General features: G+C 47.3%; 1 protein-coding gene across 1 annotated transcript; it reads left to right on the top strand.

The window, feature by feature from the left end:
- The first annotated feature begins 6599 nt into the window (after nucleotides 1-6599).
- Nucleotides 6600-98701, top strand: ptpn5 (protein tyrosine phosphatase non-receptor type 5). Its single transcript, XM_041196651.1, has 11 exons — nucleotides 6600-6656; nucleotides 38372-38503; nucleotides 40415-40713; nucleotides 41210-41396; nucleotides 47214-47298; nucleotides 49267-49346; nucleotides 51109-51246; nucleotides 59365-59475; nucleotides 93182-93345; nucleotides 93748-93861; nucleotides 98018-98701. The coding sequence occupies exons 1-11, from the start codon at nucleotides 6600-6602 to the stop codon at nucleotides 98109-98111; spliced, it is 1461 nt and encodes a 486-aa protein (XP_041052585.1). The 3' UTR covers nucleotides 98112-98701.
- Nucleotides 98702-121896: the final 23195 nt, after the last annotated feature.

Genomic DNA, 121896 nt, shown 5'->3' on the forward strand with positions numbered 1-121896 from the left:
GCAATTCACCTAGTGCTATAAGGTAGAGTCCGATCTTCTCCCTGTAACCCTGCATGCTCTCCCTTTTCGGATAATTCCCCTTTGAATGCCTTGATTGAACCAGAAGTTACCCTTTCTTTTACAATGCATCAAATCTTTGGATGGTCTTACATGATGTCTCACAGCTTTCCAGATTTTCTCCACAACTTCAATTTTGATGAAAACCTGTCTCCTTGCATGTAAAGCATTCAAATGTGCAGAAAAAATGCACAGGAGGATTATGAAACAACACAGATTGCAATTTGGAATAGATAAGGGAGAACTGGTGGATGTGGCATTTTTAGATTTTCAGAAAACTTTTGATAAGGTCCCACACAAGAGGTTAGTAAACAAAATTAGAGCACATAGGATTGGGGGTAATATATTGGCATGGATTGAGAACTGGTCAATGGACAGAAAACAGAGTAGGAATAAATGGTTAATTTTTGAGTTGGGAGGCTGTGATTAGTGCCTTACTGCAAGGATCAATGCTTGGGCTCCAACTATTCACAGTCTATATCAATGATTTAGATGCAGGGATTAAATGTAATTTTTCCAAGTTTACAGATGATACAAAACTAGGTGGAAATGTGTGTTGTGAGGAGGATGCAATGATGCTCAAGGGGGTTTGGAGAGACTAGTGAGTGGGCTAAAATTTGACAGATGGAAAGTGATGTGAAGAAATGTGAAAAACAGAAATGCAGAGTATTTCTTAAATGGTGAGAGGCTGGTAAGTGTTGAACTTCAAAGAGACTTGGGTGTCCTTGTTCATGAGTCACTGAAAGCAAACATGCAGGTACAACAAGCAATTAAGAAAGCGAATGTTATGTTGGCCTTTATTACAAGAGTATTTGAGAACACTAAAGATGTCTTACTGCAATTATATAGAACCTTGGTGAAACCGCACCTGGAGTATTATGCACAGTTTTGTCTCCTTACCTAAGGAAAGATGTACTTGCCATAGGGGAAGTGCAACAAAGGTTACTAAATTAATTCCTAGGATGGAGGGATTGTCCTAAGAGGAAAGATTAAATAGACTGGGCCTTTATTTTCTGGAGTTCAGAAGGATAAGAGGTGATCTCATTCAAACATACAAAATTCTTACAGGGCTTGACCCAGTTTGATGTAGGAAGGATGTTTCCTTTGGCTGGAGGGTCTACAACCAGAGGACACTGTCTCAGAATGAGGAGCATGCCATTTAGGACTGAGATGAGGAGGAATTTCTTCACTTAAGAGAGTGTTGAATCTTTAGAATACTCTGTCTCAGGGGCTGTGGAGGCTCAGTCATTAAGTATGTTCAAGACTGAGATTGAGATCTGGAGAACAGCTAATGTGGCTCGACTATTTAAGAAGGGTTGTAGAGATAAGCCAGGGAACTGCCGCCAGTGAGTCTCACGTTAGTGGTAGGGAAACTATTGGAGAAAATTTTGAAGGAGAGATTCTATCTCCACTTGGAGAGGCAAGGTTTGATCAGGAATAGTCAGAGACAGGCTTTGTCAGAGGGGGGTCATGCCTCACAAATTTGATTGAATTTTTTGAGGAGGTGACCAGGTGTTTAGTTGAGGGTAGTATAGTTGATGTAGTTTCTATGGATTTCAGCAAAGCCTTCACATGGGAGACTTATAAATAAGGCAAAGCACATGGGATACAGGGTAATTTGATAAGGTGGATTCAAAATTGGCTTAGTTGTAGGAGGCAGAGGGTGATGACAGAAGGATGCTTTAGTGTCCAGTGGCGTACCACAGGGATCTGTGCTTGCTCCCCTATTATTTGTCATTTATATAAATGACATAGATGACTATGTGGGGAGTAGGATTAGTAAGTTTGCGGATGACACAAAGATTGGCTGGGTGGTTAATAGTGAGGTTGAGTGTCTTGGGCTACAGGAAGCTATAGACAGGATAGTCAAATGGGCAGATAAGTGGCAGATGGAATTTAACCCTGAAAAGTGTGAGGTGATACACTTTGGAAGGAATAATTTGACAAGGAAGTATTCAATGAACGGCATGACACTAGGAAGTTCTGAGGAGCAGAATGTGTGTGTCCATAGATCTCTGAAGGCAGAGGAGCACATTAGTGAGGTGATGAAAAAGGCATATGGGACACTTGCCTTTATCAATTGAGGCATAGATTACAAAAGTAGAGAGGTCATGTTGGAGTTGTATAGAAACTTGGTGAGGCCACAGCTGGAGTACTGTGTGCAGTTCGGGTCGCCACATTATATGATGTGATTGCACTGGAGGGGGTGCAGCGGAGATTCACCAGGATGTTGCCTGGGATGAAACGTTTAAATTATGAAGAGAGGTTGGATAGACTTGGGTTGTTTTCATTGGAACAGAGAAGACTGAGGGGGTGACCTGATCGAGGTGTACAAGATTATAAGGGGCATGGATAAGGTGGATAGGGAGCAGCTGTTCCCCTTAGTTGAAGGGTCAGTCACAAGGAGACATAAGTTCAAGGTGAGGGGTAGGAGGTTTAGGGGGGATGTGAGGAAAAACTTTTTTACCCAGAGGGTGGTGATGGCTTGGAATCAGCTGCCTGGGAGGGTGGTGGAGGCGGGTTGCCTCACACCCTTTAAAGAGTACCTGGATGAGCACTTGGCACATCATAACATTCAAGGCTATGGGCCAAGTGCTGGTAAATGGGATTAGGTAGGTAGGTCAGGTGTTCTCACATGTTGGTGCAGACTCGTTGGGCCAAAGGGCCTCTCCTGCACTCTGTGATTCTGAAAGATTTCTACATATTAAAATCATCAAAGAATACGGGGATAGTGCAGGAAAATGATTTTGAATTAGAAGATCAGTCATGATCTCATTGAATTGAATGAGAGTGGGCTTGAAGGGCTGAATGGGCTACTTCTGCTCCTATTTCTTATGTTCAATCTTTCCTCACCATCCAACTGGCTTTCTTAAACTGTGCAGTGCTAGTAGTGGTTACATTTCAACAGTATGTGGAAGAAATTAGTTACAGTGTTACCTGGATTCACTAAGGAGGGAGGACCAATTACTAGTATCCAAGAGTATTCTGTTCCTCAGGACCTTCATCATGAAACACATGAGCATTTGAGGTACAGGGTGCAACAGCGCTAAAACCATACCTTATTTCCTCTTTGGTAAGGACGTAGCTTGTGCCCACATAACCACTTCATTCTTCCACTAGTCATATGGTTCACACTCTGAGACCACTGGGGGTTAATTGTACCCCGACAATTTACACTTGCTCTTTGCCATGTTAGGATTGTCGTTTTTTTATCTGAATGTTTTTTCTTAGCTTCCAATCTTCACCTTTAGGCAGCCATGTGCTATCCTACAAAGCCAGTTGGTAAAGGATAGAACAAGAGCCAATCTTTACACACTTCTATTTACCAAGTTACACATTACAAGCATACACCTCCTAACCTAATAATTATTCTTTCCATCCGTAATCATTTTTATAGCAGCTCAGGTGAAACCCCAGTTCATGCACACCACCTGCATACAATTAAACACAATTAATATATAATTAACAGGGCAGAGTATAATCAGGAAATTCGAGGATTAAAGGTCATAAGGGTAGTACAGTAATCATGGGAGACTTTATCTTCATTTAGACTGAGCAAACTAAATTTGCAATAATAGTGTGGAGAATGAGTTCATGAAGGTATGCAAGATAGTTTTCTAGATCAGAATGTCGAGGAACTAACTAAACCTTGTTGGAAAAGGTGTCTCTAGAGAAGAGTGACCGTAATATAATAGCATTTTATAAAGAGGTTGAAAGATTTGGTTAAGTCCAAAATGAGAGTCTTAAATCTGAACCAAGTAAACTATGTAGGTGTAGTATTAGGGTGCTCAGTGTTGAAAGTGTTTAATGTGTGGGACTGGAGAAACAGTACCACCCACATCATGATGTGACACATATATGCTGAAGAGTGTAAAAGGAGAACGCTCATGTCTTAGACTGAGTAACACATAGACTTGTGTATCTGTATATAGTTATGTTCATCCAATAAATGAGATATTGTTCAGAAATATCTATGTCTCTGTAATCATTCCTTAGCCAGTCACAACTAACATATAACATGGTCTCAATGGTGGGATCTTACAACATGGGAGCAGCTATGAAGGACCTTGAAATCTCCGAAAATCAACTTTAAAAAAGTTTGCAAGTCTGACATGTAAAAAGACGCCAAAACCAAAGACTTCGATAAGACAATAGGAAATCTCCAAAAGAGCTCCATAGAAGACGTGGAGGCTGAAAGGCAGAGAGAAAATCAACTGTTCAACTTACCATAGCGTGTGGTGGTCCATGAAAAGTCCCGATCCAGCTGCAGAGTCAAAGAACCTAATGACAAAAGAAGGGTGAGCAAACCTTGAAAAAGACTCAATCTTCAAATTAATGGTGCAATATGTACTCAGCACTGGGCAAATTCTATTTCTAGTGACCGTGGGTTTCAATACACCCCGTAGTCTGGGTCTGAGATCGGCACCATTAGAAATAGTGACTGCAAGGCAGCAACTGAAAAAATCAGCTGCTTAAACACAATTTCTCAGCGGGGGGGAAGCAGTGAACAGAGGTCAATAGTAACTTCCAGTGATTCATTTAAAAATTCTGCAAAGTTCGGGAACAATTACCAAAAAAGGTCAGTGACCGCAGAGGATATCTGTGAAAGGCTGATCTTAACAGGAATACTCCAATACTGCAACAGAAGTTTAAAAATCAAGGCAAGTCTCCTTAATTCTTAAACAACTCTGGATTCCAAATTCACCTTGCCAGACCACTATGGAAGGGCCAGTTCAAACACAGAACTGGACACCATGGAGAAAGAGATTTTTAAGATTCAGAATTGCTTCTGGATTGACAATAAGCCTGAGGCTGAATAAGTCAATACATTATTGTTCTCTGTTAGAGCAATTGCTGATGATGATATAGCAAGACAAGACATTAATGAAACTTCAGACAAATTCAAAGAAGTTTTAAAAGCCTATGATTTAATTTTAATTTACAGAGCAACAAGATATCAGAAAGGCCAAGTTTAATAAAAGGATCCAGAAATCAGGTAAACTGGTAGATGCCTTTATCAATGACCTGTATTTACTGGCTGAAGGTTGTGAATTTGGTGATTTTAAAACTGAGCTGATATGGGACCACATCATAGTCAGTGTTACCGATGACACCCTATCTGACCTACTGCAATCCAAAGAAGACTTAACTTTGGAGAAGACGATACAGCTGGCAAGACAAACAAAATAGAACCATACTTAGGGGAGAAAGACAAACAATGGTTCAGAAAACCCCCAATGACAGTATAACTTATTAAACAAAAGAATGTCAAAGACACTCCAGGGAAGAAGACACCTTATGGAACAAAAGTTCAAGATGCCATTAAACCATGCCAATGCTGCAGTGCCAAGAACACTACAGGCATGAACAGTATCCTGCTTTCATTGTAAAAGATTTGGACACTTTGGAAAGATGTGCAGAACTAAAACCTCTAGATACACAGAAGATAACGAGAGAGTCTTCACACACATGGCCATTAATGAAATTGGGACATCTCAACAAGAAATGGAACCACAATGTTTCTTAGGTGAGATTAAAGACCCCAGATAGACATTCTGGAATGCTGATATTTGTGTCAATTGATTTATCACTAATTTCAAATTGGATACAGGAGCAGGTGCAATAGTCATGTCCTACAAATAACCTGCACAGCTAACTCAACTCGACAGGCAGTGGCGAGGGAAGTCCACCCAATGTCCTCAGTGGACGACAGCTTGACTAAGCTCTCCAAGAGTACAATGTTCTCGAAACTTAATGCCAACAGTGACTTTTGGCAGGTACCATTAGATGAAAAATCTAAATTGTTGACAACCTTCATTACCCCATTTGGCAGATTTTGCTTAATTGTTTGCCATTTGGTATAACCTCAGCACCCAAAATCTTTCAACAAACAATTTTTACCATTGTGCAAGGCCTTTTGGGCATAATATGCCATATGGGTGACATCCTTGACTAAGGAGTAACAGCCGAAGAAAACGACCTGAACTTGAACTGTTTGCAGGAGGAAAGACTGACACTTAACGATAAGTGTGAATTCTCCAAAACGTTCTTTCAATTTTTAGGCCATATTGTGAGTAGTGCAAACATAATGGCAGACCTGCAAAAGACAAGCGTCATCAATGAATTTTTGACCCCATCAACCATTCCAGATCTTCAACTATTCCTTGGTATGGTCAATCAGCTGGCAAAATTCCTGCAGAACCTAGTGCATGTCATGGAGTCCATCAGACACCTGTTGAAGAAGGCTCAAGCATGGTGTTTGGGTACATACGAAGAACAAGTATTCTACCAGATTAAAGGCATGCTGCTCTCACCAGATATCTTAACTCACTACGACCTGCCCTACCAACCACAATTGGAGCTGATGCCTCATCTACAGAGCTATCTGACATAGAAATGAGGTATGCTGTTACAGGGAAGAAGCTCTTGCAGTCTCGTGGGCTTGTGAGAAATTCTCCAACTTTATCATTGAGTTAAAAGTAATCATCGAGACAGACCACAAACCATTATCCTCATTACTGGACAGAAAGGAACTTGCCAAAATGACCTCGCGAATCCAGAGCTTCTACTTGTGGCTAATGTGCTTCACTTATATGAGCGTATGTCCTGAGTAAATTACAAACAACTGAACACACATTGTTCAGAGCCACAGTCGATCATCTGGCAACACAGGATATTAATCTAGTCAACGAGGTTGAGTCCTATTCCCAGTTCATGACAGCATAATTGCCAGCGAGCTCAAAAAAGTTAAAAAAAAATCCACCAAGAGCAGATGCGGAATGAGGACTGCATCTGCATTCATTAATACTGCACGCAAGTTTGGCCGCAGCAGAATCTTGGTGGAACGGTAATGAAAATATACTTCGAACATAATTGATGATCCGCTGGTGTACGTTGAGCAGTTGGTAATTTCCGTCTCACTCTGACTAGAGATTCTAGCAAGAGTCCACCAGGGTCACAAGGGCATTACACAATGTAGAGCTCGAGCCCAGCCTGCTGTATGGCCAGAAATATTGGGATCAATAGAAGAAATTATCTCTCGGTGCCAGGTGTGTGCAGTGCACAATCTGTAGTATAATGATCTGGCACATATAGTGTTAGTGGAGGACGGAGTAGAGTACCGCCCACACACTGATGTGAGAGAGCACACGAACAGCACCCAGGGTCGGTGTGGTGTTGAACAGAGCCACGTGCAGACCCAAGCATGGAGACAGCTCCTACTTTGTATCATTTACTATAGCTTTGTAAATATTTCTAGTAGGTCAACTGTAAGTCTTTGTTAACTAGTTCAGACTAGGAAAACTTCTTTCATTAAACCCTATCGTAATCTAACCAACACCCCACAATATTATGGCAGCAGAGGGATAAAAACCCTGAACCTCGTTAAAATGCAAAGACAAACCCAAATGCTGGAAAACTGAGAAAAAATTCAACAAAACATTCAGACTTGCAAAGACACTCCAGAAGCAGAGATGAAGAGGAGAAATTGCCACAAAAAAGCTCCAAAGAAAGGCTTGGAAGCTGAAGAGATTTAAAATTCCTTACTGCAGCACGAGAGAAGACTCAATTGGACTTCTTTGGAAGTCCAGCTTCAGAGTGCAGTGTCGGCAGAAGTTGCAAGCGTGAGTTAAATCTTTTAAAATTGCAGGCTGCATCAAGTCCTGAGAAATCTTTAAAGTAATTTGAAGTCAGGAGTGCAGTTTGAAAGAAACCCGTCCATAAAGCCTGAGCTCCAAGTCAGAGCATGAACGCACAGTGCCGAGTTCCTCCAAAAAAAAGAAAATTACTTAAATATTTTGGGAACATCGCAACTAATCAGTTTATTAAAGAGCAAGTTGAATTCAACAGACTTGTGAGCAAAAAAAAACACTGAAAAAGAGAAGTCTGCAGGCAGCTGATCCAGGCAGGCATCGGTAAAATGCTTTTTCAAACTGAGAATGATCACCATTGTAGCGGAACACACCAAAACCAGCAAGCGGGAGAAATTCCTTTGTCTCTGGGTGAACAGCGACACCTCTTGAAATTCAGGCAGCTCTTAAAGCAGAACATACGCTTTAAGAATTTTGAACATGGATCAGAATTCCATACTTGCATGTCAATTTGGACTAATCCAAGGCCCAGATCAATCACACTATTGGCAACTTCTGATTTAAATAAAAAATCAGAAAAAAAGCAGGTAAACAAGCTGCTTTACTTGGTAGGCTCGATTGTGGATGACAGTATTGCATTACCGGGAATTGGTGAATCATCCGCAAAATTTGAAGAGGTATAAAAATCATTCAACAGCTATTTTAATCGAGGAAGCAATAAAATTCAATTAGAGAATCTAACAGCTGGGGGAACAGTTGGTTCATTCATCAACGATCTGTACAGGATGTCAGAGAGTTGTGAATGCGGAGATTTAAAGTATGAACTCATCAGAAGGAGTGGTGGTAGGAGTTGCAGATGATGCACTCTCTGACCTCCTGTAAACAAAGGGGTATCTAACCCCAGAAAAGGCAATCCAGATAGTTAGATAGTCAGAACTCTGTGAGCAATAGAGGACCATTTTAATGGGAGGGAATGAAACGTTGTGCACAGGCAAACACTCGGTCCAGCTAGTTAAGCCTCAAAGACACAGGGACACTATGGGCAGAATTTTCTGAGCCTGCTGGTAGTGGGCGTGATAGGTGGCGTGCGTGGAAAATATGGTGGGACCCACTTTACGATGGCATGAAGGCAGATTATGATCTTCCATGCCATCATTTCCCACCATCGGTCGGCGGAGAGCTAATTGTAATACGTTAGCATATAATTAAATGGCCACCCCACCAGGCTCTTGGAACCCAGATGTATTGTCTGTCCATGTCAGTGGGAAAGCACGCCAAAATGTTTCACAACAGCACGCAAACGATGTGCACTTGGCAGCGTTCACTTTGGGGAACTGAGGTGACTGAGCAGCAACGTTCTCCACAGCTCGCCTATTGTTTACAGGCTGGGTGAGAGAGAAACTGATGCCTGGTGACTGCTAAGAGGTCGGGGGGGAGGCGTCTGGGGGCAAGTGCTGGCCAGCCTCGGAGGCGACTGCTGAAGGGTGGGGGGTGTCTGGGGGCAACTGCTGGCCAGCCTTGGAGGCGACTGCTGAGGGGTGGGGGGTGTCTGGGGGCAACTGCTGGCCAGCCTCGGAGGCGACTGCTGAGGTGAGGGGGGGGTGGTCAAGTGCTGCATCCCTTGCAGGCAATTGAGGTGGGGGGCAGGGTAAGCAAGGGAAATGGCCACGCGTTAGGTACACCTGCATAAACTGACCATGCCTCTGCAACTACAACACATCAGGCGCAGTCACAATGCAATCATTGGAGTCAGGCTCCTAGCCTGCCCACCCATGCAAGCATCACGGAGGCACCCAAGGGCCACCAAGTGCTCCATACCTTACTCCCACACCCCCTGGCACAGACTTCGGGTCTGCCACAGCTTTATTGAACCACAGAGCAGTGGGACTGCACACGTTGTACAAACTCCTCGCCAATGCTGGCCATGTAGCAGTCACTGCTGGAGGCGCTATAGCCCCTTGCAATCTCAGCATCCCGGTTTCGACCTCATGTTGCAGGTTGACAGGACAGCAATGCAGCGCACTCATCTCTGGTCATCCAAGGCGTGACCAGCACTCTCTGGGAAACATTAAGGGGTGGTCACACAGGGCCAGGAAAGTAGCTAAGTACGGCATGATCACCATGCCTGTCTCTCTTTCATGCTGCAGGAGGACCACGTCAGGATCATGGATCCTGGTGACCTTGCTGTATGCCTGATGGCATATAGAGACCATAGAATACGGAGGAGAGAGCGACTGAGGCACCCGGCTGCACAAAAGCAGGAGCAGCAACCTCATGAAGAAGGGGCAGCAGGGGCTCCCACACACGCTGCCCAGGAGCGACAGCGAGCCGTGGCTGGTCGGCACCTAGCGACACCCAGGGTCTATAGTCGCCACCTGCCATTTCTGCAGCTGACTGAGAACCAGTGTCACCAACGACTGTGCATTTAGGGACCTGGTGGCTCACATCTGCCACTTACTGCAGGACTTGGCACCAGGGGAACGTGGAGGGCATCCACTGCCAGTGGCTGTGAAAGTAACTGCAGCGCTCAATTTCTATGCCAGTGGCTCCTTTCAGGGCTTCACAGGTGATCACTGTGGGATTTCACAAGCCGCCACCTACAAATGCATCTATGAGGACACAGATGCCATCTTCTCCATGGCACACAATTTTGTGCATTTCACCCGGGACTGGGACAGCCAGGATGCAAGGACCATTGGATTCACCCTGATCTCGGGATTCCCACAGGTGCAGGGTACGATTGCACTCATGGCGTTCAGGTCTACATCACTACGCTCAGTGGACTTCATCAAGTGCAAGGGCTTCCACTCACTGAACATGCAGCCGTTATGAGATCACCAGAAACGCATCCTGCAGGTATGCAGATGGTTTCCAGGGACTGTGCATGTCGCCTACATCCTGAGTCATTTGCAGATCCCTGCAGGCTTCTAGGGTCCACAGGGGCTGCAGGGATGGCTTCTTGGTGACAAGGGCTACGCGTAGAGGCCGTGGCTGATGACACTCATGCGGCAGCCTCAGACTGCAGCAGAACGACGCTATAATGAGGCTCATGCAGCATCTTACAACTTGGTGGATTAGACCATCTGCTGAAGATGCAGTTCAGATGCCTGGACTGGTCTGGTGGAGCCCTGCAATGCAGTCCGTAGAGGGTGTTGCTCATTGTCATCGTCTGCTACGTTCTTTACAACCTGGCACCACAACAGGGTGAGGAGCTGGCTAAGAAGGAGATGGAGAAGCTGCATTTCTCCTCCAATGAAGAGGATGCTGACAGGAGTGAGGGTGAGGGGGCCCTAGGTGGTGACGACAACTGGGATGAGGCTCTCACACTGGCTAGAGTGGCAGGTGCACTCGGGAAGCTCTCATAGCTGCTAGATTTGTGGAGGATGATGATGACATGCAGTGAGGTGTCCCCAGAGATCCTCACATCGCAGTTGTGAATGTTTGACTTGAGTCTGGCTTATGGCAGCACCAATACCCTCCTGTGAGAATGCTTCTGTCATGAAGATGCACTGGAGGCCCTAATAGTCGCTCAATCGCAGGAGGGTGATGACAATATGTAGTGAGGACACTCCATAAGTCTTCACATGGCCTCTGAGAATGCCTGGCTCCTGTCTGACCAGGGCAGCTCACTTGCATTCCATGATCAGGGCCATCTCAGAGACGCAGCCATGAAACTTTAGATGCATCTGATTCTATGTCTGCCTTCAGCACCTCACCCCTTCAGGAGCTGGTGCACAGCATCACTGTAGTAGATGCTGGTATGATGGGGGCCAGCCCCACCTTAAAGGTGCTAAGAGCACACATGGAGTATGAGAGAACTCTGTGGCACCTGCCCACTACATTCTGACAGCAATGACCAGCACTGCCAAGGTGCAGACATCAGTAATGTTTCCAGGGAGCGTGAGGCTGGACCATCACTGTGGTCTGAAGGCTGCACAGAGGACAGTGAAGAGACCCTGGACTGAGACACCTGCTTTTTATCCTGTGCAGAAAGGTTTCACATCTGAGGGACAAGAACATTGCTCATCAGAACAAGGAGCCATAGGCAGGGAGATATTCTTGAGAGTTTATTGACAATAGTGAACATTTATGTACAAGTGATTAACACCCGTGCCCAGGCTGTGCAACTAATTCTCCTTAACTGTCCTAACCCTGCCGTTACGTCTTGGTGCTCCCTAGACATCCACAGCAGTGGTGGAGGCAACCTGCTGACTGTGACATCCTGTCTGTGATGACTTTGGCGGGTGTTCTCTGGAGGGCCAAGACTTGGAGGGCCCCGGCCTGCTTTCGAGGTCCTGCTGTGTGGCAGTAGCACCCTCCTCACCCCGTGAAGCTGGATCTGCGGAGGTCACAGGAAGAGGGATGTCAGGTGGGCCGGTCACTCCCAGAGTCACCTGGGTGGATGGCCCCGGAGCACGCACCTGCTGATCCTCCTCCTTATGGGTGCCTGAGGGCCCCTGGCTGACCCTGTGAGCAGAAGGGGTAGCTGGAGTGAAATCGAGCTGCCCAGCACCCCTCTCACATACACACTGTTGAAGGCCAATTATGGCATCAGCGATGGAGTTAAGCCTGCGCAGCAGTACAGGAGTGACATTCTGGACCAAGTTCTCTATGACGGCCGATATCCTGCCACTAATGACCTTGGTGTGTTGCAATGCCGGCGCTATCACCTCAGTCTGAAGACGGACGGACTCCTCCATTGTGCCTAGCCATCTGAGGAGTGCAGTGGCCATTCCTTCCTGATGATCCCAAGCTTGCCTTTGCAGCTCCAGAAATTGTGCCATGACTGAATCCAGAGGCTCGTCATCTGACTCAGACTCAGCAATGTTCTGGCTTCCAGCAGTCCTTCAAGTGCCGGGGACCTGGGAAGTCCCTGCCTCTGCCTGCTGTGGATCAGAAAGTGCGATGTGCTCACCAGATAATGGTCCCGAGGCTACTCTAAAGCTAAGTCCCACCGAGGTGTGTATCTCTGCGCTGGTAGAAGAAGTGGGTGAGCGATGTGACGGGACTTCAGGGAGGGTGTCTTCGGATTCCTCTTGCTTGGAGGGTCTGGATTGTGGACTCCATCTGCTACTTCCCAGATGTGCCTGCAAAAGCATGGGGAAATAATTAGTGCATGGCAGTGGCCTGTGAAAGAGCACACATCCCTCACAGCATGGTTATCTGATGGATGTTGCACTGCTGGATCTTCACTTGGTACAGCAGTGTCGACCTCACTGTCAGCACAGGACTGGTCCCGGTCATCACCGGCCAGCTGGATGGCTCTGTTTTCAAATTCTGTGAGAACTTTGAATTCCGGAATGCCTCTACCTGTCTGCTACGTTTCCCTCCTGTTGCCCAGCTTGTGTGGGCAGTGAGTGGTCCCATGGATGGGAAGAGGACAATGATGGTATATGTGAAAGAGTGAATGGTGATGTCCCTTGCACTGGCAGTGAGTGAGGGCCCTGTGGATGTATGATGGGTTTGTGAGTGTGTGAGTTGGGAGTGATGAAAAGAGTGACTTACCCTGGCCTGACAGAACTGAGGAGGTCATTCAGCCAGGTTGATCAAGGTGAAACATTTACACATTACAACCACTGAGTCAGTCATTAGGTCATTGATAGAAGTCTTTGCAACACATGGCATTCCATACCAGATGGTGTCCAACAATAGCCCGCAATTTGCCAATGACTATTTCAACCATTTTAAAAAGAACTATTGATTCCTACATCTCACCAGTTCCCCAAGTATCTCCAATCCAACGGTGAGGCAGAAAGGGGTGTCTGCACTATTAAAACCCTATTAAAGAAGAACGAGGATTTTTCAGTGACACTTATAACATACAGGTCTAATCCATTGCAATGTCCATTGGCTCCATCTGATCTGCTGATAGGAAGGAAACTTTGAACACTGTTTCCCATCCTACCAAAAAAACTATTCCCAGGGCTAGCAGTCCAAGGCTATCAGAAAGTTCAGGACCGTGAGCAGTCCTATGGAAAACTACAAGCTTCTGATTACAGTAGGAAGCACTGTACTAGAAACCTGCTCAGGTTGAACAAAGGAGACACGATATGGATAAGAAACCAAGGCAGAGAAGGAGTCATTGTCTAAAGGGATAATAATCAACAATGTTCTTCTTCAATACATACTACCGAAGGCATGATAAGAAACAGGAGAAATCTTATCCTCAATTCTCAAAAAGAACCATCCATTATATATTTGGGAGAACCAGCTATTGACAGTCAAACTGACAGTGCACCAGATACTGCAAATCTTACCAAAGACTAACCAAATCAAAGCAATGAAATCCAAAGGGAGACTACAGATCTTCCAAATTAGACAAGAACACAACCAGGGGAAGTCATGCAACCTCCAGACTGTTTGAATCAATGAAGTCAAAGACTTAGGGAGAGATGGGGTAGTATGTAAATATAAATGTAAAATATATTTGGACAAAGACTTGGCGGGGGGTGGGGAGGGGGGATGTAGTATTAAGTTGTTCAGGATTGAAAGGGTTAATGTGTGCGACTGGAGAAACAGGACCGCCCACATGATGATATAAGAGGCACGTGACAAAGAGTCGAGAAGGAGAAAGATCCTGGCTTAAACTGAGTAGCACCTAGGGCAGAATTTTTCATGCCTGGTGGCATCGGGTGTCATGGCAGGCTGTATGCCTCATGGCTTATAGAGAGCGGAGATGAAGGAGAAGTGAGCAACAGAGGCATCTGGCTGAGCAGAGGGAGGAGCAGCACCCTCAGGAAGAAAGGTGGCTTTGGCTCTTACACATGCCACTTAAGAGCCATAGCAAGCCATAATTGGTCGGCGCCTAGCTAGACCCATGGTCTATAGATGGTGCTTGTCATTCCTGCAGATGACCGAGAACCAGTGTCGCCGAAGACTGCACATGTCCAGCAAACTGATCAGTTACATCTGCCACCTGTTGCAGGATTTGGTGCCACAGGGACATGGAGGGCATCCACTGCCAGTGATTGTGAAAGTGATCGCAGAGCTCAATTTTTACACCAGTGGCTCCTTTCAGGGTTCCACAGGCAACCTCTGTGGGCTATTGCAAGCTCCACACACAAATGCATCGTGACCTGTGGAAAGGCAATGAATTTTGTGCATTTTTCCTAGGATCAGGAAAGCCAAGATACAAGAGCACTGGGATTTTCCCAGATCTCTGCTTTTCCACAGGTGCAAGATGCCACCAGCTGCATTCATGTGGCACTCAGATCTCCATGGCAACATGGGGTCAACTATGTCAACTGCAAGGGATTCCACTCACTTAATGTTCAGTTGGTGTGCAACCACCACAAACACATCCTGCAGGTCTGCACACAACTCCCAGGCTGCGTCCACAACTCCTACATTCTCAGTAGGTCTCAGATCCCTGAGGTTTTCCAAGGTCCACAGAGGCTGCAGGGTTGGCTTCTCAGGGATGAGGGCTACACACAGAGGACGTGGCTGATGATCATGTGGCCTTAAGAGTCCAGCAGAGAGAAGGTGCAACAAGGCTCATGCTACTACTTGCATTTTAGTAGAGCAAACCATCAGAACGTTGAAAATGAAGTTCCAGTTCCTGGGCTGGTCTGATGGAGCCATGCAATACAGTCCACAGAGGGTAGCACACATTGTTGCCACCTGCTACACTCTTCACAACCTGGTGCTACAGTGGGGAGAAGAGCTGCCTAAGGAGGAGATGGAGGAGCTGCACATCTCCTCCGATGAGGAGGACGTCAACGGGGATGAGGGTGAGGAGGTCCTCGAAGATGAGGATGATGGCGAGGCTATCGCACTGGCCAGACGAGGCATATGCACTCAGAAGGCCCTCATAGCTGCTAGATTTGTGGAGGATGATGATGACATGCAGTGAGGAGACACTACAGATCCTCACATTGCATCTGTGAATTTTTGACTCCTGTCAGGCTGATGGCACCTCGCTTGTGCTCTATAAACAGGGTCATATCATGGAGATGCAGCAGGGAAATATTAACTTGTCGTGACACTACAGGATCCTTTTTGAGATGAACCCTTCACGACTACACTGTCACTGGACACAGATGCTGATGAAATGGGGGGCCAGCTGGACCTCAAAGATGCTGGGAGCACACAGAGAGAATGACAGAACTCTGTGCCACCAGCTCAGGACATTCTGGCAGCAATGATAAGCCACATCGAGGTGCAGGCATGACGGATGTGAACAGTGACAGTGAAGCTGTCACTGTCAATGTGCTGGGAAGGTTGCACAAAGCACAGGGAAGAGGCCCTGGAGTGAGAGACCTGCCTTTATCTTGTGCAGGCAACACGAACTTCTGCTTCTCAGAAGGAGCAGCCATAGGCAAGGAGACAATCTTAGGAGTTTATTGACAAAGTGAAAATTATGTGCAAGTGATTAACACCCATGTCCAGGCTATGCAACTGCATGGCCTAAATAGCCAAGTGGTTATGGTACTGGGTTTGTAACCCCAAAATCAAGAGTTCAAATCTCACAATGGCAAACTATGAAACAATGTAACTTCATCTGAAAAGGAACAGATGGAAACGGGTTTGTACTCAAAAGAGTTACATGGCCTAAATAGCCAAGTGGTTATGGTACTGGGTTTGTAACCCCAAGATCAAGAGTTCAAATCTCACAATGGCAAACTATGAAACAATGTAACTTCAACTGAAACAGATGGAAACGGGTTTGTACTCGAAAGAGTTACAGACCAGTCAGTTTTTGAACCCTCCCTCGGGTGCTGGTGCCCCGCAATATGAGCCGCCTCGGGGACATGCCCTCCGTGCCTTTTGGTACGGCAAAGAGGGGCTTTTTGTACGGACTGCTGATGCACACCTTCCATTTTCTCGCCCTTGTCCGTCGACCGGACACGCCCTGGCGTGCCTTGTTGCCGTCCGGCGGCGGAGGCCCCCGATGGGAGGCCCTCTACGGAGGTGTCCTCCCCCTTTCTATCGGGGACCTGGGTTGGAGGGTGTTGCATGCAGCAGTCCCTTATAATAAGAGGATGCATAGGTTCACGGACTCTCAGGACACGTGCCTTTTTTGCGGTCTTGTGGAGTCCGTGGACCATGTATACATAGGGTGTTGTAGACTGCACTCCCTTTTTAGTTATTTGAAAAACCTTTTATTGATGTTTTGTTTGTACTTCAGCCCCACGCTCCTGATCTATGGGCACCCGGTGCGGAAGGGGGTCAGGAAGGAGGAGGACCTCCTCGTGAACCTGCTCCTGGGCCTGGCCAAGTTGGCCATTAACAGGTCCAGGCAGCGGGCAATCGACGGGGGAGTCCTGCCCGATTGTTTGTCCCTCTTCCGCGGCTACGTTCGCTGCCGGATGTCCCTGGAGAAGGAGCACGCGGTGTCTGCTGGCACTCTCGAGGCCTTCCGTGCTCAGTGGGCACCGCGGGGACTGGGGTGTTTTGTTGACCCCTTTAATCACATTTTGATTTAAAGTTTGTAAGTTTCCTTTAAACTTTGTTCTTGGTTTTACAGCTGACCTGAATTAGGGGCTGTGCCTGATTTATCCCAATTTTGTTGATTTGGTTTTCATTTAAAAGATTATCAAGAGTTCAAATCTCACAATGGCAAACTATGAAACAATGTAACTTCATCTAAAACAGATGGAAATGGGTTTGTACTTGAAAGAGTTACATGGCCTAAATAGCCAAGTGGTTATGGTTCTGGGTTTATAACCCCAAGATCAAGAGTTCAAATCTCACAATGGCAAACTATGAAACAATGTAACTTCATCTAAAACAGATGGAAATGGGTTTGTACTCGAAAGAGTTACTTTATGGCTTGGCCTAAATAGCCAAGTGGTTATGGTACTGGGTTTGTAACCCCAAAATCAAGAGTTCAAATCTCACAATGGCAAACTATGAAACAATGTAACTTCATCTGAATAGGAACAGATGGAAATGTGTTTGTACTCGAAAGAGTTACAGCTACAACATTTAAAAGATTATCAGGAGTTCAAATCTCACAATGGCAAACTATGAAACAATGTAACTTCATCTGAATAGGAAAGATGGAAACATGTTTGTACTCGAAAGAGTTACTTCCAATCTGTTGCTTGAAAGCTTGGCCTAAGTAGCCAAGTGGTTATGGTACTGGGTTTGTAACCCCAAGATCAAAAGTTCAAATCTCACAATGGCAAACTATAAAACAATGTAACTTCATCTGAAACAGATGGAAATGTGTTTTAGCTTGGCCTAAATAGCCAAGTGGTTATGGTACTGGGCTTGTAACCGCGAGATCAAGAGTTCAAATCTCACAATGGCAAACTATGAAACAATGTCACTTCATCTGAAACAGATGGAAACGTGTTTGTACTCGAAAGAGTTACAAATCCTCCTTTACGGGGGAGTCCCGCCCGATTGTTTGTCCCTCTTCCGCGGCTACGTTCGCTGCCGGATGTCCCTGGAGAAGGAGCACGCGGTGTCTGCTGGCACTCTCGAGGCCTTCCGTGCTCGGTGGGCACCGCGGGGACTGGGGTGTTTTGTTGACCCCTTTAATCACATTTTGATTTAAAGTTTGTAAGTTTCCTTTAAACTTTGTTCTTGGTTTTACAGCTGACCTGAATTAGGGGCTGTGCCTGATTTATCCCAATTTTGTTGATTTGGTTTTCATTTAAAAGATTATCAAAAGTTCAAATCTCACAATGGCAAACTATAAAACAATGTAACTTCATCTGAAACAGATGGAAATGTGTTTTAGCTTGGCCTGAATAGCCAAGTGGTTATGGTACTGGGTTTGTAACCCCAAGATCAAGAGTTCAAATCTCACAATGGCAAACTATGAAACAATGTAACTTCATCTGAAACAGATGGAAACAGGTTTACTCAAAAAGAGTATCAAGAGTTCATTTTCTTAACGATCTCGTGGAGGTAATTGTGGATTCAGTTGGTTTCCTGATACTGAGGAGAGAAGGTGTGTGGTGTTGATGTTGCTGCTCCTCAGTGTTTCAACTGTTTCTGCTGCTGCCTTTGGGGTTGTTGCTTCTGCTGTGTGCTGCTGCTGCTTCTGCTGCTGCTCCTCCAGTGCTGCTGCTGCTGGCTTGCCCCTGTGGTGCCAAAGGAGAGAGAGGGAGAGAAGAGAACAGTTGCTGCTGCTTTGGGGTTGTTGCTTCTGCTGCTGCTGTTGCTGCTTCTGCTGCTGTTCCTCCAGTGCTGCTGCTGCTGCCTTGCCCCTGTGGTGCCAAAGGATAGAGAGGGAGAGAAGAGAACAGTTGCTGCTGTTGTTACAGGACAGGAAGGCCAGGAGGCCAGGACTGAGTTGAAAAACAACATCCTAGGTGGGTGTCTGAACTGTGTATTTTTGTTTAAGGTGGGGGCAATTAAGGACTGTGTTTTGTAGGGGGAGGCAAGAAGACTGCCAGAGGAGTTGGGGAAGGAAGAGAGGGAGGGTGTGTGTGTGTGCTGAAACCATCTTTCTGCCACCCCTCCCCCCAACCCACCCCTTTTCCCAGTAGGGCCAGCAATAGCTGGTGAAGACATTGCCTCCCCCTGCCTGAAGAACATCAGGCCCCCACCCACCGTCCATCCACCATCGAGGACACTCACCTGGACATTTACCTCTTTCCCTCCTGTGCCTCCCTGTCTTTTACTCCTCTCCCTCCTCTCCTCTCCTGCCTAAAAGAGGGAAGGTTGTTTCTACCTCTCTCCCCCACCCCCTTTCCTCAAACAAAATGGCCAATCCTTCCCAGGGTGGGCGTGGCTCTGGCCCTAAGGCCAATTCACCATCGCCTGTGGCCGGGCCCTCGAGGGCTAATGTGGAGGCGGTTTTGTCACCGGTGGCAGGGCCTCAAAAAAAGAAAACTTATGCGGGGGTGGTTGCTTCTGCGGCTCCAGCTGCTCCTGCTGCCCTGTCACCTTTCCGCCTCCTGACCAGGGCCCTTGGGGTAAAGAGCTATGCTCACCCTGAAATGACAATAGAGGCCTGCGTAAAGGCTGTGGCTGGGGTCGTCGGCCCCTCAGCCATTGTCGCGGCCTCTAAAATGTATGGGAAGGTCATATTCTTCTTGAGGTCCGAGCGGGCGGTGCACCTCGCCCTGCAAAAAGGACTCACTGTGGGCGGGACTTTTCTGGCGGTGGACCCCCTTGAGGCCACCGCCCAGAGAATTATTATTTCGAACGTCCCGCCTTTTCTATCCAGTGAGCTCCTCCTCCCCCACCTTAATAAATTGGGGGAGGTCAGGTCGGGGGTTGCACCAATCCCGCTCGGCCTCAAAGACTCGGCCCTCTGCCATGTGTACTCCTTCCGGCGCCAGGTATTTGTCCGCTTGGCCCAGGAGGAGTGCCTGGAGGGGGCCTTCGTTATCAATTTTGAGGGGACCGCCTATCGGGTCTTCTGGACCGTGGAGGGCGTGCGGTGCCATGCTTGTAAGGAGGCGGGGCACGTGAGGAAGAACTGCCCCGCCTCCAAGGCCACGAGCCCCACCCAAGCGGCCACGGCTGGCACCGCCCCTCCTCCCCCTGCCACCACTCCATCTCCCTCCCCGCAAGGGGAAGCGACGCCGGCGGCCACTGCCATCTCGGCTGCCGGTGAGGCGGGGGGAGAGCCCCCGCGCCGTAAGAAGGCGCGGAGGAAGACCCGCAACCTGGAGGCGGCCCCTGAAACGCCCCAAAACCCCCAAACACCTGCAAGGACCGGCTCGGGGGAAAAGACATCATCCGGCCCCGGCGTCGTGTCCGCGTGTGCTCCCGGGCCCGTGGGTGCTAAGGCGCCGAGTGCTGGGCCTGGCGTCGTTTCTGCGCGTGCTCCCGGGGCCGGCGGGGAAAAGACGCGGGACCCCGAGCCGGGGTATCTAACACCCAAAACCCAGAGGGTGGAGTGTCCGGGAGGGCTGGACAAGGAGGAGGGGGCCTCGGAAATGGAGGTCTCCCTAGCCCCCAGCCTGACCCGGAAGAGACGTCACGCTTCGGAGGAGGAGGTGGGTGATGCCCAAATTGAAGAAGTTGGGTGTGTCCCTTCCCCCGATGAAGAGGTGGTGGCGTCTCCGCCAAGTAAAATCTCACCCTGTCCTCTGGGGGAACTCAAAACCCCTGCACCGACTCCCACCACTGTTACCCCTGTCAACCTGCTGCAGTCCCCTGAACAGGGCCCCTCGGGGGTCACTGAAGGCACCTCCCTTGAGGTGGTGCCCGACTCAGAGACCCTCGATACCCCCGAGGTACCTTCTGGCTCGTCGGGGGACTGTAACTCTCAAAATTTAAAAAATGTCAACGGGTCATTGGGTGGCGGCGAAAAGGAAGGCCTTCCCGCTCCCTCCCAAACCTTAGCACCGGGCGTCCTAGTTTTAGGTCAGGAGCTTGTCCTGAGCTCCCCGGACGACCCGGTGCCGGGAGGAGAGCGGGCATCAGAACTGCCGCTGCCCTCTGACCCAAAACGTTTAGAGGAGACCAGAGAGGACCCCTCTGGCCTTGATCCTGGGGGTGGGATCGAGGTACAGGTGGGGCCAGCTGGCAGCTCCGAATCAGCCCCCGTACTCAATGCGGGGGAGGGGTCGGAAGCTGGAGGCGACGACCTGGAGGAGGACGGGGTGTCCGTGGTGAGCGCTGGAGATTACGCTGAGTCGCTCTCAAGCGAGGCGGTGGATCCCCTGGTGCCCTCCACTGACTCCCCCCTCATCCCCCCAAGGGAACTCCGGGACTTTTTGGCGAGTCATCGCGGTCGCCGAGACAGGGTTCAGTTGGCCTTGGACCGGTGGCATTCTTTTCCGCTGGTGTTCTGGTCCACTCGCGAGGCTCTCAAGTCTCCTGAGTTGGATAGGAACGCGCGGCGGAGGGTCCAAACGTTTGTCGCTGGGCTCCTGAAGGAGAGGAAGGACTAAAAAGTCCTCTTCTTTTTTTTTTAATGACTTAAGGTGAAGATTTGATGTACCTTTGACAATGAAGACGACTATAGCCAGCCTCAACATCCGCGGCAGCAGGGCCGCACAGCGCAGGTTCCAGAACTTCTCGGTCCTCAGGGACGGGAAGTATGCGTTGTGCTTCCTGCAAGAAACCCATACCGTTCCGGGAGACGAAGCCACGTGGCTCCTGGAGTGGCGAGGGGGGGTCCACATGAGTCACCTAGCCTCCAATTCTGGCGGGGTGGCTATCTTGTTGGCCCCGCATTTTCAGCCAGAGATCTTGGGGGTCAAGGAGCCGGTGCCAGGCCGGTTGCTGCACCTGACTGTGCGTCTGGGGGGGGCGGTGCTTCACTTTGTGAATGTGTACGCTCCCCTGGGCACGCAGCAGCAAGCGAGCTTCTTTGAAGAAGTGTCCACTCATCTCGGCTCCATCGACGCTGGCGAGTGCATCGTCCTCGGGGGGGATTTCAATTGCACCCTCGGGGTCCGGGACCGTCACGGTACCCCGCACTGCACGCGAGGTGTGAGTAAGTTGTGGGACCTGGTCAGGTCCTTCGACTTAGTGGATGTCTGGCGAAATCTCCATCCTGACTCCAGCGTGTTCACCTTTGTGTCACCTGGAGTCGGAGCGTCCAGACTCGACCGCCTTTACGTTTCGAAGGCGTACGTGTCCTGCGTTCCGGCTGCTTCTATACAGCAGGTTCCGTGCACGGACCACCGTCTGGTGTGGGCGGAGCTCACTTCGTTCTGCGCTCGGACGGGGTCCGAGTACTGGCATTTTAATAACCTGTTGTTGGAAGACCAGCGGTTCCTGGACTCGTTCCGTCGCTTCTGGGCCGGCTGGAGAAGGATGCGGGGAGGCTTCCCCTCCTTGAGGCTATGGTGGGACGTGGGCAAGACTCACGTCCGAGTTTTCTGTCAAGAGTACGCGAAGGGGTCGACAAAGAGACGCAAATCCAGGGTCGAGGAGTTGGAGAAGGAGGTGCTCGAGCTGGAGGCACGTCTCCGTCAGCCCGACGCGGACCCGGCCCTGCGGTCGGTGTACGATGAGAAGAAGGGCGCGCTGCGGGACCTGCAACTGGTCGGGTCTCGGGGCGCGTTCGTGAGGTCGCGGATCTGTTTCCTTAAGGAGATGGACCGTGGCTCTCCCTTCTTCTACTCACTGGAAAAAAGGCACGGGGTCCGTAAGCAGCTCTTTACGCTGCTGGCCGACGACGGATCACTTGTCTCGGATCCGGAGGGCATCAGGGCCATTGCCCGAGATTACTACACTGCCCTTTTCTCTCCGGATCCGTCCAGTGAGGAAGCTTGCAGAGTTTTGTGGGAGGACCTGCCGCAGGTCGGCCCGGAGTGCGCCGGAAAGCTCGACTCCCCTATAAGTCTGGGGGAGCTGACCGGCGCACTCGACGGTCTTTCTAGGGGCAAAACCCCGGGACTAGACGGGCTGACCGTGGAGTTCTTCAGGGCGTTCTGGGACGTCTTGGGGAGCGACTTCGCGGGGGTCCTGGGGGAGAGCATTGCTACCGGGGAGATGCCCCTTTCGTGGCGCAGGGCCGTGATTGCCCTGCTGCCGAAGAAGGGGGATCTCCGCCTTCTTAAAAACTGGCGCCCGGTCTCCCTCCTCAGCACGGACTACAAAATCTTCGCCCGAGCCATGTCTTCTCGGCTCGGCACCGTGCTGGACCACATGATCCACCCTGACCAGTCCTACACCGTCCCGGACCGAACCATTTATGATAACATCCATCTGGTCCGGGACATCATCCACCATTCCCAGAGGGCTGGTCTGTCGAGCGCCTTCCTGTCTCTCGATCAGGAGAAGGCGTTCGACAGGGTGGATCACGAATACTTACTCGGAACTCTGCGAGCTTTCGGGTTCGGGACGCATTTTGTCGCCCGGATCCGACTTCTGTACACCGCCGCGGAGTGTCTAGTGAAGGTTAACGGGTCCCTGACGGCGCCCCTTCGCTTTGGGAGAGGGGTACGTCAGGGCTGCCCCCTGTCTGGCCAGTTGTATTCTATTTGCGTGGAGCCTTTCCTGCGCCTCTTGCGGAGGAGGTTGTCGGGATTGGTTCTGCGCGGGCCGGGCATCGAGGTGGTCCTTTCGGCTTACGCCGATGACGTGCTCCTTATGTTTAGTGACCCGGCTGACCTGCGGAGGATGCGCGAGTGCCAGGAGGTCTACTCTGCCGCTTCTTCTGCCAGGATCAACTGGGGTAAGTGTTCTGGACTCCTGGTCGGTCAGTGGCAGATGGATCCCCTACCCGAGGAGCTCAGGCCTTTCACCTGGAGCAGGACCAGCCTCCTCTACCTGGGGGTCCATCTCTGCCCCGCTGAGGAATCCTGGCCGGCAAACTGGCAGGAACTGGAGACGAAAGTCACCGCTCGCCTGCGGCGCTGGACAGGACTGCTCCGAGTGCTATCTTACCGGGGTCGAGTTCTGGTCATAAACCAGCTGATCGCCGCCATGTTGTGGTATCGGCTGGTCACTTTGACCCCTCCCCCGGACTTTGTCACAAGAATCCAGAGATTGTTAGTCGACTTCTTCTGGGACAAAAGATTGCACTGGGTCGCTGCCGAGGTTCTGAGTCTCCCGCTTAGGGAGGGTGGTCAGGCGCTAGTGTGCCTACGCACACAGGTGGCGACTTTCCGCCTTCAGACCCTGCAGCGATACCTCTACGTTGAGCCTCCTCCTAGATGGTGTGCCCTGATGACGTATTTCTTCCGTCAGGTGCACGGCCTGAATTATGACGTGCAGCTCCTGTTTATAGAACAGCTGGGCCTCGGTGGCTCCTTGCAGGCGTTGCCCGTCTTTTACCAGGACCTGATCAAAGTCTGGAAAGTGGTCGCCTCGCGACGCAGCTCTCCCCCGTCAGGAGTAGCGGCTATCGTCAGAGAGCCGCTGCTCAGGAATCCGCCCCTCCGTCCTTTTCAGTGGTTGGCGGAGAGGAGGGCTGTGGCCGCAGGGGTGACCAGGATCGGGGACGTGCTGGGTGGCGGAGGACTGGGCTGGATGCTCCCGCAGGAGTTGGCGCGACGCGCGTCTGTGAGTGTCCAGGTCGCAGCCGATGCCATCCAAGACCTGAGAACGGTCGTGCTCGGACCCGACGTTATTTTGGGTCTTGAGGTGGCCCAGGTGCGCGGTGGTCTTCCGTCTGAGCGTTCCCCTGTTCGGACGGAATTCCACATTGGCCCCAAGCCCCGAACCCTCCCTCGGGTGCTGGTGCCCCGCAATATGAGCCGCCTCGGGGACATGCCCTCTGTGCCTTTTGGCACAGCAAAGAGGGGCTTTTTGTATGGACTGCTGCTGCACACCTTCCATTTTCTCGCCCTTGTCCGTCGACCGGACACGCCCTGGCGTGCCTTGTTGCCGTCCGGCGGCGGAGGCCCTCGATGGGAGGCCCTCTACGGAGGTGTCCTCCCCCTTTCTATCGGGGACCTGGGTTGGAGGGTGTTGCATGCGGCAGTCCCTTATAATAAGAGGATGCATAGGTTCACGGACTCTCAGGACACATGCCCTTTTTGCGGTCTTGTGGAGTCCGTGGACCATGTATACATAGGGTGTTGTAGGCTGCACTCCCTTTTTAGTTATTTGAAAAACCTTTTATTGATGTTTTGTTTGCACTTCAGCCCCACGCTCCTGATCTATGGGCACCCGGTGCGGAAGGGGGTCGGGAAGGAGGAGGACCTCCTCGTGAACCTGCTCCTGGGCCTGGCCAAGTTGGCCATTAACAGGTCCAGGCAGCGGGCGATCGACGGGGGAGTCCCGCCCGATTGTTTGTCCCTCTTCCGCGGCTACGTTCGCTGCCGGATGTCCCTGGAGAAGGAGCACGCGGTGTCTGCTGGCACTCTCGAGGCCTTCCGTGCTCGGTGGGCACCGCGGGGACTGGGGTGTTTTGTTGACCCCTTTAATCACATTTTGATTTAAAGTTTGTAAGTTTCCTTTAAACTTTGTTCTTGGTTTTACAGCTGACCTGAATTAGGGGCTGTGCCTGATTTATCCCAATTTTGTTGATTTGGTTTTCATTTAAAAGATTATCAAGAGTTCAAATCTCACAATGGCAAACTATGAAACAATGTCACTTCATCTGAAACAGATGGAAACGTGTTTGTACTCGAAAGAGTTACAAATCCTCCTTTACGGGGGAGTCCCGCCCGATTGTTTGTCCCTCTTCCGCGGCTACGTTCGCTGCCGGATGTCCCTGGAGAAGGAGCACGCGGTGTCTGCTGGCACTCTCGAGGCCTTCCGTGCTCGGTGGGCACCGCGGGGACTGGGGTGTTTTGTTGACCCCTTTAATCACATTTTGATTTAAAGTTTGTAAGTTTCCTTTAAACTTTGTTCTTGGTTTTACAGCTGACCTGAATTAGGGGCTGTGCCTGATTTATCCCAATTTTGTTGATTTGGTTTTCATTTAAAAGATTATCAAGAGTTCAAATCTCACTATGGCAAATTATGAAACAATGTAACTTCACCTGAAACAGATGAAAACGTGTTAGTACTCAAAAGAGTTACATGGCCTAAATAGGCAAGTGGTTATGGTACTGGGTTTGTAACCCCAAGATCAAGAGTTCAAATCTCACAATGGCAAACTATGAAACAATGTAACTTCATCTGAAACAGATGGAAACAGGTTTACTCAAAAGAGTATCAAGAGTTCATTTTACGTATTTCTTCCGTCAGGTGCACGGCCTGAATTATGACGTGCAGCTCCTGTTTATAGAACAGCTGGGCCTCGGTGGCTCCTTGCAGGCGTTGCCCGTCTTTTACCAGGACCTGATCAAAGTCTGGAAAGTGGTCGCCTCGCGACGCAGCTCTCCCCCGTCAGGAGTAGCGGCTATCGTCAGAGAGCCGCTGCTCAGGAATCCGCCCCTCCGTCCTTTTCAGTGGTTGGCGGAGAGGAGGGCTGTGGCCGCAGGGGTGACCAGGATCGGGGACGTGCTGGGTGGCGGAGGACTGGGCTGGATGCTCCCGCAGGAGTTGGCGCGACGCGCGTCTGTGAGTGTCCAGGTCGCAGCCGATGCCATCCAAGACCTGAGAACGGTCGTGCTCGGACCCGACATTATTTTGGGTCTTGAGGTGGCCCAGGTGCGCGGTGGTCTTCCGTCTGAGCGTTCCCCTGTTCGGACGGAATTCCACATTGGCCCCAAGCCCCGAACCCTCCCTCGGGTGCTGGTGCCCCGCAATATGAGCCGCCTCGGGGACATGCCCTCTGTGCCTTTTGGCACGGCAAAGAGGGGCTTTTTGTACGGACTGCTGCTGCACACCTTCCATTTTCTCGCCCTTGTCCGTCGACCGGACACGCCCTGGCGTGCCTTGTTGCCGTCCGGCGGCGGAGGCCCCCGATGGGAGGCCCTCTACGGAGGTGTCCTCCCCCTTTCTATCGGGGACCTGGGTTGGAGGGTGTTGCATGCAGCAGTCCCTTATAATAAGAGGATGCATTGGTTCACGGACTCTCAGGACACATGCCCTTTTTGCAGTCTTGTGGAGTCCGTGGACCATGTATACATAGGGTGTTGTAGGCTGCACTCCCTTTTTAGTTATTTGAAAAACCTTTTATTGATGTTTTGTTTGCACTTCAGCCCCACGCTCCTGATCTATGGGCACCTGGTGCGGAAGGGGGTCAGGAAGGAGGAGGACTTCCTCGTGAACCTGCTCCTGGGCCTGGCCAAGTTGGCCATTAACAGGTCCAGGCAGCGGGCGATCGACGGGGGAGTCCCGCCCGATTGTTTGTCCCTCTTCCGTGGCTACGTTCGCTGCCGGATGTCCCTGGAGAAGGAGCACGCGGTGTCTGCTGGCACTCTCGAGGCCTTCCATGCTCGGTGGGCACCGCGGGGACTGGGGTGTTTTGTTGACCCCTTTAATCACATTTTGATTTAAAGTTTGTAAGTTTCCTTTAAACTTTGTTCTTGGTTTTACAGCTGACCTGAATTAGGGGCTGTGCCTGATTTATCCCAATTTTGTTGATTTTGGTTTTCATTTAAAAGATTATCAAGAGTTCAAATCTCACAATGGCAAACTATGTAACTTCATTGCTCCGAGTGCTATCTTACCGAGGTCGAGTTCTGGTCATAAACCAGCTGATCACCGCCATGTTGTGGTATCGGCTGGTCACTTTGACCCCTCCCCCGGACTTTGTCACAAGAATCCAGAGATTGTTAGTCGACTTCTTCTGGGACAAAAGATTGCACTGGGTCGCTGCTGAGGTTCTGAGCCTCCCGCTTAGGGAGGGTGGTCAGGCGCTAGTGTGCCTACGCACACAGGTGGCGACTTTCCGCCTTCAGACCCTGCAGCGATACCTCTACGTCGAGCCTCCTCCTAGATGGTGTGCCCTGACGACGTATTTCTTCCGTCAGGTGCACAGCCTGAATTATGACGTGCAGCTCCTGTTTATAGAACAGCTGGGCCTCGGTGGCTCCTTGCAGGCATTGCCCGTCTTTTACCAGGACCTGATCAAAGTCTGGAAAGTGGTCGCCTCGCGACGCAGCTCTCCCCCGTCAGGAGTAGCGGCTATCGTCAGAGAGCCGCTGCTCAGGAATCCGCCCCGCGGCCTTTTCAGTGGTTGGCGGAGAGGAGGGCTGTGGCTGCAGGGGTGACCAGGATCGGGGACGTGCTGGGTGGCGGAGGACTGGGCTGGATGCTCCCGCAGGAGTTGGCGTGACGCGCGTCTGTGAGTGTCCAGGTCGCAGCCGATGCCATCCAAGACCTGAGAACAGTCGTGCTCGGACCCGACGTTATTTTGGGTCGAGGTGGCCCAGGTGCGCGGTGGTCTTCCGTCTGAACATTCCCCTGTTCGGACAGAATTCCACATTGGCCCGAAGCCCTGAACCCTCCCTCGGGTGCTGGTGCCCCGCAATATGAGTCGCCTCGGGGACATGCCCTCCATGCCTTTTGGCATGGCAAAGAGGGGCTTTTTGTATGGACTGCTGCTGCACACCTTCCATTTTCTCGCCCTTGTCCATTGACCGGACACGCGCTGGTGTGCCTTGTTGCTGTCCGGCGGCGGAGGCCCCCGATGGGAGGCCCTCTACGGAGGTGTCCTCCCCCTTTCTATCGGGGACCTGGGTTGGAGGGTGTTGCATGCAGCAGTCCCCTATAATAAGAGGATGCATAGGTTCACGGACTGTCAGGACACGTGCCCTTTTTGCGGTCTTGTGGAGTCCGTGGACCATGTATACATAGGGTGTTGTAGGCTGCACTCCCTATTTAGTTATTTGAAAAACCTTTTATTGATGTTCTGTTTGCACTTCAGCCCCATGCTCCTGATCTATGGGCACCCGGTGCGGAAGGGGGTCGGGAAGGAGGAGGACCTCCTCGTGAACCTGCTCCTGGGCCTGGCCAAGTTGGCCATTAACAGGTCCAGGCAGCGGGCGATCGACGGGGGAGTCCCGCCCGATTGTTTGTCCCTCTTCCGCGGCTACGTTCGCTGCCGGATGTCCCTGGAGAAGGAGCACGCGGTGTCTGCTGGCACTCTCGAGGCCTTCCGTGCTCGGTGGGCACCGCGGGGACTGGGATGTTTTGTTGACCCCTTTAATCACATTTTGATTTAAAGTTTGTAAGGTTCCTTTAAATTTTTGTCCTTGGTTTTACAGCTGACCTGAATTAGGGGCTGTGCCTGATTTATCCCAATTTTGTTGATTTGGTTTTCATTTAAAAGATTATCAAGAGTTCAAATCTCACCATGGCAAACTATGAAACAATGTAACTTCATCTGAATAGCAACAGATGGAAACGTGTTTGTACTCGAAAGAGTTACCTAAAAGTGAGTTCTAATCTGGGCACTGAAAAGGGTAAAGGGTTCCTTTAAACTTTGTCCATGGTTTTACAGCTGACCTGCATTAGGGGCTGTGCCTGATTTATCCCAATTTTGTTGATTTAGTTTAATTGTTTTCATTTTAAAAGCTTATCAAGAGTTCAAATCTCACAATGGCAAACTATGAAACAATGTAACTTCATCTGAAACAGATGGAAACTTGTTTGTACTCGAAAGAGTTACATCTTCTTAACCTTTCTAACCCTGCCGCTATGTCTTGGTGCTGTGCCGACATCTACACCAGAGGTTGAGGCAGCCTGCTGACTGCTACATCCTGTCTGTGATTACTTTGATGGGTGTCCTCAGGTGGGCCAAGACCTGGAGGGCCCTGGCCTGCTTTTGGTGTCCTGCTGTGTGGCAGTGGTACACTCCTCGGTCTTTGGAGCTGGATTTGCTGGGGTTACAGGAAGATGGGATTCAGATGGGTCAGACACTCCCAGAGTCACCTGGATGGATGGCCCAAGGGTATGCACCTCCCTCCCTATGGGTGTCTTGAGGGCTCCTGGCTGACTCCTTGAGGAAAAGGGGAAGTTGAAGTGAGATAGAGCTGTCCTGTACCCCTCTCATGTTGACACTATTGGAGGCCAACTATGGCGTCAGTGATGCAGTTCAGCCCGTGCAGCAGTACAGAACCGATGTCCTGTACCAGGGTTTCCATGGCGGCCGCCATCCCACCAGTGCTAACCTCGGTGTGTTGGCATGCCGGCACTATTGCCTCAGACTGAAGGTGGACTCCTCCATCTTGCTTTGCAATCTGAAGAGTGTAGCAGACATCTCTTCCTGATGTTCCCGAGCTTGACCTTGCATCTCCAGAGACTGAGGCATGACCAATCCAGAGGCTCATCATCTAACTTGGACTCAGCAGATTTATGGTCTCTAGCAGTCCTCTGAGTGCTGGAAACCTGAGAAGTGCCTGCCTTTGCCTGCCGTGGATCAGAAAGTACGATGTGCTCACCAGATTGTGACCCCAAGGCTACACTAAAGCCTGGTCCCACTGAGGTCTGTGTCTCTGCACTGGTGGAAGGTGTGGGTGAGTGCTGTGACAGGTCTTCAATGAGGGTTTCAGCAGATTCTTCTTCGGAGCTTGAATCGAGGACCTGGGTCCTGAACTCTGTCGGCTGTTTCCCAGATGTGCCTGTGAAAGCAAGGAGAGATAATTAGTGTATGGAAATGGCCCATGATACAGGACACATCACTCACAGGATGTCTGATGGATGTTGCACTGCTGAATCCTCACCGTCAGCACAGGAATGGTCCAGATCTTCGCTGGCCAACTGGATAACCCAATTTTTAAAGTCCATGAGGACAATGATTTCAAGCATTCCTCCACCAGTCTGCAACAGGTCTTCAATGAGGGTTTCAGCAGATTCTTCTTCTGAGGTGTCTTCGGGGCTTGAATCGAGGACCTGGGTCCTGAACTCTGTCGGCTGTTTCCCAGATGTGCCTGTGAAAGCAAGGAGAGCCCTTTTGTTGTGTGCCAGCTTGTCCTGTATGAATACAGATGCGGAGAGTGTAAGCAGGATGTCTGCCAGGCCAGGTGATAAGTATGCCTGATATGTATAGGTGGTGAGCAGTGCCATGGATGAGATGAGGTCAATGAAGGTGTGTGTGAGAGGGTGAATAGTGATGTCCATTAAACTGGCAATGAGTGAAATCCCTGTAGATGTGTGATGGGTTTATGAGTGTGTGAGTTGACAGTGGTGAGAAGACTGATTTACCCTGGCAGAACAGAGGGGATTATTCATCCTCTTTCAGCACTGGGTGGCTGTCCTCTTTTACAGGGCTTTGGCATTGACTATCGCTGCCAGAGCCTTCCGAGGCAGATTGGTGATGTTGCTGTACCTCATGTGGACAGAGCAGGGTAGAGGACATCACGGCGGGTCTCCATGGCGTCCAAAAGGCATTCCAGTGATGCATCACTGAAACAGGGGGCTGCAGTCTTCTTGCCTTTTGGGGCCATGTTGTCTGTACAGGATTCCTGGGCTGGAAGCACTGGGAGGTGTGCACTCTGCTACACTTTAAATATAACGCCCAGCGTAAGGAAGCAGCGTAGTGGATGAATCGGAGGCCAACTGCCAGCAAAATGACTTGTTTCCTGGGAACGCATGATTAATGAAGAGGGTTTGAGATGATACGGCATGACAAGTCACCTTTGCGGCCAGCGGTTAAAACGTTCTTTTTCCCACCCGCTATCACACAGTGCAAATCTGGGATGATTCCACCCCTAGTCTTGCATATCTGTATCTAGTTATGTTCATCACATAAACCAGTTATTGTTCAGGTATATCTACATCTCTGCAATTGTTCATTACAACAGTAGGTATAGCGGGGCAAGTTGGCTAAGGTAGGTTGGGAAACTGCATAAAAAGATATATTGGTGGACTAACAATGGCTAACATTTAAAGAACTAATACGTAATTTGTAACAAATATATATTATTTTAAAGCATGAAAATGCCACAGAAAAAAATGCTCAATCTATGGCTAACAAGAGGATTAAAGATCATGTTCGATCAAAGGAAGAGGCTTACAATATTGTCAAAGAGTAGTAAATGCGACGATTGAGGCGACTTTAAAATTCAGCAAAAGAGGACCAAGAAAGAGAAAAGAGATTATGAGAGTAGACTAGCAAAAGACATAAAACCATTGGCCCAGATCTCCAAAGGCAACAGTGGTGAATGTTAAGACATTTGCCATTGTTGCGTGTCAGAACCCTGAGGAAGTCCCGACCCGTGAACATGCATGGTACTTATCTGGGAAGTTTAAACTTCTGATGGGCAGAATTATGCTACCCAGGCATTCTGAGAATGTCTCCCAACATAAAAGAGGAGGGGGTATCGCAATATTGATCAATGAATCAATTACACCAGTTAGGAGGGATAACATCTTAGAAGGCTCCTCAAATGAAGCCATATGGGTAGAACTTACAAACAGAAAAGGAGCAATCATATTGCTGGCGGTGTACAATAGGCCCACAAACAGCCAGAGAGAAATAGAAGAGCAAATATGTAGGCAAATTTCAGAGAAATGTAAAAATAATAGGGTAGTATTGGTGGGGGATTTCAACTTCCCCAACATTAACTGGGTTAGTCATAGTGTGATAGGTTTAGAGGGAGCGGAATTCTTAAAATGCATCCAGGAGAGCTTTTTAAGCCAGTATGTAGAAGGTCTGACAAGAGAGGGGGCGGTCCTGAACTTAATTTTAGGGAATGAAGCCATGCAAGTGATAGAGGTATCAGTGGGGGAGCATTTTGCAGATAGTGATCATAACTCCATTAGATTCAAGGTTGTTATGGAAAAAGATAAGCATGGGCCAGAAATCAGAGTTGGGGGAAGGCCAATTTTAATAAGATCAGATATGATTTGGCCATAGTGGACTGGGAGCAGCTACTTTCAGGTAAATCTGTGTCAGAGCAGTGGGACCCATTCAAGAAGGAAATAGGGAGAGTACAGGACCAACATATTCCAGTAAAGATAAAGGTGGGACCAACAAATCGAGGGATATACAGGATTGGATAAAGAGAAATAGGGAAGCTTATGGCAGATACTGAGGACTCAAAACAGCGGAAGCCCTAGAGGAGTATAGAATGTGTAGGGGGGAACTTAAAAAGGAAATTAGGAAAGCAAAAAGGGGGCATGAAAATACATTGAAAGGTAAAATAGAGGAAAATCCAAAGTTATTTTACATGTACATTAAGAGTAAGAGGATAACTAGGGAAAGAGTAGGGCCCATTAAGGACCATAGTGTTAATTTGTGCCTGGAGATGGAAGACGTAGGTAGGGTTCCAAATGAATACTTTGTGCCGGTGTTTACAAGTGAGAGGGATGACGTGGGTATGGAAATCAGGCAGAAGGACTGTAATATAATTAAAGAAATTAGCATAGAAAGGGAGGAGCTTCTAAGTGGTCTGGCAGACATAAAAGTAGATACATCTCCACGCCCGGATGAAATGTATCCCAGGCTGTTGAGTGAGGCAAGACAGGAGATAGCAGGGGCGCTGGAAATAATTTTCAATAGCTCTCTGGCCACAGAAGAGGTGCCAGAGGACTGGAAGACAGCCAATGTGGGACCATTATTCAAGAAGGGAGGAAGGGACAAACCAGGGAACTACAGGCCAGTCAGTCTAACCTCAGTGGTGGGGAAACTATTGGAAGCAATTCTGAGGGTCAGAATTAATCTACACTTGGAGAGGCAGAGATTAATCAAGTCAGCATGGTTTTGTTAAGGGGAGGTCATGTCTGACCAATTTGATTGAATTTTTCAATGAGGTTGACCAGGTGTGTAGGTGAGGGCAATGCATTAGATGTAGTCTACTTGGACTTCAGTGGGGCTTTTGATAGTCCAGCATGGGAGACTGATAATGGGATCCAAGGCAATTTGGTAAATTAGATCCAGAATTGGCTGAGTGGCAGGAAGCAGAGGGTGATGGTCGATGGGTGTTTTTGTGATTAGATGCCTGTGTCCAGTGGGGTTCCACAGGAATCAGTGTTCGGTCCCTTGCTGCTTATGGTATATATAAACAATTTAGACTTGAATGTAGGAGGGTTGATCAGTAAGTTCGCGGATGACACGAAAATTATTGGGGTGGTAAACAGTGAGAAGGATAGCCTTAGATTACAGGAGGATATAGGCAGGCTGGTCAGATGGGCTGATCAGTGGCAAATGGAATTTAATCCGGATAAGTGTGGGGTGATGCACTTGGGCAGGACAAGCAAGGCACAGGAATACACGATGAATGGTGGGACCCTGGGAAGCACCGAGGATCAGAGGGACCTAGGTGTGCATGTCCACCAGTCCCTTAAGGTAGCGGGACAGGTAGATAAGGATATGGGATACTTGCCTTTATTAGCCGCGGCATAGAATATAAGAGCTGGGAGGTTATGCTGGAACTGTATAAAACATTGGTTAGGCCACAGCTAGAATATTGCATGCAGTTCTGGAATCCGCATTACAGGAAAGATGTGATTGCATTAGAGTGCAGAGGAGATTTACCAGGATGCTGCCTGGGCTGGAGAGTTTTAGTTATGAGGAGAGATTGAATAGACTGGGGTTATTTTCCCTGAAGCAGAGGAGATTGATGGGGCACATGATTGAGGTCTATAAAATTATGAGGGGCATAAATAGGGTAGACAGGAAGGAACATTTCCCCTTGGTGGAGGGATCAATAACCAGGAGGCAAAGATTTAAGATATGGAGCAGGAGATTCAGAGGGGATGTGAGGAATAATTTTTTCATCCAGAGGGTGGTGGGATCCTGGAACTCACTGCCTGAAAGGGTGGTGGAGGCAGAAACCCTCATTACATTTAAGAAGTATTCGGATATCCACTTGCGATGCCATGGCATACAAGGCTATGGGCCTGGTGCTGGAAAATGGGATTAGAACAGTTAGGTTCTTGTTTGACCGGTGCAGACTCGATGGGCCGAAGGGCCTTTTTCTGTGCTGTAAACCTCTATGACTCTAAGTCTATGACTGACATTAGTCAGTGAAGACTTGGGCTTGATGCCCAGTTCCAAAGCTGAAAATTACCCTATGATTCTCCTGCTGTTAATGACGGGCGTAGGACCTGAGTTGACAGTGATTAACAGGGCAAGCTGTATCTGGAAAGCCTAAAAAAAATCCAACCCGTCCTGACAATGCTCACGCCATCTGTACCCCCAATACTGCTCACCATTCCCTCAACACTGTTTACCACGCACCCCCCCCCCCCACCACCCCTTGCCCATAGTGCTCACTACCCCATTCCAAGATGTTGCTTACCTCTGCAGCAATATTCAAATCCTTGCACCCCAACAATGTTCAACCCCTCATCCTCCCTCCCAGTAATGCTCACACCCCACCACCCTGGCAACGCTCACCCCCCTCATCCCATCCCCAAAATGCTCACTCCCCGCACCCCAGCCAATTCTCACCCACCCACACCACCCAACACTGCTCATCCCACCTCTGCACATTGACAATGCTTGTCCTCCTCACTCACCCTCCTACCAATACTAACCACACCCCCTTCCAACAATGCACACCCTCACCCTGCTCTTCCACAATGACAGGAAGACTTGGCTGCAATGGCAATGAAAGGATAGGACATACTTTTCTTTTTTTTTAAAAAACATACTTTTCTTTCTTTTTTTAAAATGTTTTTTAAATTAATTTTAACAACATTCATAATGAGTAACCATATAAAAAAAACTAACAGTACAGCAATAATTCAATACACTTACATTTAGAAGAGAAAGAAAGGAACAGAGAAGTAGGAGGAAGAAGAAGAAAAAGAAAAGAGAAGAAAACCCTCCCAAACCTCCAAAAAATGAATAATAAAATCAGCAACAATCATAGGTCAGATATAGCTTCACCTGATATAGTACATACAACCTAATTAGGGTCAGATATATCTAAGGAAAGTTGCCAAGCTACATCAAATCCTTCAATGGAGCCTCTTCATTTTCCTTTATTTTATTTTCTCAAGTTTTTAAGATCACGTATCCAATTAATAAAAGAAAGCGGGGCAGATTGTTCCCAATTTAATAGAATAATATGTTTAGCCAATAATGTTGAAAAGGCAAGTGCATCAGTCTGAATTTTTGTAAGAGGGATGCCATTTGGTTCCACTCCAAAGAGTTCTGTAATAGGAGAGGGTTCAACGTTGCTACTGAAAATATTTGAGAGCGATCTAAAAATTTTTGTCCAAAACAAAGCCAATTTAGGATCCGACCAGTACAGATGAATTAGAATGGCTGGGGCAGTATGACAGTTATCACAGGTTGGATCCAAATCTGGATAGATCTTAGATAGTTTCACCTTGGATAGATGGATACGATGTAAGATTTTAAATCGTGGCAACCCATGTCTCACACATACAGATGAGGAATGTACACGAGAGAGAACAGACTTCCAGTTATCTTCTGATAAATCTGAATCAAAATCTTGCTCCGAAAGAGTTTTTAAGGTGGGAAGCGAAGAGCAATGTAGTGAAAAGGAAATAATTAATTGGCCTATTGCAACAAAAAATGCTTGGGAATAAACAATGGAATGTACTGAAATAAGTATCGAAATTTTGGCAAAATATTCATCTTTACGGGACTTATACAACCAAGTAAAGTAAGAGGTAAGCTAGACCAATGTGCTAAGTCCTGCTTCGTATGTTCCAACAAAGGGTCAAAGTTGAGCTTAAAAAGGTCTCCATGGGATTGAGTAACTAAAATTCCAAAATATTTACAACTGCTTACTGGGACCTTGAATGGGAGGGAAGAAAGAAGATAACTCTTTGCAATAGAGTTAATAGGAAAAAATAGGAAATATTTCACTCTTTTGCAAATTCATTTTAAAACCTGAAATATGACCAGATTGCTCAAGAATAGAGAAAATATGTGGGAGAGATAAGACTGGATCAGAGATATAAAGATGCAGGTCATCAGCATAGAGGGAGTGTTTCTGCTCGACTGCAACCTGTATAACACCCTATATAACACCACAGTTCCACAGTGAAATTGCCAGGGGCTAAGTAGCAATAGCAAAAAGTGGGGGGGAAAGGGGACAGCCCTGTCTAGTAACTCGACGGAAGTCAAAGAGCTTAGAGTGGATATTATTTACACGTATTGAAGTAACCAGTGAGGAACATAATAGTTTTTTCAATTTTATAAAAAGAGGTCCAAATCCAAATTTCTGAAGAGTGAAGAAAAGGTAGTCTCATTGCACTCTATCAAAAGCCTATTCAGCATCCATAGTTATAAGAACCTCAGGGGGAGGAGTAGTTGAATGTGTATAAATGATATTGAAAGGACGCCTTAAATTAGAGAAAGATTGCCTTCCCTGTATAAAACATGTCTGGTCAGGAGAGATAATAGATGGAAGGACAGTCCAAGACGGTGGGCTAAGGCTTTAACTAGTATCTTGACATCCGCATTTAAAAGGGAAATAGGCCGTTATGAACTGCAAAGCAGAGGATCCTTATTTATCTTTAAAAGAATAGACAAAGATGCCTCGCATCTTTGAGGGAGCATTTTAGAGAGAAAGCATTCCGAAAACAGAGACAATAATATTGGAAAAATTTGTGATAAGAATTTTTTATAAAATTCTATTGGAAATCCATCAGGCTTGGTGGCTTATTACTTTGCAAGGATTTAATTGCCTTTAGTATTTCATCTTAGGAAAGGGGTACTTCTAATGCATTCATAGAGTCAGACGTTAGAGATGGGATGTCCAGATTATCAAAAAAATTGTGAAATAATTGAGGATCTGAAAAGGAGTCTGATGTGTAAAGAGTGGAATAAAAAAGTTTGAATAGATCATTGATCTCCAGATGATCGGTGTAGGTGACCCTGTTGGAGTGGCAATTTCAGCTATAAGTTGAGAGGAAGCAAATCGGCGAAGTTAGTGAGCTGGGAGCCTAGTGGTTCTTTCACCATGCTTATAAAATGTACCATGTGATCTAAGTATAAGCTTTTCTGTTTGTTTAATGGAAAGAAGATCAAATTCAGTCTGTAGAATGAGATGCTATTGATATAATACTGGGGTAGGTGCAATAGAAAAAATAGAAGGGGAAGAAGGAAAGAAAAGTTTGTATCACCTCTCCAACATAAGTGAATGGTACCCCTCACAACTAGTGTACTGTTCATATATATCTTAGTGTGTCTTAAAAAGGCAGCCCACATTAAAGCAACATACAATCAAATATCACAAACAAAAGTATTGTAAAGCTCAGCATATGCTAAACAAGGTGCAGAATCTGTCCGAAGTAACAGTTTGATAATACAGTACTCAACAAAAGAGAGAGAATATAAAGAGAAATTAAATTCTCAAAGAACTCAATTACACATATGGTAAAAGGTAAAAAATAAACACCCATATGTAAAACTTCTTGAGATTAATGCAGTTTGGACATAAGATACAAAGAGATTGGTATAATGAACAAAATTTATTGTGTAACAGATCCATCATGCATAATTACCTAATTAAGCATAGAGTACTGTTTTGCCCTGGGTGAAGTCACGATATGATTATTAAGAGAAGGTACAATTGTATCCTTGAAAAAGGCTGAAGTTTCTTTAAGCATGTTGAAATCTTATTCACTCCATTGAAAATTACACGCAGGCAAGCAGGGTGGAGAAAGCCATATTTAAGTCCGGCTTCACAAAGTTGGGCTTTAACAAATTTATATTCTCCATGACACCAGGCTACATCCGTGCTGAGGTCAGGGTAGATGAATACCTTGCTTCCACGAAAGTACAGTTGACCCTTTTCTCTAGACGGATGCATAATTTGCTCCTTCACTCTATAGTGAAGTAGTCTTAGTACTAAAGGCCTTGGGGGCTCACCATGCTGTGGCCAAAAGAGTGATGGGCTCGATTCACTACTGGAAGTGAATCAAAACTCTCCTTGCCAAAAACCTCCAAAAGAAGTGCCTCAGTAAAAGTTGTAGTGCTTCCCTGTTGCGTAAGTCAGCAAGTGTACTGACAGAATTAAATTCAGCATGGGAAACCGCCATGTTGTTACCAACTGTAATATTGGACATTGCAGTCGATAAAGCACCAGGCCCAGTTTCATTCTGATTGTGTTTGCCCCTGGGTTTAGACACTTCAAATGTATGTTGAACATCAGAGCAAACCACAAAACACTGACAGTCAAAATGCTGAACCTTTCAACCCAACATCAGCAATTTCTACCAGGATCTACAGAATTTACTATAAGTTGATTTCTGTTTGTTTAATGGAAAGAAGAATCAACTTTACAGAAATCATGGGAGCTGTCTTCAGCCACCTTTTACTCCATTCCTATCACATGAACTGACACTCCCTCTAATGCCCTCTACTCCCTCCAGGACACACTTTTAATTGTGGTCAGCAATGGCATCGCTACTGACCAGAAGATCTGGGCCATATTAAATGATTCTTGGTATGTAATTAGAAAGAGATTAGTGAAAGTAACTGTGAGCCCATGTGAGGCAACCACAGGTAAAATTATAATGGGGAATAAGGAAATGGCAGAAACATTTATATTTGTTTTTACCGTAGAAGACACACAAAGGCCAGGATTTTACAGTCCCTCCCGCTCAGCGGGATATTACGATCCCACTAAACTGAATGAATTTTTAAATGGCTCGCTGCATCCACAGGGGGAGACATGCTGTGGTGGGGCCGTAAAATCCTGGCCAAAGTATTCTGGAGATAATGGTTAACCAGGTGTCGAGTAAAAATGAGAAACTTAAAGAAATCAGTATAAGTTAAGAACTAGGCCTGGAAAAATTAATGGGATTAAATGGTGACAAATTCTCTGGACCTGATGACCTGTATCCTAATGTTTTGCAAGAGGTTGCTGTGAAGATAATGGATGCATTAATTTTGATCTTCCAGAACTCATTAGACAGTAGAACAATCTCCAAGAATTGGAAGTGTGGAAACATAACCCCATCTATTTAAGAAAGGGGGAAGAGAAAGAACAGGAAACTATAGACCTGTTAACCTAACATCAGTTGTAGGGAAAATAGAATCAATTATTATGGACTTAGTAACAGGATGCTTAGAAAATCACAACATGATTAAGCAAAGCCAATACAAAGTAATGAAAGGGAAACCATATTTGACAAATCTGTTAGAGCTTTTTGAGGGTGTAACTAGTTAACTGGATAAGAGGGGACCAGTTAATGTAGCGTATTTGGATTTTCAAAATGCATTCGATGAGGTGTCATACAAAAGACTATTACACAAAATTAGGATTCATGTGATTGGGGGTAATATTAGCATGGATTGAGGATTGTCAGAAAATATAGTATGAATAAGTAGGACATGTTTGGGGTGGCATGCTGTAACTTAACAGGGTTCCGCAAGGATCAGCACTTGGGCCTCAGCTATTTACAATTTATATTTAGGATTTAGATGAGGGGACTGAGTGTAATGTATCCAAGTTTGCCGATGATACAAAGTTGTTTGGAAAAATAAGTGATGAGGAGGGTGCAAAGAAGCTGCAGAGGGAAATAGGCAGGTTGGGTGAGTGGGAAAAAAAACATGACAGATGGAATACAATGTGGTTGAGTGTGAAGTTATCCACTTTGGTAGGTAAAACAGAAAAGCAGAATATTTACAGAACAGTGAACAGACGTGTGTTAAAAAGTCATTAAGCAATGTTCTTCTTTCTCAGATCCTCTATTGTCTGAAAACAGTCGTCCGCCAATTCTCATCAGGGGCAAGACGTCAGTCAATGAGTCGACAGCCATCCTTCACCTACTCGGAATGGCCTGAAGAAAAAATGGATGAAATCACTGAACCAGCACCTAAAGATTTTGACCAGGAAGATATTGAGGGCCAAGTCTTTTTGCAGTCTGAGGGCCAGGAACAGGTAGAGAACCAGGTTCAGGCCCTTGAGAGCTCCACAGATTCAGCATCAGAGTCAGTGGATCAGTCAACACTTGCCGTTAAACCAGTGGGACTTCAGGAGAGGTAAATGTATGAAGATTGAAATGGTTCTCTTTATAATAAATTAGATATCTGTACAAGTAAATGCCTAAGCCTTTATGCTACAAACATATCAACAAAATGAAACCTCAGTCCACACTACTTGGAGCGGATACCACTACAAACATTTTGGATTCCAGCCAAAGCTACTGATATCAGGAGCTACACAAGGAAAGAACCCTGCTCTTGATTCCTGTACCCAGACTGCTGCCTCTGGAGTGCTTAAGTCGACAGAGGGTAGCATGCACAGGAGTGAGAGGTTCCAATGCAGCAGAGACTATGCTGTGGTGGATTGAGAAATTATTTATCTATTCACAATCAGCTGCATGGGCGTAAGTGCTCCAAAGTGTACCAGAGAACAGGCTACAAAAGGCTAGAAGGTCACTAATACATGTTTCACAGTGAGGTGCACAATACTTCTGCTGTAAATAAGGGACAATAAGGCTTTTGTGAAATCTGATCTTCTTTCTTCACCTTAAAGGAGAGGCTCTAATGTATCCCTGACCCTGGATATGTGTACACCAGGAAGTGAAGAAGCTGATGGGCAGGTGCTGTCACCCAGGGAGCAGTCAGCATGGGAATACTTGCAAACAGCATCTAACCTACTCACTTCACAGATACTGCATGAACGGGCCATGGATTCCTTTTCACTCCAGAGAGAATTCCTTGTAAGTAACATAAAGAAATGGGGGATCAGGAGTAAAATGCAAAGGAACCTTTGCTGCATGTAGCCATTCTGACTGGGAGTGAATTCAGTCAATAGTATTTCTGTTCAGCACTCGGTGGCTAGCTATTCTTGGCACCTGGCCTGCACGCAGCGCCTGAACTACGATCAGTACCCAGTCACCGCTTAATACCTAACCTTGCTCAATGCAGCAGCACAATACTTTTCCACTGAATTATTTTTTAGTCACCTCCCTGTGTGGAAAAATTTGGCTCAATTTAGTTCAGATTAAAGGGAAGTTAATAGAGATGTTCAAAATCATGAAGAGTTTTGATGAATAAAGAGAATCTGTTTCCAGTGGCATTAGAGTCTGTAACTGGAGGACACAGATTTAAGGTGACAGGCAAAAGAGCCAGAAGCGAGGTGGAATACTCTCTTTACAAGGTCAGTTTCAGTGATCTAGAATGCACTGTTTGGAAGTCTGGTAGCAGATTAAATAATAACTTTCAAAATGGAATTGGATAACATTAAGGGGAATAATTTACCAGGCTTTGGGGAAATGACAAAATAATGGGACTAGGTAGATAGCTGTTTCAGAGCCAGCACTGCACAATGGACCAAATAACCTCCTTCTGTGTAACATTATTCTTCAACAGAAAATAAGTATTATAACTAAAACATTTTGACTAACTATCTTGCTATTTCTCTTATTCCATCCGCTTTTAACTTTTCATGTGGTTTTCATTGTCACAAAACTAAACTAAACTGAGAGTGTAATGACCGGGATGGGAGGAATGCATGTATTATCTAGCCCCAGGACTCTGCAGGTCATACCAATTAATTTAAAAGTTTAATTTACTCACCAAATTGGCTAATTGTTTACCTTCTTTACTGTACCCAGAATAAAAGAGACTTTAACCAGGCTCCTTCAATAAACTCAGAATGGTTGTTTATTATAAAACAAAACTTTTTTAACAAGTTGCAAGTATTGGTTAACACACAATTGTAATCTGGAAGTTTCACTACCTACCTCTCCTTAAAAAAAATTCCCCAGCACAGACACAGATAAACAAAGGACAAACAGATAGAATCTCTCCGAAGAAAAGGGCTTTAGAGGATAGGCAGTATAAAAAGGATAAAGTTCGCAGGTTCTCGATGTTGTTGCTCTGCAGTTCCCTTGTGTAAAGATGGGCCACTGATCCTGGTGGACATTTGGAAGTTCACACCAATGGAACTTTGGCGTGGAGGGGAATATATATACATATACACATGTATGTATATACATATATATATATATATATACACATGTGTGTTTATGTATATCTATGTATGTAAATATGGATGGATCACTTCTTTCTGTGTCAGCTTTGCAGGTCCAAAACACAGGCATGTTATACTCATATAAGGATTCTCTGGCTACAAATTGATAGCCATACACAATTTCAGGCCAGGCATAGAGGAAGAGCCAATTAGGGTAGTCTTCCTTTCTCAGCTTATTTCCCAGTGTGATGTAGGAAGTCAGGGACACTTCCAGTGTCCATGATGACCACATGTGCAGAAAGTGTCTCCAGCTGCAGCTACTTGAAATCCATGTTACAGACCTGGAGCAGTGGCTGGAGTCACTGTGGAGCATCGGCAGGGCAGAGATCTTTATGGATAACATGTAAAGTGAGCTGGTCACACTGCAGGTAAAGAGTGCACAGGCAGAAAGGGAATGGGTGACCACTAGACAGAGTAAAGGCAGAAGCAGGTAGTGCAGGGTCCATTTCACTCTCCAACATTTTGGATACTACTGGGGGGGTTGGTGGGGGGGTGTTGGTTTCTCAGGGGAATGCAGTGAGAGCCAAGTCTGTGGCACCACAAGTGGCTCAGCTGCACGGGGGGAAAGAGTGGGATAGCAATAATGATAGGAGATTCTAAGGGGAACAGGCAGACGTTTCTCAGCTGCAGATGTGGTGCCACGATGGTATGTTGCCTCCCTGATGCCAGGGTCAAGGATGTTACTGAGTGGCTACAGGACATTCTGAAGGGGGAGCGTGAACAGTCAGAGGTCGTGGTCCACATTGGTACCAACAACATAGGCAAAAAGTGGGATGAGGTCCTGCAAGCAGAATATAGGGAGCAAGCAGAATATAGGGAAATAAATTAAAAAGCAGGACCTCAAAAGTAGCAATCTCAGGATTACTCCCAGTATCATATGCTTGTGAGATCAGGAATAGATTAGCTCCAGCATGGCTGGAGAGATGGTGTAGGACAGAGGGATTTAGATTCTTGAGACATTGGGACTGATACTGGGGAAGATGGATTGCACCCCTGTAGGACCGGGACCAATATCCTCGCAGGGGTATTCACTAGTACTGTGGGGGAGGGTTTAAACTAGAGCGGCAGGGGGATGGGAACCTGAGTGGGGAGACACGAGAGGGAAACAAAGATAGAAATGAAAGACAGAAAAGTGAAAAGCAAAAGTGGAAGGCAGAAGAAATGGAGGCTAGCAGCAAATAGGGCCATAGTATAAAAAAAAGTGTAACAAGACAAGTGTAAAGGCACTTTATCTGATTGCATGGAGTATTCGCAATAAGGTAGACAAATTAATAGCACAAATAGATGTAAATGGTTACGATATGATTGCAATTACAGAGACTTGGCTGCAGGGTGACTAAGGCTGGGAAATGAATATCCAAGGGTATTCAATATTTAGGAAGGACAGACAAAAAGGAAAAGGAGGTGGCATGGCATTGTTAGTTAAGGATGAAATCAGTGCAATAATGAGAGAGGATATTGGCTCAGAAAATCTGGATGTAGAATCAGTTTGGGTGGAGCTAAGAAACAACAAGGGGTGGAAAACATTAGAGGGAGTTGTATGTAGGCCTCCAAATGGTACTGGTAAGGTAGGGGGCAGTACTAAACAGGAAATTAGAGATTCCTGTAACAAGAGTGCTACGGTAATCATGGGTGACTTTAATCTACATATAGACTGGACAAACCAAATTAGCAATAATACTATGGCGGATGAATTCCTGGAGTGTGTACGAGATGGTTTTTTAGACCAGTACGTTGAGGAACCAACTAGGGAAGAGGCTATCCTAGATTTGGTTTTGTGCAATGAGAAGGGGTTAATTAATAATCTTGTGCAGGGACCTTTAGGGAACAGTGACCATAACATGATAGAGTTCTTCCTTAGGTTGGCAAGTGAAGTAATCCAATCTGAAACTAGGGTACTAAATCTAAACAAAGGAAACTATGAAGGTATGAGGCATGAGTTGGTTATGATAGATTGGGGAACTTCATTAAAAGGCATGACATTGGCTAGGCAATGGCTAATATTTAAGAATGTATGCACACGAATGTATGCATTGCAACAGTTATATATTCCTTTCTGGTGCAAAAAACACAACAGGAAAAGTGGCCCAACCATGGCTAACAAAAGAAATTAAGAATAGTATTAGATCCCAAGAGCTCTGAAGAAGGGTCATACGGACTTGAAATGTTAACTCTGTTGCTCTCTCCACAGATGCTGTTAGACTTGCTGAGTTTTTCCTGCATTTTCTGTTTTTGTTTCAGATTTCCAGCATTTGCAGTATTTTGCTTTTATCTTTGTGCTGGAGAAATTAATGGGACTGAAAGCTGATAAATCCCCAGGACCTGATAATCTGCTAAAGGAGTGGCCATGGAAATAGTGGATGCGTTAGTTACCATCTTCCAAAATTCTGTATATTCTGAAACAGTCCCAAGTGTGGCAAATGTAACCCCACTATTTAAAAAAGGAGGGAGGGAAAAAAACGGAAATTACAGACTGGGTAGCCTAACATCAATGGTAGGGAAAATGCTAGAGTCTATTATAAAGGATGTGATAACAGGGCACTTAGAAAATATCAACGGGATTAGACAAAATCATTGTGGATTTATGAAAGGGAAATCATGTTTGACAAACCTACTGGAGTTTTTTAAGGACGCACCTAGTAGAATAGATAAAGGAGAACCAGTGGATGTGGTGTATTTGGATTTTCAGAAAGCTTTTGATAAAGTCCCACATAAGAGGTTAGCGTGCAAAATTAATGCACAAGGGATTGGGGGTAATATATTGGCATGAATTGAGAATTGGTTAGTGGTCAGGAAACAGAGAGTAGGAATAAATGGGCCTTTTTTGGAATGGCAGGCAGTGGCTAGTGGAGTACCACAGGGATCAGTGCTTGGGACCCAGCTATTCACAATATATGTCAATGATTTGAATGAGGGAACCAAATGTGATATTTCCAAGTTTGCTGATGACACAAAACTTGGTGGGGTTGTGAGTGATGAGAAGGATGTTAAGAGGCTTCAAGGTGATTAGACAAGTTAAGTGAATGAGCAAATACATGGCAGATGCAGTATAACATGGATAAGTGTGAAGTTATCCACTTTGGTAGGAAACACAGGATGACTATTATTTAAATGGTGATAAATTTGTAAAAGTTGATGTACAAAAGGACCTGGGCATCCTTGTACACCAATCGCTAAAAACAAGCATTCAGGTGCAACAAGCAGTTAACAAGGCAAATGGTATGCTGACCTTCGTTGCAAGAGAAAGTACAGGAGCAAGGATATCTTGTTGCAGCTGTACAGGGCCTTGATGAGACCACACCTGGAGTATTATGTTCAGTTTTGGTCTCCACACCTAAGAAAGGATATATTTGCTGTAGAGGGTATGCAGCGAAGGTTTGCCAGACTGATTCCTGGGATGGCAGGATTGTTGTATGAGGAGAGATTGGGCCAACTCGGCCTTTATTCACTGGAGTTTAGAAGAATGAGAGGGGATCTCATTGAAATATATAAAATTCTAAAAGGGCTGGACAGACTGGGTGCAAGGATAATGTTTCCTCTGGCTGGGTGGTCTAGAACAAGGGGTCACAATATCAGGATATGGAGTAGGCCATTCAGGACTGACATGAGGAGAAACCTCTTCACTCAGAGGATGGTGAACCTGTGGAATTCTCTACAACAGAGGGCTGTAGCAGCCAAGTCACTCAATATATTTAAGAAAGAAAAAGATAGATTTCTAGACTCTAAAGGCATTAAGAGGTATGGGGAGAGAGCGGGTGTACGGCATTGAGATAGAGGATCAGCCTTGATCATATTGCATGGCGGAGCAGGCTCAAAGGGCCGAATGACCCACTCCTGCTTCCAATTTTTCTTTTTTTTTCTAAAAAGACAGACTTCAAAACCAGCAGGTTCAAACTTAGGCTTTGTTCCTCTCTGCCATGTGATTTCCAGCAAGTTACCAGCCTTTGCCTTTCTCCATTTTTTTCCCCCATCAGTTAAAGTGTTTGTAGTTCAAAACAAACAGATCTTTCTCAAGTACCATGCAGGTCAGGTGATTTCTTGGAAGAGGCCTGCTTGTTGACAGTTCCAAGGTGAACTTATGACCTTTTAAAAAATTCCAGGTCAGCATCCAAATGTCCAGATAATGCCCCGTCCTTCCATGTTTCAAAAGAAAAATTCAGTCTTGAAAGATATTCTAACAAGAACCACTTGATTCATCTTTGTTAAATACATTGGGTTATGACAGGCCTTCTTTAGTTTTCCTCCCTCCTCTTTCTATTCCCTGGGAACGTAATTGATTTCTACACTCCATTTTCCTATGCTATCTTGGAAATTGTAGCAACACTAAACATGGCACTCAGTGATTTTGGGTTGAGGTGATGCAATCAACAAACACCTTCTATTGGGCTGAGAAATTGAGCATAGTAGCCAGATTTTTTTGTTTTTAGCATATTGAAGTTATAATGTTTAATAAGCTTTTAATATAACCTTGTCCTACGTACTTCCATTCTCCCAACTGCAGGAAATACCGATGAATTTTGTTGATCCAAAGGAATTTGATATTCCAGGCTTTGGACTGAAGAATCGTTATAAGACAATCCTCCCAAGTAAGTAAATTGCAAAGGCAGTAGTGTTGAGCCCATTGTTACACCATCGGGATTGCCATTGTCAGGATTTTACTCATTGCCTCAGCTGCTGTTTAAATAATTTCTTCTCAGTAGAACATGATAGCTTGACTCACTGCATTCTGGCACTAAGTGCCCCAACACCTTAATAACAACTTGTATCTATGTAGTGTTTTTAACATCCCAAGATGCTTTCATGGGGGCATTATAAAATGAAAAGTGACACTGAGCCACATAAGGAGAACTAGGGCAGATATCCAAAAGCTTGGACAAGAAGTAGGTTTTAAGATGTGTCTTAAAGGAGGGAGGTGAAATTTGGGGAGGGAATTCTGGAACTTAAGGGCCAAGGCAGCTGAAGCTAGGTCCACCAATGGTGGAACAATTAAAATCAGGATTGCTCAAGATGCCAGAATTAGAGGAGTGCAGGTATCTTGGAGGCTTATGGGGGTGCAGGATATTACAGGGAAAGGGTCAATGGCTAGACAATGGAGTTTGTGGTGGGGACAGAAGGCAATGGTTTTGTTCTTCCCAATATTTAAGTGAAGAAAATTTCTGTTCAATAATTTTATGTCTTGGGTAAATGAGTTAGTTGGCCAACCAAACTCTAACTGCATGCCTTCCTATGTTCTCCTCAACTGCTGCTTGCAATTAATAATGGGGAGGAATTGATATATGAATAAACAGTGACGGTTTATTGAGACATAGGGCAGAGCACCAGATCATACGTGCTCACTCAGAAACCTCCAGAACTAGACTTACAGTTCCCAGTTGCCCGTGTTGTAGTGATTCGTCAGTACTATCACAAGATCAGTACACTTGCATTCTCTTAAAGGGACAGGGTACTTCACTTTACCACAATCAAATACTGGATGTTGGATAAACAGTCTGACAATTTAGAGATAGTGGAAGGTTTATGTGAGGTGATGGTAAGGTGGAGCTGCTGGGTCATCAACATATGTGTGGAAAGTGACATATTTGGATGCTGTCGCTGAGGGGCAGCATGTAGATGAGAAATAGGAGGAAGCCAGGAATAGATCTCTGGGTGACACCAGATACTACGGTGTGGGTAAAGGGGAGCATTTTTCATCTTCAAATAGGTTAGTTTTTTTGGCAAGAATAGGGAGACTGCGGGACTGCATCAAAATAAATTTGATGGGAGACACTTCAACTATTTTATCTTAGAGCAAATTTTCTCAAAATGTTTTCTTTGAAAGTTATGGGAGATTCAAGGGACTTAATCAACCTAAGAGAAAGAGAATAGGAGATCTGTGGGACCATCATGTGGATTATGTTATCCACCGAATTCATGTTTCTCAGCAAGCTTGAGATCATAAAGGTAATCAGCAAAATGGAGGGCTCCAGACTACTGTCTGATATGATTTGCACAAGAGGATGCTAAACAATTGCCCTAAAAGTGGTACAGACAGCTAAAAGAATAGCATTAAACCATTAAAAGATCACTTACCTGATTGTTATAAAGGTGTGAGAATTGAAATTTCACTTTCTCTCTTCATTCAATGGTGGTGAATACTTAACTGGTGAACTACAAAATCTAAAAGCTATGAGAAAAGCAATAATAGCCTCAACAGTGTGTGACTAATTTCCCAATATTATCCTCATTCCAATCTGTTAACAACATCAGTTTCAAAATATTGTTCCCTCACCTCTTCTAGGGCAGGCTTGTGTAAGTACCATAATGTCCCATATGATCCTGCTTTATGAGTTATCTGGCCATTTTATTTTTCCATAGGCTGTGTAATAATAGTAGTAATAGGCTCTGACCATGTTAGGAAATGTTATAAGCAGGAGTTACTCATAAAAACAAAGCTTGGTTAAGAAACACCTAGACGGTTATGCTGCTGAGTAAGTTACTTGTTTGTAAATTAGAGTGATCGTTTCAGATAATGTAAAGATCTTTAGATGTTTTATATTTTGCCATTTTATTTTCAGATCCTCACAGCAGAGTGTGCCTTACCATTAACAAACCAGAAGACCCACTTAGTTCATACATTAATGCTAACTACATTAGGGTAAGTGCAATATTTAGAGCCTCAGCTTCAAGGGGACAGCTAGGCCAATCTTAAAAAGAAACACCCTAACAATTAAAATACAATTACACCAATTAATCTGCAACTATGTGGAATTCCTATTTATTCAGCAGGCCATGTATGTTATGGAGTTATTGTTTGTTAAGCAGGGTAAAGGTTATTTGCTGTGTAATTTATGAAATTATGAGCAGAGTATGGCCCCTGTGTAATTTTCAGAATTGCTATTTATGCAGCAGGGTGTTACACACTGTTTAATTAATAGGTGCTAATAATCTGATGCTGGGTGCCTTGCATTAGCATGTGCAGAGACCTGTGGCCTGCAAAGTATCTGATAAGCCTTTCATGCCTGATGTGCCCCAAAGCAGGCATCTAACACCAAGCCGACTGGGAGTTGTGTGCAATGTTCACTGGGCCGTCAAAAATTATCAAAAGGGGCCACATCAATGTTTATGAGGAATGGGTGCTGAAGGGAGACCCATCATTTAAAAGAACTTAGCCTCTCAGCTAGGTGTCTACCTCCACCTCTGCTATCATTCCACTCTAGTCCCTGCCACCACACCCAACCCCAGTGCAATGCTCAGAAAATCACTTTTTTCATTCATTCATGGGATGTGGGCACCACTGGCTCAGCCAACATTTATTACCCATCCCTAACTGTCCTTGTTCAGAGGGCATTTAAGAGTCAACCACATTGTTGTGGGTCTGGAGCCACATGTAGGCCAGACCAGATAAGGACAGCAGATTTCCTTCCCTAAAGGATATTAGTAAACTAGATGGGTTTTTCTGACAATTAGCAATGGTTTTGTGGTCATCATTAGACTTTTAATTCCAGATTTTTATTGAACTCAAGTTTCACCATCTGCCATGGGATTCAAACCCAGGTCCCCAGAGCATTAAAAACAAAAAACTGCAGATGCTGGAAATCCAAAACAAAAACAAAATTACCTGGAAAAACTCAGCAGGTCTGGCAGCATCGGCGGACAAGAGTTGACGTTTCGAGTCCTCATGACCCTTCAACAGAACTTCAACAGTTCTATTGAAGGGTCATGAGGACTCGAAACGTCAACTCTTCTTCTCCGCCAATGCTGCCAGACCTGCTGAGTTTTTCCAGGTAATTCTGTTTTTGTTTCCCCAGAGCATTACCCTGCGTCTCTAGAATACTAGTCCAGTGACAATACCACTAACACCACCACCTCCCCAGGTGTGAAAGGGGCACCAACAGTCCTTCACTGGCTGCTGATGATGAAAATCCAGAATTGATATTCCTTGTGCATTATACATGATGTGTTCATGGCATGAGTTAATTATGTAAATGAGTTGCTTGCTCACTATTGGGCAAGATCATCTCGTGTGCACACTACCTAAGTCAGCAGCTCTGTGCAAGGGCCTTGTTATCAGCATTACAGAATTCTGGTATACTCATCAGGATACATGTGCAAGAGCTGACAGTGAGACACAAACAAGCCATTAAAGCAAATTGTTCACCTTTACATGGTGTGGACAGTACACAAGAACTGAATTCATCTTTTAGAAATTGTGCAATGGATACCATGCTTCAGTCTCTGCTTCTTATGACTCAAAGGTGCAGCCCAGGCAGCTACATTTTGTCACAGCCCTCCTTGTGACAGTGGGATTATCAGCTGTGCTCCACTCTGTATCACTATGGGAGCCTATTGTAGGCTATGCTGTGGTGCTTCTGCCCCTCTAGCATTGGTATTGAGTTGATGATGTTTTATACTTACAGGGCTATGGAGGGGAGGAAAAAGTATACATTGCTACTCAGGGACCAACTGCGAACACAGTGTCGGATTTTTGGACAATGATTTGGCAGGAGCGGTCAACCATTGTTGTCATGATCACAAACCTGGAGGAAAGGAATGAGGTACTGCTGCAGCTGTCAGCACAATGGACTCTTCAGGCATTTAGTTTTAAATAGAGGGATGGGATTGGTTGAGTTAGTCAGCTTTAATGAGTACATATTCTTGTCCAAATTCATTTCTACCTTCTACTTTCAATCATCTTATTTTGAAGCTATTGACTCTTACAGGGTTACCATTATGTGGATTCTGGTTGCTCTCCAGTGTCTCACCTATGAGTTTAATGCATCTGTTTCCTTCATTGGCTGCTGATGTCGAAAATGCAGCAGTGTCGTTCCTTGTGCACTATGAGTTATGTGCTCATGGCATGAGGTAATTATGCAAATGAGTTGCTTACTCATTATTGGACGAGTTCATCTCTTATGCACACTACATAAATCAGCAGCTCTGTGCAGAGGGGCCTTGTTATCAGCCTTACAGAATTCTGACGTACTCAGCAGGATGCACATACAGCCAGTTTCAGAAAGGTTTTCAAAGTGAGGACCACCGCAACAGAATCTGAACTTGTCCTCAACTAACCCAGAGATGCTTATTTTCAGCTCTCCCAGGATTGCTAACTCCAAACAAACTGCAGATTGATCCATTCTAGTTGTTATGCCTCAGTGCATTCACCCTTGAAACAGTATCTTCTATATTTAGTGTCCAAGCCACGATTTTAATTTGTGGAGTTGGATCTGGAGTGTAATTGTTGTCAGGGGCTGAGGCAGTTAGCAAACAGTCCCAGCCTTAGCAACATGAGGCCCAAGAGACTTAACTCCTGGGGCTCATTTTCATGGCCTCAGCCAGTCTCCCACCCAAAGCTGGTGAGATGCAGCTGCTGGCCAGCAGGTGGGAATGCTATGCTGAACGGCAAGAGGCCACCAGGGACCAGAGGAACCGTCTCTGGCAATCAGGTAGGTTGTAGCGAGTGGGGACAGGGTGGTGGTGGGGTGCTAGTTTGAAGGGAACTTCAACAGCTCCTGGCTCCATGGCGTAAGTCAAAAGATGTTAATTCATTTTCTTTCTGGGGCTTTCTCTGATCCTGACTTCTCTTGTTGCAAGGTTGTCCTGGCAGGAAAGCTATAATAGGTGGACCACCATGGACCCACTTTGCATGTTCTTTCCACTTGCTTCAGTAGAGCAGGTAAAGATTGGGATATTGATGGTTAAGTCCAGTGGATAATCTTAATTGCCCACCAACGCAATTTCCACCAGGCAGGTGGGTTTAAATCACCCCAGGCCAGAATTTTACATCCAGTGGGTGGGTGCACGCCCGACCCATCCTGCCGTGAAATTGCGTGAGATGATGTTGGGCGAGTGTCCCGATGTCATCACGCACTCATGTGATATCTCACTCGGTGGGCGTGCACAACAGTCAGAAGTGTGCCCACTGACAATTAAGCCCACCAAGGAGACAATTGAAAGCAATTTTTCATGGCCCATCCACTTTTATGGTTGGTGAATGGGCCAATCGGCCACGCGGCCTTTACATTTTTGCTCAAACCTCGATCCAGGGCGGGATGAAATCTCCATTGGGAAATAAAATAAAGAGAAACATGGGGGACTGTTTTTTAAAAGAGGTATGCTTTCAGGTGCTTGATTGTGCTGCATGGACATATTTTGCAGCATTTTTGTTGTTTCATTTATTCTGTGGAGGTTTGCAGCTCCCTGAGGCAGCTCCCTGCCTTTAGGAAGCTCACTGGAAGTGCTCATCAGGGGGTTGATCACGGTTGCGGAATCCGTTTCCTGTCCATTCCCAGACCTGCCGATCGCCCCCACCCGACAAGCAAAAAATTCAGGCCCCAGTCTCTGTAAAGTCGATTACCATTTTGATTTTTTAAAATTTATGGTACATACTTCCCTTTGAGGAAATACAGTCTATTTCTTTTTCTCTTCATTTTGTTATTGGTTTCCCTCCCCTAAGCTACACACTCCTAAACAAATGTAGAGGACTGGTTCAAGCCACTGCCAATGGCAGTCTGTGGAATGCTGTTGACACAGGATGGCATCAGAGGAAACAAGCCTAAATAGTGCAAAAATAGCTATAGTGGAGAAAATTGACATATTTGGTAGCTGTTAACAACCAGGATAAGATCCTTGTTGACGTGTGGGCCCAGGGTCTCTACACACTAAGGCCTTTCAATAAATGAGAAACCTTGGTTAAAAGCCCACTACTAGGCTGTTTGTGGGAAGATTGAGTGATGAAGAACATTTTATTAAAATCAGCAAAACAAGGGAGAGAGAAAAGGGAAGATTAAATGGCCTGCAACCCACTTGAAATAAAAGCAGGAAATTGTTAACTGGATGTTAAAGATTATCTGACAAGACGAACAACAACGAAACAGAACTTGTAAACAGCTAAGATATTGAGAAATCATCTGAGAAGAAATTAATTTGCTTTCAATTTCCATCAGAGAAGCCAAGTTGTGCTCTTGAAATCAGAGAAACCAAACACAGCTTGGCAAACTGCTTTGTTGAATACCCGCATTCTGTCTGTAAGCATGGGCTCCAAACTCTCGATGAGTCGTCACTTGAAAGCCCCCCTTCCATTCTCAGTCTGACCTCTTCATCCTGAGTCTTCTATCTTTGGTGTGAAAATTCTTCCCCATCATTCCATCTTTCTGCTGGGCATTCTGCAGCATTCTGATCTTAATACTAAATTTATTAACTTCAGATCTTAGCTATGTTCTTCATTTTCCCACATTTTAGTTTTAATTACAAACTTGAACATTATCCAGTGCATATGTGTGGATATCGAATGTGTAATATAAGGGTATCTGGCTTAGCAAGGGTTAACAAGGTGCTGGGAAACAGTACCATCCACAGTGTGATGTAAAGACACACATGATTTGAAAACAGAATCATTTGTGGACTGGACAGAGACCTGTGCAGAAGCAAGCATGGAGTTAGCTCAGCTTGGGCTATATGCTGTATATATGTATGTAGTTATGTGCTATCAATCAACACTTATCAACCATACAAGACTCAGAACCTCTTCATGAGACCGACTGAATTTACGACATACAACATGGTGGCAGCTCTTGGAAAAACCCAGAACCTCAAGAGAAGCTGGAACAGAAATTCAAAAGGTAAAAAATTAAAGGAGCAGCACTCTGACCTGACTGAAGGCACCTGAAGTGAAGACACAGAGGGAAATCGCCTGTAAGAAGTTCCTTTGCAGAATTGGAAGCAGAAAGGCAGAGAAAAAAAACTACTGTGCAGCTGGAGTCTCCACAAGATCTCCACAGAGTGCAGAGTCAAAGGAACTAGCGGGGATGACCAAGGAGTTCAGTTCTAAGCCAGGACTAGTCTAAAAAGCTTCAGTGCTGTAAAAAGGCAGAGCATCCCGTTTCCGAAAGCAACACGGCCAGCTCAGGTTCAGAATTAGTGCCATACCATGTGGTGGCTAAGCTCGTGATAAGAAAAAAAACACAAAAACAAATCGGAAGGTTTAAAAACCTCAGCCAAGGCCAGGAATCCACTGTAAAACACCTGGAAATCCTGCAATATCACAGGGAAGGCCCAGAATAGTTGACTGAATAAAACTAAAGACAAAGGAGTCAGGGCATCATTGTCATGGGAGCCTGCCAAAACATGACAAGTGTGGGAAGACTCTTTGAAAAAATGGTTACTGCGACGCCATCTTTAAAGCATTCAAAGCTGTACTTACCTGAACTTCAAAGCAACCATGGACAAATCAACATTACCAGACCAATTTGGACAGATCCAAGGGCCAAACCAAACACAAAATTGGGGACTTTGGTGGAAAGGATTTTTAAGATACTTGATAGCTTCAGCCTTAGATAAAAAGACAGAAGCTGAACAAGTGAATACGCTACTTTATTCAGTTGGTCCGATAGACTATGATATTATCGCGAGGCAAGGAATAAACAAATTCTCAGATAAATTTGAGGAAGTTCTAAAATCATATGATACATATTTTAATTTAAGAAGCAACATTTTAGAGAGCAAAATTCAACAAATGTGTCCAACAGCCTGGAGAACTGATTGACTCTTTTGGAAACAAATTATACAGATTGGCTGAAGGCTGTGACTACGGTGACCTTAAGTCAGAACACGAGGGACAGAATTGTTGTCGCAGTGACTGAGGATGCCCTTTCAGACATACTACAGGCCAAGGAAGGTCTGACTCTAGAAAAGGCCATCCAAATAGTCAATCAGTCTGAAATCCGCCAACAGCACCAAATGTATTTTACGGGCTGAAAGTAAGCCATGGTACAAAGCAACCCCAAATGTCCAGCTAGTAAAACAACAAAGGGGCAGAGAGACTCCAGGCCAAGGAAGGCAATACCCAAACTGACCACAAGAGGGTGGGTGACTGTGTCAGTGCTGTGGAGCCAAATAACCTCACAGGTGAGAGCAACGTCCAGCAATCTCATTGCAGTGTTTCAACTGCAACTGCCTGGGATACTTTAGAAAGCAATGCAAATCTAAAACAGGAGGAGGGTCCCAAGTCAATCCATGAGATTGAGGCACCACACTGGGAAGAGACCCAACCGTGCTTCTTAGATGAGGTTAAGGGTCCTGGGCACTCTTTTTGGAATGCAGACATTTCAGTAAATGGACACCTCACAAACTTCAATAGGACATGGAAGCCAGTGTTATGGTGCTCTTGGACAAGGAGCCAGGGCCGGTGACACAACGGATGATGCCATGAAGAACAGCTGTTGGAGCAGGTGGCATCAAGCTCCCAATTAATGGTATATTGCAGGTGACACTCCAATACAAAGATAAACAAATACGGGAGATGTTATTTGTAATCCACAATGAAGAATTTTACCTTTTAAACAGAAAGGTCTGTGTTGACTTCAACCTCCTTCAGAAAATTGACAAGGTCAACCAGCAAGGGTTTGGTTCCAAATTTTAAAAAATCTCATCATTGGATTGGGCTAACTGAGGAACGCATACAGTATTATGTTAAGGGAGGATGCCACACCAATGTGCCTGTTCATACCATGGAAAATAGTGCCCTGATCATGAAACAATTGCAGCAACAACTGGATGAGATTACCCAAAATGGGGGTCGACCAAATGGTATTCCGGGTTGGTCCTGGTTCCGAAGCCAAACAGGTCCATCTGTATCTGTGTCAACCTGACCCAACTCAGCAAGGCAGTGGCAAGAGAAGTCCGCCCAATATCCTCGGTGGACGTCAGCCTGTCCAAGCTCTCTAAAAGCAGTGTTTTTAAAACTCAATGCTAACAGCGGCTTCTGGCATCTTCCACTAGATGAGAAATCCAGATTGATGACTATATTTATCATACCTTTTGAGATTCTATTTCAACTGCTTGCCATTTGGCATTACCTAGGCACCCAAGATTTTTCAACTCAGCATGTCAGCCATTTTTGCAAGACCTGGAGGGTGTCATCTTCCATATAGATGATGTTTTGGTCCAATGGCATGACTGTGGAGGAACGTGAAAGGAGGCTTATATGTCCTAAAATGTTTGCAGGAAGCAGGATTGGCACTAAATGAGAAATATGAGTTCTCTAAGACATCTATTTGGTTCTTAGCACACGTTGTCAGCAGCAAAGGCATCACGGTGGATCCACAAAAAAGGAAAGCTATCAGTGAGTTCCCAACCCCATCATTTATTCCAGATCTCCAGAGATTCCTGGGCATGGTGAACCAGTTGGTGAAATTTCTACCCAACCTAGCGCAGGTCACAGAACCCCTGCGACACCTTCTCAAAAAAGGCCAGGCACAGTGCTGGGATGTGCAACAGGAGCAAGCATTTAAGCATATCAAAGCCATGCGGCTCTCACCCAATATCGCTCATTATGACCAATCCCTGCCCACTACTATAGCAGCAGATCCTCATTCGCAGGCCTAGGGGCAGTTTTATTTCAGGAACAACTTAATAAATGTCACCGACCAGTATATTATGCATCTAGGGGACTATCAATCGGAGATACAACGTCAATATCGTCATTATCAATAAAGAAGCTCTCACAGTCACATGGGCTTGCAAGAAGTTCTCTGACTACATTAATGGCTTTAAACGGATCATAAACTCTCACCGCTAGATGGGAAGGAACTTGCAAAGATGACCCCCAGAATTCAGAGATTCTGCTTGCGTCCCATGAGATTCACATATGAGATGGTGTATGTTCAAGGGAAACATCAATCAACTGCAGATACACTATCCAGGGCCATAATCGACCTTCCTGCAACACATGAGATCAACCTGGTTCAGGAGCTCGAGTTATACTCCCAATCGGTGAGGAGACAACTGCCTACCTCAGGGAAACTTCAGCAAATCTACCAGGAGCAGATGCAAGATGAGGAGTGTGTCTGCATCTGCCATTACTGTCAACATGGGTGGTCACAGCAGAGGCCAGGTGGCAGTGTCACGAAAATTTGGTTTGAGCAATAGAAATACTTTGTGATAGATGATCTGCTAGTTTACAATGAGCAGTTGGTCTTCCAGTCTTCCTTCTGCCGGCAATTCTCCAAAAATTTCACCAGGGCTACCTGGGCATTACAAAGTGGAGAGTGCATGCCCAATCTGCTGTATGGCAGCCAAGCATATCAAGGACCATTGAAGGAATAATTGCGAACTGCCAGATGTGCGTGCTGCACAAGCTGGACCAAAGAAAGCCCCTCATCTCCATACAATTCCCTTGCAGGCTGTGGGAATGGTTGGGAATCAATTTATTTATCTTTAATGGCAAGTCCTTCCTCATCGCGGTTGACTACTTCTTCCGATGGATTGAGGTGAAGCAATTACAAACAATGGCCACTGAGGCAGTCATGAAGGAAATGTTTGCGAGCCTTGGCATCCCAGACCATGCGGTGTCCAATAACGGCAATTTGCATATTACTACTTCACCCAATTTGCCATCAGTTACCACTTTCAATGCCGTATCAGCACCCCAAGGTGTCCACAATCAAATGGGCAGAAAGGGTCATCTGCCACATTAAAGTTCTTCTAAAGAATCGACAAAGGGTGCCCAAATCAACAGGGTCTACCACTCCTTCCAGAATGAGATCTGAAAGAACTGTCAAGTCTCCAGACCATCTGAATTTATAAAGTCAGAGATTTGGGGAGGGAGAAGGGGTAGCACGATTATAATGTAAATACATTGGATAAAGACTTGAGAGTGGTGTAGTATAATGGTATCTGCCATAGCAAGGACTAATGTGGGACTGGGAAACAGTACTACCCACAGTGTGATGTAAAGAGACACACGACCTGAAACTAGACTCAGTTGTAGACTGGAAAGGCTTGTGTAGAAACAAGCATGGAGTTAGCTCATACCTTGGGCTGTGCCCTGTATATGTACATAGTTTTGTGTTAGCAATAAACACTTAATATTCAACTGTAAAAGACTCAGAACCCATTTGTGAGACCTACTGACACACAATAGAATGAGGTGAGGATAGACTTATCTACAGTACTTCCTCGATGATTCAAAAGCCTGCCAACAGTACCTGCTCAGACGTAATGAAAGCCAATTGTTTAATTCCCCAATTTTCTCATCTCTCTCTAAAGCGCTGGTTAGGGATGGTGCCATATTTACTGCTATCATACTGAGAATGTCCCAAGTGGTCATTCTTCAAGTGTGAGCCTAAACAATGAATGTTGCTGTAATACTCCATCGTGGCAGTATCATAGCTGAGTTCAAACCTGTACTTACCTAATGCCTGAACAAATGAATTTTCCAGCAAGAGTCACTAGTTAACAATTAGCAGAAGTAAAAAAACTGGTTGGTTTTTCACACCATTCACCAATGGTACTGAGCTCTGCTCCCCTAATCTCCTTCTGAGAGTAGCTGACTTAGCACAGACCAGCAATTGCACCTGGGTCATTAGCAGAAGCTGTTACAGTGCCAAATGAACATACCCGTATTAATAACCCATCCAAGTCCAATTTTCCTGATAAATTATTAATCAGAAATTAAAATTTTCCTAAGCTCCTAACTGCAAATTAGTGAGATGACATGCAGTGAGATGACAACAAGTAGATCCTTCCCTTCACTCAACATGGATTAGGAATATCCTATTGTGGGAAAAACATATATATGACAAATATGTTCAGATTTCAAATCATTGTTCTCAATTTTTCACAGCCTCCTGGCTCAACTGCTATCTTTAGAACTCATTCCCGTTTCCTTGTTTCAGAAATGTACAGTGTATTGGCCTGAGGATCAAGCCAATTACCAAGGAATCGAAGTGATTGTAAACAATGTTCTACATGCAGATGACTACAGTTTGAGAAACATTACCCTGAAGGTAAAATATATTAATGTCTGGCTTCATTATTGGATCAACAGTTTGGTGCAAAATAATTGCAAGAATATTATCTTCTATCTCTTTGGCTCCTGAAAAGCAGTTGTTTCCTATCCATTGATATCATTGTTTGGTTTCTAACATCTCATCATGCAACAACGATGATTATAGATATCAAAGATCTAAAAATTTAAGTAATGAAGAAAAGTTAACAAAGTTGGTGCACATAGAATTCCAGAAGGCATTTTATAAAATGCCACATAACAGGTTTGTCAACAAAGTTAAAACCCATAGAATAAAAGGGACAGATTCAGCATGAATATGAAGTTGCCTGAGTGACAGGAAACAGATTAGTGGTGAATGGTTCTTTATTCGACTCGAGGGCAGTATAGGGGTTCCCTGGGGTTCAGTATTAGGACCTCTGCTTTTCTTGATCTATATTTATGACCTAGACTTGAGTGTGCAAAGCATAACTTCACAATTTTCAGGCAACACAAAAGCTGGTAGTATTGTGAACTGCAAAGAGGATAGATATGGACTTCTAGAGGACAGAGATAGGCCGGTGGAATGGACGGACAGAGTGCAGATGAAATTTAATGTAGAAAAGTTGAAGTGATATATTTTGGGTGGAAAACAAAGAGAGGCAATATAAAATTAAGGATACAACTCTAAAGGGGTGCAGAGTGACCTGGAAGTATAAGTGCACAAATTGTTGAAGGTGACAAGGCAGATTGAGAAAAATGGTGTAATAAGGCATATGGGATCCTAGGCTTTATAAACAGAGGCATAGTGTACAAGAGCACAGGGGTTATGGTGAACCTTCATAAAACATTCATTTGGCCTCAGCTGGAGTATTGTGTCAAATTCTGATCATCACATTTAGGAAGGATATGAAGGGAATGGAGACGGTGCAGAAAAAAATGTATATGAATGACTCCAGGGATGAAGCACTTCAGTTAAGAGGATAGACTGGAGATCCTGGGGCTGTTCTTAAAGAAAAGCAGGTTGAGAGGAGATTTGACAGAGGTGCTCAAAGTCATGAGAGGTCATGACAAAGTACATAGGGAGAAGCTTTTCCCATTGACAGAAAGGTCAAGAACCAGAGGACACCGATTTAAGGTGAATGGCAAAATTACCAAAGGCGATGGGTGGAATTATCCCAGATATGCACAGTGTGCGACAGCAGACGGGAAAAAGGGCATTTTACCTGTCAGCCGCAATGGTGGCTTTTCACACCATATTGTCCCATTTCCACAATGTCCCACCTCATTAACAATGCATTCCCAGGAAACAGCTGGATCACTGGTGGGCAGCCTCAGTAATTCAGGCACCATATTTAAAAGTTGCCCTTGCACAGAGCTAAATCTCCCCAAGGCATCGGAAGCTGCTGGAAAGTAATGGCTACCAAAGGGATGAAACACACTGCCCCTTTAGCAACATCTCCCTCAGACGCTTACTGGATGTTGTGGAGATGCGCTGTGAAGTCCTTTATCCCTGCGCGGGGCAAAGACCAGCAAGCAGAGTCACCAATCCAGCATGGCAGGTGGTGGCAGTAGTGGTCAGCCCCAATGACCTGCAAAAGAGGACAGTCACCCAGTGCCGCAAGAGGACGAATGGTCTCCTTCGTTTTGCCAGGGTAAGTCAGTCCTCTAAAAACAAAAAAACTGTGGATGCTGGAAATCCAAAACAAAAAAAGAATTACCTGTAAAAACTCAGCAGGTCTGGCAGCATCAGCCGAAAAGAAAAGAGTTGACGTTTCGAGTCCTCACGACCCATCGACAGAACTAGGTGAATCCCAGGAAGGGGTGAAATATAAGCTGGTTTAAGGTGGTGGTGGGGGCTGTTGGGTGGGGGGAGAGAAGTAGAGGGGGGTGGTGCAGTTGTAGGCAAAAGCAGTGATAGAAGCAGATCATCAAAAGATGTCACAGACAGCAGAACAAAAGAACACATAGGTGTCGAAGTTGGTGATATTATCTAAACGAATGAGCTAATTAAGAATGGATGGTAGGGCACTCAAGCTATAGCTCTAGTGGGGGTGGAGGGAGCATAAAAGATTTTAAAATATTTAAAAATAATGGAAATAGGTGGAAAAAATAAAAATCTATATAATTTATTGGAAAAAAACAAAAGGAAGGGGGAAAGAAACAGAAAGGGGGTGGGGATGGAGGAGGGAGCTCAAGACCTAAAGTTTTTGAATTCAATATTCAGTCCGGAAGGCTGTAAAGTGCCTAGTCGGAAGATGAGGTGTTGTTCCTCCAGTTTGCGTTGGGCTTCACTGGAACAACGCAGCAAGCCAAGGACAGACATGTGGGCAAGAGAGCAGGGTGGAGTGTTGAAATGGCAAGTGACAGGGAGGTTTGGGTCATTCTTGCGGACAGACCGCAGGTGTTCTGCAAAGCGGTCGCCCAGTTTACGTTTGGTCTCTCCAATGTAGAGGAGACCGCATTGGGAGCAACAAATGCAGTAGACTAAGTTGGGGGAAATGCAAGTGAAATGTTGCTTCACTTGAAAGGAGTGTTTGGGCTCTTGGACAGTGAGGAGAGAGGAAGTGAAAGGACAGGTGTTACATCTTTTGCGTGGGCATGGGGTGGTGCCATAGGTGGGGGTTGGAGAGTAGGGGGTGATGGAGGAGTGGACCAGGGTGTCCCGGAGGGAAAGATCCCTATGGAATGCCGACAGTGGGGGTGAAGGGAAGATGCGTTTGGTAGTGGCATCATGCTGGAGTTGGCGGAAATGGCGGAGGATGATCCTTTGAATGCGGAGGCTGGTGGGGTGATAATTGAGGACAAGGGGGACCCTATCATGTTTCTGGGAGGGAGGAGAAGGCGTGAGGGGGGTGCACAGGAGATGGGCCGGACACGGTTGAGGGCCCTGTCAACGACCGTGGGTGGAAAACCTCGGTTAAGGAAGAAGGAGGACATGTCAGAGGAACTGTTTTTGAAGGTAGCATCATTGGAACAGATGCGACGGAGGCGAAGGAACTGAGAGAATGGGATGGAGTCCTTACAGGAAACGGGGTGTGAGGAGCTGTAGTCAAGGTAGCTGTGGGAGTCGGTAGGCTTGTAATGGATATTGGTGGACAGTCTATCACCAGAGATTAAGACAGTGAGGTCAAGGAAGGGAAGGGAAGTGTCAGAGATGGACCACGTGAAAATGATGGAGGGGTGGAGATTGGAAGCAAAATTAATAAATTTTTCCCAAGTCCCGATGAGAGCACGAAGCAGCACCGAAGTAATCATCGATGTACCGGAAAAAGAGTTGTGGAAGGGGGCCGGAGTAGGACTGGAACAAGGAATGTTCCACATACCCCATAAAGAGACAGGCACAGCTGGGGCCCATGCGGGTACCCATAGCCACACCTTTTATTTGGAGGAAGTGAGAGGAGTTGAAGGAGAAATTGTTCAGTGTGAGAACAAGTTCAGCCAGACGGAGGAGAGTAGTGGTGGATGGGGATTGTTTGGGCCTCTGTTCGAGGAAGAAGCTAAGGACCCTCAGACCATCCTGGTGGGGGATGGAGGTGTAGAGGGATTGGACGTCCATGGTGAAGAGGAAGCGGTTGGGGCCAGAGAACTGGAAATTGTTGATGTGACGTCAGAGGAATCATGGATGTAGGTGGGGAGGGACTGGACAAGGGGAGAAAGAAGGGAGTCAAGATAATGAGAAATGAGTTCTGTGGGGCAGGAGCAAGCTGACACGATCGGTCTACCGGGACAGTTCTGTTTGTGGATTTTGGGTAGGAGGTAGAAACGGGCCGTCCAAGGTTGGGCGACTATCAGGTTGGAAGCTGCGGGAGGAAGATCCCCAGAGGAGATGAGGTCAGTGACAGTCCTGGAAACAATGGCGTGATGTTCAGTGGTGGGGTCATGGTCCAGGGAGAGGTAGCAGGAAGTGTCTGTGAGCTGACGCTCAGCCTCCGCGAGGTAGAGGTCAGTGCGCCAGACAACAACAGCACCACCCTTGTCTGCGGGTTTGATGACAATGTCAGGGTTGGACCTGAGAGAATGGAGTGCAGTAAGTTCAGCGAGAGAGAGATTAGAATGGGTGAGAGGAGCAGAGAAATTGAGATGACTAATGTCGCGCTGACAGTTCTCAATGAAAAGATCAAGAGAAGGTAAGAATCCAGAGGGGTCCAGGTGGAGGGACAATATTGGAGGTGGGTGAAAGGATCCGTTGAACGGGGAGAGGACTCCTGCCCAAAGAAGTGAGCCCGGAGACAAAGACGGCGGAAGAAGAGTTCAGCATCGTGCCGAGCCCGAAATTCATTAAGGTGAGGGCGTAGGGGTATGAAACTAAGTCCTTTGCTGAGCACTGAATGTTCAGCATCGGAGAGGGGAAGGTCAGGGGGTATACTGAATATACGGCTGGGGCTGGGACTGGAAGGTGGGGTGGGGACGGAGAGACAGGCAGGGGTGGAGGGTCCTAGATTGGTGTTGGTGTCGATGAGTTGTTGGAGCTTGCGTTCCTTAGCACTTGAGGGAAAGAGAAAAAGTTTCTTGTTGAGGTGTCGGATGAGACGAAGAATAAAATGAAACTGGGGGCACGCGCAGCTTTGAAAAAGGGTACGGCGGTGCTGCTGGAGGGAGAGTTCGAGTGTGTTCATATGGCAGCGCATGGCACTGAGTGTGGATCTCAGGATGCGACGGGAACAGCAGTCCGAGAAACGTTTTATGTCCCGGAAATACCTGTAATCCTGGGTGGGTTCGAAACATGAGGGGTGGAATTTCAGTTGAAATCCACGTTGGGTAATTTGGAGACGGAGACAGTCACTGAGAAAGGAGATATGGCTGTGAAAGCGGGTTTTAGTAAACACCTTGTCAAGCACCAGGAGGGAAATGGAAAGCAATGAAGGTGAACAAGGCAAAAGAGAGATACGGAAATCTTGTCGCAGAGACGAACAGAACTTCAAGGAGGTAGGCATTTCTTGAAGAGCAGTGGCAGTCAATTAAACACAGAGATAAAAACAAAAAACTGCGGATGCTGGAAATCCAAAACAAAAACAGAATTACCTGGAAAAACTCAGCAGGTCTGGCAGCATCGGCAGAAAAGAAAAGAGTTGACGTTTCGAATCCTCACGACCCTTCGACAGAACTAGGTGAATCCCAGGAAGGGGTGAAATATAAGCTGGTTTAAAGGTGGTGGAGGGGTGGGGGGGGGGGGAGAGAAGTGGAGGGGGGTGGTGTGGTTGTAGGCAAAAGCAGTGATAGAAGCAGATCATCAAAAGATGTCACAGACAGCAGAACAAAAGAACACATAGGTGTCGAAGTTGGTGATATTATCTAAACAAATGTGCTAATTAAGAATGAATGGTAGGGCATTCAAGGCATAGCTCTGGTGGGGGTGGGGGGAGCATAAAAGATTTTAAAATATTTAAAAATAATGGAAATAGGTGGGAAAAAGAAAAATCTATATAATTTATTGGAAAAAAACAAAAGGAAGGGCAAAGAAACAGAAAGGGGGTGGGGATGGAGGAGGGAGCTCAAGACCTAAAGTTGTTGAATTCAATATTCAGTCCGGAAGGCTGTAAAGTGCCTAGTCGGAAGATGAGGTGTTGTTCCTCCAGTTTGCGTTGGGCTTCACTGGAACAACGCAGCAAGCCAAGGACAGACATGTGGGCAAGAGAGCAGGGTGGAGTGTTGAAATGGCAAGTGACAGGGAGGTTTGGGTCATTCTTGCGGACAGACCGCAGGTGTTCTGCAAAGCGGTCGCCCAGTTTACGTTTGGTCTCTCCAATGTAGAGGAGACCGCATTGGGAGCAACAAATGCAGTAGACTAAGTTGGGGGAAATGCAAGTGAAATGTTGCTTCACTTGAAAGGAGTGTTTGGGCCCTTGGACAGTGAGGAGAGAGGAAGTGAAAGGACAGGTGTTACATCTTTTGCGTGGGCATGGGGTGGTGCCATAGGTGGGGGTTTGAGAGTAGGGGGTGATGGAGGAGTGGACCAGGGTGTCCCGGAGGGAAAGATCCCTATGGAATGCCGACAGTGGGGGTGAAGGGAAGATGCGTTTGGTAGTGGCATCATGCTGGAGTTGGCGGAAATGGCGGAGGATGATCCTTTGAATGCGGAGGCTGGTGGGGTGATAAGTGAGGACAAGGGGGACCCTATCATGTTTCTGGGAGGGAGGAGAAGGCGTGAGGGGGGTGCACAGGAGATGGGCTGGACACGGTTGAGGGCCCTGTCAACGACCGTGGGTGGAAAACCTCGGTTAAGGAAGAAGGAGGACATGTCAGAGGAACTGTTTTTGAAGGTAGCATCATTGGAACAGATGCGACGGAGGCGAAGGAACTGAGAGAATGGGATGGAGTCCTTACAGGAAACGGGGTGTGAGGAGCTGTAGTCAAGGTAGCTGTGGGAGTCGGTAGGCTTGTAATGGATATTGGTGGACAGTCTATCACCAGAGATTAAGACAGTGAGGTCAAGGAAGGGAAGGGAAGTGTCAGAGATGGACCACGTGAAAATGATGGAGGGGTGGAGATTGGAAGCAAAATTAATAAATTTTTCCCAAGTCCCGATGAGAGCACGAAGCAGCACCGAAGTAATCATCGATGTACCGGAAAAAGAGTTGTGGAAGGGGGCCGGAGTAGGACTGGAACAAGGAATGTTCCACATACCCCATAAAGAGACAGGCACAGCTGGGGCCCATGCGGGTACCCATAGCCACACCTTTTATTTGGAGGAAGTGAGAGGAGTTGAAGGAGAAATTGTTCAGTGTGAGAACAAGTTCAGCCAGACGGAGGAGAGTAGTGGTGGATGGGGATTGTTTGGGCCTCTGTTCGAGGAAGAAGCTAAGGACCCTCAGACCATCCTGGTGGGGGATGGAGGTGTAGAGGGATTGGACGTCCATGGTGAAGAGGAAGCGGTTGGGGCCAGAGAACTGGAAATTGTTGATGTGACGTCAGAGGAATCATGGATGTAGGTGGGGAGGGACTGGACAAGGGGAGAAAGAAGGGAGTCAAGATAATGAGAAATGAGTTCTGTGGGGCAGGAGCAAGCTGACACGATCGGTCTACCGGGACAGTTCTGTTTGTGGATTTTGGGTAGGAGGTAGAAACGGGCCGTCCAAGGTTGGGCGACTATCAGGTTGGAAGCTGCGGGAGGAAGATCCCCAGAGGAGATGAGGTCAGTGACAGTCCTGGAAACAATGGCGTGATGTTCAGTGGTGGGGTCATGGTCCAGGGAGAGGTAGCAGGAAGTGTCTGTGAGCTGACGCTCAGCCTCCGCGAGGTAGAGGTCAGTGCGCCAGACAACAACAGCACCACCCTTGTCTGCGGGTTTGATGACAATGTCAGGGTTGGACCTGAGAGAATGGAGTGCAGTAAGTTCAGCGAGAGAGAGATTAGAATGGGTGAGAGGAGCAGAGAAATTGAGACGACTAATGTCGCGCTGACAGTTCTCAATGAAAAGATCAAGAGAAGGTAAGAATCCAGAGGGGTCCAGGTGGAGGGACAATATTGGAGGTGGGTGAAAGGATCCGTTGAACGGGGAGAGGACTCCTGCCCAAAGAAGTGAGCCCGGAGACAAAGACGGCGGAAGAAGAGTTCAGCATCGTGCCGAGCCCGAAATTCATTAAGGTGAGGGCGTAGGGGTATGAAACTAAGTCCTTTGCTGAGCACTGAATGTTCAGCATCGGAGAGGGGAAGGTCAGGGGGTATACTGAATATACGGCTGGGGCTGGGACTGGAAGGTGGGGTGGGGACGGAGAGACAGGCAGGGGTGGAGGGTCCTAGATTGGTGTTGGTGTCGATGAGTTGTTGGAGCTTGCGTTCCTTAGCACTTGAGGGAAAGAGAAAAAGTTTCTTGTTGAGGTGTCGGATGAGACGAAGAATAAAATGAAACTGGGGGCACGCGCAGCTTTGAAAAAGGGTACGGCGGTGCTGCTGGAGGGAGAGTTCGAGTGTGTTCATATGGCAGCGCATGGCACTGAGTGTGGATCTCAGGATGCGACGGGAACAGCAGTCCGAGAAACGTTTTATGTCCCGGAAATACCTGTAATCCTGGGTGGGTTCGAAACATGAGGGGTGGAATTTCAGTTGAAATCCACGTTGGGTAATTTGGAGACGGAGACAGTCACTGAGAAAGGAGATATGGCTGTGAAAGCGGGTTTTAGTAAACACCTTGTCAAGCACCAGGAGGGAAATGGAAAGCAATGAAGGTGAACAAGGCAAAAGAGAGATACGGAAATCTTGTCGCAGAGACGAACAGAACTTCAAGGAGGTAGGCATTTCTTGAAGAGCAGTGGCAGTCAATTAAACACAGAGATAAAAACAAAAAACTGCGGATGCTGGAAATCCAAAACAAAAACAGAATTACCTGGAAAAACTCAGCAGGTCTGGCAGCATCGGCAGAAAAGAAAAGAGTTGACGTTTCGAATCCTCACGACCCTTCGACAGAACTAGGTGAATCCCAGGAAGGGGTGAAATATAAGCTGGTTTAAAGGTGGTGGAGGGGTGGAGGGGGGTGGTGTGGTTGTAGGCAAAAGCAGTGATAGAAGCAGATCATCAAAAGATGTCACAGACAGCAGAACAAAAGAACACATAGGTGTCGAAGTTGGTGATATTATCTAAACAAATGTGCTAATTAAGAATGAATGGTAGGGCATTCAAGGCATAGCTCTGGTGGGGGTGGGGGGAGCATAAAAGATTTTAAAATATTTAAAAATAATGGAAATAGGTGGGAAAAAGAAAAATCTATATAATTTATTGGAAAAAAACAAAAGGAAGGGCAAAGAAACAGAAAGGGGGTGGGGATGGAGGAGGGAGCTCAAGACCTAAAGTTGTTGAATTCAATATTCAGTCCGGAAGGCTGTAAAGTGCCTAGTCGGAAGATGAGATGTTGTTCCTCCAGTTTGCATTGGGCTTCACTAAAACAATGCAGCAAGCCAAGGACAGACACGTAGGCAAGAGAGCAGGGTGGAGTGTTGAAATGGCAAGCGACAGGGAGGTTTGGGTCATTCTTGCGGACTGCAGGTGTTCTGCAAAGCGGTCGCCCAGTTTACGTTTGGTCTCTCCAATGTAGAGGAGACCGCATTGGGAGCAACAAATGCAGTTGACTAAGTTGGGGGAAATGCAAGTGAAATGTTGCTTCACTTGAAAGGAGTGTTTGGACCCTTGGATGGTGATGAGAGAGGAAGTGAAGCGGCAGTCTCTGGTGATAGACTGTCCACCAATATCTATTACAAGCCTACCGACTCCCACAGCTACCTTGACTACAGCTCCTCACACCCCGCTTCCTGTAAGGACTCCATCCCATCCTCTCAGTTCCTTCGCCTCCATCACATCTGTTCTGATGATGCTACCTTCAAAAACAGTTCCTCTGACATGTCCTCCTTCTTTGTTAACCGAGGTTTTCCACCCACCGTCATTGACAGGGCCCTCAACCGTGTCCGGCCCATCTCCCGCGCATCCACCATCACGCCTTCTCCTCCCTCCCAGAAACATGATAGGGTCCCCCTTGTCCTCACTTATCATCCCACCAGCCTCCGCATTCAAAGGATCATCCTCCGCCATTTCCGCCAACTCCAGCATGATGCCACTACCAAACACATCTTCCCTTCACCCCCACTGTCGGCATTCCGTAGGGATCTTTCCCTCCGGGACACCCTGGTCCACTCCTCCATCACCCAACCCTCACCTATGGTACCACCCCATGCCCACGCAAAAGATGTAACACCTGCCCCTTCACTTCCTCTCTCCTCACCGTCCAAGGGCCCAAACACTCCTTTCAAGTGAAGCAACATTTCACTTGCATTTCCCCCAACTTAGTCTACTGCATTTGTTACTCCCAATGCGGTCTCCTCTACATTGGAGAGACCAAACGTAAACTGGGTGACCGCTTTGCAGAACACCTGCGGTCTGTCCGCAAGAATGACCCAAACCACCCTGTCGCTTGCCATTTCAACACTCCACCTTGTTCTCTTGCCCACATGTCTGTCCTTGGCTTGCTGCATTGTTCCAGTGAAGCCCAACGCAAACTGGAGGAACAACACCTCATCTTCCGACTAGGCACTTTACAGTCTTCCGGACTGAATATTGAATTCAACAACTTTAGGTCTTGACCTCCCTCCTCCATCCCTACCCCCTTTCTGTTTCTTTCCTCCTTTTGTTTTTTTCCATTATATAGATTTTTCTTTTTCCCACCTATTTCCATTATTTTTAAATATTTTAAAATCTTTTATGCTCCCTCCACCCCCACTAGAGCTATACCTTGAGTGCCCTACCATCCATTCTTAATTAGCTCATTCGTTTAGATAATATCACCAACTTCGACACCTATGTGTTCTTTTGTTCTGCTGTCTGTGACATCTTTTGATGATCTGCTTCTATCACTGCTTTTGCCTACAACAGCACCACCCCCCTCCACTTCTCTCCCCCCACCCAACCCCCACCCCCCCACCTTAAACCAGCTTACATTTCACCCCTTCCTGGGATTCACCTAGTTCTGTCGAAGGGTTGTGAGGACTCGAAACGTCAACTCTTTTCTTCTCCGCCGATGCTGCCAGACCTGCTGAGTTTTTCCAGGTAATTCTGTTTTTGTTTTGAGTCATTCTTCTCATCACTCTCAACTCACACTCACAAACCCATCACACATCCACAGGCATCTCACTCACTGCCAGTTCAAGGGACATCACCATTCACTCACATTCACACACCTTCACCTGCCCTGCGAATTGTGTCCTCATCCTGTCTATGGCACCACTCATCACCCACACATGCCAGACATCCTTATCAACTGGCCTGGCAGGCATCCTGCTTACACTGTCTCCATCTGTATTCATGCAGAACAAACTGGCAGACAACAAAAGGGAGAGGTCACAGACTGGTGGAGGAATACCTGACATCAAGGTCCTCGTAGACTTTGAAAAGAGAGTCATCCAGCTGGCTAGAGATGATCTGAACCGTTCCTGGGCTGACGGTGAGGTCCGCAGTGCTCAATCAAGTGCAACATCCATCAGACAACTATGCTGTGAGTCAGTTTCCCTGTTCTGCAGTCTCCTGACATGCATTCTCTCCTTGATTTTGCAGGCACATTTGGGAAGTAGCTGAAGGGGTCCACAACCCAGATCCTCGACTCAAGCCCTGAGGGCACTTCAGAAGAAAAATCTGATGACACCCTAATTGATCACCCCTCATAGCGGTCACCCACAGCCTCCACCAGCACAGAGACACACACTTCAGTGGGACCTAGTTCTATAGTAGCCACAGGGTCAGAAACTGGTGAGCACATTGCACTGTCTGATTCACAGCAGGTAGCAGCAAGGACTTTCCAGGTTTCCGGCACTCGGAGGACTGCCGAAGGCCAGAAATCTGCTGAGTCCAAGTCAGGTGAGGAGCCTCTGGACTCGGTCATACCTCAGTTGCTGGAGATGCAAAGGCAAGCTCAGCAACATCATGAAGGGTTCCACTGCACTCCTCAGATTGCAAGGCATGATGGAAAAGTCCATCTGCCTTCAGGCTGAGGTGATAGCGCTGACATGCCAACGCACTGATGTCAACACTGGTAGGTTAGCGGCTGCCACGGCGATTTTGGTCCAGGACATTGGTCGTCAGTGCTGTGCGGGCTGAACTCCATCGCTGAAGCCATAGTTGGCCTTCAACAATGTCAACGTAAGAGGGGTGCATGGCAGCTCGATCTCACTCCACCTTTCCCCACCTCCTCAAGAAGTCCATCAGGGGCCTTCGGGCACCCATAGGGAGGAGGTACAGCCAGTGCACACTCCGGGACAATCTACCCAGGTGACCCGGGGAGTGTCTGATTCATCTGAATTATCTCTTCCTGTGACCCCAGCAGCTCCAGCTCCACAGGCCGAGGAGGGTGCCACTGCCACACAGCAGGACCCGTAAAGCAGGCCAAGGTCCTCCAGGTCTTGGCCCTCCAAAAGACACCATCAAGGTTATCACATACAGGGCATAGCAGTCAGCAGGCGCCTCCACATCCACTGTGGATATTGGGGAACACTAAGATGTCGCGGCAGGGTTAGGAAGGTTAAGAAGATGTAACTCTTTCGAGTACAAACACATTTCCATCTGTTCCTATTCACATGAAATTACATTGTTTCATAATTTGCCATGGTGAGATTTGAACTCTTGATAATCTTTTAAATGAAAACCAAATCAACAAAATTGGGATAAATCAGGCACAGCCCCTAATTCAGGTCAGCTGTAAAACCAAGGACAAAAATTTAAAGGAACCTTACAAACTTTAAATCAAAATGTGATAAAAGGGGTCAACAAAACACCCCAGTCCCCGTGGTGCCCACCGAGCAAGGAAGGCCTCGAGAGTGCCAGCAGACAACGCGTGCTCCCTCTCCAGGAACATCCAGCAGCGAACGTAGCCGCGGAAGAGGGACAAACAATCGGGCGGGACTCCCCCGTCGATCGCCCGCTGCCTGGACCTGTTAATGGCCAACTTGGCCAGGCCCAGGAGCAGGTTCACGAGGAGGTCCTCCTCCTTCCCGACCCCCTTCCGCACCGGGTGCCCATAGATCAGGAGCATGGGGCTGAAGTGCAAACAGAACATCAATAAAAGGTTTTTCAAATAACTAAATAGGGAGTGCAGCCTACAACACCCTATGTATACATGGTCCATGGACTCCACAAGACCGCAAAAAGGGCACGTGTCCTGAGAGTCCGTGAACCTATGCATCCTCTTATTATAGGGGACTGCTGCATGCAACACCTTCCAACCCAGGTTCCCGATAGAAAGGGGGACGACACCTCCGTAGAGGGCCTCCCATCGGGGGCCTCCGCCGCCGGACGGCAACAAGGCACGCCAGGGTGTGTCCGGTCGACGGACAAGGGCGAGAAAATGGAAGGTGTGCAGCAGCAGTCCGTACAAAAAGGCCCTCTTTGCCGTGCCAAAAGGCATGGAGGGCATGCCCCCGAGGTGGCTCATATTGCGGGACACCAGCACCCGAGGGAGGGTTCGGGGCTTGGGGCCAATGTGGAATGCTGTCCGAACAGGGGAACGTTCAGAAGGAAGACCACTGCGCACCTGGGCCACCTGAAGACCCAAAATAACGTTGGGTCCAAGCACGACCGTTCTCAGATCTTGGATGGCATCGGCTGCGACCTGGACACTCACAGATGCGCGTCGCACCAACTCCTGAGGGAGCATCCAGCTCAGTCCTCCGCCACCCAGCACGTCCCCGATCCTGGTCACCCCTGCGGCCACAGCCCTCCTCTCCGCCAACCACTGAAAAGGACGGAGGGGCGGATTCCTGAGCAGCGGCTCTCTGACGATAGCCGCTACTCCTGACGGGGGAGAGCTGCGTCGCAAGGCGACTACTTTCCAGACTTTGATCAGGTCCTGGTAAAAGACGGGCAACGCCTGCAAGGAGCCACCGAGGCCCAGCTGTTTTATAAACAGGAGCTGCACATCATAATTCAGGCCGTGCACCTGACGGAAGAAATACGTCATCAGGGCACACCATCTAGGAGGAGGCTCGACGTAGAGGTATCGCTGCAGGGTCTGAAGGCGGAAAGTCGCCACCTGTGTGCGTAGGCACACTAGCACCTGACCACCCTCCCTAAGCGGGAGACTCAGAACCTCGGCAGCAACCCAGTGCAATCTTTTGTCCCAGAAGAAGTCGACTAACAATCTCTGGATTCTTGTGACAAAGTCCGGGGGAGGGGTCAAAGTGACCAGCCGATACCACAACATCGCGGCGATCAGCTGGTTTATGACCAGAGCTCGACCTCAGTAAGATAGCACTCGGAGCAGTCCTGTCCAGCGCCGCAGGCGAGCGGTGACTTTCGTCTCCAGTTCCTGCCAGTTGGCCGGCCAGGATTCCTTAGCGGGGCAGAGATGGACCCCCAGGAGGCTGGTCCTGCTCCAGCTGAAAGGCCTGAGCTCCTCGGGTAGGGGATCCATCTGCCACTGACCGACCAGGAGTCCAGAACATTTACCCCAGTTGATCCTGGCAGAAGAAGCGGCAGAGTAGACCTCCTGGCACTCGCGCATCCTCCGCAGGTCAGCCGGGTCACTAAACATAAGGAGCACGTCATCGGCGTAAGCCGAAAGGACCACCTCGATGCCCAGCCCACGCAGAACCAATCCCGACAACCTCCTCCGCAAGAGGCGCAGAAAAGACTCTACGCAAATAGAATACAACTGGCCAGACAGGGGGCAGCCCTGACGTACCCCTCTCCCAAAGCGAAGGGGCGCCGTCAGGGACCCGTTAACCTTCACTAGACACTCCGCGGCGGTGTACAGAAGTCAGATCCGGGCGACAAAACGCGTCCCGAGCCTGAACGTTCGCAGAGTTCCGAGTAAGCATCCGTGATCCACCTTGTCGAGCGCCTTCTCCTGATCGAGAGACAGGAAGGCCCTCGACAGACCAGCCCTCTGGGAATGGTGGATGATGTCCCAGACCAGATGGATGTTATCATAAATGGTTTGGTCCGGGATGGTGTAGGACTGGTCAGGGTGGATCATGTGGTCCAGCACAGTGCCAAGCCGAGAAGACATGGCTCGGGCGAAGATTTTGTAGTCCGTGCTGAGGAGGGAGACCGGGCGCCAGTTTTTAAGAAGGCGGAGATCCCCCTTCTTCAGCAGCAGGGCAATCACGGCCCTGCGCCACGAAAGGGGCATCTCCCCGGTAGCAAAGCTCTCCCCCAGGACCCCCGCGCAGTCGCTCCCCAAGACGTCCCAGAACGCCCTGAAGAACTCCACGGTCAGCCCGTCTAGTCCCAGGGATTTGCCCCTAGAAAGTCCGTCGAGTGCGCCGTTCAGCTCTCCCAGACTTATAGGGGAGTCAAGCTTTCCGGCGCACTCCGGGCCGACCTGCGGCAGGTCCTCCCACAAAACTCTGCAAGCGTCTTTGCTGGACGGATCCGGAGAGAACAGGGAAGTGTAGTAATCTCGGGCGATGGCCCTGATGCCCTCCGGATCCGAGACAAGGGATCCGTCGTCGGCCAGCAGCGTAAAGAGCTGCTGACGGACCCCGTGCCTTTTTTCCAGTGAGTAGAAGGGGGAACCGCGGTCCATCTCCTTGAGGAACCGGATCCGCGACCTCACGAACGCGCCCCGAGACCTGACCAGTTGCAGGTCCCGCAGCGCGCCCTTCTTTTCATCGTACACCGACCGCAGGGCCGGGTCCGCATCAGGCTGGCGGAGACATGCCTCCAGCTCGAGCACCTCCTTCTCCAACTCCTCGACCCTGGATTTGCGTCTCTTTGTCGACGCCTTCGCGTACTCTTGACAGAAAACTCGGACGTGAGTCTTGCCCACGTCCCACCATAGCCTCAAGGAGGGGAAGCCTCCCCGCTTCCTTCTCCAGCCGGCCCAGAAGCGACGGAACGCGTCCAGGAACCGCTGGTCTTCCAACAACAGGTTATTAAAATGCCAGTACGCGGACCCCATCCGAGCGCAGAACGAAGTGAGCTCCGCCCACACCAGACGGTGGTCCGTGCACGGAACCTGCGGTATAGAAGCAGCCGGAATGCAGGACACGTACGCCTTCGAAACGTAAAGGCGGTCGAGTCTGGACGCTCCGACTCCAGGTGACACAAAGGTGAACACGCTGGAGTCAGGATGGAGATTTCGCCAGACGTCCACTATGTCGAAGGACCTGACCAGGTCCCGCAACTTACTCACACCTCGCGTGCAGTGCGGGGTACCGTGACGGTCCCGGACCCCGAGGGTGCAATTGAAATCCCCCCCGAGACGATGCACTCGCCAGCGTCGATGGAGCCGAGATGAGTGGACACTTCTTCAAAGAAGCTCGCTTGCTGCTGCGTGCACAGGGGAGCGTACACATTCACAAAGTGAAGCACCGCGCCCCCCTAGACGCACAGTTAGGTGCAGCAACCGGCCTGGCACCGGCTCCTTGACCCCCAAGATCTCCGGCTGAAAATGCGGGGCCAACAAGATAGCCACCCCGCCCGAATTGGAGGCTAGGTGACTCATGTAGACCCCCCCGAGGACCGAGAAGTTCTGGAACCTGCGCTGTGCGCCCCTGCTGCCGCGGATGTTGAGGCTGGCTATAGTCGTCTTCATTATCAAAAGGTACATCAAACCTTCACCTTAAATAAAAAAGAAGAGGATTTTTTAGTCCTTCGTCTCCTTCAGGAGCCCAGCGAGAAACGTTTGGACCCTCCGCCGCGCGTTCCTATCCAACTCGGGAGCCTTGAGAGCCTCGCGAGTGGACCAAAACACCAGCGGAAACGAATGCCACCTGAAGGCCAACTGAACCCTGTCTCGGCGACCACGATGACTCGCCAAAAAGTCCCGGAGTTCCCTTGGGGGGATGAGGGGGGAGTCAGTGGAGGGCACCAGGGGATCCACCGCCTCGCTTGAGAGCGACTCGGCGTAATCCCCAGCACTCACCACCGACACCCCGTCCTCCTCAGGGTCGTCGCCTCCAGCTTCCGACCCCTCCCCCGCATTGAGTATGGGGGCTGGTTCGGAGCTGCCAGCTAGCTCCACCTGTACCTCGATCCCACCCCCAGGATCAAGGCCAGAGGGGTCCTCTCTGGTCTCCTCTAAAGGTTTTGGGTCAGACGGCAGTGGCAGTTCTGATGCCCGCTCTCCTCCCGGCACCGGGTCGTCCGGGTAGCTCAGGACAAGCTCCTGACCTAAAAAAAGAACGCCCGGTGCTAAGGTTTGGGAGGGAGCGGGAAGGCCTTCCTTCTCACCGCCACCCAATGACCCGTTAACATTTGTTAAATTTTCAGAGCTACAGTCCCCTGACGAGCCAGAAGGTACCTCGGGGGTATTAAGTGTGTCCGAGTCGGGCACCGCCTCAAGGGAGGTGCCCTCAGTGACCCCCGAGGGGCCCTGTTCAGGGGACTGCAGCAGGTTGACCGGGGGAACAGTGTTTGGTGTGGGGGTAGTGGTTTTGGATTCCCCCAGAGGACAGGGCGATGTTTTACATGGTGGAGACGCCACCACCTCTTCATCGGGGGAAGGGACACACCCAACTTCTTCAGTTTGGGCGTCGTCCACTTCCTCCTCCGAAGGATGACGTCTCTTCCGGGTCAGGCTGGGGGCTAGCGAGACCTCCATCTCTGAGGCCCCCTCCTCCTTGTCCAGCCCTCCCGGACACTCCACCCTCTGGGGTTTGGGTTTCTCTATAACTGGCTCGGGGTCCTGCGCTTTTCCCCGCCGGCCCCGGGAGCACGCGCTGGGATGACGCCGTGCCCAGCACTCGGCACCTTAGCGCCCACAGGCCCGGGAGCACACGCGGACACGACGCCGGGGCCGGATGTTATTTTTTTCCCCGAGCCGGTGCTTGCAGGTGTTTGGGGGGGCTTGGGTGTTTTGGGGCGTTTCAGGGGCCGCCTCCAGGTTTCGGGTCTTCCTCCGCGCCTTCTTACAGCGCGAGGGCTCTCCTCCCGCCTCACCGGCAGCCGAGATGGCAGTGGCTGCCGGCGTCGCCTCCCCTTGCGGGGAGGGAGATGGAGTGGTGGCGGGGGGAGGAGGGGCAGTGCCAGCCGCGGCCGCTTGGGTGGGGCTCATGGCCATGGAGGCGGGGCAGTTCTCTCACGTGCCCCGCCTCCTTACAAGCATGGCACTGCACGCCCTCCGCGGTCCAGAAGACCCGATAGGCGGTCCCCTCGAAATCGATAGTAAAGGCCCCCTCCAGGCACTCCTCCCGGGCCAAGCGGACAAATACCTGGCGCCAGAAGGAGTACACATGGCAGAGGCCCGAGACTTTGAGGCCAAGCGGGATTGGTGCAACTCCCCACCTGACCTCCTCCAGTTTATTAAGGTGGGGGAGGAGGAGTTCACCGGACAGAAAGGGCGGGATGTTCGAAATAATAATTCTCTGGGCGGTGGCCTCAAGGGGGTCCACCGCCAGAAAAGTCCCGCCCACAGTGAGTCCTTTTTGCAGGGCGAGGTGCACCGCCCGCTCGGACCTCAAGAAAAATATGGCCTTCCCATACATTTTAGAGGCCGCGACAATGGTTGAGGGGCCGACGACCCCAGCCATAGCCTTTACGCGGGCCTCTATTGTCATTTCAGGGTGAGCATAGCTCTTTACCCCAAGGCCCTGGTGAGGAGGCAGAATGGTGACAGGGCAGCAGGAGCAGCTGGAGCCGCAGAAGCAGCCACCCCTGCATAGGTTTTCTTTTTTTGAGGCCCTGCCACCGGTGACAAAACCGCCTCCACATTAGCCCTCGAGGGCCCGGCCACAGGCGATGGTGAATTGGCCTTAGGGCCAGAGCCACTCCCACCCTGGGAAGGATTGGCCATTTTGTTTTTAATTTTTTAATATATATATATTTAAAAAAAATATATGTAGTGTTCCTCCCTAGGGAGGAAAGAGGGTGGGGGAGAGAGGTAGAAATAACCTCCCCTCTTTTAGGCAGGAGAGGAGAGGAGGGAGAGGAGTAAAAGACAGGGAGGCACAGGAGGGAAAGGGGTAAATGTCCAGGTGGGTGTCCTCGATGATGGATGGACGGTGGGTGGGGGCCTGATGTTCTTCAGGCAGGGGGAGGCGATGTCTTCACCAGCTATTGCTGGCCTTACCGGGAAAGGGCTGGGTTGGGGGAGGGGTGGCAGAAAGATGGTTTCAGCACACACACACACCCTCCCTCTCTTCCTTCCCCAAACCCTCTGGCAGTCTTCTTGCCTCCCCCTACAAAACACAGTCCTTAATTGCCCCCACCTTAAACAAAAATACACAGTTCAGACACCGACCTAGGATGTTGTTTTTTCAACTCAGTCCTGGCCTCCTGGCCTTCCTGTCCTGTAGCAGCAACAGCAACAGTTCTCTTCTCTCCCTCTCTCTCCTTTGGCACCACAGGGGCAAGGCAGCAGCAGCAGCAGAACTGGAGCAGCAGCAGAAGCAGCAACAGCAGCAGAAGCAACAACCCCAAAGCAGCAGCAGCAGTTGTTCCTCTCTCCCTCTCTCTCCTTTGGCACCACAGGGGCAAGGCAGCAGCAGCAGCAGCACTGGAGCAGCAGCAGAAGCAACAACCCCAAAGCAGCAGCAGTAGTATCAGTCACAGAAACACTGAGGAGCACCAACACCACACACCTTCTCTCTTCAGTATCAGGATATCTTTTGGGTGAAACCAATTAAACCAAATCAACAAAATGGGGACAAATCAAGCACAGCCCCTAATTCAGGTCAGCTGTAAAACTAAAGACAAAATTTAAAGGAAACTTACAACTTCAAACCAAAATGTGATTAAAGGGGTCAATAAAACACCCCAGTCCCCGCGGTGCCCACCGAGCACGAAAGGCCTCGAGTGCCAGCAGACACCGCGTGCTCCCTCTCCAGGGACATCCGGCCGCGAACATAGCCGCGGAAGAGGGACAAACAATCGGGCGGGGCTTCCCCGTCGATCGCCCGCTGCCTGGACCTGTTAATGGCCAACTTGGCCAGGCCCAGGAGCAGGTTCACGAGGAGGCCCTCCTCCTTCCTGATCCCCTTCCGCACCGGGTGCCCATAGATCAGGAGCGTGGGGCTGAAGTGCAAACAAAACATTAATAAAAGGTTTTTCAAATAACTAAAAAGGGAGTGCAGCCTAACACACCCTATATATGCATGGTCCACGGACTCCACAAACCGCAAAAAGGGCAGGTGTCCTGGGAGTCCGTGAACCTATGCATTCTGTGATTATAAGGGACTGCAGCATGCAACACCCTCCAACCCAGGTCTCCGATAGAAAGGGGGAGGACACCTCCATAGAGGGCCTCCCATTGGGGGCCTCCGCCGCCGGACGGCAACAAGGCACGCCAGGGCGTGTCCGGGTGGCAGACAAGAGCGAGAAAATGGAAGGTGTACAGCAGCAGTCCGTACAAAAAGCTCCTCTTTGCCATGCCAAATGGCACAGAGGGCATGTCCCCGAGGCGGCTCATATTGCGGGGCACCAGCACCCGAGGGAGGGTTCGGGGCTTGGGGCCAATGTGGAATTCTTTCCGAACAGAGGAACGCTCAGACAGAAGACCACCGCGCACCTGGGCCACCTCAAGACCAAAAATAACGTCGGATCCGAGCACGACCGTTCTCAGGTCTTGGATGGCATCGGCTGCGATCTGGACACTCACAGACGCGCGATGCGCCAACTCCTGTGGGAGCATCCAGCCCAGTCCTCCGCCTCCCAGCACGTCCCCGATCCTGGTCACCCCTGCGGCCACAGCCCTCCTCTCCGCCAACCACTGAAAAGGACGGAGGGGCAGATTCCTGAGCAGCGGCTCTCTGACGATAGCCGCTACTCCTGACGAGGGAGAGCTGCGTCGCGAGGCGACCACATTCCAGACTTTGATCAGGTCCTGATAAAAGACGGGCAACGCCTGCAAGGAGCCACCGAGGCCCAGCTGTTCTATAAACAGGAGCTGCACGTCATAATTCAGGCCGTGCACCTGACGGAAGAAATACGTCATCAGGCCACACCATCTAGGAGGAGGCTCGACGTAAAGGTATCGCTGCAGGTTCTGAAGGCGGAAAGTCACCACCTGTGTGCGTAGGCATACTAGCGCCTGACCACCCTCCCTAAGCGGGAGGCTCAGAACCTCAGCAGCGACCCAGTGCAATCTTTTGTCCCAGAAGAAGTAAACTAACAATTTCTGGATTTTTGTGACAAAGCCTGGGGGAGGGGTCAAAGTCACCAGCCGATACCACAACATTGCGGCGATCAGCTGGTTTATGACCAGAACTCGACCTCGGTAAGACAGCACTCGGAGCAGCCCTGTCCAGCGCCACAGGCGAGCGGTGACTTTCGTCTCCAGTTCCTGCCAGTTCGCCGGCCAGGATTCCTCAGCAGGGCAGAGATGGACCCCCAGGTAGAGGAGGCTGGTCCTGCTCCAGGTGAAAGGCCTGAGCTCCTCGGGTAGGGGATCCATTTGCCACGGGCCAACCAGGAGTCCAGAACATTTATCCCAGTTGATCCTGGCAGAAGAAGCGGCAGAGTAGACCTCCTGGCACTCGCGCATCCTCCACAGGTCAGCCGGGTCACTAAACATAAGGAGCACGTCATCGGCGTAAGCCGAAAGGACCACCCCGATGCCAGGCCCGCACAGAACCAAACCCGACAACCTCCTCCGCAAGAGGCGCAGGAAAGGCTCCACGCAAGTAGAATACAACTGGCCAGACAGGGGGCAGCCCTGACGTACCCCTCTCCCAAAGCGAAGGGGCGCCGTCAGGGACCCGTTAACCTTCTCTAGACACTCCGCGGCGGTGTACAGAAGTCGGATCCGGGCGACAAAATGCGTCCCGATCCCAAAAGCTCACAGAGTTCCTTGTAAGTATTCGTGAACCACCCTGTAAAACGCCTTCTCCTGATCAAGAGACAGGAAGGCGCTCGACATACCAGACCTCTGGGAATGGTGGATGATGTCCCGGACCAGATGGATGTTGTCTTAAATTGTACGGTCCGGGACGGTGTAGGACTGGTCAGGGTGGATCATGTGGTCCAGCATGGTGCCGAGCCGAGAAGACATGGCTCGGGCAAAGATTTTGTAGTCCGTGCTGAGGAGGGAGACCGGGCGCCAGTTTTTAAAGAAGGCGGAGATCCCCCCTCTTCGGCAGCAGAACAATCACGGCTCTGCGCCACGAAAGGGGCATCTCCCCGGTAGCAATACTCTCCCCCAGGACCCCCGTGAAGTCGCTCCCTAAGACGTCCCAGAACGCCCTGAAGAACTCCACGGTCAGCCCGTCTAGTCCTGGGGATTTGACCCTGGAGAGACCGTCGAGTGCGCCGGTCAGCTCCCCCAGACTTATAGGGGAATCAAGCTTTCCGGCGCACTCCGGGCCGACCTGCGGCAGGTCCTCCCACAAAACTCTGCAAGCGTCCTCACTGGACGGATCCGGAGAGAACAGGGCAGTGTAGTAATCTCGGGCGTTGGCCCTGATGCCCTCCGGGTCCGAGACAAGGGATCCGTCGTCGGCCAGCAGCGTAAAGAGCTGCTGACGGACCCCGTGCCTTTTTTCCAGCGAGTAGAAGAAGGGGGAGCCACGGTCCATCTCCTTAAGGAACCGGATCCGCGACCTCACGAACGCGCCCCGAGACCCGACCAGTTGCAGGTCCCACAGCGCGCCCTTCTTCTCATCATACACCGACCGCAGTGCCGGGTCCGCCTCGGGCTGACGGAGACGTGCCTCCAGGTCGAGCACCTCCTTCTCCAACTCCTCGACCCTGGATTTGCGTCTCTTTGTCGACCCCTTCACGCACTCTTGACAGAAAACTCGGACGTGGGTCTTGCCCACGTCCCACCATAGCCTCAAGGAGGGGAAGCCTCCCCACTTCCTTCTCCAGCCGGCCCAGAAGCGACGGAACGAGTCCAGGAACCGCTCGTCCTACAACAACAGGTTATTAAAATGCCAGTACGCGGACCCCGTCCAAGCGCAGAACGAAGTGAGCTCCGCCCACACCAGACGGTGGTCCGTGCATGGAACCTGTTGTATAGAAGCCGCTGGAACGCAGGACACATACGCCTTCGAAACGTAAAGACGGTCGATTCTGGACGCTCCGACTCCAGGTGACACAAAGGTGAACACGCTGGAGTCAGGATGGAGATTTCGCCAGATGTCCACCAAGTCGAAGGACCTGACCAGGTCCCGGAACTTTCTCACACCTAGCATGCGTTGCTGGGTACCATGACGGTCCCGGTCCTCGAGGGTGCAGTTAAAATCCCCCCCGAGGACGATGCACTCGCCAGCATCGATGGAGCCGAGATGAGTGGACACTTCTTCAAAGAAGCTCGCTTGCTGCTGCGTGCCCAGGGGAGCGTACACATTCACAAAGTGAAGCACCGCCCCCCACAGACGCACAGTCAGGTGCAGCAACCGGCCTGGCACCGGCTCCTTGACCCCCAAGATCTCCGGCTGAAAATGCGGGGCCAACAAGATAGCCACCCCGCCCGAATTGGAGGCTAGGTGACTCATGTAGACCCCCTCCCGCCACTCCAGGAGCCACGTGGCTTCGTCTCCCGGAACGGTATGGGTTTCTTGCAGGAAGCACAACGCATACTTCCCGTCCCTGAGGACCGAGAAGCTCTGGAACCTGCGCTGTGCGCCCCTGCTGCCGTTGATTTTGAGGCTGGCTATAGTCGTCTTCATTGTCAAAGGTACATCAATCCTTACCGTAAGTAATTAAAAAAAGAAGAGGACTTTTTAGTCCTTCCTCTCCCTCAGGAGCCCAGCGAGAAACGTTTGGACCCTCCGCCGCGCATTCCTATCCAACTCAGGAGACTTGAGAGCCTCGCGAGTGGACCAGAACACCAGCGGAAATGAATGCCACCGGTCCAAGGCCAACTTAACCCAGTCTCGGCGACCGCGGTGCCCCAACAAAAAGTCCCGGAGTTCCCTTGGGGGGATGAGGGGGGAGTCAGTGGAGGGCACCAGGGGATCCACCGCCTCGCTTGAGAGCGACTCGGCGTAATCCCCAACGCTCACCACCGACACCCCGTCCTCCTCCGGGTCATCGCCTCCAGCTTCCGACCCCTCCCCCGCATTGAGTACGGGGGCTGATTCGGAGCTGCCAGCTGGCTCTATCTGTGCTTTGATCCCACCCCCAGGATCAAGGCCAGAGGAGTCCTCTCTGGTCTCCTCTAAACTTTTTGGGCCAGAGGGCAGCGGCAGTTCTGATGCCCACTCTCCTCCCGTCACCGGGTCGTCCGGGGAGCTCAGGACAAGCTCCTGACCTAAACATAGGACGCCCGGTGTCAAGGTTTGGGAGGGAGCGGGAAGGCCCTCCTTTTCGCCGCCACCCATTAACATTTTTAAAAATTTCAAATCTGCAGTCCCCCAACGAGCCAGAAGGTACCTCGGGGGTATTAAGTGCCCTGGAGTCGGACACCACCTCAAGGGAGGTGCCCTCAGTGACCCCCGAGGGGCCCTGTTCAGGGGACTGCAGCAGACTGGTAGGGTGAACAGTGGTAGGGGTAGGGGTTTCGGGTTCCCCCAGAGGACAGGGCGAGGTTTTACTGGGTGGAGACGCCACCACCTCTTCATCAGAGGAAGGGACACACCCAACTTCTTCAGTTTGGGTGTCGCCCACTTCCTCCTCCAAAGCGTGACGTCTCTTCCGGGTCAGGCTGGGGGCTAGGGAGACCTCCATTTCCGAGGCCCCCTCCTCCTTGTCCAGCCCTCCCGGACACTCCACCCTCTGGGTTTTCGATGTTTGTTTCCCCGGCTCGGGGTCCCGCGTCTTTTCCCCGCCGGCCCCGGGAGCACGCGCAGGGACGACGCCGGGCCCAGCACTTGGCGCCTTAGCACCCACGGACCCGGGAGCACACGCGGACATGACGCCGGGGCTGGATGATGTTTTTTCCCCCGAGCTGGTTTTTCCAGGTGTTTGGGGGGTTTGGGGCGTTTCTCGGGCCACCTCCAAATTTCGGGTCTTCCTCCGCGCCTTCTTACGGCACGGGGGCTCTCCCCCCGCCTCACCGGCAGCCAAGATGGCAGCTGCTGCCGGCGTCGCTTCCCCTTGCGGGGAGTGAGATGGAGTGGTGGCGGGGGGAGGAGGGGCGGTGCCAGCCGCGGCCGCTTGGGTGGGGCTCGTGGCCTTGGAGGCGGGGCAGTTCTTTCTTACGTGCCCCACCTCCTTACAGGCATGGCACGCACGCCCTCCACGGTCCAGAAGACCCGATAGGCGGTCCCCTCAAAATTAACCGAGAAGGCCCCCTTCAGGCACTCCTCCCGGGCCAAGCGGACGAAAACTTGGCGCCGGAAGGAGTACACGTGGCGGAGGGCCGAGTCTTTGAGGCCGAGCGGGACTGGCGCAACCCCTGACCTGACCTCCCCCAGCTTATTAAGGTGGGGGAGGAGGAGCTCACATGGCATAACGGGCGGGACATTTGAAATAACAATCCTCTGGGCGGTGGCCTCAAGGGGATCCACCGCCAGAAAAGTCCCGCCCACAGTGAGCCCCTTCTGCAGGGCGAGTTGCACCGCCCGCTCGGACCTCAAGAAAAAGATGGCCCTCCCATACATCTTTGAGACCGCGACAATGGCTGAGGGGCCGACGACCCCAGCCATAGCCTTTACGCAGGCCTCAATAGTCATCTCAGGGTGAGCGTAGCATTTTACTCCGAGGGCCCTGGTGAGGAGACAGAATGGCGACAGGGCAGCAGGAGCTGCAGAAGCAGCCACCCCCGCATAGGTCTTTTTTGTAGGCCCTGCCACCGGTGACAAAGCCACCTCCACATTAGCCCTCGAGGGCCCGGCCACAGGAGATGTTGAACTGGCCTTAGGGCCAGAGCCACGCCCACCCTGGGAAGGATTGGCCATTTTTTAAATTTTTTTTTTATATATATTATATATATTGTTTGTTTTTTTTTAATTATATATTTCCTCCCCAGGGAGGGGAGTGGGGGGAGAAAGGTTGGAATAACCTCCCCTCTTTTACACAGGAGAGGAGGGAGAGGAGTGAAGGACAGGGAGGCACAGGAGGGAAAAGGGAAAAGTCCAGGTGGGTGTCTCCAATGAAAGGTGGAAAGTTGGGTGGGGGCCTGATGATCTTCTTGCAGGGGGAGGCGATGTCTTCACCAGCCACCGCTGGCCTTACTGGGAAAGGGCTGGGTGGGACCGGGGGGGGGGTAGCAGAAAGGTGGTTTTAACCACACACACATACACCCCCCTCTCTTCCTTCCTCAAACCTTCCTGCAGTCTTCTTTCCTTCCCCTACAAAACACAGTCCTTTATTGCCCCCACCTTACACAAACAATAATGTTGGACACCCACCTAGGATGTTGTTTTTAGACACAGTCCAGGCCTCCTGGCCTTCCTGTCCTGTAGCAACAGAAGCTGTTCTTCTTCTCTCCCTCTCTCTCCTTTTGCTCCACAGGGGCAGAGGGGGCAGCAGCAGCACACAGCAGAAGCAACCCCAAAAGCAGCAGCAGAAACAGTGGAAACACTGAGGAGCAGCAACATCAACACCACACACCTTCTCTCCTCAGTATCAGGAAACAAACTGAATCCACAATTGCCTCCACAAGATCGTTAAGAAGATGAACTCTTGATAATCTTTTAAAACAATTAAACAAGATCAACAAAATTGGGATAAATCAGGCACAGCCCCTAATTCAGGTCAGCTGTAAAACCAAGGACAAAGTTTAAAGGAACCTTACAAACTTTAAATCAAAATGTGATTAAACGGGTCAACAAAACACCCCAGTCCCCGCGGTGCCCACCGAGCACGGAAGGCCTCGAGAGTGCCAGCAGACACCGCGTGCTCCTTCTCCAGGGACATCCGGCAGTGAACGTAGCCGCGGAGGAGGGACAAACAATCGGGCGGGACTCCCCCGTCGATCGCCCGCTGCCTGGACCTGTTAATGGCCAACTTGGCCAGGCCCAGGAGCAGGTTCACGAGGAGGTCCTCCTCCTTCACGACCCCCTTCCACACCGGGTGCCCATAGATCAGGAGCGTGGGGCTGAAGTGCAAACAAAACATCAATAAAAGGTTTTTCAAATAACTAAAAAGGGAGTGCAGCCTACAACACCCTATGTATACATGGTCCACGGACTCCACAAGACCGCAAAAAGGGCACGTGTCCTGACAGTCCGTGAACCTATGCATCCTCTTATTATACGGGGCTGCTGCATGCAACACCCTCCAACCCAGGACCCGATAGAAAGGGGGAGGACACCTCCGTAGAGGGCCTCCCATCGGGGGCCTCCGCCGCCGGACGGCAACAAGGCACACCAGGGCGTGTCCGGGCGGCGGACAAGGGCGAGAAAATGGAAGGTGTGCAGCAGCAGTCCATACAAAAAGCCCCTCTTTGCCGTGCCAAAAGGCACGGAGGGCATGTCCCCGAGGTGGCTCATATTGCGGGGCACCAGCACCCGAGGGAGGGTTCGGGGCTTGGGGCCAATGTGGAATTCTGTCCAAACAGGGGAACGTTCAGACGGAAGACCACCGCGCACCTGGGCCACCTCGAGAACCAAAATAACGTCGGGTCCGAGCACGGCCGTTCTCAGGTCTTGGATGGCATCGGCTGCGATCTGGACACTCACAGACGCGCAACGCGCCAACTCCTGTGGGAGCATCCAGCCCAGTCCTCCGCCTCCCAGCACGTCCCCGAAATTGGTCACCCCTGCTGCCACAGCCCTCCTCTCCACCAACCACTGAAAGGGACGGAGGGTGGATTCCTGAGCAGCGGCTCTCTGACGATAGCCGCTACTCCTGACGGGGGAGAGCTGCGTCGCAAGGCGACCACTTTCCAGACTTTGATCAGGTCCTGTTAAAAGACGGGCAACGCCTGCAAGGAGCCACCGAGGCCCATCTGTTCTATAAACAGGAGCTGCTCGTCATAATTCAGGCCGTGCACCTGACGGAAGAAATACGTTGTCAGGGCACACCATCTAGGAGGAGGCTCGACGTAGAGGTATCGCTGCAGGGTCTGAAGGCGGAAAGTCACCACCTGTGTGCATAGGCACACTAGCGCCTGACCACCCTCCCTAAGCGGGAGACTCAGAACCTCGGCAGCGACCCAGTGCAATCTTTTGTCCCAGAAGAAGTCGACTAACAATCTCTGGATTCTTGTGACAAAGTCCGGGGGAGGGGTCAAAGTGACCAGCCGATACCACAACATGGCGGCGATCAGCTGGTTTATGACCAGAACTCGACCTCGGCAAAACATGACCTTAACTCTTTCGAGTACAAACCCGTTTCCATCTGTTCCTATTCAGATGAAGTTACATTGTTCCATAGTTTGCCATTGTGAGATTTGAACTCTTGATAATCTTTTCAATCAAAACAATTAAACCAAATCAACAAAATTGGGATAAATCAGGCACAGCCCCTAATTCAGGTCAGCTGTAAAACCAAGAACAAAGTTTAAAGGAAACTTACAAACTTTAAATCAAAATGTGATTAAAGGGGTCAACAAAACACCCCAGTCCCCGCGGTGGCCGCCTGGCACGGAAGGCCTCAAGAGTGCCAGCAGACACCGCATGCTCCCTCTCCAGGGACATCTGGCCACGAACGTAGCCGCGGAAGAGGGATAAACAATCGGGCGGGACTCCCCCGTCGATCGCCCGCTGCCTGGACCTGTTAATGGCCAACTTGGCCTGGCCCAGGTTCACGAGGAGGTCCTCCTCCTTCACGACCCCCTTCCACACAAAGTCCGGGGGAGGGGTCAAAGTGACCAGCCGATACCACAACATGGCGGCGATCAGCTGGTTCATGACCAGAACTCGAAAACACGTTTCCATCTGTTCCTATTCAGATGAAGTTACATTGTTTCATAGTTTGCCATTGTGAGATTTGAACTCTTGTGCTTGGGGTTACAAACCCAGTACCATAACCACTTGGCTATTTAGGCCAAGCATTATATATTGTTTCATAGTTTGCCATTGTGAGATTTGAACTCTTGATTTTGGAGTTACAAACCCAGCACCATAACCACTTGGCCATTTAGGCCAAGCAAACTGATACTACATTTGATCTTACATTGTTTCATAATTTGCCATGGTGAGATTTGAACTCTTGATCTTGGGCTTACAAGCCCAGTACCATAACCACTTGGCTATTTAGGCCATGTAACTCTTTTGAGTACAAACCCATTTCCATCTGTTTCAGATGAAGTTACATTGTTTCACAGTTTGCCATAGTGAGATTTGAACTCTTGATACTCTTTTGAGTAAACCTGTTTCCATCTGTTTCAGATGAAGTTACATTGTTTCATAGTTTGCCATTGTGAGATTTGAACTCTTGATCTTGGGGTTACAAACCCAGTACCATAACCACTTGGCTATTTAAGCCAAGTGTAAAAGATGTAACTCTTTCAAGTACAAACATGTTTCCATCTGTTTCAGATGAAGTTACATTTTTTTATAGTTTGCTATTGTGAGATTTGAACTCTCGATCTTAGGGTTACAAACCCAGTACCATAACCACTTGGCTATTTAGTTGCACAGCCTGGGCATGGGTGTTAATCACTTGTACTTCATGTTCATTATTGTAAATAAACTCCCAGGAATGTCTCCTTGCCTATGGCTCCTTGTTCTGAAGAGCAGTGTTCATGTCATTCAGATGTGTAACATGGTTCCTGCACAAGATAAAGGTGGGTGTCTCAGTTCTAGACCTCTTCCCTGTGCAATGTGTAACCTTCAGACCAAAGTGATGGTCTGGCTTAATACTCACTGGACACATTAGTGCTGCCTGCACCTCGATGGTGCTTGTCATTGCTGCCAGAATGTCATGGTCAGACTTCACAATTATTGTCTCTGTGTGCTTTCAGCACCTTTGATGTGGGGCTGGCCCCCATCTCATCAGCATCCGTGACCGGTGACATTGCTCTTGAAGGGGTCAGGTGCTAAAGGTTGACAAGGAACAGCTGCATTTAAAGTTTCACGGCTGCTTCTCCATGATAAGAACCTGATCACAGAGCGCAAGCGAGCTGCTGTCAGCTAGACAGGAGTCAGACATTCATAGAGGCAGTGTGAAGTTCACTCACTGCATGTCGTCATTATCCTCCTGGAATCTAATGACTATTAGGGTCACCGCTATATTTCCATGACATGAGCCTGAGTACTGAGGATGTGTGCACTGCCATCAGCCATACAGGAGTCAAACATTCACAGATGCAAGGTAAGCATGTCAGGACTTTCCTCACTGCATCTCGTCAGCATCCCTCATGAATCTTGTGGTTATGAGGGCCTCCCGAGCGTGCCTACCTCATCTGGCCAATGCGAAGGCCTCACTGCCGGTATTCCCACCTACGAGGATCACCGTCATCCCCTTGGACATCAATCTCATTGGAGGATATGTGCAGCTCCTCCATCTTCCCCTCAGCCAAGTCGTCCCCCCTTCACAGCGTCAGGTTGTGGAGCACGCAGCAAGTGATGATGATGCACGACACCCTCTAGGGACTGTATCACAGTGCTCTACTGGACCTGTCAAGGCACCAGAACCTCATTTTCAAAATGCCTATCATTTGCTCCACCAAAGTCCGGATCATGGCATGAAACTTGTTGTACCGTCGCTTTGCTACGGTCTGAGGTCACTACATGGGTATCATCAGCCACGTCCTCTGCGGGGAGCCCTTGTTCCCGAGAAGCCAATCCTGCTGTCTTTTTGGACCCTGGAAGATGTCAGGGGTCTGAACTCTGCTAAGGATGTAGGAGTCATGGATGCTTCCTGCGAATTGTGCGCAGACTTGCAGGATGTGGTTGTGGTGCTCACACACCAGCTGAACATTCAGTTAGTGGAAGCTCTTGCAGTTGACATAGTTGACTGCTTGTTGCCACAGAGATCTAAGCACCACATAAGAGTATTCAATGGCACCCTGCACCTGTGGGAAACCTGAGATCTGCACAAATCCCAGTGCTCTTGCTTCCTGGCTTTCCTGATCCCAGGCAAAATGCAAAGCGCTTTTGTAAAGATGGCGCTCTTGACCTTCTGGATACGCTTGTGCATGGAGGCTTCCGAAATTCTGCACAGGTCACTGGGAAGAGCCACTGGCGTAAAAGTTGAGTGCTGCAGTCACTTTCACGGCCACTGGCAGTGGATGTCCTCCATGTCCCCGTGGCACCAAATCCTGCAGTAGGTGGCATATGTGACCGACCAGTTCCCTCGACATGCGCAGTCTTCAGCGACACTGGTTTTCAATCATCTGCAGGAATGACAGGTGCTGCCTGGGTCTAGCAAGGCACCTAGGAGAAATGGCTCACTGCGGATCTTCAACTGTGTGTGCAGCAGGCCCTACCACCCTTCATCTTGAGGGAGGTGCTCCTCCCCTTGCCAAGCCAGGTGCCTCCGTCACTCTCTTCTCCTTCTTCTTCAATCTCTATAAGCCACGATGCATACCGCTAAATTGCCAGGCTCCAGAATCCTGATGTTCTGCTCCTGCAGGATCAAAGAGAGAAATAGGTGGGTTAGTATATGTGGTCTAAGGACCTCTCTTGGTTAAGTCTAATGGCCCCTTCATGCATGCAGGAAAGTGCTGGCCAACTCTTGGATGGCCAGTGTGTGGTACTTTAATTGGCTGTCCGAAACCTCGCCCACTTCTGCCCCTCACCACTTGACCAATTGGCGGCAGCTTCGGCCATTGGACTGCATGGTGTACTCTCAGCTAAGATATTCTCGTAACCCTTACTGCAAGGCTGCACTGTTAGCTTGAACCATAATGGATACTGGTCCACACCTTAATAAAGACATTACAAGGGGCTGTGAGTGCCTCCATTAGTGACTGCGCCATGACCACCTTTTGCAAAGGGATTGTACTACTTGCCCAATCGGCCAGTTGCTCTGCTGCCCCCTAAAACGCACATTAATTTGAAGTCTGCACCCGAGGGGTTAAAAGTTCAGGAGCACTTGATGGCGCTTTCATGCTTTTGTGTTACTTCAGTGGGCAGAAAAGCTTCAGAGGCTTGACTCCAAGCATGTGAATGAAGCTGCAGCTGAATGGTCTCAACTGCAGAAGAATATGCATTTTGAAAAGCATTTCTAAGTGCATGGCCGCTTCCCTCAAACCACACACCCCCACCCCTCCACCTCCCCCCTAGCACCTTCTTGAGTCTTTCCTGCAGTTTGTCTGTGCTGCCATGCCTTGCCCCCTCCACTCCTTCCGCGCACCCACCCCCCCAACCCTGGTCTGACCCACACTGGAGCCCTTGTCCCGGCACCACACTGAAAGCCAGATGGGAAAAAGTGACTTGTCTGTGTCCCCCGCGAATGTGCATTGCCTCATCCTTGATGTTCTATGGGCAATGCTCATAAGTGCTGTGCAAGGTTGTGTGCACTCACCTCCTAGTTCAGGTCATCAGGTGCACATCTTTTAAAGACAGTCGTGAAGTGCGCTGTTGTGAAGTCACATCAATGTGGGTGGTAAATTTGATGCGGGGGATGACTCTGGCAAACAGTGCTTAAAATTAGATGCAAATGTATTGAAATGATGTTCCCGATGTCCGGTGGCGGCCCGCGATTGACGGGTGGAGCGGACGATCACGAACTGGTTTAATGATGGCGTAAAACCAATCTTTGGCCTTCTTGCCATATTGCTATCCCCCAACCAGCATGATGCCCGACACCAACGGAGCCAGAAAATTTCAGCCAATATCAGGAAAATCTTTTTGTGTAGCAAATGATTAGAATCTGAAATGCACTGCCTGAGCGTGTGGTGGAGGCAGATTCAATTATGACTTTCAAAAGTTATTGGATAATTATTTGAACAGTTAAGAAATGGCACATCTACATGGAAAAGACAGGGGAGTGGACTAGCTGAGTTGCGCTTGGAGAGAGCAGACACATGGGCTGAAGCCTTCTTCTGTGCTGTAACCGTTCTATGATTCTATGATTCTGTGAAGTAAGTCTTATTTCTTTTGGAAGAGGAGTAATTGCAACATGGAACGAATCAACAAAATTAATTCAGACAGCACGTATACTGTGAAGAAGGATTCACACGCCAAGAGATATCAGCCAGAAAATGGAAATTAAAAATAAGAAATTCATGCAAAAGTGTTTCAAAGCTTGGTTGGGTAATGGAAGAAGTTAGTCAGGAAATTCATTTAACTAATCACTGAATGGTTTTGAGGCAATTAGATGCGTTACATAGAACCATAGATTAATACAGCACAGAAGGACCCCATGGGTCATTAAATCTGTGACAGCTCTTTTGAAGAGTAATCCACTTAGTCCCACTTTCTAGCTTTTTCCCCCGTATCACTACAGTTCACTCTTCTTCCAGAATTTATCCAATTACCCTTTGAAGACTACTATTGAATCAATATCCAAATGCATCTGTCAGGCAGGGCATTTAAAATCCTAAGCACTTGTTCTATAAACCTTTTCCCATATTGCCTCTGGTTCCTTTTGCAATCATCAAAATTCTGTGCTCTCTGGTTATCCATCCTTCAGTCATTGGAAACAGTGGGCTAAATTTTCTTGGTCATTTGGGAATGAACTGGGAGGTGGGGATGGGGCAAGGTGTTGAATATTGCGACGAAAGGCCTCAGGACAGAAGCTCGCCGTCTTCACATTGCAACTGGGTGTTCCGAAGGAGTCTGGCTTGGCAGGAAGACCTGCTGCTCAAACTCAGCGGGAAGGTAATTAAGCTTATTAAACATGCAATTAACTGCAATTTTATCGGGTATTTCAGACTTTTCACAGATTGCGAAGGAAATAGAGGCTTCAGAACCTCACCAGATATAACGAGGTGGTGACTTAGTGGAAGGTCAGAGCTGAAAGCAAAATACTGCAGATGCTGGAAATCTGAAACAAAAACAAAAAATGCTGGAAAAACTCAGCAGGTCTGACAGCATCTGTGGAGAGATAAACAGAGTCAACATTTTGAGTCCATATGACTCTTCTTCACGGATGCTGCCAGATCTGCTGAGTTTTTACAGCATTTTTGTTTTTGTTGTAGCGGAAGGTCAGTCCTGGCTCCGGACAGCAGCAATTATGAATGCTAGCATTGCTTGGCAGAGAAGGTGGAGCAGCACAGGTATTGGTAGTGTCAGTTGAGAACAAGAAAAAAGATGCCAACACTATGGAGGCATACTGCTAAAGCATCATATAGGAACTGGCACATGTGAACCAAGCAGGTGGTGTAAGGGGCTTTGAAACTCAGTGCAGCTATCAGCCTTGGGTTTCAATCATTCAGGCTACAGGGCCTCCATTGAGGAGGTGGATCAGAGCGGGATAGCTGCAGCTATAGGCATCACGATGCAGCAACCTGAGGGCTAACACAAGCACCAGCCTCGGGCAGGGGTAAGAGAACTCACAGGAGGAGGATCACTTCTAGGTTCATGTCCTCAGGTGTGTGGGTTCATTCACCCATCCTGCACACCAACTTTCATTCTACATTTTTCTGGCTTTAGGATGGCTCAGAGGAACGACAATTAAAGCACTACTGGTACACATCATGGCCTGATCAGAAGACACCAGATAATGCTCGCCCACTTTTACAGCTGGTCCAGGAGGTGGAAGAGGCCAGACAGCAAGCTAAGAAGGACAATAGTGGACCAGTGATAGTCCACTGCAGGTACAACAAAGACAATTTTGTACAACAATTTCTGGACTCAAAACTCATTGCACTGTTTACAACTCTAACTCTTTCTATGTTCTGATTTTAAAACTATTAAACTCTTCCTTCTGCAATCCATAGGATTTAGCTGTGAAATGTGAGATGAAATAATCACTACTTCCTCATTTGTGTCATCTCTTTTTTTCCATGGAAATATTTTGCACATGACCTTCACCCTTTTTTTTCAATTTGACAAAAGATCTCAAGGTTACTCAGTTGAATGCCTTAAGAAAGGAAGAATCTCATCCAAATTCTTGTTTTTTATTTCACCTATATGTCCTTTTAATTATGCAAAGTTGGGAAACCTTCAGTTTCTGTGAATACAACTGTTTACATCATCTTTTTGCTATTATATTGCAGTGCCGGCATTGGAAGGACAGGCTGTTTCATTGCCACCAGCATCTGTTACAGAGAACTGAAGTATGCTGGTGTAGTTGACATACTGAGGACAACCTGTCAGCTAAGGATGGATAGGTTAGTGTGATCACTGGAAGTTGGCATAATGGCTTTTAGTAGCAATGGGATGGATTTAATGCAGCCCATCATGGCAGGTAGCATGGTAGCTGGCTGATGGGAAAGGCCCTGCATTAGTCTCTTGGTGGCGGCTAAACCTCCCATGATTAAGTGGGAGGTGGAAGAGGCTGAGGCAGGATTCCTGACCATGGGCAGTGGGATTTCAATTAGGCTCATTATGAGCCAAATAACACCCAGTATCCCTGAGACCACTGTAATTTAGTGGTTGCTCAGGGATTAAATCGGAGTTGCACGGCTTTCCTGTGTTTGCCAACAGGCTCCTCGGGGAGCCCGTCATAGTCAGGCACTCTGTGCCCAATCAAGGGACCCAGCATCGGGCAGGGGGAATCGCTGAAAGCTACCCCCTGCCCTTGCCCTGATCTCACCCCCCTCCCCCCCAACCCATGACCATCACACCATAACCTCCATCCTGCTCTCACTCAACACAGTGACCTGGGGTTCTATGATGATCCTGGGCCTCTGGTAGGTGTAGTGCTGCCAGCAGCCACTGCTTCTACTGGCAAGGTGAGGAGCTACCGAGCTCTGATTGGCCGGCAGCACCTAGCAGGCAGACCTTCTGATGCAGACTGATGCAGAGGTCTCAATCACGGGGAAGCTCACCAGTGGACACATGTGCCTGAAGGGCATTTGATTCCATCAGGCCTCCCTGGTAGAACCACCAGTTCTCCAACCATTGGGCAAGATGCCTGCTGGCCTGACAAAATTCCAGCCAGTGTCTTAATGAAAGCTGAAAAGTGTTGAAATGCCAAAAAATATTTATAAGAATGAAATAACAGTAGAAAAGTAAACATCTTTAGCAAACACTCAGGCTCTGCTCTACAAGAATTCTAGTTGAAACACATGCCTTGTTGTATTTATATTTGCACTTCAAGAATCATATTCTGCTGAGACTGTGGCATGCTGGGAATTTTGGGCACAAGCAGAGTTGATAACCACCCTTCAGTGTGCAGAATTTCACAGCGTTAAGGGAATCATGCCTTTCCTCATGATGTGACAGAATTTCTCATCACTTTGTTTTTCCAAATGATTTAAAAATCAGCTGGAGAATAAACCTTTAAAGCTTTTTTCTATTAACAAGTACTTAATTTGTAGGAGAGAGTCTAGTTTAGAGAGAGACATTGTAGCTGACAAACAAAGAGGCAGAGATGAGTAATTAGAATTAGAACAGCAACATTGTTTGTTCATTCAAGAATGTAAAAACAATCATGGTTTGCAGAAGGTTGATTTTTTCAGTGCAAAAGTTGTTTTATCTCTTTGCACAGTATATAAAAATATTTCAGTTTGTTTTTACAAATAAAACAAGCTAGAAGATGAATATAATGAACTTTCATTGAGCTAAAGTTTCACATGATAGCTGTGATCATTTGTTTATATTTTATTTTTAAGAGAGGCTACCTCAGAGCCTGACATAGAGTCAAAGAGAAACAAATGTTTAGATACCCTGAGTTTGCCCTTGATACTAAGAATTTTAAAACATTCACCGTTTACACAAAGATAAATCAAGTGCAGTGGATAAGGGAAACACTTTTTTTAATTTTTACAAACTAATACAAACTTTGTCTTAGAAATTGGATGACGCTGCACCCATTTTGCAAGTGTAAAATGGGCACAAGCGCATCCAACGTGGTGGGCAGCATATTTGCATACACTCTGAGCCAGAAAGTTATGACTTGTCATTAGCACCAAAAGATGCATGGACCACATCTGAAACAAGTGTTCAACCCTTAGCATATACAAGTTGGGAGCCTACAGACTGTTTGAGGTCCCTTTAGTTAAACTGAACCAACCTGAACACAGATGGCCCAGAAAACTAGGTCTGCATGTAGCCTAACAAGGCAGCCTTAAAGGGGTCACTGCAGGATGTCATCAAAAATTTTGTAAAAACATAGCTTTACACTACTTCAAAGTCTCCTGTCAGCCACTACTTGCCCCTCTCCTGACTCCCTCTCACTTTCCTGATCAATAACCCCTCTCCCCCAGTCACACCCTCTCCCTGATTACTTCCTCCCTCTTCCAATCATCTCCCTCGCCCTTAAGAATTTATGGTTCTTTGTAAGTTTTTTGTCATGCTGGGAGACAGTAAGATCTGAATTCTCACAGGGTTTGAAGGGCTTTGCACCTTAGCCAAAATGGTATTGGAACACTGATTCTGGAAGTCCCAATCCCAAGTTTGCACATCCATGGTTCACGAAGACAGCTGTACATGTAAAGTGCAGCTGCCTTTAAACAGTTCCAATTTTCATTATTGGGATGTCCAAAACATGACTTGTGGGTGTTAGATCTTTGAGCATATTGTCTAAAGTTGCCTGTGGTTTTTGGAAAGTAGGGTACCTTTGGGAGAGGTTAAATGCCTCTTTGAGAGAGATAAGGTGCCCTGTGAGAGAGGTCAGGTGCCCTTTTGGATTGTTAGAAGTAGACTTGAATGTATGTAAAAATTGACTCAGTGGAACTGTCAAGCTGTCAAGGCATTTAAATCCTTAAGCTCTTGAATTTTTTGGAAAAAAAAACTCCTGCAGTTGAAAAAATCAGTGCTTGCAATTTCATTAGCTGCTTGTTGACATAAATCTGAGGGGTATTATTGTAGGATTAGTGCTGCATGACTAATTCCACAATCTATTATAACAGTGGTGAACTTGTAGGCTCACAGGTTGATTCACAGCTCCATGTCTTTGATGTGGTGCTATGAATACAAATGTGTTTTCATAAGGGATTAAGTACTTGAACAAATTTAAATATAAATAATTTGAATGGGTTTTTATCAATGCAGGTGTTTATTTTAACAAAAGTGAAGTCTGCAAAAGACACAGAACTTTATATTATTTCATCTGAGAATGACTCCTGAGGTCTTCTCATGGTGAATACTGGGTGAGCTTGCATGGAGGGTGTAAAGGAAAAAGATTGTTGGGGGGCATGGGTTGGCACTAACTTGACGTAAGGGATATAAAGGGTCATGGGATGGGCAGATGGCATGGGCTGGCATAGGGGCTATAATGGGTGATGGGGTAGGTAGAAGGACATAGCTTGCCATGGAGGGCATGAGGGACCATTGGAGTTAGGTAGGGAATGGAGGATGAGTGGGGAGGTGAGGGGGTGTGAGGGGTAAGGGCCAGAGGGCTGTTTTTTCTTTACAGCTGGGGCAAGTTGCAGAGCATTGTGGCCAGCTTTTTAACAAGCCTACCTTGGCACCCAGCAGCCCTGTGGCTGCCTCTGAACTCTTTCCGGGGTGGCGGACCCGATTCCTGTTAAAAATGCCCTCACCCCCCAGCAAGGAACAAAATTCCGACGGTCCAGGACACTTTCTCCTGAGTCGGGTTTGTGGCATTGGGAATTTTCCCAACTCTGCAATTTGACCTTAAAGGTTATTTTCAGGACGAGGGCGTCAAAGATGGAGATCAGGGAGTGGTTGGGCAAATCAATAGCTGCAGATGGCTCATGGTGAATGGAAGTGCAAATGCTAGCCAGTTGCAACTTAAAAAATTGCTTTGTAAATTCCCAAAGGATCACTGTATCAGCTGAAGTGTTTTACCAACCGCACCTGTGACTATAATTTCAATATATTTTATTTTCCAGCCTCCTTGGAGTGGACTGGCAGATGGGGAGTGAGGCATAAAATCAGGTGTCATTGGTGATCGCCTTACCTGCTTGATCCCTCACCCCTGGCTTTGCCATTGCAGATAATCCTTCTCGCCAGGACTTGCCAGATTGGTTCCAGTAAATCCATTCGAATTCACCTTTGAATCCAGCCTCTTTGCTGACCCCGTGGTGAACTGCTGTAGCAGTGGCCACCACTCATGCTGCTGAGAATGGAGAGCTGCCAGCCATCTGATTGGCTGGCAACTCTTGGTGGTGGGACAGCCTCCCAGGTGGGAGGGAACCATGACCGTAGCCATTTACCAGCCTGATGGTCATAAAATCATATCATGGCTTCCTGACCCTGTGGAGGTGGGCTCACCCCCAGTTTTACAACCCAATTTTTCTGCCTTTATGAAAAATTCCAGCCAGGGATTCTGAGTTTCTTTGTTTTTCCAAATAAATTGGAAGGATTGTGTGCATTGGCAGGAGTCTGACATGATGTGAATGTTGTATTGTTTCTTAGGGGAGGAATGATCCAGACATGTGAGCAGTACCAATTTGTGCACCATGCCCTGAGTCTGTGTGAGAGACAGCTATCCCAACAAACAGAGGAATGAGTGGCAGCCTGCCAACCAACCAGCCGTGGACCAAAGTGACACAAAAAAAATTCTTGATCCTTTACCAATATTTTTCATGTGTGTGTGTGTATGTGGTTTACAACCAGAATTTTTCATTGTCACTTCCTTTTCATGAAATGAAAGCCTTTTCATTTTTAAAGAACAACTTTTCTATTGATGCGATTGTGCAGAAGTTAAACAATCGTTTATATTGTTAAATGTGTTTACCTGTGCTTATGCCTGAACAGATATCTGTCACTTTTCATAGGAACTGCAGGTAATTCACTTGGGTTTCTAAAGCAACACTTGGCATTGCCGAGATCAGTGATGTTCTCCCTTCACGTGAGATATTCAGCTAGATGCTGAATTCCCATTACACTGTCTGAAGATCAGGGAGTTCTCCCATCTAATGTTTCCCCCACAAACACCACCAAAAACAATTAACTGCATTTTCAACTCATAGGTCTTTATGGAGAATTGCTGTGTATGTTTGGACAATTTCTGAGAATCAGGATAAGGCACTATGTAAGTGTAAGTTCCTTCCTTTCTTTCTTTTAGCACCACTTACTATGGTAAAACAGCCTGAAATCACAAACATAAGAAATAACTTTTACCTTTCTGAGAATATACTTATTAAAATGATTTTAATTTAACTTATCTTGTTATATATTGTGTGCCAGAAGATTGATGGAATGGCATGTTATATACATTTATGTTCTAAGTATTTGTGTGTTTTGTTATGTAGGTAACTCTTTTTCTCCTTGAGTTCAGCACCAACTTTGGCCAAGAGAGTGGTTTGGTAACACACATCCAGTCTTTGCAAATGTTATTTGGGAACTAGCTGCTCAGATGACACTCCAATTTGCAATAACTCTCCTGTCACTTATCAAGATGAAACATGTGAATGTTTGTAGAAGATGGAATAAATGTCTTCTACAGACACCCATGTTATGCCTTTACACCAAACTGATGTAGCATTAAAAATTATTGGTGTGACACATTTTGAACTATAGCTTTGACCCCATGCACACCCCCCAGAATCTCATATCTGTTGTTGTGTTAGCCTGGAGTGGAGGAAGAATCACACAGCTCAGAATCAACATTGAAAGACATGGCCTAGTAATTCCTATCCAGCTGAAATCCCCCAAGCTGCATTTTAATTTTGAAGGGAACTGATCTGTTTTCTGACACACTTGCTGGAACCAATTTTTACCATCTGAAGGTTTCTTAAATATGTTATTTGATGATGTCAGCTCTCAGTTATTCCTGGTATTTTGGGGTTCCAATAAGGCACAGATTAAAAAGTTAAAAAGTGAGCAAAACATAATTAGAATAATAAACTATATCACAAAGACATTAATATGTTGCCTTTTAGTGTTGGTTGAGCTCGGTAGACCTATTATGGTGGCAAAGGAGGAAGAACTTATTACTGGGGATTTGTAACTTGTTCCTTAGAGGTAGTTCTGTGTCACAGTTATTGGCAAGTCTTTATAGTTCACTACCAGGGAATGTGTAACATTTTAGTTTGATAGGGGATAGGACTCTAAGTCCCTGCTCCTTGGGGGCTGAGCCATAATAATATCCCATGACAACAAACCTCAAGCTATTCCTGTTTGCTGAAACCTGGAAAGAAAGTACACCTTTGAAATGAGATCGAAGTATCTATAATTTTAAAAAATCTGTGTGGCTAGAAGCCTAAATTAAGTTTGAGGTAGGGATATTCTGTTTGATCACATTTTTTGTGCTGACTTGAAACTCTCACAACAAATAAGAGATTCAATATGCTTTGTACAAGGAGTGAAGGGTCACACTGAAATTAACAACACTGAGTTTTTAATGGAGTTAAATGACCAGACAATAATACAGGCTGGTAAAACATTTGCTGCATGACTGGAGCAGAGTCTGCATTATTATGGGTAATTATGCTGAAATATAATGTAGCCATTTGTTGCAATAGGATTTCATAGACATTACCCATTTTTATTTCACTTTATGGTTTAGGTTCAAATTCAGGCCAGAAGAAGAAAATGAAGGTCTCTTTTATTGGTGCAAGGCTCTTACAGGAAACAAGTCAAAATGATCAAGAAAGCACATGCTCACAGCACAACGGTCCCAAATTCTGCAAAAATTAGAAATGCCACTCAGTGACAACTCTAGGATGGATGACTGGGGAAATGGAAAAACTTTATACTGGTGCAGAAGGTGGCATGCTTATCAATTTGGGATTAGGATGCATCATTGGAAAAGTATGCAAGGAGTTTTAGGTTGCTTTTACCCATGCTATACTGATAGATGCTGACCCTTGCTAAGAGTACAAAAGTATTCCAACCTTCAGCATTCATGACCCTCAACTTGAACTTTAACAAGAAAAAGCTATGCTTAAAGGAATAGATGATTGTCCTTCAATGTTGCTGAATACACAGGAGTCTCTTCCGATAATTATTTTCCACAGAAGAAGCCATGTTAAGAATTGCCACCTTATCAAATATTAGTGTATATTTTCAGTGAAGAGCTATTTCTTAATTATTGGAAAAAATTGTTTTAAGAAAGATAAGATGGAGGTTATAACTAAAGAACATAGAAACTGGCTTCAACTGACAGAATTATTTTACTTGGTGCAGCTATCGTCAATGGTTATAATTTTAATAGAAAGTGTGAATGTAGAAAATCTTCCCATAGCTACAGCAAAAAAAATTATACTTTTCAACTAGAATGGTGCCATTGTCATCATCATCATCTTAAGCAATTTCTCAGGATCCACTTCAATGAGCTCTGAAATGACTGATAAGTCCAATGCGTGATCTACAGATGCTGCCACATGTGGGCAGGTAGTGCTGAAGTGTTGGGTAGATGGGCTGTTTGGAGGTTTGTGCGCTCCTTTTGCTGTCTTGACTTCACCTCTGCACATTCCTGATGAAGTCTCTTGATCCGCTCATCTCCTCCTGAATGAGTCTTCTCCATTTTGGTCAGTCAAAAGCCAGGGTCTCCAGAGAGTCCAGAAGTATGCTTAATCTCTTCAGGGATGCTTTGAGGACATCCCAAAAGCAATTCCGCTAGTTTCCTGCTGCGACCAAGCTCAGAGTAGAGCAATTGCTTTGGGAGTCTTGTGTCAGGCATACGATCAACATGTCCCACACAGCAGAGCTGGTTTTGAGTGATTAGCACCTCAAAGCTGGCAAGTTCCTCCTCTGAAGGTCTCCAGCATCACAGATTCCAGTCTTCAGCCAATTTGACTCACTCCACGTGATATCAAGAAATGGCTAAAGGCATTGGATGCTGCAAAGGCTATGGGCCCTGATAATATTCTGGCAATAGTACTGAAGACTTGTGCTCCAGAACTTGCCGTGCCCCCTAGCCAAGCTGTTCTAGTGCAGCTACAATACTGGCATCTACCCAGCTATGTAGAAAATTTCCCAGGTATGTCTTATACACAAAAAGCAGGACAAACCCAACCCGGCCAATTACTGCCCCATCAGTCTACTCTCGATCAGCAGTAAAGTAATGGAAGGGGTCATTAACAGTGCTATCAACCTGCTCACTGCCCAGTTTAGGTTCTGCCAGGGCCACTCAGCTCCTGACCTCATTACAGCCTTGGTTCAAACATGGACAAAAGAGCGGAACTCCCGAGGTGAGGTGAGAGTGACTGCCCTTGACATCAAGGCCACATTTGACCATTTGTGGCATCAAGGAGCCCTAGCAAAACTGGAGTCAATGAGAATCAGGGGGAAAACTCTTCACTGGTTGGAGTCATACCAAGTACAAAGGAAAATGGTAAAGGTTGTTGGAGGTCAGTCATCTCAACTGCAGGACATCACTGCAGGAGTTCCTCAGGGTAGTGTCCTAGGCCCAACTATCTTCAACTGCTTCATCAATGACCTTCCTTCCATCATAAGGTCAGAAGTGGGGATGTTCGCTGATGATTGCACAATGTTCAGCACAATTTTTGACTCCTCAGATAATTAAGCATTCCATGTCTAAATGCAGCAAGACATGGACAATATCCAGGCTTGGGCTGACAAGTGGCAATAACATTCATGCCACACAAGAGTCAGACAATGACCATCTCCAACAAGAGAGAATCCAACCATTGCCCCTTGATGTTCAATGGCATTACTATCACTGAATCCCCCACTATCAACATCCTGGAGATCACCATTGACCAGAAACTGAACTGGACTAGCCATATAAATACTGTGGCTATAAAAGCAGGTCAAGGGTAGGAATCATGAGACGAATAACTCACCTTCTGACTCCCCAAAGCCTGTCTACCATCTACAAGGCACAAGTCATGAGTGTGGTAGAATACTCCCCACTTCCCTGGATGAGTGCAGCTCCCACAACACTCAAGAACCTTGACAATTTCCAGGACAAAGCAGCCCGCTTGATTGGCACCATATCTACAAACATTCACTTCCTCCACCACCGAAGCATAGTAGCAGCAGTGTGTACGATCTCCAAGATACACTGCAGGAATTCACCAAAGCTCCTTAGACAGCACCTTCCAAACCCACATCCACTACCATCTAGAAGGACAAGGGCAGCAGATAGATGGGAACACCCACCACCTGGAAGTTCCCCTCCAAGTCACTCACCTTCCTGACTTGGAAATATATCGCCGTTCCTTCACTGTTGCTGGGTCAAAATCCTGGAACTCCCTTCCTGACAGCACTGTGGGTGTATCTACTCCACATGGACTGCAGCGGTTCAAGAAGGCAGCTCACCACCACCTTCTCAAGGGCAACTAGGGATGGGCAATAAATGCTGGCCTAGCCAGCGAAGTCCACATCCTAGGAATATAAAAAAAGAATGAATGCAGGAGTTACATTCCCTGAAATTGATGTCAGGTTGACATCATCCCCCTCCCGTCTTTCCAAGAACCCTCTTGGATCTGACAGGAAACCACTTAAGGTAATTAAAAAGTAAGAGCTTCTTTAACTCTGGATTCTGACTTCCCCAGCCAGTGCACTGGAGCCATGATTTTTCTGCAGTTCACCAGATTGAGAGGGCACAGTGGGAAGTCATTGTTGAAACTGGCCTGATAGCAACAGGATAAAGGCTGACATCAGCAAATCTGTAGCTAGCGAATGAAAGGCTAGTACTGATAGGAATAAATCTTTCAGCTTGAATTCATTGATTTTATTTGAAACAGCAACTTTGTTCAGTGCCTTGTATTCCACTGAACTCAAGCTCAACCATTCTGCAGTTGTTTGGACCTCTGAAGAGGAGCTGCAGCTTGCTTCAGTCCAGCAGCCACAATGACAGGGGCAGTTGCAGGTGCCTTCTCCATGGCCAGAGGACAAAATGGATGAGCATCAGCTGCACCTGAAGGAATGACAGCCCCAGCATAGGGTCTGCTGGCTGAGGGTCAGCTTCCTTGACTTCTCCAAACCACAGGTCCTCAGAAAGCACAGGCTCTTACAGCAGGCAATTGCAGATAAATTCAGCCTTTTGAAAGTAGACCTCCTTCCAATAGGCGCAGGTGGCCACACTTCTATGGTTTCTTGGGAAGGAACAGTAAGATTCATTCAGGAGCAGAAGTACATGTTCTGTTAAAACAGTGGATTTCTTTATTCTCTTTCCATTCTCCCTCTACTAGTACATGCGAACGGTAGCCTTAAGCAGACAAAGTGCACAATGCAATTCTCAATATGCTACATCCCCACCTCGGCTTCTTAGTAAATGAGAGGCATAGCGTGTTTTTAATGGTTTGTTTTCAAAAGTGTAAACAATAAACTGAGAAAAACTTGAACATTCAACTTCACCAGTAACACTATTACATATTCTAATTTCTATATTGATTGCATTCAGTCATGTACAATGAGATGAAAAATTTGTTCACCAACTGAAAATAGTCCACTTCCTAACAGACTCACTCGAGAATGATTGACATTTTTTCATGTCAGGATTTCATCATACATCAGGTATGGTCTCATTTAACTCATGTTCTTCATCTGAGATGTTGACCTTCGAATTGGATTCGATGCTTATGAATAGTGTTTTAAGTGTTTTGAAGAAATTACATTTTGTGTGAGGATTGTGAACCACGTTTAGCAGTGATCATTGATCCTTATTGGCTGGATATCATTGAGGTTTTTTTGCTTTCCAACATGACCATCACATTTCACAACCAGTTTATCTCTTGGCTTTAACTGTGTAAATTGCATGTTTCACTTTGCATTTATTTTCATTCGATCCTTCCATTCTTGATTGTGTTCATGTACATGTTGATTGTAAGCTTCGCAGGATGGCTCAGGAAGACAAATGCATTGACATGTTGGGTGTCCAAAAACGTGTGTAGCTAGAGGCTTTCCAGCAGTCAAATGAGGAGTCACTCTGCAATTGCGAAGAAAGTGCTTCCTTAACTTGCTCTCAGCTGTAGGCTGTATGTATCACTTTTTTTTTAAGGTAAGCATAAATCTCTCATCTTCTCCTTGAGCTCTTGGCCAACTGGGGGTGATTTTTTTGATGAGTGAAACCCAAATTTATTAAACTCATGACTATTGAATAGGGGTGCTTGGCATTTCTCACCATTTGGGGGACTTTGAACAAAGCAAAAATCTGGTCAATCTTTGGGATGACTGCTTTTGTTGAGGTAGGTGTAACGATTTCTACCACTGGGACTCTACTGTAGTCAGTGACAACAAGCAGGTGTTCGCCAGTGTGCATGTCTGCAAATTCAATCCCAACTTTAATCCATGGTCCTGCAGGTGGTTCAGGCACCTTGAATGGATCACAAAGATTTGACGTTGTTGTTGCTTGACATGGCAAACACTGGCTAATTTTGTGCTCTACTATGTGGTCAATTCCTGCGAACCATACTTTTTCTGAAGGAGTTGATTGTTTTTTAACAATTCCTTGCTGACCTTCACGTGCCATATCTACAACATATTCTTTCAATGTTGGTGAATTACAATACAGTTGCCACATAACACAAGATCATATGTGGTTGCAATGGGTGAGCTAATTTTGAACATTATAAAGACATTATAGTTTGTGAACGGTTTCATTTGTAGATGCTCTCTTGATCACATCACTCCAATTTCATGAATTCATAGCTGTCACACATGGTTTCAATGCCTCATCTTGTTTTGTTGCCACTCTGATGTCAGCTAGTTTTAACAACTTTGGCAACATGTTTAGGCTTAGTTAAGATGTTGTTCGGCAACCGTTTCTTCATGACTCGTATGATTGACTATCGGCAAAGGATGTCATGAAAGATTCGATTCCACTCCTTTCATTATTTACTAGTTGATGTAATAGACTCTTGATTGCCACGAGTGCATCTCTGGCCCCCCCTGGACCTATGAATGAAGCAAAGATAGCAAGGGTTTGACTGCCCTCATCTATGTCAAAGCCAATATAGTTTCAGGCCTTGGCAAAAAGACATCGGTACAGATACCACCAGCAGATCCCTGAGTTAAGCTTGCCCAGCTAATACTCAACGTGGATCTTGTACTCTTGTAGTTTGCATATCCGGCACTCTATTTGTGTGGTGGTTTGCTATGTGGATTGTTGAACAAACTTCCTAGTGGTCTATGATCAGTTATTACTTCAAACTCGCTTTATGTAAGTAGAGATGCAAGCGTAAGATATCTATGTGATTGAGAAGTGCACAATAAAACTCTCAGTACACCAATACACTACAGCTGGCTGTCAAGGTGACCACAGCCTTCAATTTTTTTCATGTCAGTTCCTTCCAGCAATCTAGTGATTTCTGCACTGATGCCTGTTTGCCAAGGCCTGAAACCATATTCGCTTTGACATAGGTGAGATTAGTCAAACCCTTGTCATCTTTGCTTCACTCCTGCGGCATCTTAGATTGCACTCATGTAGCAATCAACGCTCTATTAGATCAACTAGTAAATAGTAAAAGGGTGGTGAAAGGAGGAGTGGGGCCAATTAGGAAACAAAAAGAGGATTTACACACGGAGGCAAGGGGCATGGCTGAGGTACTAAATGTATACTTTGCATCTGTCTTTACCAAGGAAGAAGATGCTGTGCAAGCCCCAGTTAAAAAAGGGGTAATTCAGACCCTTGAAGGGTTTAAAATTGATAAGGAGGTGTTGGATAGACTCTATAAATATGGTGATAAGTCACCAGGATCAGATGGGATGCATCCAAGGATGCTGAGGGAACTGAAAATGGAAATTGTGGAGGCACTGGCCAAAATTTTCCAGTTTTCCTTCAGGGGTGGTGAGAGATGGCTGAAGAATTGCAAATGTTACATCCTCGTTCAAAAAGGTATGTAAAGGTAAGTCTAGCAACTTCAGGTCAGTCAGTTCAACCAAAGTGGTGGGAAGGTTTCTAGAAATGATAATTCAGGACATAATTAATAGTCACCAGCAAATGTAGGGTAATTAAGGAAAGCCAGCATGGATTTGTCTAGGACAAATCATGTTTAACTAATTTGCTGGAGAGTTTTGATGAGGTAACAGAGAAGGTTGATGAGGATAATGCCATTGATGTGGTGTACATGGACTTCCACAAGACATTTGATCAAGTACCGCAAAACAGATTTGTGGGCAAAGTTATAGCTTCTGGAATAAAAGGGACAGTAGCAACATGGATACGAAATTAGGAAACAGAGTAATGGTTAATGGATGCTTTTTGGACTGTAAGAAAGTTTGTAGTGGAGTTCCCCAGGGATCAGTGTTGGGACTCTCTGATATGTATTAATGACCTTGAACTCGATGTACAGGGCATAATTTCAAAGTTTTCCGATGATACAAAACTTGGAAGCATTGTGAACTGCAAGGAGGATAGTGTAGGATTTCAAAACGACAGACAGGTTGGTGAAATGAATGGATAAGTGGCAGATGAAATTTAATACAGAGAAATGTGAAGTGATTCATTTTGGTGAAAAGATTGCAGAGAGACAATATAAAGTAAAGGGTACAATTCAAAGGAGGTGCAGGAGTAGAGGCACCTAGGTGTATATCTGCATAAATCATTGAAAGTGGCTGGACAGGTTGGGAGAGTGGTAAATAAAGCATACAGCATCCTCGGGTTTATTAATAGAGACATTGAGTATAAAAGCAAGGAAGTTATGTTAAATGCATATAGAACACTGGTTTGGCCTCAACTGGAGCAGTGTGTTCAGTTATGGGCAGAATATTTTAGGATAAAGGTGAAAGCATTGTAGAGAATGCAGAAAAGATTCATGAGAATGCTAGGGATGAGAAACTTTAGTTACGTGATAGATTGGAGAAGTTGGGACAGTTTCCCTTGGAAAAGAGAAGGTTGACAGGAGGTTTTACAGAGGTATTCAAAATCATGAGGGATCTGAACAGAGTAGACTGAGAAAAAATGTTCCCATTGGTGGAAGGATTGAGAACAAGAGGGCACAGAATAAAGAAATTAGCAAAAGAAGCAATGGTGACACGAGGAAAAACTTTTTCAAACAGTGAGTGGTAATGCACTGCCTGAAAGTGTGGTGGATCTAGATCCAATTGGAGGCACTCAGGAGGGAATTGGATTGTTATCTGAAAAGGAAGAATGTGCAGGGCTATGCGAAGAAGGTGGGGAAGTGGTACTAGGTAAATTACTCTTATGGAGACCCAGTACAGACAGGACAAGCTGAAAGGTCTCCTTCTGTGCTGTAACAATTCTGTGAACTAGGCACAACTGTTTGCCATTGAAAACCCTGCAAATTCTGGGCCAAAATTACGATATCTGAAAATGCCATAAAAAACCCTACCTGTTATCCCTGCACACATTAAAAAAGGAGTAACACTCGCACCACAGTCACTATTGGCTGCCTCCTAATAGATTGGAACCTAACCTGCATGTTCCAGTTTAATGCATGAATACATTAAAAATGCATTTAGCTCTAGTGGAGTAACAATAACCTCCAAATCTGAGTTATCCAAAATATGATAGTGGAAGTTAAGTCAGTATAAAAATATGAATAATAATTGACAGATAAAGACGCTTTGGTCCATCCAGCTTGTCCCACACAATTGCATATCAATGTATGTACTCTACCTACCCATAAAAAGGTAAATATCCCAAACATCAATTCTAATGATGTGTTTTAATCATTATTTTATTTTGCAATATATTGAAATAATTTAATGTAACAAATGGAGATGACCATACAAAATAATGGTGAACAGTACAGTTATGCAACTGTTTTACTAATAGACTGCAAGTTGCAACCTATAGTCCTCTTTGTGCAGGGACAAACCTCAAAGTTACTTACATTGTAGAGTGCAAAACAGTATAAAATAAGCTGGAGGCAAAAGCTTAAACATAAGATTGGTTGAGAATTGAAAGGCACAATAGAAGAAAAATACTTGAGTTTTTTTTTAAAGCAGGGACAGTGGAGAGAACTGAATAAAGAGGGCACGACTGGGGCTAAATGAGGGGATATCAAAAGTGAAGAAGTGAAAAACAGTAAGACGCTAGGTGTTAGAACGATGGAAGGAGCATGCAGGAATTTGAAAATTAAGTCAAAAATTGAAGTCCGCTCTCCAGCAATCCATAGGGCCCAAGTCAAGAGAGAGTGAGAGATAGAAAGGCAGTGCTGTGCTGCACTTTGGCCCAGTCTTCTCATTTCCAGCCTTTCCCCGGCAGAATACATGCTTATTTAGGGCCTTGAAGAGCTGTTCTCTGTAATCAAGTCACCAAAAAGTAACTTGAACAACAATTGTTTGGAAAATTACATGTAGTGCACCCACAATTTTTTGACCTGCACACACATGTCAGCCATCACACCACAGATGAAGACTCAAAAAATCTACTCTATATAGTTGATCTGCCATGGCACTGCATACAATTTTTGTTTCTCTTCCATTCTATCACTTATATTTGAAAAGATAACAGCTAGCAGAAAGTGAGTTCAAGTTTGTAATATAGCTGGTAGAGTTTATGAAGTCATTTGACATTTTGACAATCATAATCCCTGCAGAAAAATGCTCATATGAATGTTGGGTGAATGTAGGATTCTGCCCAAATGTGATCGTTGAAAGACCTACTGAAAGTCATTTACTAGCTTCGAACAATAGGGTGTTTGGTGTCTGTGAAACTGTAGCCCATCAAGAGTTAGCTCAGGGAAGCAATTAGAGGTCACCACCCTGCACAAGTTTGGATTCCTAGTTAGATACTGCATGAGCTGACCAAGTAGATTGCAAGATTTCCCCCGAGGAAGGAAACAAAAACATACAATGATCTAACCTGTAGCACTCACCCTTGCTACTAGTCTATGTCAGTGGGATGAGCAACAAATGTTTGCCTTGCCAGTGACACTCAAATCCCATAAAAGAATTTAAAAAAATCATACTCATTATGTAACAGTTTTGGGTCATTTACACCTAAGTATTACGCTATACCATTTACACACTATGTATCGGCATTAACCACCTGTCTCCGATTAGTTCGTGCCACTTACATCCATTACTTACCAACTTGTACCATTCACACCTGCTCCATCTACTAATGACACCTTAAAAAATCAATATGCTGTGTATACTTGTAACAGCCAACCTGTGCATTTACACTAGCTACCTGCTACTCTGCTGCATTTAAACCCACCACCAATTAATGTGTGCCATCCACATGCAACAGTGGCATCGACCAACTATTCAGCATCATTCACAGCCATCATTTATCAGCTTGTGCCATTCATGCCCATCACCCAACAGTTTAAAAATCTACATCAAATGGGAAAACACAATCTAGACTGACTCAATGCAGTACTAAGTTACACATTGTCTTTGAGAAGAATTTAAACTGAGACCACTCTTCCTGCTCAGGTGGATGAAAAAGATCCCACATGAAGGGGAGACCTGAAGTTCTGACCAACATTTTTCCTTCAGGCAAAACAGATTAACTGATCATTTGTCAATTTGCTGTGTGGCATCTTTCTGTGTGCAAAATTGCTGTTGTGTTTACCCTTTCTTAAAAGGAGTACACTTCAAAAATCAATATTAATCGGTTGTGCTGTGCATCCTGCGGAGGTGACAAAATGCTAGATAAGTGCATGATTTTGCTTATATAAAAAAAATTGCTGGTTTCAAGCCAATTTCCCTTTGCTGAAAGGTTTGAAGGAGAGGACAGATTCTGATGACCAAAAGGTAGCAGGAGACGAATCTTATTTGTATAGTCGTGGCTATCCCTAAGTCTCCCTACCATTAGTTATGTTGTCCAATTTGTGTATGAATTCACCTGCTGAAATCTTCACTTCCAAGAGTTTGAATCTTTTTGAACTCTTACTCCTAAAGCTGTTGAAACTACATATTTCAATTTTCACAACAACAAAAAGGACTTGAGAAACTTATTTTACATGGTAGCAAATTATTTTTGTACTCTGCTGTAGTTTATTCAGATGTATTCTTACTACTGAACTCTGGTCACTTATTGATCCTTGTAGTATTTACTGTGTCCTGTATGGTCTGTTTGTAATTAAATTAAGCAGAAAATTCAGTCTGACCAGGTTAATTTCCAGTTTTTCAGTCACTTGTCTTACCAGGGGAGCAGAACTGCAGTTCTGAGGAAACACGGCTTCTCTTTTGGGTCTTCTCTATACTTGCTCTTTCAGATCAAATTGGAAAACATGAAATGCTTGAAAAAGGGGTTGAAGTGAATGTGTTCCTCAGATAAAAACATTACATGCCTGCTGAATTCAGACCAACAGTTAGCCAATGTAGATTATTGAGACTTTGAGCACAGAACTTCATGACTCAGTATAATATTAACAAGTCTGGAGTGAGGCAAGAGATTAGGAAAAAGAATTTTACTCCAGAGTAACAGATACAAAGAAGAAATTCTAAGATAAAGTAGTTCATGCTGTATTAATAAACACCTTTAAAATGACCTGGGCAGAGCTGTGTATGGTTCATGAAGAGAGTGCACTTGATGGATAGGATAAGTCTGAATCACAAGTTCATAATTACCCTTCATGGAAGTATCAATTTTTACAGAAATACTGGGGACAATATACCTGCAATAGACTAAGACTCTCTAGGCTTGGGTTTCCTCCTGAATACCACTGCATCTGTGCTCTGACCCAGCAGGGAAAGCTGTGAGCTGCCCCTTCACCACCCAACGATTTGAAAATGATAGCGAGGTGAAGCCTCACAGTTGAAATAATTTTCTTGCCATATGTCATTGGTTTCGCTGACCCCACAGCCTGCAAAGTGATGGTAGTCACTGAGGCAACAGCCGAAGGTCCACTAATGTCCCTTTTTAGAGTAAGAGGGCCCAGTGATGGGAACCTCTTTCTTTCTCTCTCTCTCTCTCTACAGGGCCCTTAACTGCATCTTGACAGCTGCAACTCTTGAACAGAAGTTCCACAAACATTTTCAGGATACCTTTGCTCTTCTAATGATGCCTCCTCCTCAATCACAGCCAACCAACGCAGCGCAGCAGTGGTAGACGTTCCTTCCTTTGAGGAAGCTGTCACAGCCCTAAACAAGGCTAAGAACTCAACCATAGTACTGAATACAAATCCAGAAAATGTAAAATAAGTAATTATACTAAAAGTGCCATAAATTGGATTGGTAACTTGTGGTTTAGGTATATGCAACATCTTTTCATTAAAGTACATTAAGGCACGAAGAGAAATAAAATTCTCCAATCACAACAGTTACACAGGGGCTTGAGGGCATGCCCCTGTCATTGCCTATCCTGTATGACCTGAGACATACTTGTCAGAAAATTTACACAAACTGAAATCCCACAATACATTTTACATTGAACTGAAAATTATGAAATTATTTTACTGAGGAGTGCAACTGGCATATGGCATGTTAAATGTTGAATAGGAATAAATAAGGTCTTAGTCTCACTTTTACAAGCTTAGTTTACAAAAGACCAAGAGGATGTTGACATTTCTAAGAACCTTGTTCAATATAATGCAGTGTCAAATGGCTTAATGTAACTTTTTAATGAAAAGTGATGGAGGTGATTAAGAATTTTAATAAAAATAAAGATTTGTTGACTTACCCAAAGTTCCAACATCTTATTTCATTCATAGCTAAGAAGTTCCCTAAGTAGTCGACTTTGCAGCTACAATAAACAGACAAGAGAAGACAATTTCCGTACACAAAGATAGCTCTCTCGTGTATCGTATTAATTTTGAGCACAATGTTTCATCTCTCCAATATCTACTTACCTACTTATGCCCTCCTTTACTTCCATATTTCTGTAGTGTACTTCATCCAAAACTCTATTACCTGTTTACTAAGTTTCACCGAGTCCCATTTACTTTTCTCTAGTGTGCTTGTTGACCTACATTGACTTCCAGTCTAACAACACCTCGATTTTAAAATTTTCACCCTTATGTTTCATTCTCTCCATGGCCTCTCCCTTCCCGTCTTTGTAATCTGCTCCAGCCTTACAAAGCCCTCCCGAGATCATTGCAAAACTCTGATATCCATCATTCCACCAGTGGTGGCCATACATTCAGCAGCTCTGTAATTTCCAATCTAAACCTCTCTATATCTCTACTTCTTTCCCCTCCTTTAAGACTCTCCTTGAAACCTATTTCACCTCTTTTAATATATTTTTATGTGGCTCGTGTCGAATTTTAACTGCTAACACTCCTTGTGAAGTACCTTGGAATGATTTTGTTATGTTAAAGGGGCTATATAAAAGCATTTTGTTGTAGTGGAACTAGAGTCTGGCCTGACACTAATCTGACAGGATCTTTGAGTGATTTGATGAAAATGCCAGTTTTACAACAATAAACGGGTAGAGGAAAATAGCAAGGCACTAACACAGTATAGGGGTTCTTTCTCATCAATCCCTCATAAGTCGCCCGTGATGCTCCTCATGGTGTGTTGCAGGACCTGCAGATTTATAACAGCAGACAGCAGCAAAGTTGTTATGGAGCATACAATGTACTTGTAGGGCTACAATAAATCAAATAATATCTCTATTTTATTTTGCACTATTCTAAAGATTGAATTCTGTGACCCAATCCATTTAGATGAGGGTATGTTAGCTCATTTGGCTAGCATGTGGTTCAGAATAACACATAGGCCAGGATTTCCGGGTCGGCGAGCGGAGGGTGGAACTCCCGATATCACCCCGCCTCATTTCAATTTTCAGGTTGGCGGGGGTTCAGCCGAATCAGCTGTGCGCCCACCGACCTGTCAATGGCCTATTGAGGCCATTGGCAAAGTAATTAACATAATTAGTGGACCTGCCCTTAAGGTTGGCGGGCAGGCCAGGAGCCCTGGCGGGCATTGGAAAAAGCATGAAACCTCATCCATGGAAGGGATGAGGTTTCATATAGGTTTTTAAAAATTTAATAAAAGTGTAACTAAAAGTGGTGGATATGTCCCAACTCATGTCTCAGTGTCACATGAGGGGACATGTCAAGGAAATTGTTTTTTTCTGTTTTTAATATGTGGAGCCAATCTCCCTGAGCAGCACTTAGCCTCAGGGAAATGAGTGTGCTCTTTCACACGCATGCGCGAAAGAGCGCACTGTCAGCTCAGGGAATCCCCCCCCCCAACCCTGCACCCTGCACAGGGAGCGCAGAGCGTACCTCCACGTGCCCGCTCCTGAATGACCCCCCCAACTGGGAGAAAATTCTGCCCATGGTGCAGGTTTAATTCCCTTTCTAAGAGAGACTTGCGACCTGCCTCCTCACCGTTCCCTAGAGAGTGGAAAGCAATGGCAAACCACCAATGACAAGAAATGCCAAGAACTCAGGATGTAGCATCAGCAGACAATGAGCCAAGGGCCTGCCTCCAACAGAAGAACACATGAATGAATCCATTTAGATGTGCAAAAGCTAAATGAGGGACGTCTATAATATGGGTAAAGTGTTGAAAATGGTGGAAGACATATACTCAAATTCATGACAGCATTTCAGGTGCCTAGAACTTCTGTTCTGGGACACAGCTGAAATTTTACTCCATCAATGTACTCAAATTTTAAAATCTCTTTCCTCCTTTAAAACCTTGGATATACAAGACGATAGACATCACAAGGTAGGTACAGTATATGGGTTTAGTAGTAGTGTGCAGAGAAGGTATTTGTAGTGTTCAACAACAGTTATGGGGATGCTGAGCTTTGGTAGCATTGGAGATGGATGTGGCAAATGGCAACGTTGTGGATTGAGCACCTAGGATTTGGTACCATTGACGATGAATCTCAGGATGTGAAAGCATTGGAAGCAGTTCCAGTGATTTGGGAACACTAGCAAAATCCAGAGTCTGGCAGCTCTTTCAGAAAAGGTCCTGGCTCTGGGATCATTACATATAAGTTCCAGGGATCTGTCAGTATTGGGGTGAACTTTATAGGGTTTGATTGCATGTGCAGGAATTAAGTGATCTGGAGCACTGGGGAACTTTGGGTGTATTAGATGTGAGAGGGATCTTGGAATATGAATGTGTTGAAGAGGATTTAGCAGTTTGGGGTCACAAATTTTTGGGAGTTCTGGGAAAGATATCCATGGAACTGAAATGGAAATATTTCAATAATCCCGTTCGCATTCTTGCAGCCTGGAAAGTGATCCCGAGGTCCGGGGATAACAGGGACTTTGTGGCACTGGATCCAACTGTAGATAATCTGACTCAAAGCATGTCCACGCCATCGCTGTTCCTGCCAATCAGGAATTTTCTCTTCTGGTTGCAGACGATCAGCCCACACCATGGCCTGAAGTCAGTTTTTAAAGTCAGCTGTTTGTTAATACTGTAGCTGATGTACATAGCAGCTGATAATACAATGAATCAAACGCGTTGCATTGATACCCATTGGTCATTGGCTCCACCAGTGATCAGGCACAGAATTAGGCTCTGTGTCCTTTCAGTATTGTTGGGTAAGGAACACTTCAATGTTCTTTGGCACCTTCCTGGCTACTTGGCTGATCTCCTCTCTGATGATTAGGACCAATAGCCCATACTTGCTCTGCTGAAACACTGGGCCCTTCATGGCGAAAAAGGTTTACGAATGGACTTGTGGTCAATGATCACCGCAAGACAATTAAGCAAGTTAATGCGTGAAATCCTGGTAGCTCTCACCATTCCTTGACCCTGTGGCAGTGAATGTTGCTGTAACAAAAATTGAGTTTTTTTCTCTATGGTTTTATTTTATGTCATGATGTTAAGCAGATAGAATTCAAAGGTAAGGAATTTATGCTCCAGTTGTACAGAATCTTGATCAGACCTCATCTGGGCTACTGCATTCAGTTTTGGGCACTGTGCAATACTTCCTGGGACGGTTAAACTTTCAATTGCCGATTTTACCCTGCTCTGACTGCTGCACAATTCTACACGAAGTGGGATCAGGTAGCCATATCCATGGAGACTTGGGCTATTTGCCCTATTCTTAACTTGTTTTTTATACAGATTTCCTTAGAGCTTTTCCTGGCAGGTGTAAAGTAAACTGAGGAATGCAGCTCGAAGTAAGTCAGTTGAAGTGTCAACGCATTTCAGCACCACGGCAACCCTGATGAAATTCACCCTCTCCCGGCATTGTTTACTCTCCACTGCCCCAACAATGTTCACCTACGAACAACGTTCTCCCCCTCGACAATGTTCACGCCCCTATATTCATGTTTCCCCCTCCCGGGAATGCTGAATCCTGACAACAATGTTCACTTGCCAAGGTTCAAGACAGGCTTTTGTTAGGAAAAGGTATCAAGGTAAGTAAATGAGTTGAGATACAGATCAGGCATGATCTAAATTAAATGACATAACAGTTCGAACAGCTGAGTACCTACTCCTGTTTCTATCTAACCAGGCCCAGTGTTCACGCAACCTATATTCATGTTTCCTGCTCTTCCCTAACTATCCAAGCCAATGTCTATTCAATATGGATCGAATGGAATCCTTTTATTATTTTAAAACCCAAATCAAATCTCCTTAAAATGAATGTGTTTTAGAGCAAATAGCTCCATCTCCAGCCTTCCATAGTAACCAAGGAAGGTGGGAGATGGAGATGCAGAGTAACAGCCTGAACAGGGGGAAGGCACAATTTGAACTGAGTAGGTTGGAAGGAGAAAAGGTGGTCAGCTTGAATGAACATGGGAAGACAAATCTAACTTCACTACAAAGTAAAAAAATGAGCCAGGTTAAGTTGAAGGAGGTAGAAAGATCAGATGTGAACTTGAATGATAGGAGGAGTATCTCAGGGGTGGTAAACTGGTTGGGATACAGTGTGCTTCTATGGGGTCAGTGGAGTTTGCATGCCTTTGAACATGGGCCATTAAGTAGTAGGTGTAGACTACGGATTGTGAAACTAATTTTTGAGGTAGTGATGGCCTGGTTGATTCCGTATAAATCAGTGCTACAGCCTCATCTATTTACATAAAAGCAAAATACTACTAATGCTGGAAATCTGAAACAAAATCAAAAATAGCTGGAAAAGCTCAGCAGGTCTGACAGCATCTGTGGAGAGGAAGACAGAGTTAATGTTTCGAGTTCTGATGAAGAGTCATACAGACTCGAAATGTTAACTCTGTCTTCCTCTGCACAGATGCTGTCAGACCTGCTGAGTTTTTCCAGCTATTTTTGTTTTTGCCTCATCTATTTTCAATTGTGACAACCTTCGACCTGGAAGCAGTAACTAGAAGGAAACTTTGTAATTTCTTTAAAATGTCTGGGAATCTGTAATTATTTTTGAAATATTTGAAAAGGATTCTTGAGTTTGTAAAAAAAGAGATCAATTGTAATTGTCTTGGGTAATAATAAATACTGGTCCATGTGACCTGCTGGTGACTCTTAACCTAGAAGCAGCCAACAGGAAGGAAGTTAAAGATATGGATGCCCTGTAGCCAGATTCAGAAAGGTGAAGATACTGCTCTAAACAAGATTGGTCTAGAGGCAGAAGGCGATCAGCACACAGAAAGAGAAGTAGAAGCAGCAGAGCTGAAGTGGAATTGAGAAGGTTCCAGAATAAGGAAGTGCGCCATACAGGGAAGACTGAACAGGTGGAACCCTATTTACGCAGAAGGTGCTGCCTGCAGAAATTTGGCTAAGTCCCTGAAAGAAAGAGACAGGAATACTGCTTAGATGAACTATGTGACTGAAACTGGAGCTATACAAGTAGAGTGGGTTGCCAAGAAAATCTGTAAGATAGTCTTTGTTATATCTGCTATTCCATATGCAATATATGATTTGTACCGACTGTGATTTGCTTGTTAATTTACATTCAGTTTGATTCTAACATAAAAGTTACAAAAAGTGAAATCTTTTTGAATTTCTTCAGTTCAGTAAATTTGGTTGTTTTCGTTCACAGTTTTCCATGGGGATCGTAACACAATCTATATTAATGACTTAGTCAAAGAGATCTATATTTGTTGATGATACAAAGTTAGTTGGGAATATAAGCTGTGAGGAGGACATAAAGGGGCTGCAAAAAGATAGAGACAGATTGTGAGTAGGCAACAAGGTGGCAGATGCAGTATAATTTGGAGAAGTGTCACTTTGTTCGCTTTGGTAGTACGAATAGAAAAGCAGAATATTATTTTAAAAATATGAAACAAAAGTTGATGTTGAGACACACTTGGGCGTTCCTTGTACAAGGAACACACAAGATTAGCATGCAGGTGCAGCAAGTAATTAGGAAGGCAAATGACATGTTGGCCTTTATTGCAAGGGGAATGGGGTACAAGAATAAGGAAGTCTTGTTAGAATTGTACAGAGCTTTGGTGAGAACACACCTCGAGTATTGGGCACAGTTTTGGTCTTCATATCTAAGGAGGCAGTGGAGCATAGGTTCAATAGATTGATTCCCAAGATGGGTTCTCCTGTGACGAAAGGCTGAATACAGTGAAATGGGGCCTATACTCTCTGGAGTTTAGTGAGAAGTGATCTGATCGAACCACACAAGATTCAGAAGGGGCCTGACAGGGGAGAAACTGAGGTTGCTTCCTCTGGCCGGGGAATCATATTTAGGACTGAGGTGAGGTGGATTTTCATCACTCAGAGGGTTGTAAATCTTTCAAATTGTATGCCCCAGAAGGATGCCCAATCTTTGAGTACATTCAGGATTAAAATCGATAGATTTTTGATCTCTCAGGGAACCACAAGATTTGGCATGCAGATGGGAAAGTGGAGTTGAGGTAATTAGCCATGCTCGCACTGAATGGCAGAATAGCTCAGGGTCCCAATAGTCGACTCCTGCTTCTATTTTCTATATTCTTAAAATCCAAAAAAGCATTGTCTTTAATGTTGGATAAAGTGTTTTAAATTATCAAAGAGCAAAGTTTAAAGTAAAATCCAAAACTTCCAAAGGATTGTGCCTCTTCAAACCCTCAGTCCTCAAATATGTGCAATCCATTTTATCTCAATTTTTCCTTTGAAAATTTAGCAAGGAGTTATATAATTTCCCTCTATCATTACAGGAATATTGTTTATACTTACAGTTTAAGCGACAAAGACCGTGTAATAATTATTTTTCACACCGTGTAAATCTATAAATACAGCATCATTGTGACTTTTCTATGTGGAAGATTGTCAGCTCTAAGTTCAAGAGCACCTGGCGCTCGCTCGGCTCCTTAGCGCGCTCCGGACATTTTCAAACAGACTCCAGCAGCATTCCACTGCCAACCGTCAGCGGGCCGGGGCTTCGAGGGAGGGACTGCCTAGCTTCCCCTTTCCTACCCCGGCTCTTCCCGCCCTCTCCCTTCCACTCCGTGTTTCTCACTTGGTCAAAGAGCAGAAACTCGCGGTTCGCCCGCACTTTCGGTTCGGATGTTTTAAAGGAGCTGCTCTTAGCTTCACTGTCCGGGCTGAAGGATGCACGTAAGAGCCGCGGTGGGGGGGGGTTGGGGTTTAACTGAGCCCAGCTTCGAGGGAGGCGGGCTGCCAGGAATAACACGGCAACCACCTATGGCAGAAAACTGCTGCTGATCACAGGCTGCGCGGCGGGGATCGGACATATGGTTTGGAAACCTTGCTGGCGGCCCGGGGTTATATTAGAGCCGTGATGTGGTTTAGGGGCAAGGTTAGAAACCGCTGTTCCGGAATGAAAGTTTTTAGTTGACAATTCTTACTAGGGCTAATTTTAGTACAGACTTTACCATGGGCCTTAAGTCCTTCAAAAAGGCCAAACTTTTCAATGATAAAAACAGAAAATGCTGGAAATACTCTGCAGGTCCGACAGCTTATTTAGAAAAAAGGAAAACGGTGGAACTTTACCAGTTCCATGGTGATGGGATTGATGGGCGGCAAAATGACGGGAGAATCAGAGCGGATCTGTTATGTCTTCCTGCTGCTCGCTAAATTTCTCATGGACGGTCAGGCAACCGGATCGGGACCGCGCAAACCAGCGGCAAGCACCGAAACTGAGCTTCTTAAGTAGCCAGTGTTTTGCAGAGGGCGAGTACAGGTGGGGGCGCTTGGCCTAAATAGCCAAGTGGTTATGGTACTGGGTTTGTAACCCGCAGATCAAGAGTTCAAATCTCACAATGGCAAACTATGAAACAATGTAACTTCATCTGAAACAGATGGAAACAGGTTTACTCAAAAGAGTATCAAGAGTTCATTTTCTTAACGATCTCGTGGAGGTAATTGTGGATTCAGTTGGTTTCCTGATACTGAGGAGAGAAGGTGTGTGGTGTTGGTGTTGCTGCTCCTCAGTGTTTCAACTGTTTCTGCTGCTGCCTTTGGGGTTGTTACTTCTGCTGTGTGCTGCTGCTGCTTCTGCTGCTGGCTTGCCCCTGTGGTGCCAAAGGAGAGAGAGGGAGAGAAGAGAACAGTTGCTGCTGCTTTGGGGTTGTTGCTTCTGCTGTGTGCTGCTGCTGCTGCTTCTGCTGCTGCTCCTCCAGTGCTGCCAAAGGAGAGAGAGGGAGAGAAGAGAACAGTTGCTGCTGTTGATACAGGACAGGAAGGCCAGGAGGCCAGGACTGAGTTGGAAAACAACATCCTAGGTGGGTGTCTGAACTGTGTATTTTTGTTTAAGGTGGGGGCAATTAAGGACTGTGTTTTTGTAGGGGGAGGCAAGAAGACTGCCAGAGAAGTTGGGGAAGGAAGAGAGGGAGGGGGTGTGTGTGTGCTGAAACCATCTTTCTGCCACCCCTCCCCCCAACCCAGCCCTTTTCCCGGTAAGGCCAGCAATAGCTGGTGAAGACATCGCCTCCCCCTGCCTGCCTGAAGAACATCAGGCCCCCACCCACCGTCCATCCACCATCGAGGACACCCACCTGGACATTTACCTCTTTCCCTTCTGTGCCTCCCTGTCTTTTACTCCTCTCCCTCCTCTCCTCTCCTGCCTAAAAGAGAGGAGGTTGTTTCTACCTCTCTCCCCCACCCCCTTTCCTCCCTATATATATAAAAAAAATATATAAAAAGAAAAAAAAAACAAAATGGCCAATCCTTCCCGGGGTGGGCGTGGCTCTGGCCCTAAGGCCAATTCACCATCGCCTGTGGCTGGGCCCTCGAGGGCTAATGTGGAGGCGGTTTTGTCACCGGTGGCAGGGCCTCAAAAAAAGAAAACTTATGCGGGGGTGGTTGCTTCTGCGGCTCCAGCTGCTCCCGCTGCCCTGTCACCATTCCGCCTCCTGACCAGGGCCCTTGGGGTAAAGAGCTATGCTCACCCTGAAATGACAATAGAGGCCTGCGTAAAGGCTATGGCTGGGGTCGTCGGCCCCTCAGCCATTGTCGCGGCCTCTAAAATGTATGGGAAGGCCATATTCTTCTTGAGGTCCGAGCGGGCGGTGCACCTCGCCCTGCAAAAAGGACTCACTGTGGGCGGGACTTTTCTGGCGGTGGACCCCCTTGAGGCCACCGCCCAGAGAATTATTATTTCGAACGTCCCGCCTATTCTATCCAGTGAGCTCCTCCTCCCCCACCTTAATAAATTGGGGGAGGTCAGGTCGGGGGTTGCACCAATCCCGCTCGGCCTCAAAGACTCGGCCCTCCGCCATGTGTACTCCTTCCGGCGCCAGGTATTTGTCCGCTTGGCCCAGGAGGAGTGCCTGGAGGGGGCCTTCGTTATCAATTTTGAGGGGACCGCCTATCGGGTCTTCTGGACCGTGGAGGGCGTGCGGTGCCATGCTTGTAAGGAGGCGGGGCACGTGAGGAAGAACTGCCCCGCCTCCAAGGCCACGAGCCCCACCCAAGCGGCCACGGCTGGCACCGCCCCTCCTCCCCCCGCCACCACTCCATCTCCCTCCCCGCAAGGGGAAGCGACGCCGGCGGCCACTGCCATCTCGGCTGCCGGTGAGGCGGGCGGAGAGCCCCCGCGCCGTAAGAAGGCGCGGAGGAAGACCCGCAACCTGGAGGCGGCCCCTGAAACGCCCCAAAACCCCCAAACACCTGCAAGCACCGGCTCGGGGGAAAAGACATCATCCGGCCCCTGCGTCGTGTCCGCGTGTGCTCCCGGGCCCGTGGGTGCTAAGGCGCCGAGTGCTGGGCCCGGCGTCGTTTCTGCGCGTGCTCCCGGGGCCGGCGGGGAAAAGACGCGGGACCCCGAGCCGGGGTATCTGACACCCAAAACCCAGAGGGTGGAGTGTCCGGGAGGTCTGGACAAGGAGGAGGGGGCCTCGGAAATGGAGGTCTCCCTAGCCCCCAGCCTGACCCGGAAGAGACGTCACGCTTCGGAGGAGGAGGTGGGTGATGCCCAAACTGAAGAAGTTGGGTGTGTCCCTTCCCCCGATGAAGAGGTGGTGGCGTCTCCGCCAAGTAAAATCTCACCCTGTCCTCTGGGGGAACTCAAAACCCCTGCACCGACTCCCACCACTGTTACCCCTGTCAACCTGCTGCAGTCCCCTGAACAGGGCCCCTCGGGGGTCGCTGAAGGCACCTCCCTTGAGGTGGTGCCCGACTCAGAGACCCTCGATACCCCCGAGGTACCTTCTGGCTCATCGGGGGACTGCAACTTTCAAAAT

The sequence above is a fragment of the Carcharodon carcharias genome, chromosome 10 (assembly GCF_017639515.1).
Source record: "Carcharodon carcharias isolate sCarCar2 chromosome 10, sCarCar2.pri, whole genome shotgun sequence".
Taxonomy (NCBI): Eukaryota; Metazoa; Chordata; class Chondrichthyes; order Lamniformes; family Lamnidae; genus Carcharodon; species Carcharodon carcharias.

Coding starts and splice junctions, on each gene's coding strand:
- ptpn5 (XM_041196651.1), top strand. CDS start 6,600: ATGACCTCGCGAATCCAGAGCTTCTACTTGTGGCTAATGTGCTTCACT. Junction 6,657..38,371: donor TGTGCTTCACTTATATGAGC/GTATGTCCTGAG, acceptor AATTACACGCAG/GCAAGCAGGGTGGAGAAAGC. Junction 93,346..93,747: donor CCAGTGATAGTCCACTGCAG/GTACAACAAAGA, acceptor ATTATATTGCAG/TGCCGGCATTGGAAGGACAG.